The sequence below is a fragment of the Perna viridis genome, chromosome 2 (assembly GCF_037379345.1).
Source record: "Perna viridis isolate PV_CMFRI_1.1 ecotype Kerala chromosome 2, ASM3737934v1, whole genome shotgun sequence".
NCBI classification, from domain to species: domain Eukaryota; kingdom Metazoa; phylum Mollusca; class Bivalvia; order Mytilida; family Mytilidae; genus Perna; species Perna viridis.
In genome coordinates, this window is record NC_142446.1 from 63296069 (window position 1) to 63417964 (window position 121896).

At 34.6% G+C, this 121896-nt stretch overlaps 3 protein-coding genes across 14 annotated transcripts; 1 reads left to right on the forward strand and 2 right to left on the reverse strand.

The window, feature by feature from the left end:
- Positions 1-2761: 2761 nt before the first annotated feature.
- Positions 2762-35008, reverse strand: LOC148626415 (uncharacterized). 12 transcript variants are annotated; one of them, XM_088570384.1, is made up of 6 exons: positions 34867-34978; positions 12895-12978; positions 8496-8542; positions 8010-8074; positions 7415-7525; positions 2762-6514 (listed from the first exon to the last, which is right to left on the reverse strand). In XM_088570384.1, the coding sequence occupies exon 6, from the start codon at positions 6511-6513 to the stop codon at positions 4606-4608; it is 1908 nt and encodes a 635-aa protein (XP_088426510.1). In that variant the 5' UTR covers position 6514; positions 7415-7525; positions 8010-8074; positions 8496-8542; positions 12895-12978; positions 34867-34978; the 3' UTR covers positions 2762-4605. The 12 variants fall into 12 exon arrangements, with proteins under 12 accessions (XP_088426510.1, XP_088426509.1, XP_088426512.1 ...); XM_088570383.1 differs by lacking the exon at positions 34867-34978 and adding an exon at positions 31252-31291; XM_088570386.1 differs by lacking the exons at positions 8010-8074; positions 34867-34978 and adding an exon at positions 31252-31291.
- A 1111-nt stretch (positions 35009-36119) lies between these two features.
- Positions 36120-37412, forward strand: LOC148626416 (uncharacterized). The gene has a single exon (XM_088571107.1). The coding sequence runs from the start codon at positions 36120-36122 to the stop codon at positions 37410-37412; it is 1293 nt and encodes a 430-aa protein (XP_088427233.1).
- A 24242-nt stretch (positions 37413-61654) lies between these two features.
- Positions 61655-110481, reverse strand: LOC148626417 (retinal guanylyl cyclase 2-like). The gene is made up of 19 exons (XM_088570393.1): positions 109743-110481; positions 95143-95727; positions 94648-94732; positions 87425-87539; positions 86445-86567; positions 85061-85138; positions 84352-84456; positions 82500-82571; positions 81499-81646; positions 79930-80073; positions 79332-79503; positions 73377-73517; positions 71881-72073; positions 69350-69524; positions 68671-68769; positions 67235-67326; positions 66336-66418; positions 65094-65111; positions 61655-64130 (listed from the first exon to the last, which is right to left on the reverse strand). Exons 1-19 carry the CDS (start codon positions 110383-110385, stop codon positions 63590-63592), a joined length of 3612 nt encoding a protein of 1203 aa, XP_088426519.1. The 5' UTR covers positions 110386-110481; the 3' UTR covers positions 61655-63589.
- Positions 110482-121896: the final 11415 nt, after the last annotated feature.

Genomic DNA, 121896 nt, shown 5'->3' on the forward strand with positions numbered 1-121896 from the left:
TTTATTGAGAAAGGTGACCCTGTTCTTTACGTTACGATTGAAATGTTGTAAACACATTAATCAAAAGAACATTTGTCGGCATTCCAAGGTCAAAATTGGAAAATTAAATTCAACAACATTCCATGTTAATTGTTTGGTTGGTCCACAAAAATACCGTCTTTAGACTTAAGTTTGCAATCAGTTGATTTCTTACGGGGTGGACTAGGATCAAATTTTATGTTCTGGATTTTTTGTCAGTATAATTTCTGAACTCATCTGACTTTTTTATTTTTCACTCTAACATGCCCTAGATTTAGCCACTTCTTCATCCTGATTTTTAGCTATACACCATCGTCCTGCCTTTTAATTTCAAATTTTATCTTATCCAACCACCCACCCCCATATTAACCAAATGGCTGCTCCCGTAGTGACGTTGCTCTTAGGTAAACAAATCTAATTAATATGCAGTGGTTTTGGTTCAACTTGTGGTCGAAAATGCGTACGTTTTGGTTAAGATCCCTGATTGTTTCATGCTTTCCCGGAGTGTGAGAGGTTGATCTGAATCAAGGAAAAGAAAGTTAAGCGGACATTATGACATTTAGACAAAAGCGGAATGTGTAAGCTAGTTCTACAGATATACGTGTGGCGGCGGATCAGCTGGGTTTGGGCAATGGATCTCCCCACTTTCGTTGGGACTTTCTTTTTTTAACAGAAAAAACAAACAAACAAACAGACAAAACAACAACAACACCTTACATGGTATCGTCTTTGTAAACGAACTATTTCAAAGTTATCTGTGGTCGACATCAGTCAACATAAAATCTACTTCAATGACCTCTGAATAGATTTGTAACAGGTATATGAACTAGACACGTTTGTTTGTTTTTTGGGGGTTAAACGTCCGAGCAGCAATATTTCAGCTATATTCAGACGATTTAGACAGGTTAGAAAATCACTTCAAATCATTTCAACTGATATTGACAAGTGCATGTTGTAACTAAACCAAGCTTATCATTTTAGACACAAGTGTTAGGTGTACGAAGGTCACAGTGTAGTAAAGACGTGTGCATGAATTTTATTGACTATACTACAGTATGCTCTTGAAAGTGCACATATAACAACTGATATAATGGCACCTTGATGAATACTAGTATTTCAGTGGCGCATCAAGATGTTTGGCCCGGTGTTTGCACACTTTGTTTGTAGTTTTCTATTGGTTTACATTTTTGCAAGAAATTATCAAAAAAAAATCCAGAAAACCCCGTTTCTGAACCTCCATCAAAAGTCTCTGTTTCTGCGCATGAATTTTTTTCTACAAAATGGAAAAAAAATGTACCTCTTTAGTGTCTTCTTGTCTTCTTGACAAAATCTGCCATGTAGTCATATGTATTTTAATAGAAATAACAAAAAATCCAATAAAAGTTGGGAAAGAACGCGCACATAGAAACAAAAGTTATATTTTTACTATACACAATGCAGTGGGTAAATATCTCCCAAGAATATTAATACACATGTAACTACAAATTCATCGAAAAATATCACGAATTGAGACAAATCCAGGCAGGAAGGGATTCATGTACATGTGTACGTCGAAACCCGTTTTTATTCATTTTCATTTCTGAATCAGTTACAGGCCACATAACCAGTTTTAGCTTGTCTCTCGGTTGCTGCCCTTTAGCGATAAAAAAGTAAATAGATTGTGTTTAAATTTGGCAAGAGTTTACTGTGCAAGAGTTGTCTCTCTTTATTTAGTTGATTTAAGTGAGAGACACGTATATGGTTTTCTAAACATACAGAGCTGATATGATTACCGTTATGTAAAAATGTAGTATATGTTGACCAAAAATGAACATCCTTTGTTCAGTATCTGAAATTTATATTGAGCGATGCTTAAAAGATATAAGATATATATTCGTAAAAACCATTTACTTTTTTTTCGACGAGTAATAGGGGCGGATCCAGAAACTTTGAAAATGAAAGGTGCAAGCGAGGGTTCCTCAGAAAAAAAGAATGGTGCTAGGACATTAATTACCATTTTTTTTCAATTTTACTTACGTAAATATTTTTTTTCAAAAAAAGAGGCCCTGCATCCTCCTCCCCACCCGGATCCGCAGAGTAACTATTTTAGTGTGAATTTGACAAGTTAAAAGTGTTTATAGAACCTAGTTATATCTTTTTTAATTGACCTGGATAAAAGAAATGTGCAAAACTTCTAGAAGTACAAGAAAAACAGTTTTATGCCAGTTTTAGAAAATATGTAGTTCTTGGGAGTTCTGGAGCCAGTTCTTACGACACTACTAGTAGGACTGGTTCTAGAATTGCCAAAAGAACTAAGAATTCTTATTGTAGAGCCGGCTATGGTTGAAATGTCGGAAGAAAAGCCGGCCCTATTTCTATCGATTCTATGACACTTTTTACAAATAGCCGATTATTTCTACAGGTTCCATGAGAGACCAGACAAGATTTGACACTTCTTACATTTGTAACACTTAACAATAATACAATGTATATACGGTAGAAATCATTAAGTTTAAAACCTTAATGAGTTCAGAATTTAATAAATTATTTTGCATGCTTACAAAGTCTTGTAGAGATGTAACTGGTTTTCTTTCGACTCTACATGTACATCTTAATGTAACCCGGAGACGTTGGGGCGAGAGAACGTACATGTAAAGAGCACACGGAACTTTGAAATTTTTTAACCACAAAGCTGAGAAACAAATATTAATAACAATATATAACATTACATGGGCTGTGGCTTGTTAAAGTCAGAACACATAAATTGTAGTTTTAAGAAGGTAGACCTAGGGTAAGGGACACAACTTTTACAAACATTGGAACGTTTGTATCCAGCATTTTACATCAATCTCATGTAAGCATTAAAGTAACTCGGATTAATTTTATTCTATTTCAAATGAAAGCTTGAAAGGCTTCGGTGAAATTGAATATGATACAAACATATCACTGATTTCAAGAGTCATTTCCCATATCATAGGTCTACCTCCATAAATTGTATTTTTAATTCACAATATAGCAAAATATCATTCCTTTGAAAGAAATGATTTACCCTATGTGATGTAGAAAAAAAACAAAACAAAACAAAACAAAACAAAATACCATGATGAAAGTCCTAAAAAACGAAATAAATTAACATGACATGATACAGAGATCAAAATTACTTTAACAAAATTACACGTTATAGACACTTTTGAGGTTATTTCATGAGTAAAATCAATATAAACTCCCGCAAGGTAGAGCTTGTCAATGTATGGCAGGACAAAAAGAATTTTCCTCGAGGAAGTGTACATTGAGCATGCTCCACATTATGCACATCGACTCTCCCACAGTTAGCACAAAAGGGTCTTAAATATTGGTGAAAAAAAAACGAAACCATAACATTAGTTCGAAAAGAACTAGTAATATTAACATAACAATTTTAGTAGAACGCATTGTCGAGCTGAGTTTGCACTTCAATATCGGACACAGACAAAGATCACTTACAATGTATATATACTCCACCTAATTATATAAATATATAAAGCCACATACCAATTTTGAAATCAATCCGCCCAATTGTGTCAAGATAACTTCAACAAAATTCGGACGCACGGAAGAACAGTCTGGTTTCAAAAATATATACCACCTATACTGGTTGAGGGGATTGTAATTTTATAAAAAATAGGTTTTAGGAATTCAGGGCATACTATGAACAAAACGTTGCACATCTACTGTAAAACGTGTATATAACAACAACTCACGAATGAAAACACTGTGTTAGAACATAATATAAACTCAATCAAGGCTGATATCGGTGTCCGTGTTGATACAGTATGCTTTGTACGGATTTTGTAATGTGTTATTCGCTATGATTTACAGGCGAGTTTGATTTAAAACTTGGAAAGATACAAATGTACAAATTATTTTTTTTTTCGACAGCCCTATATTTTCTGCATCATGTATTAATATCAATGACATAAAAAATCTCATTTCTGTCAGTTATAAAGGCCGGTGATGTTCACATACCGAATAGCACTGAAAAAGCTGAAGTACATAATTATTTTAAACACATCGAATGAAAGTTAGGTCTCCATATGTTCGTGAGGTAATTCCGACAACCATCCCCCTACATAAAACTACATCAGCAGTGGGTATCGATTGTCTGAAATATTGCGTAAACAGATAAGATATCGACTTCCAATTTGCCGAAATCTAGATTGATGATGTGAGAAAAGCACAATTAAGACCAGATTTACGATATACGCACCGAACAATACTTGGGAGGAAAAATGAAAAAAAAAACATTGCTCTATGTCCTCGAGGTACAATAATTATAGAAATTGCAAAATTAGTTTTGAGTAGATAATACTTGAAGTAACATCTTATGCCATTTCACATCCAATGACTCAATGACACAATTGGTTCGATGAAAAATGAGTGTTTAAAGTCGTCTTGCGACTGTTCCCACAAAAGTTACACATTATAGTACATTACCACTAAGTACTGATACGCCCCACAAATATCAATAAAACACGTAGAAGTCCTGCCTTGACTTCTGCTCACTTTCACGGCGTTTGACACTTTTGTGATATCACATTAGCTGATTCCCTCATAGAAGATTTCACGAGTCTATTTGTAGCAATAACAATATTTTCTTAACTCCTCATGTTCTTGTTCTATGCACTTCGGAGCATCCCCGTACTTATTGACTCTGCTAATTGAACTTTCATCTACAGTGAAAGCTTTGCTGCCACTATCAAAAGTCAAGGTGACCTCAAAAAGGCCATTTCCAGGTGATGTATACACCCACACCTGATAAATTATTTTGTTAACTGCAGTATCGTCTGATAAATCTGCATTAAAGCCATCCGCATCATTAGTTTTCTTAAATTTTAACAAGTTTTTTTGTGGTAGAAGCATTTGCGCGCGTAAAACTTTGTCCAACTTCAGTTCAGAGCACAGTTTTCTTTGTGGCAGAGTTATCCGATTCACGGTTTTGACAACATGATCTGCCGCTTGTATGACGTCAGGCTCATCTTCTTGTAATGTCTGCCAGTTTAAGCATGCGCACCAATGTGTTTCAATCTGTGCATCTTCACAACTCCGCTTACTTGGAATATTTTTAAATAAACTAATTCCCCTATTATTGAGATCTCCCACGCCTGGTCCAGTGTAATTTAGAATGTCTCTGAAAGTTGGATACAAATCAAAAGGTGTTGTAAGCTTTTCTGCATTTGCTTTAAAATTTTTGAATGCATCGCTGTGCTTTGTCTGAAACCATTTAGGGAACGCAAATCCGAAAAATGGGAGCCTTTCCTCTTGCTTCCCCTGTAAAGTTGATCTTAAACTGCTAAATCTTGCTCCGTGGTCACTCATTAATATTACCACAGTATTTCGTAAATAGTTCCCATCGTTTAGAAATTTTAATGTATTGTACAGGTCTTCGTCTGCCGTTTCGACCAAATTATTGTCCCCATGACTTACTTCACTATGAAAAGCAAAAGTAAACTTTGGTCGTTTGGCATACATAGTATAGAAATCCTGAATCCAATCCAGGAACAGCTCCGAACGCCTTTTGCTTCCTAAGCATAAGTTTTTATGTTTCCTAAAATATTCGGCACGAGCTGTGACATGAAATGTCCTCATGTAGTGATCAGTTGGAGGTTCTTTGAATCCCACCATACGATATGTAAATGTTCCTATATGTGGACAGTCCTCAGCCCACGCTGTTACATATCCTTGCTTTTGAAAATCTTTCCATACTAATGGATAAACGTCAACGAATTCTTTCTTAGCAAGACGTTTTAAAGTTCGCGGTAATTCTAACTCAGTTTTTCCAGTAAATATGGGGATGAGGGCTTGGGGAGTTCCGTCACCAACAATATTATAACCCTCTAAAACAGTTCCTTGTAAAGTCTCAATAAAGTATTTATAAGTTTTCTTCAGTTTTCTCATATAAGTCATGTGCGATAATGAATCAAAGCCCAGCATTAAAACATCCAACCCTAGACCAGCCTCTATATTCAATGGTCTCTTGTGAAACTGAGGGACGTATCGTATGCCAGCATGTGTATTCTCGTAAACATTCTTGTCTGCTGCTGTGCAACGTACTTTAAAGAAGTCCCATTTGAGTTCTAAAGGTTTTGAATCAAATAAGTCAACGGATTCTTTATCCGTGTTTCTGAAGTCATCAATGCGATCATAATAAGTAAGTTTACATGAAATCGACCCATGTTTCTTTATTGCTTCTGGTTTTATAAAAACGGTACCATTTGAAACAGTGACCCAGTCCGGATCGTCTGAACATTTAACCGGGTCAACTGGGTGAAAGTATTTTGCGTATTCCCCTTCAAACGGATTTAATTTTGGAGGGACACATCCTCCCAGTCCTTGTCTTCTTTCGTTCAGTCGTCTCTGGTAAACGTCTGACGTTGACGAGGCGTTGTTAGATGATGTATGTGACAAGGAAATTCCAATGTAAATTGCTACACATATGATGCATAATATGGCCACAGAGCGTCGTAATGTGCGTTGCATCCTGAAAATGAACAAATCATATTAAGGCTAAAGTATAATAATTCTGTATTTGTAATCTTCATCCCGTATATCAATGATGTAAGCAATAAACAAATTATGATTGAGCAAAAATAACGTAAACAACACATGCTTGCATGAACATGATTGCAGTGGTTCATGCATACATGCCTATAACCTGCACTGTACGTACAAGTACATGCTGTACATATTTCGTAGAGTTCCATTTGATCGTTATACTTTAATTTTGAGTTAAAAATATGTAAGTTGTACATATACATGAAATTGGTACTTTGCAAGAGGTATGATCGTTTTTGAATTGGTTGCTTTAGGTGGGAGATGAATGCAAGGTTTTCTGAAAAATACAGATCAGTATGTAGAAAGGAATATAATAACACTGTTGTGCTTAAGAATGTGGCGTATGTAGATTAAAACGTACAAAAAAACAATGTTCGGTGGAAATTCTACATTATGAATCATCTCTGCTATTGGGGGTGTGTGAATTTGATATGGACTGGTATATAACAGACAAACAAGAATCATAGTGACGCCAAATGTCTACTAGATCTATACCTTAACTTTTATATTTTATTTTTATTCTAGTTTCCCACTACACAATCAAAATGTCTGTTCCCCTATATGTACTCTTCCGTCTAGACGGGTAAGTATACTAAATTTTCTCTAATCTACATGTACTTCCCCTGTACACTAACATGTACTTCACTGTTCTACATGTAATATTACTTCCCCGTTTTAAGATTAGGAGGATTTCCGGTACAATGATGGTTGCTTAATTGTGTAACTGATTTATATAAATGATAAATGTCACGGCCAAATAAATTCTTCATACAAGGAAATATATAGGGATTCACAATACAAATACACAATTGCATTAATAACTCGCCATTTGCGTATATCCACGAGCTTGTATCCGCAAAAGACCAGGCGCTACCCCATTCATGAATCCGCCAATGCAAAAAAGGTCCATATAGTAAATCCTCTAAGATACATGTGCCTACAAATAAGTGTAAAAACAATAGACACATCTTAATTGGTCAAATTCTTTCTCAAAATGTTGAAACCGAAAAACTTTTATTTTCGAACTCTGAAGCAACAATTTATTTTAAGGCAATTGAATGATAAGATCAAATTTGAAATAAACATTGACATTGACTATTAAGTCAACATACGAAAGGATCTATTACATGTACATGACTTGTACTTAAACTGTACAGTTCACGGTACATGCATGTACAATGGCGGATTCCAAAATGGGGGGTCGGAGAGTTAGCCGCCTTTTAAATTAAAAATTTTCTTAATTTCGTGCAAAATTTGGGGAAACATGAGTAAATTAGCGCTGTACCCCACACCATTTTAAATATCACCAGGTCCATCCTTGTGCATCTTCCTCTTATACTAAATTTATCTTATAATAATCCGCCACCCCATTTTTCTATCTTGTGTTGTAAAGTCTAAAACCAAATACACACTGTACTTACCTTGTAAATAAGAATAAAAATACTCATCTGTCCGATCCTATACAACCTCAATTTAAGAGACCAAACTACATAAAGAAGTGTATCTAATAATTATGCAAATCCTCAATAATTCATATCATGATAATTTCCATATCTTTCAAACCGGGCCATAAACTTAGCTCTCTAGTACTTTGTATCACTACAGCAAAGATATACACTATATTTCATTTAATCAACCAACCCAACTGCACATGTTTGAATTACTTCCTTTGAAGGAAATTTCTCATTGTTAACAGAGCATAATCTCTTTGTGTCATGTTTGTAAAACCAGAAAACATTAATTTCCTCTCCAAATCCACCGTGTGCGGAGTACATTTATTAATACATCAACTGCCTTACAGGTAAAAATGCAAAACAATGTATCATTAACATAAAATATTTACGTTGAGAAAACGACACCAAATTTACTAAGTGAAGCGCCCATTACAGTCACATAATTATACTTACTGACATGTAAGTTTATAAGTGTCCAGCTGTCATCGTAGCTTGTTGTACTTTAATGTAATGAGTGTAAATTGAATATTATTACAACAGGTTCGTGTGTATTTAAGAGAAGAAACTTACAAAAATATTTAAAGTGAATAAATATAAAGATAAGGGTGCTTTTTTCCCCTTACAGCTAACATTTATGCTATAGACCTAATCGTGTGTCCCATGAAAATGAATTATTTAATCAAAGTACTCACGTACTGAATCAATTTATATCGACTGTTTGAATTTATAGTCTTATTGCTCAATAAGATAAAAGAAAAATAAAACTGGACCGACTTTAAAAGTATCTAAACAAATTCAAGCTTATTGTAAATTGTTAACATAGAACTCTTTGATTTAAATTCACAATTCTGATTACAAATAACATTCAATTCATCGTTAATATATCACACAAAAATTCGCATCACAGCAGTGCACAAGTTTGCGTTATATTCAGGTTCGTTCGTTGTTGGTTTACTCGGAACACCTAAATGAACGAACACAAAACTTTCAGACATCTTGTTATATTCAAAAACAAACAACTAGTCGGCTTTTCTAGTCTCTAAATTTTCTATTTAGCGAAATTCAGGTCGAAACTGTCTGTCAAATCATTCAAAAACTTGAGACACAATTGCTGAAATCAATCCTGCCCTTACATACATTTAGTTCCCAAGATACGTACATTAACATAAACGCCAAAGTCTAAGAATATGATTTCATTAATAAGGTCTAATGAAAGAAACACTAGCCATGCAATTCTCAAGTCCCTTGAACACCTGCAACTCTATTGTCAAGCATAATCCTAGAAACATCTAGTTTTGAAATAACATATAGTGTTTCTTAACACATGTCAAAATAGCCAAGTAGCCAAATACAATGATAACGCCAGACAACATTCTGACACCTTTCCTGGGGGAAATTGCAGTATTAAAATTACTACATACATGCCACCGTCTAAACAGGGCTCTATTTTTATGTGTTACTTTCTAAAAAATCTGTTAAGATTAAAATCATCACACAATTTGTTTTCAGCCAGCCTGTCATTTTTTAAGTTCGGCGTTTTTTTTTTCGTTCAAAAGGATATGGGATAAGAATGTATTGTGTGGTCATAAATAATAGAACGTAACCTTTCGACATAACGGTCTCATGAAAAAAAACTTTTTTTTTAATAATTGCTGCTGTTCTGAAATGCAAAAGACAGTGACGGATACATCAGGATGGTTTCAGTGGTTGATTCACCTTTTGTTTATAAGTGTGTGTAGAATATGAAAAAAAAACTTTCTTTATCAGAATCACTGCTCCATTTCTGTTAATATTTGGATCCACCCCCACATGAAATCTTTATATTTTCCTTTCTATGATCGATGACTATTTACATAACTAAAACATCAAATGGCTTATTATGCATCTAATATTCAGACAACTCGAATATCGAAAGGAAACGATTAGTTCACTCGGGTAAGTGCACAGAAATGAGGTCAGATGTCAACCATTTTAAATGGGATCGTTGTTTATTCAAACCAAATTAATCAGCATAATTACATTTAGTTTGACGTAAAAGTTATTTGTTAGCTTAGTTTATTGGCGTAAAAAACATGCAACTGAACTTGATATTTAAAAACAACTATGAAGGGTACATAAGTGTTTGGATTTGAAACTTAACGGGGATTGCCAAATGGAACTATTTTCCTGCAGCTGTGAAAGAGATATTTGCAGATGCTAACATGCTTTACAAATCCAAAGGCTCTGGCGATTGGTTTATCAGTAATTATTCCGATCTTCCATTTTAACTGATAAAAATGGAAGAGGGGAATGAAATTGCTCCTTACTTCCTCTCTCCTCTCCGGACCATTCGCTGAATAAAATCAAAGTACTCATGGACTGAATCAATTTATATCGATCGTTTGAATATTTACGCCTCGAATACGCCTCAAATAATCGTACAATTGAAATAAAATGAGGTAAAAGGAAAAAACGAGGATCAAATTCAGACGTGTCTAAACACAAGCTTCTTGTTATAAGGAATTAACATTGAACTCTTGGATTTTATTTTTAAATTCACCATTCTGATTACGAAGGAAATTAAAAAAAACAAATAAAAGCACACCAAAATTCATGATGCATCGTAGCAGTGTGCCATTGTGCTTAATATGATATTCAGGTTCGATATCGGTTTACATGGAATGCCTAGATGAATGAAGACAGAACTCTCCGACAAACTGCATAATTTAACTACAAACAACCAGTTATCCTTTATGAAATGAGAGAGGTCAGTATGGCAGTTTTAATAAATTGATAAATTTTTGTTCAGTTGGATATTGTAAACAATAACTAGGTATATATTTTGCCTGAAATCTAGAATTTCTCTTTTCTGACAAGTGAACAGGTCATGAAATTCATCGCCTGTTCCATTTTTACATAATTGCCATGTTCGTTCATCTCGTGGAATTCCTGACCATCTCCCGGTTTCAATTAGGATCTTCAAAATTGAGCATTTGAATTTAGGAATAAACAGTCTATCCGCTTGTTGTAAACGTAGCAGATAATTTTCTAGGCCAAAAGTAGTCTTAAATTTTGAATAAAAGTCGCCACGACTTGAGTTAGACATGCTTGACTGCAAATGCTGTATAAACCGATCGTTCAATTGCACCGAAAGCATTGACTTTAATACTTGCTTTTCAAATGGTCATTGGACATCCCAGAGAAACGATAATCCAGTGTCATCAAAAATCGATTTAACATGGGAAATCCACTTGAATTTGCCTGGTTCTAAAGAATGTAATTTTAACATAACTTGGTACATGATTGAGGATAGTTTTGAATTGTTTGGCAGAAGGTTGTTCCAAAACATTACCATTCTATATTCGATTATAATATTTAAAGGAAATCGACATTATTCTCCATAGATCATATAGTTAGGCGTGGTATTTCGAACTCTCAAATTTTTCTTCCAGAAATTGTAAATGAATTCTTTTCATTTCATCTACTTTGTCGAAACCCAAAACTTCAGATGCATATAACAGTATTGAAAGAGTAATTAAGGAAACCAAGGTTATAGCGGTAATCAAAAGAATGCAATCCAGGGACTAAGACCAGACATGCATGGAAAACAGACATACACAACAAAGAACATAAAGTAACTAAAGTCATAAATACAAAGTAACAAAAGCAAATGAGCAACTCGGACTCCACTAAAAACTGGGAGCATGGACCAGCTGCACCGGTAGGGTAAGCGTCCTCTGCTTTTCTAGAAACACCCGCCGAGTTGCTCATAAAAAGTCAAGTCCGGGGTAGACAAACGAGGAAAGGAATACTACGACCCGTTGAATAAATTAATACTACTACGGGAGTAACAAGTGTTGTGGTAGGACTGCAGACCCTCTTTGACAGTTGTGAGTATAGAAGTTAAAAGTTTTGAAAGAGGTTTGGTGGTACATTGAAATGTTGTTTGTATGGATTCTTGTGGAGTTTAGGAATCCAGTACATTGAACATATCAATGAGTCAAGAAGTTTAAGCTGTAAGTCAACTAGTATGCTTATTTTTAAAATTTTTGCATACAAAGCATAAAGGGCATTTTGGCTTTGATCACACAACCTTTTCTTTGATTTGTGAAGACTTCCATTATAACTAAATAGCACGCCTAGGTATGTATAAGTGTCTACAATATCAATATATTTACCATTATGTTTGAATTATTGCTTTCTTTTTACTGAAAACCACAAGTTTTGTTTTACTGCAAACAGCCCTTCCAATTGATAATGTGCTCATCATTCCTCTTTATATGTCAATTTCTAGGATTGATGACTATTTATATAACCTAGATCGTAAAGTTTTCATTCCTAGCTTAACATCAAAGGGTTTATTATGCGACTAAAAATAAATCATTTGTAGGCAACTTGAATATATCGACAGTGACAACAGGTACTGATAGGACGTTAGAGTTCAACTATTTTTTAATTGGATCAATCAAATTAATCAGCACATTTAGTTCACATTAAAAGTTGTTTATAGGGATTGTTTATTGGCGTAAGGAACACAGAATTAAATTTGATATATTAGAAATACCTATAAAGTGGGCCTCACTGTCTGCATCTGAACCTTAATGGGGTATGCCAATGGGACTATTTTAATGTGGTAGTGTAAGATAATTGCAGATGCTAACAGGCTTTACATACACATCCAAAGGCTCTGGTGACTGCTATATTAATTCTGATCTTCGACCTAAATTGATAATAAAGATATTTTATCCCATGTTTTATTTCTCAACATCGGTTTCTAAATCGACATTTAGTCTACAACGCCTAACGTTGCACCCATTTTGCGTATTATATTTTAAGCAAAAACATTTAGATAAAAATTTTGTGAACAACTTACATTTATAAATGTGTGACAGAAGAATTATGCCAGGGAGTGTGTAAAGCTTCTAGTTAGGTAAACAGTTGAAATATTTTCATTTGTCTGAAAATAAAAAAAATGCGTTAAGCTGATTGTAGCTATTCATATCTATATCATATAATGATTTATTTTATTTGCCCAAGAAAACGATATGGCCATTCTCGCATTAACGGAAATCAAAGGCTGTAATTACTGCTTTCCGAAGACTTTTGGGAAGGTGTTTTTCCTCTTTATCCTTCTGTTTGTCTTTCCGCCCGTTATTCAGAAAGTTAGTTCCCCGATAATATCTCTAATATTTCCAAGATTGAAAGGTAACTTTCCCCAAGTTATCGAGCAGATTCAAGTGGTCTTGGTTGAAGCATACTCTTTTGTGGACAATTTTGTTAATTTTGGGCTAATAAGCATGCTATAGTCAGCTTAATTCCTTTTTTCCCATGAACTCAAATTCTATCGGTTTTTAAGGAGGTATTTCGTATGAAGCAAAATAAAATGAAAACAAGTTAATTAAATGCTTACATAAGATTGATGTAAAATGCTGAATACAAACGTTCCAATGATTTTTAGAAGTTGTGTCCCTTACCCGTGGCCTACCTCCTTAAGTTACATTAGTAATTAGGTTGTTGCCGTTGCCAAATATTTTGAATTACTTTCTTCGTCTTTTCCATTTTGCTACAAATGTATGTATAAACATTTATGTCCGCAAGCTAATCAGGACGTATAAGCGGATTCAAATGGGGGCCGGGGGGCTCTTATCAATTTGTTAAATTCATGGGAAAAAAATCATGAGAAAAAAAACGGATGTTCGTGTGTAAATTCATGCATTAAAATATAAGTTTATCAAGGTATTTTGTGCCCCCTCCCTGGTGGCTCCCCTTTTGTGATTTTCTGGATCCGCCATTGTCAGGACGAACATTTTACTCTAAAAACTATATATATATAGGTCTGAAAAATTCCCAACGAAGTTAGAACTGTCAAATTTGCGATGCAAATTTTTGGTCGCTGCCTCCGCGGGACTCGAACTCGTACCGTTGTGACATCTATGGCAACACCGCCTGCACTAAGTCCAGCGCCCTAGACCACTCGGCCAGCTAGGCTATATAAAAATATAGCTTTCGCTGACCGGGCCATTCCTCCTCGTAGGATTAATCTAGGGCTGTAACTTAGTACACCATGTATGGTAGTACGGGACAGTTCATTTTAGATGTTATTATGTAGGATAGAGGATCAAATTAATGATGCATGTCACAACAAATCAATATTATACAAACGTCTCAGAATGTGACGACTCTATTCGCTACACTGCTCCATCGGATCAAATTGATACAGGGAAGATACATAAACGTATAGAAAGGTCTGAAAAATTCCCAAAGATGTTGGAACTGTCAAATTTGCGATGCAAATTTTTGGTCGCTGCCTCCGCGGGACTCGAACTCGTACCGTTGTGACATCTATGGCAACACCGCCTGCACTAAGTCCAGCGCCCTAGACAACTCGGCCAGCTAGGCTATATAAAAATATAACTTTCGTTGGCCGGGATATTCCTCCTCGTAGGATTAATCTAGGGCTGTCTTAGTACACGATATATGGTAGTACGGGACAGTTCATTTTAGATGTTATTATGGAGGATAAAGGATCAAATTATAGGGCTGTAACTTAGTACACGATGTATGGTAGTACGGGACAGTTCATTTTAGATGTTATTATGTAGGATAGAGGATCAAATTATTGACGCATGTCACAACAAATCAATATTATACAAACGTCTCAGAATGTGACGACTCTATTCGCTACACTGCTCCATCGGATCAAATTGATACAGGGAAGATACATAAACGTATAGAAAGGTCTGAAAAATTCCCAACGATGTTAGAACTGTCAAATTTGCGATGCAAATTTTTGGTCGCTGCCTCCGCGGGACTCGAACTCGTACATCTATGGCAACACCGCCTGCACTAAGTCCAGCGCCCTAGACCACAAATTTGAAAAATTGGCAAATGAATTGAGTTAAAAGTCCGAAATTTTAACCTTCATCCACAGAACTAAATCACAACTTGTAGTCAGAATTTATTTATTAAAAACAATCCATGTAATTTTTACATTTTTTTCTACCAATTAGACGCAAAACTTCAGCAAATAAAATTCCAGTAAAAATATGAAAAAAATTGAGGACGGTACCTACTACCGAAGTTGGAATAATATTCGTTTGTCTTTCTAGCATTTCTGCATGTGTCGAAAGCAATTAAAGTAATCTACATTGGTCCCCGATGTACACCAGGGTTCTACTTGCTGTTGTTAAACTAGCGTCTAAACTATTATGAAAATACTCAAAACAGAATCCAGTATATTTAATTTTGTGCTTTTGAGGTAGTTTAAAATAGTTTATGGTCCTTGCAAGAATATAACTTTACAAAAGATTAACTTAAAGGAATTAAAATACAATCCACATGCATGTCAATTATTGCTTATTTATGACAGAAAATGTCAACAAAGATGGCTTTGTATTCTAGATGAAATGTGTCTCAATGACTGAAATATTGTAAATCAACACAAAAACAAATACATGCAAATAAATGTACCAATAAACGACTATATACATGTATGGCTTTTTTCAAAATGGCTACATTTAAAAACATAAAAAAATGACATAGAGACAGGAAACCCCAATTGAAAATAACCCTCACCTACAAGGTGGCCTATATTCACGTCAATGGCCCTTGACTTACGTATACAAGATTTGATGTGCGTAGTTTCGGCAATCTCTGGCATAACGTATGAGTTGTGATATGTATACTTCATACGCAGGTGCTGAAGGGATGTTGCCACAGATGAAAGGGAAGTTGAAAATTCTGAATGAAAAGTCATCACGTTTGGTCAGTAGTTTTCCTTTACCATCGATTTCTAAGTGTAGGTCAACATATGAGGCTCACCTTACAGTGTCTGTAGTATCCTTTTTCTCAAGTTCTTTCGGGTAGATGCGAGGTATCAAATCCCCTAAATTAGGATTGTTTAAAGATAATACGTTTAAAGTGGTAAACCTAAGGTAAGGGACATAACTTTCAAATCACTGGAACGTTTGTATTCAGCATTTTACATCAATTTCATGAAAGAATCAAAGTAACTTGGACTGATTTCAATCTGTTTCAAATGAAAGCTTGATAGGCTTTCGTGAAATTGAATATGATTCAAACATATCACTGATTTCAAGAGTTATGTCCCTTACCCTAGGTCTACCTCCTTAACACACACCACTGAAACATTTAACCCTCTTTTAAAGATTACGTGAACACGAAACTGTTTCGAACGAAAAGAGCGGAGTTGCGGATGCACAAAGTGGTCGTTTTATAGTGATCAAATTAATTTAGAAGTTTCAATCCCGATGAATATTTCAAAACAGAGTAATTCAAATCTGTATTTTTTTTCAGGGAAAAGTAATTAAAACGTTTTTCATACTCTACTAATAATAAAAGAAAAAATACTAATCAATATTAATAAACAAATACTAAAATTGGAAATTTCAAAAGCAAAAACTTGGCCTTTTCTCATCTGTTTCGCTTCAATTATATACATACTACACTGTATAATCGAGGACAATTCTTCATATTCATCGGAACTACAAATGACATTGAGTAGTGAGTAAGTTAAGATGCTCATGGTATTTTATTATCTAATAGAGTATATAATAGTAATTAAGTCTCGTCACATGACTCAGTGGTTTCATGAGAATGGATCATCGTCTACCATTCAAATGCATGGAAATTCGCAATTAACACAGCGATGAGAGCACTATTAAAACCAATTTCGTTTAAAAGTAACAACAAAAACTAACAAATATCTAGTTCTACACGATGAAAATAAATTAGAAGAATTTGCATTGCAATGCAGCGTTTCAAGATCCCGGAAGTCATGAAACAATATAATACAGATCGGTCTTCCGATTTCAATACATTCTACATCAGAGATTCCGGAAAGAAAAAATGAATCTTAAACGGGACTTACACACACTATTGCCATATACATGTATGCCAGTGGATATTCGTTCAGTTTAATCATTTAGACTACAAATGTTCCCCAGGTACAGTATCTATAGCAACTAAATACAGTATAGATAGGAGTAAGGACCTGTCTCGTAAGATGTACATCTTTACAAGATTCAATTTTATGCTTGAGCTAGCACTATGAGAGCAAGCAAATTACTAAGAATGAGGAAAGGAAAAATTCTCACTCTCTTGTGCTAAAAAGGGACCACCAGTCAATGAAAAACGAAGTACCCCCCCCCCAAAAAAAAATACAAACAAAAACAAACAAACAAAAACAAACAAAAAAAAAAAAAACAAAACAAAACAAAACAAAACAAAACAAAAAACAAATAAGTCACAGCCTAGAGATTTCCGTTTTCCTCCAACTGACAAGTTAGTTAAAAGATATTTCAAATTGCATCATGTTTACCATGCAAGCATACAGCTTTAGGCGTAAGCTTCGTCAATGCTCAAGAAAAAACCATTTGATTATAGAAAAATACAAAAATATGTCTTAAAGAAATGACTGCGCAAGTATACATGTATGAATCGTATCGCGGGTTAAGAAGTTTTAAAAGTATCAGTCTTTGTAAGAATCATGCAAAATTTGAAAAATGTTATACATCCCAAAAAAGACTACATATTTTTATTTTTGTAATCAAGTTTTATGGGTCTATATTATGAAATGTGTAATTATTCATTCAAATCTGCCTGCTCTTAGGAGATAATCAATATTGAAAATCCAATAGATTCTACTGTAGTATATGAGTGTCATTTACAGAGTTATCTCCCTTAATTTTTAAATCTACAGTGCATTCTATATAATTTTTATCTCCTAAGAACACGGGTTATATGAGAAAGTGAATGTTAATTTCTGTTTACTATGGCAATTCAAACAAAATATCAAAAATAAAAATATGTAGGCTTTTAACCCATGAATCACATTTTGCATGATTCTTAGCTGGAGTACTACTTGAAATCAAACGCGATGCAAACAAAAATCACAACAAATATTCAAACATTTGCTTCAGTGCTTTGTTTTTACTTTAACTCTCCCCTTACCTTATGGTGCATAGTTTCATGCTGAAAAAATGTCTAAATAGTTACAATGAAACTAAAACAGAAGAAATATATATCAGCCAATATAATCCACCATCTTTGAAAAAAAATAATTTCCCAGTATATTAGATAGATGGCGATCACTTTATTGCTTTATTACTGTGAAGTCAAATAGTTACATTTAAAAATTACTCTCTCTCTCAAAAATTAGTGCCAAAAAGTTTTATTTCCCACCACATTGTGACGTTTTACATTTGTACATGTTACGGGAATGACTTGTGTCGGAAAATTATACTCCACTACCGAGATCAAACCGTCGACAAGTCAGCGACAAACCCGTTCGGCTTAAGAATTAATCCTTTGGCTAAGTCAATCAACCGGCTATTTATCACTTGTGCTATTTATTAATAAATTCACTACCTTCTAGAACACAGGTAGGTCGTCCTGTCACTCCGCGACCTCAAAAATCTCCGTTCCACGAACGACCCTTTCACAATTAGGTCTCCAGCCACACAAACCTCGTGTGTTTTTTTCCTTGGGCGCCAAATGTAATTTGAGAGCATACTTTGACCCACAAAATTGTACTCCGCTACCGCGAATCGGGTATCGTCCTTTTGCGCAAATTGGATATAAAATCGTAGTTAAATTGCGCCAACAAATATTTTTCGGTGTAGTCCTTTTCCGTCAGAAAAAGACAACCTTTTACGCCAAATGAAATTAAATATAAAAGAGGAAAGATCTAAAGTAAAACGATCATAAAATAAAGAAAATGAGTTAGAAATGAATAAATTAAAAGATGACTGCATGCTATATTAAAATATTTTTTGAAATGAATATTGACTCCGCCAGGGAAACATGCCGGTCCCAAACTCGGAAAAGGAGGAGGGTCTATATTTCCATTTTTTAAAACTAAAATTAAAGTTATATATTTCTTATATTTTTATAATTATACTTGCCAAAGAAATGAACAGCCAATTATAAAGAGATTTTAAAAAAAGGTGAATAACATACAATAACCACACCACGCATCTAATGTAGTACTGAATTAATATCAATTGTAACATGAATCTTCTTTTTTCCTTTGATCTTTTTATGGAATAACATAGAGACGACAAGCATGTACCAAAATGTATGCTCTAAATTGAGGCAACCAAATAATATTGCATGAAAGGTCACATGGGCCTATATAATGCAATGAGGAAACAGCCATGAAATAACCAAAACACTAAAACCAATATTGCATGGGTAAGCTCCGCCTCTTTGGGAAAAGATTACGCCTACAAAAAAAGCACACATACAAATGTCAATTTTATTAGGTTTCAACTGGTTATGGAGTTTTGAGACTTGTTATATGCCTACATATTGTAGAAAATTGTAAATATGGAAAAATAAATAGATTTTTTTTACATTTGGGCCAAAAAAGGGGGTCCATGCCCCGAATAGTTGTGTTTAAAAGCCTTCAAAAAGACAATTAGCGTAAATCAGTCTAATTCAATTAAAAAAATACACACCTGAGAGAGAACCAAATCATCGCTTTCTACATTTTCAATGTCAAGCCAATCTGGTAGAGAGAATGCGTCTGCCATACTGCCTACTGTGCGGGTTATTAGATTTTCCCGCCAAACGTTATTTTTTTCTGCACGGACTGTCATGGGCGTGTCATTCATGTTACAAATCATTTATAGCAACGCCTGCCTCATTAGCCAAATAAACTTCTCACGCTGCGCGTTCGAAAGTTTATTTGTCTAACTCGGAACACTATGCTATAAATATAACATATAAATTTACCTGTATTCTGGTGCAAAAGGGTCATTAATTTATTGGCGCAATTTAACTACGAATATCGAGAAGTAAACTGACGCATTGTTTTAGTATACTGAATTATTATAACGATCCCTTCATAATCAAGGAATGAATAAGGTGACCATGACTGATCTCGCAGTGTCGGTTTTTTAACGCTATTCAAAGATATATGCTCCGATAACAGTGGAACCTAGAGAAGCAAATGAAAATCGGAGAAAAAAATCTGCCCCGGTCAACAGTAAAAAAACTATTTATTGACCGGATAAACAGAAGAATAAAGTCACACTTCATTTACTATACAAAATTTACACTGAGGTATAATAATCATCAAAATCCAGACCTTTGTCTTGTCACCATCTAATTATAATTCTAAAATGACGTGCTTCAATGCTCTTCATACCACGGCCATGGTAAAAAAGTGATAAACGTATGACCAACGTCAGACTGTGTCTATTAAAAAATATGAAGAATAAAGCCCTATCAGAATCAAAATAAATCATAGAAACTCTAGTTTATCATTGTTTTACCACGGGCTGACTATGTTGTTATTCAATCGCTCGCTATTACTCGGGGTAAAACAGTGCAACATAAATTGCCGGCCTGTGGTAAATCAATGACAAAATGGAGTATCAGTGATTTATTTTTTAAGTTTTGTAAACAGAAACAAAAAAATATAATCGAAGTCAAAACAAAAATGATAATATATAAATCTTTATCAATTAATTGAGAAAAAAAAACAGCATGAAAATGAAGGTATCTACGCTCAGCAAATAAAATATTAGCCTTTTCTCATATACACAGAATAATAGTACGGTTTTATTAATCATGCTATTTCAATCTAATGGGGATTCAGGAATGAAAAGCCCACACACCAACAATCGATTGCACAAGTTAGATATTTAGACTCTGTGTTGGGTTGCTCTTGAAAGCATAGTATGTGTTTAAATAATATTTTTCAACAGTAGTGGTATTATACGGAATATGAAGAAAATATATATAATTTACCCTTTTAAAGTTGCAACTGATAAAGGGTCTTTGTATCATAATGGATTGAAACTAGTAACACAAAATTGTATCGTCATCTGGATTTATATTTTGCGATGATTTCTCCCTTCTCTTATTTTGCAAAATTGAAGTTCTTGTAGTTGTTAATATAGTGTAGCAGTTTTTATTCATAAAATCTGTCAGGAACGATTCAGGCATGACTTTTGTTACAAACGCACAGAATTCCCCACATAGTTACAGTTAATAATTTGGTTACCAAATATTGCACTGATTGTATACGAAGGTAGCCCTTTTCAAGAGTTATCCGTCATCGTTTGGTTAACTGTGGGATAAATGTACATTTTTATAACTTAAAAAAATAATACAGGACTGGTCGGAATACAGAAAGGACGTTAGTTACGTAAGAAATATGCCACGTACATGTATAATATATACTTGTAGATTTCATCACACACATTATTTGATTGGTGGGTTTTTCATCGTGATTAATAACCTCTACCATAGGCTATGCCTGAATTCTATATGGATTTATATATTGAATTCTTATGTAAGAAAATGGGAGACAATGAAGTACTTTAATGATGAAATGTTGCCTAAATGTTGCCTTAATGTTATATTCAAATTCAAATTCAAATTAAAATATTTTATTGTCGTGTAAACATAATATAAATGTTTGTGACAAACAAAAGCCAACAACAAAATTAAGTGGCTCTAAAAGAATGAGACACAATGAGGTACTTTTAATGTTGAAATGTTGCTTACATGTTGCTTACATGTTACAAGTGGCTCTGAAACACTCTTCAGAAAACTTACTTCTAAGGTTTTGATTCATCTAAATATCAATGTCCATTTTAATTTTTAATAAGGATTTTTTAGGCATGAATAAGACTACATGCAAATGCACAATCAATAATTTAGAAGGTAATTTCACATCTGCAATATCTGCAATAATGATTGAAAATTAACCAAAAAAAAAAAACATACAAAGATACAAGACTTGTCTGAAAATGTATACAGTAAGTAACAGTCTCCCGAAATGGATATATAAAGACATTGATATGAAATTTAATAACCACACAAAAATGCTACTTCAAAAACACTTTTCTTTTAAATCATTTTTAGATTTTATGCTTGATGTACTTATATGGTCATTTTATACAATACACAAAAATAATTGTACATAAAACAGTTGTAACTGTTGTTATTCATATGATAAAAGTCCATTTTCTGTTCTATTCTTTCTTTATTCCGTCCGAGCTCAGCCAATATTACATATTTTGAAAAAGTCGCCACATTTCATTTTCACACATTTTCACTAAAGGAGAAGAGTCACGGATAGCCAAAGTCGGCCTCATCACAGATTTACTCCATACGTCCACATTTAATAGCGTTTCATAGCAAAATATCAAAAGATCTGAGCAATCTTATTAAAATAAGACCTATCCAGTGTTTCATTCACCAACTGCATGTTGGATTTAACAGCACTCCATTATACTTTCTGTTCAGATGGCCTTTCTGATCAGCCAATTAGACTTTGTCTGCTATGATTTTAACAGCATTATTCAAAGGGAAAACTCGAAGATTCTGAAAAGGTGTTCTGACCAGAACGTAGAACGAAGTGTTGTGGATCCTATTTCAGTTACTGAATGGAACAATTGATAGATTTGCAGTTATCTGTAGTTCGTGTGGAGCATCTAGCAAATAAATGTTTGTTTGTTGTTTTTTTTTTTCATTTCAATGTTGTATCAAGTACAATAATATTTAGGCAGAGCCTACAACCGAGAATTGCACTTATACATTTTTCTTCTGATTGTTAAATCATGGAAAAAAGGGACGATAACCGAAAGCGACAAGGATACGTAAATCGATTGTGCATTAACAAAATAATGAAGCATACCGAATCAAGATATTGTAAATATTTTAAAATTTATTTTCTTTGTTTATTAACTGCATGTTCTAATTTTAAGTCAATATAAAAACTACTTTCTTTTTAATTCACTTCCCTGACCCATTTCTGCGGACTTATCTTGATACCTATTTTAATTGGCTGGACGTATATCGTTAATCGCGTGTAATGATCTGTCATATGAATTAGGCAAAGCCTACAACCAAGTATCGCACAAATACAATTTTCTTACTTTGTTTAGATACTGAAAAACGAACGATGGCGGAAAGAGGCGAGATAAGAAAGAAAAACGGTTGTCCATTTTTTTTAAAATAATTCATCTGGATACTGTAAATAGTTTTTTTTTTTTAAATATTTTTCGTAATTTTTGAATTGCTTATATCAATTTAAATCAATTTAAAGGCTACTACCACTTTCACTTCCCTGACCAATTTCCTGACACCTATTCCGGTTTGACTTAACGTCCATCTAAAAGCCGCGCGTGCGATGCTCGGCATAATTGGTGAGTTACCTAGGGTACTATTAATTCCAATAATTATGAGATTGGTTGAAAATGATCTTTTCATGTGCATGTATAGCCAGTTTGGTACGTACGTGCAAGGCAATATAAACCTAAATAAATACTGACGAATATACATGTATGTATGCAACGCAAATCTTACAACCATAAGTAATTCAAGCAAAAATCCTTTTTCCTTATGTACACATATACCTTTTTCCACATCTCTAGTTCTCTTCAGAAAATGCACAAAAATTGTAAGACCCACCAGGAAAGAAAAAAAAAACATTAAAGTATCAGAAGACAAACTTTGGGTCAATTACATGCAAAAGTAATTAATTACAATTTATAGTCAGACTAATTTCAAGATAAATTTCCAATGTCTTTGTTAGATTGTGAATTATCTTGTGACTTTTGGTCCTTTGAAAATGTCATCACTTTTGTTTTCTTAGTGTTCATACTAAGACTCCAATGACTACAAGATGAATCTAAGGCATTTACACAGTTTTAAAGCCATGAAGAAATCATCAGCATACATGTATATAAATTAATTTTACCAATTTTTGCTGGGTGAGCTTCAGCATTTCTTTTAAAACAAGATGTAATATGTTAAATAAAGTAGGAATCAAACTATCACCTTGCTTTACACCCACAGTTCCCACAAAGGGGTCAATGAAGTACAGTAATTGCCAACATTACAAGAAAAAAATCAGTATTTGAATACATTTTTATTTTCTAATTAAGAAATTTCAGCCTATTTCCTTTTTAGACATTTTTAAATAAGAACTTTTCTGTCAACAAGGTCAAATGGCATCTTCAAGTCTATAATAAGCATACATACAAATTCTTTTTAAGAACCAACATATTTTTTTTAATTAGTTTTAAGAATAAAAAAAATGGTCTGTGGTTCTATAACCACTCCTAAAGCCACCTTGATTGAGACTAATTAAATTATTTGATTAAAGAAAATGGGATAGTCTGCTTTGAGGAAGGATTTGAGGAATTTAATCTCTATCAGAGAATTTTTTCTAAAACCCAGCCCATACATTTCAACAACAGAAAAATAAATCCTGCTTTGTAGTTGTTTAACAGGTTGAGTGGTACTTTAATGTGCGAGTTCATAAGTTCGCGTTGAGGCATGTTACACCATCGACCGGTCTTTACATGAAACTAGTGTAGCGGAAATCAGCCGAGATTTTCCGATAGAGCAGTTGTGTATAAAAGTTTGACACGTGCTTGACGTAGATATTGAAAACCGAGCGTAATCGAATCAACAAAACGATTTTTCAATATTACAAATTCATTTTCTAATATTACAAATTAGATTTCTGATATCACAAAACACTTTTTTAATATTAAAAATTTACTTGAATTTCTTATATTAAACAAACTATTTTTGAATATTAGAAAATGGATTTGTCGTATTCAATGACGATTTTTTAATATTAGAAAATCATTTTGTAATATCAAAAAATGTGACCGATTTTCTAATATTACAAATTAATTTTCTAATTTTACAAATTCATTTTGTAATATAACAAAATGAGTGATATTTTTAAATATTACTAAATCAGGCATTTGTAATATCAGAAAATGAATTTTTAATATTAGAAAATGAATTTGTAATATTGGAAAATAAGTGTTTTCTAATATTAAAAAATGATTTTTTAATATTACAAATTCATTTTCTAATATTACAAATTAGATTTCTAATATTACAAATTAGATTTCTAATATCACAAAACACTTTTTTTTAAATTAAAAGTTCAATTGAATTTCTAATATTAAAAAACGATTTTTTAATATAAGAAATTGATTTTCTAATATTAGAAAATGGATTTGTCGTATTCAGTTGCGATTTTTTAATATGAGAAAATCATTTTGTAATATTAAAAATGTGACTGATTTATTAAAAAATCTTTTCTAATATTAAAAAATGATTTTGTAATATTAAAAATTCATTTTCTAATATTACAAAATATTAATTTTTGTCCACTTTGGCTTGCCATAGAACTGATAAAATCTATGCAATAGTCTAAAGTTTGTTTTGTTTGTTTGTTGGGGTTTAACGTTCGAGCAGCAATATTTCAGCTATTTTCAGACGATGAACATGAAATTAATGATAAAATGAACATGAAATGATGATGAAATGAAAAAGGGATGGGACACAAGGACAATGGGGTCGACAAATTTTCATTGCCACTAGAAATAGGGAGTGGTGGGTTGGGTCGGGCAATTTAGCCTCCTATGGCGGAGCCCTATGGTTCCTACTCCGGGAGAATACCACAGTAGGGTTCTTTAACGTGCGAGGAACGTGGCATCTTTCCCAAGACGGTGCACCACTATGGTTTGCGGTCAGATTTTCCGTATTATAGCCTGACAACCCCAGCATGTAACACGCCAGGGGTACCCCATTCCACCACCTGGGGCACACATCCCAGTTGCTCTGTGGGCAGAGCGCCCTAGCCCCCGGCTAGGGTTCTGAGCACTATTTAGTCGCCTTTTACGACAAGCTTAGCGCTGCTGCAAGCCTATTCTTTTGACACCCGGACCTGCACGGGTCAATAGTCAAAAGGAAAGTCTGTATAACAAATGGCAATATCAGGGTAAAAAACTATTACAGAATATGTATGATAGAGTAATGAAAGGAACCACGTTTCTAGCGGTAATCAAAAGAACGTAATCCAGGGACATACACCAGACATGGAAAGCAGATATACACAACAAAGAATGTAATCCAGGGACATACACCAGACATGGAAAACAGATATACACAACAAGGAATGTAATCCAGGGACAAAGACCAGACATGGAAAACAGACATACACAACAAAGAATGTAATCAAGGGACAAAGACCAGACATGGAAAACAACAGACATACACAACAAAGAATGTAATCTAGGGACAAAGACCAGACATGGAAAACAGACATACACAACAAAGAATCTAATCCAGGAACAAAGACCAGACATGGAAAACAGACATACACAACAAAGACAACGGGGACACATATTGAATTGAACAGATTGTAATTAAAAGTAATACTTTTACGCATTAATATATAGTGATTAGTTTCCATATCTAAATACATGTACTCTGTTAACAACAAGTAAAAGTTTTTACAAACTCGACTTAGTAAACAAGTATTTTTATTTCTTGAAACCAAGAACTAAAACACTTTGAAGGGCGATAATTATTTAATGTTTATCAGAAGTATTAAGTACCAGTCCACATAAAATTCAGACACTGCAAATGGTGAAGTGATTCATGGTGAAGAAAAACCCACCAAACAAATGATGCTTTTTCAGTCTACATGTGCTATATTTTCGCAGAACAATAACCGTTTCTGCATTCAGATCTGCACTTTTAAGAAAATCATACATTCATCTCCCACTGAAATCAACCAAATGAAGCCAAATCAAGAACGATAAGTCTTCCAAAGTGTCAATTTCACGTACAATCTATATGATTTTTATCTCAAAAGCGCAACAACCAAATGAATTCAATAGTTTCTGAACAAGAAATAAGACTGAATTCGGTGGGTTTTTAACATGCATGAATCACCTTCTGTCTGATTTTTAGAAAGACTGATACTTAAGTTCACAATTGTTTTGTACAAAAAAAAAATCCCAGGTATTATTACTGAAAATATAGTTTAGGAACATGTTTGTAGAATTTAAAGTAAAATTCCATGTTAAAATACTACAGACGTTCCATTCTCACCTGCAAATTTTGATTTAATGCATATGTTCTTACATGTATATCTATACTCCACAACTAAAGTGATGTAATATATATAGTTAGCCTCCACACTTTTTAAATAATGTGTGGTAATTTAAACAGATCGCTGCATACATGTACATGCACAAATGTGACAAAAAGGTGAAAAGGCATCTATATTTTTTTGGCACTGCAGTTGCAAATATAATGTAGCTTTTGTAAGCAATATTAAATAATCAAGAATGTTAACTTTGTTCTGAAAAGAAATACATATACATATCCCATGCAAGACTTTCAATCATACGCCAACTAGGTCGACCTTTAGAGATATACTGAATTGAAGTACAATGTTCACATTTTTTCTTTCACATTGAAATACAGTGGCGTGTTTTGTAACGATTAAAGAGTGAATTTTTATCTGTATTAAATCTGTAAAAGTGTAGTTGTAGTATGTATTCAGGGTTTTAGTTGATTGTGTACATGTAATTATTTCCCAAAGTATGGACGCTTATTATTGCCATCGAAAGTTGAGTCATACGTGAATTCTCACTATCACGACAAGTTGACTTTCTGTGATTTCCGAGGTTATTACGACGTTTTGTCGTGATGGTTATGTCGACATATCAATAAAATTATGTCGACAGCTCAACTTTTCGATGGCAGAAGTAAGCCTCCATACCTCAGACAAGACAACTGACGAAACATGCGCGTCCCGATATGATTGACTTTGTCCTCGCCAACAGTTTAAGTCTAAAAATGAAGTCAACCTTGTTTACAATTTTCCTACGTGTAGGCTTTTCATCACTTTACAGAAAATCTTTTATTAATTTGACAGCTGTATGTACAAAATAAGGCAGCTGTCGGTCATCACCGTTTTCATTCGATATTTAAGCATGTAGGCATAAAACCATACTGCGAAGAAAATTTAATTATTCAATGAGAAATAGAAATGTGTCATTTGTATAACTTGCAAATATTCAAGTCCACAATTTTCTACTAAATACAGAAAAAAATTGCACAGAAGAATCGTCGAATTTATGTTGGTGGAAGTTTCACTGGAAAACATAGAATCAATGGTGAAACCTTTGTTAAAACTCAAATTAACAATTTGTGTTGGTTATTTTTTGTGAGCACCATTTGAATATTAGTATCAGGCTACCTTACGAATGATCTGCCAGTCTGAGGCCCATTTCTTTTTCTCTAACTAAAAGACTGAGTTTAATCTTCATGGGTATTCTTTAACTATGTGAGCTATAATTTTCCTTTGTGTTACATGTACATGTCTTTAATTAAAAGAGGGTGGAAGCAGTAAGTGGACTAAGGACGAGACACGCATGGTGCCTACAATGACATTGTTACGTCAAGCAAACGTTTAAAAAATACATGTTTTGAATTAATGCTTGCCATACTACGGACCTGGCCAAATTTCCTCAGGGAATCTTACCACAAGTATGGCAACTTCCATTATGATTGTCGGCTACTCCTATAACCTGCATGTATGAACGAATTATTGCCAAAAACTTGTTCACCGAGGAATATTAATATTTTTGCCCCTTTTTTTATAACTCGTTGAGGCACAAATCCTTACTTCTAAAATCTACGAAATGAAGTTCTTCCCTATATTTAGATATCTTCATTTAACACTTCACCTCAGCTGTTAAGGAGGTAGATCTATGGTAAGGGACACAACTCCTACAAATCATTCGAACGTTTGTACTTACCATTTTACATCAATCTCATGTAAGCATCGTGTTTTGGTGAAATTGATTATGATACAAACATATCACTGATTTCAATGGTTATGTCCCTTACCCCAAAATGTACCTCCTTAAATGGTGTTAACATTGAAGTTGCTTTCATACATGTGGACGTGGGGATAAAAGCAAAATAAGTACATGGACCTCTACTCCGATGAAAAGATATTGTTTGCTTATTTGGTAAGTTTTAGTAGTATTAGACGTTCCTCTGATGACACATGGATTTCTAGAGACATATCAACTCAGATAGAAATAGGATTTTCGAGTTTCCTATATTTAGACGCACAAATTCGACTCTCCAAATTATTGTATGTTACATGTATAAACGTCTCAAATTACGTACATGTGTACCATTCGAAAGCTTCTTCTACTATATCTGTACAAAACATTTTTTCTTGTTTTCATAGAGAATTAACAAAATCAATTAACTTAATGTTCTGCTTATGTCAAAATCTAGGACATTAATTGTCTAGATTATTTAAGTCAAGATATTAAGAATGCAAACTGAAAACTTTGCTTCAAGCTTCATCGTGCAGTATTCCACATACATTTATGATTCCTTACATCACAAAATATGTTACGGTACAAAGCCATATTTTGCTAACAACAGAAGTGTAAACAATAAATTTTAAAATAAATATACAAGACTAGATGTTTGTTTGCATATGTGCTGTAGCCTTAATATCTAGTGTATAGCAAGTTACATATGTAGCAATAACTTGCGACAAAAATTGTCAAATCTGAATGAACTTGATAAAATTTTATGCTTATTGGTATTTAGCTGGATCATGGCATAAAATATCTTAATTCATCTAAATTTCTTGAAATGGCATTGTTATCAAGAAAATTAATGCTAGCTTACACTTCATGATGCATTCAGGAACAAAATATAAATTTCTGACTTCAAATCTTGTTTTTCGCAACCATAGATTTTTTTTTCTAAAATATGTTTTTTTTCAATTTTGTTGTGAATGTTTTATAGAAGTTACAAAACATTTGTTTAAGTTAGACTTGTTCTTGCGTGTTAAATACAGTCATATAAAATGTGTTTAGAAATGCTTCAGTCCTAATTTTAATGTGTTATTAAAACTATGAACGAAAACATTTCTTTAAGGAATGTCCTTGATATTGGCTTTATCAGAACCTTAACACAATTAAGCAGGTCTCAGCATTACTGTAAACGCTCATTCACCTACATCAACACTTAAAACTCACTTTTTGGGTGTATATAATTAAGGCAACGATATTTTCAGCATGTCTGTAAAATTCAGCCCCTTTTTTTTCTTTTTCAGCGGATTACAATTGTAATAAAAACGTAAAAAGTAGAAATTTGAGAATTACCGATTTTCTTCAATTTCTTCACCCGCTATTGTCAATACGGTACTTTAAGTACATGTACCATAGTACGAATAAATATTACTTAACAATCGATTTTTTTTTTCAGATAAGCATAGGAAAAATATTTAAGCTATTCAAACTGCATTTAGGGAAAGAACTGCTATCCATACCCCTAAACTATCATTGTGTTGCACAATTTGCCTGACACTTATAATTAGATGTAGCTTGGCATTGTTACAATGTAACAAGAACAAACATACAAGTAAAAACGAGTCAGATTCGGACCCCTTACAGATGAGATAAAAGCTTGGTGTCAGACTACTATAATGTATAAATGGGTCGGATACGGACCCCTTACAGATGAAATATAAGCTTGGGGTAAGGTTGCTACAAAGTATAAACGAGTCAGATACTGACCCCTTACAGATGAAATATGAACTTGGTGTCAGGTTACTACAAAGTAAAAACTTGTCAGATACGGACCCCTTACAGATGAAATATAAGCTGGGTGTCGGGTTACTACAATTTATAAACGGGTCGGATACGGACCCCCTTATAGATGAAACATAAGCTTGGTGTGAGGTTACTACAATATATATAAACGAGTCAGATACTGACCCTTCACTCCTAAATATGACATTTCTGTTTGTTTTCTATCAGTTAATTCATGTTTGTTTAGTGTCTTGTCTTGTCTTTTTGTTTGTTTTTGTTTGTTGTTAAGTGTCTTCCGCGGATTATCGATATCTAGTTCGTTTCTCGTTCTTATTGGGATTTATTTGCTTTTAGTTCCTTAACAATGGCTCATAAGTCTTCGAGCTAAATGACATCACAACAACTGTGACACCAGTGTGAGTTGTTTACAAAACATAAATAACAGGAAGTGAATACAGCTGGCTTACTGTACACTTCAGTGTTTTTCTCAGATTAATGTAGAGTATGCACTGTGTTGTAGTGCAAACATAGTATTAATATAATCACTCAATCACTTAGATTTTCACTTTCTAACAAATACGGCACTTACAGGTTTCGAACGCCATCATTCAAACTGTTAAATGTACAACTTCACTGATCATCAATTGTACGATATACAGTCTGGGTAATATGTACATATACAACCAAGAAAACTTGCTTCTTACTGAAATGCAGTTGTCTACATACAAAAAAATATCTGTAAGTATTTCCTTTACTCTTGAACGCAAAACTGCAATTATTCACAATTTCCTTTCTCTTACCTTTGTGTTCAATTCTCCTTAATATGTCCAAATATAGATTGCTTCGTAATCTCTATTATCTTGGTATGAAGTGAACACAGCAGATAACTTCAATTTCAAGGTAACTAAGATATGTGTATTCACCATCATATCGGAAAGGACATTCCTATATCTGAATTTCTTTTCGCTTGATAACGATTTTCATTAATACAAGTACAATCGCAGTTTTTTAAACCAGGCTATAAATGGGTAAGCAGGTAAAGAAAGTTCTAGACCGATTTGGGGGAAGGTATGGGGGCAGGGCCATCTCCACTAAACTGCGAAAAATATAACAATCTTTTGGCCTCCAATTAATCTTGAGAAACACACACAATAGTATTGTTTCTGCTTGCACTGGTAAAAAATAATACTAGTTCGGCGAAATTTAATTGCATGTTTGTAATCACCGTCACAACGTTTTAGACCAGCTGATAACGCCCCGGTTAATTGATTAATGTGGGAGCTTACGGATATACCCCTATCTTAATTCAAAATAGATATAAATATAAAATCTAAGTGAATTACACAAGCAAATAAGTAATCTTAAAAAATGGATTTTATCAAGTAATAAATGAAAGATTGAAAATGCACTGAAAGTCGCCCGTGTAAACAAGTTGAGCCGATTTGTGAAACATTTTTTTTTTGTAACTACATACAGATTTTCATATAACCTGTGTTCATAGGAGATAGAAATTATATAGAATGTACTGTAGAAGACAAAATTAAGGGAGATAATTCTTTCTCCCAGTCATAGGCTTCATTCACACCGCACGAGCGAGTAATTTCCTGCCACGTGCCGGGAAATTAAAATGTCACATGAAGACTCCCACGCTTACCATGTTTGCATTTGTTATTCATATAATAATTGTTGATCAATTAAATAGTTGTTGATTTACGAATGTTATTCATATTTTGAAAGATTAGTTGGTAGTGTATCAACTAATTAAATCATAATGGTAGTGATATCGATGACGCAATGACTTGATGACTGGAGGGGAGGTCCTTGATGACGTATACTCGGCGTCACATAAATAACATACTGTTAAAATTTGAATAAAAATATTTTCTACGTCTTTATTGACACCTACCGTCGTTTAAATTGTCTTAAATGACTTGCTCATTCGTTTAGCCAAACGGCTTCTCCCTAAACATTGAATCGTTAAATTCCGGTCAGATTTTAATTCTCGGTGCCAAAATTTACATCGTAAAAAGTCGGCCATGTTTACAGTGATCGGGTTGCTAGGAGATGTTGTTTACGTTTAAATGGTTTGTCCATAAACCGATGAACCCAGAATGCATTTCGGCGTTATTTCGGATATCTCGGATTTATTTTACGCGAACAACGTACAATATCGAGAAGTTGATCAAGCAGACGATTGTCACCGGAGTTCGACTGGAACTTACGAACTTCGTTTGTAAACAAATCGTCCCGTAGAAACCAACATGGCGGATATTAGTATGGGATTTTCCCGTAAGGATTTGTTACGCATGATTTAAGCTAATAAGCGACTTGTTTAGGGAGAAGCCGTTTGGCTAAACGAATGAGCAAGTCATTTAAGACAATTTAAACGACGGTAGGTGTCAATAAAGTCGTAGAAAATATTTTTATTCAAATTTTAACAGTATGTTATTTATGTGACGCCGAGTATAGTTGATGTTGGAAGAATTTAGGGTGTTGTTTAATTTATTTTTTTTTGGTTTTATTCATGGGAGAAAGAGATTCTCCCTCTCTCGGGGATTAAAGGATGTCTCCACTCTAATTAAATTTTAGAGTTTTACTATCTTAGTTTGTCATTTGGTTGTTGCACTTTCTAGACAAAAACCAAACAGATTGTTTATGAAAATAGCACATTGCACGAGTTATCGTTCTTGATTTGGTTTGATTTAGTTGACTTTTATCGGAGATGAAATAAAATACAAATTTGAAAACGAAAAGGACTACATGTATGGTTACGCATAAATATAGTTTGAAGACCAAAAAAGCATTGTTCGTTCAGTGGGTTATTTAACACCATGAATCACCTCTACTATCGACTGTGGCTGGAGTTTATATGGACTGGTACTTTAATCATCCTAATATGATGAAGGTGAAACCTATTAACGCTCCCGAAGAAACATTAATTAAAAACAACTTTGATAATTTTGGTCGGCTCTGATTTGATATTTTTTACTTATAACCTTTAAGTATGGCAAATTTTGTAATAATATATATTTGTCCTAAAGCATTTTACTGATTGTCGTGGTCTGATATGTCTATTGGGCGATATGTCCGGCATTCATACGGAATTATTGGTTGTCATAATCCGAAATGTCTTTGGGTCGAATTGTCCGGCATTGGTTAACATTATGGTTCTTATGTTTGCGAAACGTCTTCAAAGATTTCTTTTGTTGCATTTAGTTTCGTTTCATTCTGTCCATTTTGTAAAGTTAAACTATGTTTTTATAACGATTTGATTCATTTTATCGAATAATTCGTTTCGATTCTTTATTTTATCGAGTATTTTCTTTTCGTTTTGGTTCGTTTTCGTTTCGCAATTTTTATGACCCGAGAATTATGGGTAATATTGATTACGTAATTTTCGTAAACATCTGGACGCCATACTGCAGACTATAAGGCCAACCCTATCTTGGAAAATCTATGATTCGATTTGTATTTAATCATCGAAACTAGCAAATATTTTCCGAGACTGGTTTGGCTCTCAATCGCACATATACAAGTATACGCAAATGAAGCTGCCATTATGCTGTTTTTCAGCTCCTGAAAATGCAGGTACAAACCGGATATTGATGCTTTTTCTTGCCATAAGTATACAGAACCAAGTTGATAATACAACCATAAACGCTCCCTTCGAGAGCGTATCACATGTTACATTATTATATAATAACATTTTTTATTACACTATCAACGTTTTATTGTAAAACCTTTGGAATATAAATTGTACTTGTTTTTCTTCTATTCTGGGTTTATGTCAGTATTACAATGTGTTGCACAATATATATACGGTCCTATTTAAAACGTATAGGAACGTCTTCTTATCCTCATTATGTAACTTTAAATATAAGGAGAAAGAGTCAACATTCGAAATATTGGTAACTTTAGGGTCCCGTTCAGGAGCATATTGAGAAAAAAATAGCATCTTGGGGACAGAAATAGTTCAAATCAAAATATTGTTGAAGCTCAACTACAGAAATAACTTGCATCAAGATAGTCAGAAGCTCGACTGAAGCTCGAACGGAGAAATCATTTGCATCAATTATTATTATTAAGACATGACAGAAAATTGACTGAAGCTCGAAAATTCTTTTTCAATAAGTTCAATATATCATCTATGTAAATAACAGGAACAAATAAAATAACATTTTAAAAATGCTTTCCTTATTCGAGCCATTCTAAATCCCAATCCTATACGAAATGCTTGTCCTGATCCCCTATTCCATACTCGAGTCTCCCAATTACCCCATACAAGTTCTATTTATTGTAATCTCAAGAAAGAAAAAAAAACACGAACAGAAAATAGTTCTTACCGAGGAGTTTAGTTCCAAACTCTGCAATTCCATGACTCAAGTCGCATGCATTAGTAAAAATATTACACGTACCTTCCTCTGTAATTCATGCTTCCTGCTAAGTGCAGGGAAAATATCATTTCATACTATTGAATAGTGAACTTTCTGTCAATACGTCCTGCGTTGTAGCTATTTAACCGAATATAGAAAATATATCTCAGAGATAACAATAATCGATCACGTATAATGATGTTATTCTATTGGTATATTTTGTGTTAAAACAGGTTTTATATGTTTCATAATAAATAACTTAAAATCAAAACACAAGGTTAAATAAATTGCCAACAAGATGTCCTCATAGTTTTTTGTTAAATTACGGCGTTGTAAATTATTAATAAATAAATAATAATTTTTAAAAAATTCTGTAAGACAATCAGTAAATTATATGTGGAATCGATTTGCTTCATATGTTGCGGTTTACATATAAAATCATAAATTTCCAAAAACAAAAAAATCGAATGAATACAAGGGAATCAAGCGGGACGACGCCAAAACCTACCTGCTCGCCATCATCAATGGGAAGATCGTCAGGGTCAAGCATGACCCTCCGACCTGGCTCCGGGACTACTATGGGGGATGAGGCAGATCATGGAGGAAGTGATCAAGCTGAATCCTGACCTGCTCGCCTGCGAATCCAAGGAGAAGAGGGGGACGGACTACAATATCGAGGGGACAACCGTGAATTACGTCATGTGCTCCCTGGAAAATAAGGCTCTGATGGCGGCCTTCGACTACCTGACCGAGCAGGAGATCGAGGTGGGGGCGCTCGTATTCGATGGGCTCATGATTCATAAGAAGGGGGTTCCACGCACCAGGCTGCCCGAGATTCTCCAAGGCTGCTCTCAGAGGGTGAAGGAGGTCGTCGGGGCTGATATCATCTTCACGGTCAAGGAGATGGATGAAGGGGACCACTCAGATCTGCTGCTACGCAAAGGCGTCTACCCCTACGACTATATGGATAGGTTCGAGAGGCTCCAGGAGACCCAGCTCCCATCCAAGGAGGCCTTCCGCAGCACGCTCAGAGGGTCTGGGGGGCCTTTGGATGCAAGACCATGCGCGACTATCACGATCTCTATCTCGAGACTGACGTGATCTTGCTCGCCGACGTCTTCTAGAATTTCCGCGAGATCTGTATGAAGCATTATGGACTCGACCCTGCGCACTACTATACGGCGCCAGGGCTATCATACGACGCCGCGCTCAAGGTCAGCGGTATCAAGCTGGATCTCATCACCGTCCCCGATATGCTGCTCATGGTCGAGAAGGGGATTCGCGGGGGTCTGACCATGGCGTCTCAGAGATACGCTCGGGCGAATAATCCCTACCTGCAAGATTTCGACCCGAGCAAGCCGACCAACTATCTGATGTATCTGGACGCTAATAATCTCTACGGGTGGGCGATGAGTCGGCCCCTGCCCACCGGAGATTTCAAGTGGATCGATCCCTCAGAAGTCCCAGACCTCAGCACGCTCGGTGAGGAGTATGAGCAAGGATATATCATGGAGGCGGATCTCGAATATCCCAGGGAGCTCCACGATCGCCATAACGACTATCCCCTCGCGCCGGAATCCATGGTGATCAATGGAGTCAGGAAGCTGGTGGCCAACCTCCACGATAAGCAGAAATACGTGGTCCACTACGTAAATCTGAAGAAATACCTTGCCTGGGGTCTGAAGCTGAAGAAGATCCATCGCACCATCCGATTCACCCAGAGCCCATGGTTGAAGGGGTACGTAGAGAAGAATACGGGTTGCAGGGCGGCGGCTACCACCACCTTCGAGAAGGACTTCTTCAAGCTCATGGTGAACTCAGTATTCGGAAAGACCATGGAGAATATCCGCAATAGGGTGGACGTCCGGCTGGTCAATAGCGAGAAGGCTGCCCGGAAGCTGGTGGCCAAGCCTAGCTTCAAGCGCAGGACGGTCTTCAGCGAAGATCTGGCTGCCGTCCATCTGCATCGCACCAAGCTGGTCTTCGATAAACCCATCTACCTAGGATTCTCCATCCTTGATCTATCAAAGACCCTGATGGCCGACTTCGTCTACGACCATCTCAAGTCCCGGTATGACGACCGACTCAGCATCTGCTTTACGGATACGGATAGCTTGATCTGCGATATCCAGACGGCGGACGTATATAAGGATATGGCGGAGAATGTGCAGGAGTGCTTCGATACGTCCAACTATGCCCCAGACCATGCCTCCGGGATTCAGCCCGGCGTGAATAAGAAGGTGATAGGCAAATTCAAGGATGAGTGCGCCGGCCAGCCGATGATCGAGTACGTGGGACTCCGACCGAAAGCATATGCCTTCAAGGTGGATCGCGAGGAGTGCAAGAGGGCTAAGGGCGTGAAGAAGAGCGTGGTCGAGACCAATCTGACCTTCGCCGACTATAAGGAGTGCCTGGACACGGGCAGGGAGAAATACTGCGCGATGAATATCATCCGTAGCCGGCTCCACCAGGTCCTTACCCTAGAGACCTGCAAGAAATCCCTCTACTCCAATGACGATAAGCGCCACATCCTGCCCGACGGCATCAGCACCCTCGCCCATGGTCACTACCAAATCGTCCACGACTAAGGCATCGATCCACCCCCACCCTCTCCCACACCAGAATTTCTCGAGGTTCGTAAGCCTCGGGAAATCTTCTCGCTTCGCCGCCCCCACCCCCATCTATACTTAGCAGGCTCTGATGGGTGCGGATGCCCATCCCTCCTCTTCAGCACTTGGTAGGCTCTGACGGGTGCGGATGCCCATCCCACCTCTTTGGCACTTGGTAGGCTCTGACGGGTGTGGATGCCCATCCCTCCCTAGATAAATGGATAAGCCCCTCACCAATCTCGAGCTCGAGCGAGCCGTGAAGAATCTGCATATCCCGCACTTCAGAGGCGTCTTCATGCGCGACGATCTGCAGTCGCTGAAGAAGCTGGAGGCCGCTTACGATAAGCTGAAGGCGAAAGTCGTCAACTTGCAGGAGGAGATGCGGCGCATGAAGACCGTCGAGAAGGACGATATCACAGCTCTCAGGGGGAGGCTGGACCAAAAAGTGGATAGATCGGATTGCAGCTGCACGAATGGTGGTCAGATGAACGTTGATCTCGATATGCAGAAATACCGCATAAAAAATCTCCCACTTCCCCAGAGCGATAATGAGCCCGTCACCAAAGCCCTATACGATCAGCTGGTGAAGGATATCTACGATGTGAGAGTCTTAGTGCAGATGCATCATCCCTGAGTGCCCCCTTATCTGCCTTTTCGGATGCCCCGAGAGCATCCGAAAAGCCATGATTATTCCCAGTCGGATTGCTTCACCCATGAGTTGAAAGATTTAGGGTAGCCCATCCACTTCACGAATATTGCCTTGACCCCATTCTTGGTGCGTCGCCGCAGAACCTTCTCAATGCGATAAACGTCCTGATCGGTGCTCTGGAGCTCGGGCTCGTAGAAGAATCCCTGGATCTCCTCTTCGTTGAAATCCTTGAGGCGATAGGTCGGCGGCTGAGTGCCCAGGACCTGCGAGATGGGGAGGACTTCCTCTTTCCAGCGGGGCGTATACCTCCTTTCGAAGATGCCCTTCTTCTTGGCGATCCGGACCCTATCTCCAGGCTTGAATCGCGGCGGCTGCATGGGTGGGAGGTCTCCGTATAGATTTTTGACGCAGTAGATCATACTTTATCTATATAAATGGACGTGCACGATATCTCTTACGATGCCGCCGCACCCACCAGGAGCAATCACTACCTCCTCCCCCAGCGATCGATTCGCGGTCTGATCGTCGGGAAGTCGGGCTGCGGCAAGACCACGCTGCTGAATAACCTCCTCTTGCGCTCTGGATGGCTAGACTACGATCGCCTCTCTGCTTCGGGAAGTCTCTGCATCAGCCATCTACCAACTCTTGCGAGCGGCTCTGGAGAAGGGTCTGACCAAAGAGGCCATCCGGGAGCTTCTCACCCTGCAGGACGCATATCTCCTGCTAGACCTCGTCGAGGATCTTCCCCGAGGGCCGGGTGGGATCGATGCCGCCTTCTTCGAGCAGGACGGAGACCAGACCCCCGCGAGCTCGATCCGACGGATAAGAATCTGATGGTCTTCGACGATTTGATGCTGAGCAAGCAAAATAAGTGCGAGGATTACTACGTGCGCAGGCGCCATAATAATGTCGATTGCTTCTACCTCTGCCAGAGCTACTTCAAGCTTCCGCGGCAGACCATCCAGGAGAATGCCAACTTCATCTGCCTCTTCGCCAAGACGATCGAAATCTCGATCATATCCATCGCGACTACTGCACGGATCAATCGCTCGACCAATTCAAGACCCTCTGCCGCCGATGCTGGTCTGAGCCTCACGGCTTTGTGACCATCGATCTGACCAGCCCGAGAAGCCGGAAGATATCGGTTCAAACTAGATGAATTCTTCGATCCGGATAAATAATGAATCCCATGATGAAAGATTTTCTCTTGGCCCAATTCGTCGAGCAGGCCACCCCTTGGAGGAATCTCTGCCATAGGTGCTCGCTCGAGCATCGCCTCAAGCAATTCAAGGATCTCGGGCGATGCTGGTGCGGAGTGGACGATCCACGAGTCGGTCTGGAGAAGTGCGGAGATCTCTGCCAGTCTTGCATCTCCTAGCGCCTGCAAGCCGATCTGGCGGAGAGTGGTGAATGCCGATGCGCGTACAAGCATGGGGAGATCGAGATGGAGACTGGAGAGTGCGGGAGGTGTGGGCTGGTATGGCTCATGCCTCGTCACGCCCTGGACGATATCAGCACCTTGGGTAGATATAGCACCAAACCCCGTCCTCCGCCCCCACCCCCCTGCGGCCAGAAGGTGGCAAGAGGGCATCCATGCCAGCTTCCCTGCAGTCTGGGGAAGGATATGTGCACTTCAACCTATCGCTGAAGGTCCGCTGCCAGCACGTATGCAAGACTGGGAGAGTCTGCATGACGACGCGCCCAGAGGGAGCCACCGCCTGCCGCCTGCATATACGTCCAAACGCTCTCCCGAACGCTCCTCAATCGCCCCCCGATCGCCGAACGCTCCCCCAATCGTCCCCTCGATCGCCGAACACTCCCCAATCGCCCCCTCGATCGTCCCCTCAATCGCCCCCACTCGATCGAACCCTCCTCCCTTAGGTCTCACCCGCTCGGAGCATATCGCCTGGGCAGCCAAGTTTGGCCGGTGGTGGTGATATCTGCCTTTTCGAATGCCCCAGGGTATCCGAAAAGCCATGATCGTAGGCATCCCTATATAAATGAGCTTCATCAAGATCACGAGCAAGGAGCAGCGCGATGCTCTGGCCAAGTCGCTGCACGACGTGAAGCAGAATATCAAGGCGAGTCAGCTGAAGAATCGCTTGGAGAAGCTGGGAGTCAGTCGAGACCTCGGCAAATTCTTCAGGCCCGTGGTGGAAGCCCAGGAGAAAGCTGCCATGCAAATCACCAAGAATCTGCCTCCCCCACCGCCACCGCTTCCAGCCCCTACCTTGCCCCCTCCTCCAGACTTTGCAGACCCGCTTCCTATCGAAGAGGATCCCGGCACCATCCTAGGACCCCGGACGCAGCACTATCTCCAGCCAGCTGAGCATGACCAGTCAGGCGGATCATACCTTTGGGCTGCGATCCGAAAGCGGCAGAATTTTCATCGGGTATGCTCCGGTCACCTTCGATGGCGACGATCTCCTGGTCAATGGCCAGCGATATAAGGGGACGCCTGGGCTATGGGAGCTCATGGTGATGAAGCGGCCCGAAGACTTCGATATGGACGACCTGGAGGCTTACGGCGATATCCTGAAGAAGACCCATGCGATCTACCAGCATAACGATGCCCTATCCAAGACCCCCAAATCCAACCGCAGCCACAAGTGGAAGGCCATCGTATCCCATATCTATGAGGAAGATAAGAAAGGGAGCGGGATTCTCTTCCTCCCATCAGACCCGACGCAGCTGACCGAGCGCTTAGATCTATGCGCCGAGGCTTTCACAGCTGGAAATACCGGCGTCCGCAATGAGATCGTAGCCATCCTCGACGCCCTCCGAAGTGAGGGGTATATCGATACTTGCAGGTATAAGCGCCTTCATCGTATTATCCTTAAATAAACTATGCTAGTCATGAAGCACGGATATCGCCGCAAATATGCGGTTGGAGGACGAGGAATATTCGATACCGTCAGGAGTCTGCTGCTCTGGCGAGTCTTTACGTCTGCCGCCGCCAAGACTCTCGGGAAGAAGGCTGCCACAGCCGCCACCAATGCAGCCATCAAGGGAGTGGAGAAGGGCGCCACCAAAGCCGTAGATCATCTGGTGAGCAGGATCCCCTCCAAGTCTAAGTCCAAGCTCCCATCGAAAGCCGCCGCCATCCTATCGAAGCATGATGGAAATATCCATAACCTCATCGCAGGAGCAGGCATCGCGCGCGTGCATTCCTATAAATAAAATGACCTAGATCATGAATCTCCGTGAAGACCTTGTCTTCGACGAAAGCATCCAGGAGTACGAATTCCACGAGTACGAGCCCATCACCGGGATGCAGATGAATAGCTCCGGCACCGAGATCCGATTCAGCATCGAGACGCAGGATCTCTTCCTCCAACCCGCCGAAAGCTACCTTTTGCTGGAAGGGAGGCTCCAGAAGAACGATGAGACGGCCTATGCCGATGCCGATCTCATCTCCCTCATCAATAATGCGATGCTCTACCTCTTCAGATCCATCACCTACAAGCTTTCCGGGCAGACGATCGAGCATCTAAACGATCCCGGGGTCGCGACTACCATGCTGGGCCTTCTCGCGTATCCCGACGACTTCTCCAAGTCCCAAGGTCTCAACCAGCTATGGGTGAAGGATACCGCCCCCACCGCCGCCGTCGAGAATCTGGGATTTGCCGCGCGCAAGGCTTACGTCATTGCCAAGCCCGCCAATAAGGGATCCTTCTCTTTCACCATCCCCTGAAAGCATATCTTCGGCTTTGCCCAGGACTATGATAAAATGGTCTACGGATTCAAGCATGAGCTCACTCTCGTCCGCGCATCGGATAATGACGCGATCTTTCGAGATAATGCTAATATCAACGATGCCGGCAAGATCGTCCTCAGCAAGCTCTCCTCGTTCGTCTCCAACGTGATGCCCTCGGACGACCAGAAGCTGCGGCTCTATAAGACCATCGAGAGCAAGGTGAAGCTAGATACCGGCTTCCGCATGAGGCAGTGCGATTCGATCGCCGTCCCCGAAAGCGATAATTTCACCTGGCGACTCTCCACCCGGAGCAGCCTTGAGAGACCCCGATAGGTGATCGTCGCCTTCCAGACCGATAAGAGTAACGATCAAGAAGCCAATTCCGCCATCTTCGATCACTGCCGCCTGAAGAATATCCACGTCACCCTGAATTCCCAGAGATATCCCGCTATGGATTATAATGCCTCCTTCACCAACCAAAAGATCTCCAGGCTGTATAAGGAGGCTGCCGATTTCCGCTGGAAATTCGTCAATATGGATCACCTGGTGAGCAATCCCGGCATCACTCCGCCGACTTTACCGATCTCCATCCCCTCTTCGTATTCGACGTCTCCAAGCAGAGCGAGCGCCTCAATGACTCGACGATCGACGTCTATATCCAAGCCCAATTCGACCGCAACGTCGCCGCACAAAACCAAAGCCTAAGCACTGGTCATCTCCGATCGCATCCTCCAATTCGAGTCAGACGGCCGCAAGATGAGCGTCGTCTACTGAGGAGGGAGGGGCGTCCGCACCCGTCAGAGCCCACGAAGAGAGGCATATATAAATGACCGAAATTGCGAGAAATATGGCCCCAAAGCGTGGATTCTCCCTGGTCGTCTCCGGAAGGGGCGGCCGTATCTCCATGCGATTCCATCAGCCCATCCGTCTGGATCAACGAGATGGCCCTGGTCAACCTGGAGACCTACTACTCCTTTCCCAATATTCACGAGAGAAATAAAGTCTTCTCCTACTCTCCCGACGACGGCGCGCATTGGTATTCCATTGTACGGAAGGTCGGGTTCTACGATATCGATGATATCAATGCCGAGATCCAGAGGCGCATGCGTCAGAATGGCCACGGTGCCAAGATCACCATCGGAGCAAACCGAGCGACTCTGAGAGCCGCCCTCATCCTGCAAGAGCACTATCAAGTTAATTTCGACGTCCCCAATAGCATTCGGACCGTCCTAGGATTCAACGAGGAGACCTATATCTACGATGCCGACACCCACGGATATTTCGAGAGCGAGAGCATCGTGAATATGATCAACGTCAACAGCATCCTGGTGAATAGCGATATCGTCAGCGGAAGCTACGTCGACGGCGTGCAGCAGCCCGTCATCAATAGCTTCTTTCCCAACGTCTCCCCCGGCATGAAGATCGTCCAGAATCCTAAGAATCTGATCTACCACTCCAAGGTGACGCATATCACGGATCAGGACGGCCTGCCCATCGATCTCCGCGGCGAGCACTTGACCATGCGCTTCCACCTTCGCGAGATATAAATAAATGACGTGTTCCGAGTATGGTCTGAACCTGAGCTCAAGCCAGAGGGATAAGCTCAGACTCGCAGCCAAGCGCAAGCCATGCCCCGTGAGTATCCGACTATCGCACGAGAATCTCTCGGGCAACGATAAGTTGCTGCTCACGAATCGGCAGATCCAGAAGATCAATAAGCTCAAGAGGACCGGCGAAGGTGGTATGATCTTGGAGATGAGCACCACCCAGCTGAAGCAAAATATGCAGAAAGAGGGTGGATTCCTCCCCCATGCTCGCCGGCTTGGCGATGAGAGCCCTCCCCATGGTAGCGAAGACCGTCCTTCCAGCCTTGCGAGTGGGTGCCTTGAGCGGTCTAGGTGGCGTCGCAGTCAATAAAGCTTTGGGGTCTTTATTATACATCAAGAAGGGTGGTCAGGTCTGCTGCGTGGAACCTCACGGGAAAGGCTTATATCTCTCCTCAGCCCGACTGCCGAAGACCGTCCAGGGCGACGGCTTATATCTGAAGCGCGGCGGTAAGATCTACGATGGCTCTGGGTTGATCCTAGGTCCCAATAGCCCTTCAAGGACGTCCCCTTCCTTAACATGCTTCTCTAGACCCCTAGATAAATGAGTGACGAAGTAGATGATAGACTCGAGGATTTCTTAGAGTCTGAGGTCCAGAAATATGCCCGCATGCTGCGCATCTATAAGCGGTTGGATAAAGTGGTCTCCATTGCCCTATCCGCGGCTTCCATCAGCAGTCTGCTGCTTACCAGCGGCACCATGGGATCTGCTTTGACCGGAGTAGGCGCTGCTGCTTCCCTCCCCCTTGGATCCCTCGCTTGCCTAAGTGCTACGACCATACTGGTGCTCTCGCTGATCGCCAAGCGAATCGCCAAGAAGAAGAAGAAGCATCTTGATACTCTCCGCTTGGCCAGGTCCTATCAGTCTCAGCTTCCGGGTGAAGATGGTGCCCCCGCAGTCTGCCTGAAGAATTACTACGATGGAAAGGATCGGTTACGCCAGCCCTCGCCTCCTTTCAGCGAAGATCTAGCCAAGCATTCCCAGGGCCCTCGCTGATTCCCACCTCAAATATGGGTTTCCCCATCAGAAAAGGATTCTCCCACGCCCCCTCAAATCACCACTTCAAAGTCGAAGTAGTCATGCCCGCTCTTCTTTGCCTTCTTCATCCCATAGTTATCGATCTTGAGGAGATGCCACTTTTTCCGCGGTATCCGACCCATCTCCCGGATCATTCTGCTGCACGCCCAGACCTTGGTCTTTACCCCTTTCCTCTCCAGCGTCAGAATCATACCCTCCCCATGCTGAATTTTCGTCTCCTGGACGTGCACCACTTGGAATAGTTCCCAAGGTAGGTCGCGCCACCTTAGAATCAGCTCGCGTCTGGCCTCCCTTTGAGCCTGTGCCCTTTCTCACCTCCTCGTCATTCTCTTCCCGCCCGGAACCTAGCAATCGGACGTGCCGATCCATCTTTTGAGATTCGGAATCCATGATTTATCGGAATCCAAATTTTTTTAATCTATTTTGGTGGCCGGACCCTCCACGCCCCTGATGCCTCGCCCCAAAGCACTTTTCAGCATCCTGACTCGCTCGAGATCCGTTTGCACCCCGGAGCCCGAAATTGGGGGTCCTATGCAGGATTTCTGCTTGAAAAGGGGGGTGCGGCAGAATTGTCATTATCATACTACTGGTCACATCATCAAAAAGAACGATTTTTAAAAAATCCACCAAGTTCAATCATTTTGGTTGAAGTTACTTTACTTAATAAAGCAATGTCAACTTTGTGTAACAAATCACACCGATCGCATCTGTATAATGCAACCTTATAGTAACCAATTCTGTCAAGCAAACAGCTCGGTTACACACTTGTCGTTTTCTGTTCACCATACATGTTATGATGTAGAAGGCACTATTACTTTAAACATATTTTATTTCATAGAATACATCAATATATCAATCCGTCTCCTGAAATCATGCATAATAATTTTATCATATAGCATAGCTTAAAGAAGTAGTGCTGAAGTGCTTATAACGTGCATTTGGTGAGTTTGGTGCAAAGTGAAGAGGTTGATACTTAATGCCCTATGTATTTACTTTGGACGTAAGGAATTCTTAAAATTACTCAAACTAGTAACTGTGTAATTTAGGTTGTGATTTGAAGCGTTTGCTCTGTAGCAAAAAGTTATGAACCTTGGTAAACATTTCAACATTATACCCATCAGACATCTCATCTGATCCAAATTGGAGAAGATTTGAAGTCAGTTGATCAAGAAGTTATAGTGCTGAAATATGTTGTCTTCTAAGCGATTGATATAATAGACATAAGAGTAAGAAGTGATTCGCAGATTCTATTTCGCCGCATTTGCATGTTGGGGATGGAATAATGTTTTTGTCGTATAGATTTTTATTTAGCTCGCTACACTGAAGACGAAGTCTGGCATGTAGGATTTGACCTTTGCGTGATCCGCAATAGTAATATATTGGTTTTTTGACTACCTCATTTTGGAGATGAGTTTTGAAAACTTTTACTGATGGCGAGGTCTTGATATCATTTGGTAATGTGTTCCATAATCGAATAGTGGAAGGTAGAAAATAATTTGAATATTGGTATGTTCTACAATAAACTGATTGGATTAGGTCAGAATTCCGAGTTGGGTAGTTATTGATTTGGTTTATTCTGTTAGGAATCAGAGTTTGAAGATAAGGCGGTGTCATATTGTTCAAAATCTTGTACATTAGTGTTAATTTGTGATTTTCTCGCCGAACACATAATTTCTGCCATACAGTTTCTATATATAAATTGTTAATTGATGTTATTCTAGTAACCCCGTAACTATTCTTGCTGCATCAATTTGAATCTTTTCAACTTTGAGTTTTAGAATAGCAGTGTTTGTATCCCATATTACATCGGCATATTCAATAATCGGGTCTAATAAAAGTTATGTAAAGTTTTTCAAGGGTCTGTCGCCCCGTGCAGGTCTGGGTGTTAAAAGAATAGGCCTGCAGCAGCGCTCAGCTTGTCGTATAAGGCGACTAAATAGTGCTCAGAAACCTATCCGGGGGCTAGGCGCTCTGCCCACAGAGCAACTGGGATGTGTGCCTCAGGTGGTGGAATGGGGTACCCCTGGCGTGTTGCATGCTGGGGTTGTCAGGCTATAATACGGAAAACCTGACCGCAAACCATAGTGGTGCACCGTGTTGGGAAGATGTCACGTTCCTCGCACGTTAAAGAACCCTGCTGTGGTATTCGATAGTAGTAGGAACATTTGCGCTCCGCCATAGGAGGCTAAATTGCCCGACTTTACCCACCCCCCCCCCTTTTTCCAGTGGCAATCAAAATTTGTCGACCCTATTATCCTTGTGACCCATCCTTTTTTTTTCATTTCATGTTCATTTTATCATCCATTTCATGTTCATCGTCTGAATATAGCTGAAATATTGATGCTCGGACGTTAAACCCCAACAAACAAAACAAACAAACAAGGGTCTGTCTATCCAAAATTACTAAAAATTTTCGTAATATATTTAAACGATTGTATGCTTTGGTTGTAATCATATCAATATAACTATTCCACCAACCATCATCAGATATTGTAAGACCTAAGTGTTTATGCTGCTTAACTTGGGCTATGATGTCATTATTAAGGTACAGGTCTGGGTGATTAGGTTTGTTGGTCTTTCTAGAGACTGTCATGCTTTCTGTTTTACGGGAATTGAATGTGACAAGCCATTGCTCAGACCACAAATGGATTTTGTTTAAGTCATCGCTAAGAGTAAGAGCAACTGATTCGAGATTGTCAACAAAAAGATATAGGCTAGTATCATCAGCAAATAATTTAATGGTAGACTTGATTTCGGCAACGATATCATTTATAAAGTTATGGAACAATAAAGGACCAAGTATTGATCCCTGGGGAACACCGGCTCTTATCAACAACCATTCAGAAAACAAAAACAATTGTGAACAACAACACGCTGTTTCCTCTCCTGCAAAAAGTTAGTAAACCATTTAACAAATCATTGCCAATTCCAATAGTCTTTAATTTACAAATCAGTCCTCGGTGCCAGACCTTATCAAATGCTTTGCTGATATCCCAGAAGATAACTCTTACTTCCTTTCCTTGATCAAGTGCTTTTCCAAATTCGTTAGTTATACTTATTAATTGGTTGACAGCTGAATCTCCTGGTGTAAATCCAGACTGGTGACACGTTATTATTTCATTTGAACGAAGATAGTTATATAAATGTTTAAAGACACATCTTTCCATGACTTTCCCAACGACACTTATTAAAGATATGGGTCGGTAATTGTTTATTTTGTTTTGAGAACCCCATTTGAATTCAGGGGTTACATTTGCCAGTTTCCAACTTGAAGGGAATCTACGTTAACGCAATGACATGTTAAATAATTTGCTAAGGGGTTATTTCAAAACAGAAGATGATTCTTTTAGAATTCTTGGACTTATATTGTCAGGACCAACAGCTTTAGTCTAAGCATTTAAGTATATCTTCAACTTCTTCGTCAGTGATACTAAGAGAGGGCATGGAATATATAGTTTCGTGTTCTGTTTGTTCTGGTAAGGTCTTATTCGAGTCGTCTACCCTACATTGATCATTGAAATATTCATTAAAAATCAACGTCTTTTCTTTGTCATCAATCTTTAAAGGGGGTATTTTCTGTTTTTTTTTTTTTTTTTTTAAATTTCCTAAGAGCGATTTTACTAATTTCCACCAGTTTTTTGTGTCAATCTTATCATTTATTATTTTGTTTGATATCTTGCTATAATAGCCAGATTTCGCATTTTTAACGATTAGATTACACTTATTTCTTACATTCTGAATTTTTCCCAGCTATCCGGACTATCATGCTTTTTTGCATTGTTATTACAGCGGTTTTTCTTCCTAATTAATTTTTTTAGGAGAGAGTTAATCCAAGGTGGGTCTTTCTTGTTTATACTAATGATGCGGTTAGGAATAACCTCGTCACAGACAGATATAATTTTATCTGTAATATTTGAAGTAGACGAATCTATTTGTTCATTTATAAATAGGGAGTCCCAGTCTACTCTAGCGAAACGATCTCTCAGTAGGTTTTACTCTGCTTGTTCATATAGATAGATTTTTCTTTTAAAAGGTTAGATTTTGGGAGATTTAATATTCCAAGAATGGGTAAATAGAAGCGAACTTGGTCGAAGAGAGGCGGACCTACATCAGTGAGCAACAGGTTGATTAGATTATTTACTATGATAAGGTCAATAAGGGAAGATGAGTGTTCAGTAAAATGAGTAGGTTCACTGATTGACTGCTGAAGACTAAACATTTGAAGAAGATCTTAAATTTCATTGTTTGGAGAATTAGATAGTTCATTAATATTAAAATCGCCTGTTACAATAATGTCTTTATTAGTATCCAGGGCTAATTCTAAAGACTCGGAAACTTCTTCCCATATATTATCGTTACTATTTGGTGGAACATAAAATGTACCGTATAACACGATTTTCTTTTAAGTCTTATTTCTAACCATAAACATTCTAATTGACCAACGCAAAGGTCGGGACGCCAGATACAGTCGATGTTGGATCTTACATACACAACAACACCCCACCCAAACGAACTAGTCTATCTTTGCGGAATAGTTGGTATCCTGTTAACGATATTTCATTATGAGGTACAGTCTGTTTTAACAAGCTTTCCGTAAATGAGAGGATATCGAAGTCGTTATATTCAATTCGATATTTGCTGAAGTTTTGGTTTAATGCTTTGCACGTTTAAGTGAAGAAAAGAGACAGAATTATTCAGGATTTGCGAATAACTAAGGTTTAAGCCGGAGGAAGCGGTGGAGCTTGTATTTAATGGTTCTGTGCTACAACTGGATGTAGACGAGAGCCCTGGGTTAGATTCAAAGCCAGCAATTATCAATAAAATGCAAGCAATCACGTAGTAGAAAATTTCAGGTTTTATTGGGAAGTCTGGAACAGACTGTGTGTAATTTGATATATTTTTCCTCATTATCTTGGTTCTTGCTTTTGTATGTAGCTTCCGATTTAGCTCATGATCAAAAAGGACTATGCTTAAAAGAAGTATCAGCGGGACAGAGGCTAATCCATAAGTGATAAATACACAAATGAGCTTAATATCGAACAATTAGATACATTTCTTAGATTTCCTTTTACGTGATAATGACTAAAACAGTCCAATTCTCTCTCTATGTGTAGCTATATCATCCGTCATCATGACCATTTAAGAGAAGTTTGGTTGGAAAATTAAGCTTGTCAAGAGAGATCGGTACAAAATTTTAAAAAAATAGAACTAAGTAAACCTCTTCAATGAGTAAAGTGGTGTGATTGAGAAGGATATGCATATGAGCATATTTTAGAGAGAAGTGCAAAAGTACGGTGCAGACGTGATAAAGAGACAGAACAAAACTTAGTACAAGGAGAAATGTGTAAATTGTTAAAAGTAAGAAGTGGAACAGAAGCAGTACGAACACAACTAATACATAAATTAAATCATATTTAGAATTTACATGACGCATCAACAAGGAAAAAAAACTAAAAAAAACATAATATGTAATGATCACACAAGTTTTCAATAAGCAACGGGTTAACAAATAAAGTTACCAAAACAAAAAACAAAAGACAAAAAACAAAAACAAAAACAAAACAAAAACAAAAAAAAAACATGGTATTTAGTTTTGTTGCACGTTAAGAAAAAGAACCCAAAAAGCAGAAATTCAAAATATGGGTCTTTATTTGATCAAAACATGATTTTGAATTATTTGAACGAGATTTTGTTGTTCATGCATGAGACCTTGTAGTTAATTCATAAGATTCTAGATCATTTTTTTTATTTTTTATTTTTCATTATTGAAAGACAAAGAAATATTCGACTATCGGTAGCTTATTTGTGAAAGAAAGTTCATAAGTGCTAAATAGTCAGAGTAAACCCGTATATATAATTATATATACATGTATACTCTTGCCCAAGACATTACAATACAAAAATAGATTTTGTAAGTTAAAAAAATATTTTTATAATAATAATTTAAAAAATAAATAAGTACATTATCAGTGTCATATGAACTCAAGAGAAATGAGAAGCATCACCAGCTGTGACTACGGGTATGTGGTGTAGTTTCTATGAAGAAAAAAAATCACGTTATATAAGTACAATTACTTGTCAGGTGAGCGCGCTATTATAATTTCAGTATTTAAATCAGGTAATTCATAAATCCTAATAAATTAAGATTTGAATCAACGCGCATGCCTAACAAGTCCAGCTTGAGTCGGTTTTGTGAATGAAATACCTTCAAGCGTAGTGGTTATAATTAGTACTGGTACGTGTTACTCGATACGTATATAACAAGGAAATGTATTAATGTGTGCAAGTAGAAGAGTGCATTTCAGGGTGCAGCAAGAAGATAAGTATTGTACAGGTATGATGTGAACACACTCAATTAAGTTTTGAATATGATGTTCAACACGAAGTAAAATGGAAATGGAAAAGTTTGAAAATTAAGTGACATATTGACATAGTACATGTAATTCTCGGTTTATCTTGTGAAAACTCTTAATCAAACAAATTTTCGGTTGTAACAACTGGATAAGAAATGCCAATAACCGCTGCCATGGAGTTAATATCATGCACCCTCCTAACTGTATGCACTTGGTCGGATAAGTGTTTCACGTAAATTTTCCCGTTTGTCGTCTAGTGACCGTTGACTTTGCTATCCTTGGCTATTTGTCTAACATGCCAATACATTCGATTACGCATTCGCGTAAGGTCTTCGTTGATGTAAACGTTAGGGAAACACGTGAATCGTTGAGGTTTTTCCTGCACTTTATGAGTCTGATTTTGATATTTGGATTACGAATCCTCACCATGATCTCTCTCGGTTTTGCAGATGGACCGGTTGGTCGGTAAAATTCATGTTGAAAGCCACCTTGAGCATCAACAGTAGGACTTGTGGATGTATGGAGTTCCATTGTTTGAGTTTCTGTGCTGAGATTGTTACATGTATCTGCTGATTTAGTCTTTTCACGTGTGTCAGACGACTTCTGTGTTTCTTGCATAGGGGGCGGGACACCATTTCTATGAGAACGTTCTAATTCATTGACGTTAAAGTTTGAGTCTATTTCACTAAAGAGTTTACATATCACCTCAACAGTATTTTCATTAGGTGTTTCATGTATACCCGAGACTCTTATGAGATTTCGACGCCCGTATTGCTTCAGTTCATCAATTTTATCCCTGAGCCTAGAGTTTTCCACTGTCAGTCCATGAATTTGATTTTTTATTGGTTGGAGTTTTGAGTCAATCATGTCGGATATAATGCCGTTGAGGTTAGTTAAAAGGCGAGATTCAACTGCTGAAGCTATTTTTTCAACATCAGAATCCAGTAGGGTTATTGTTGCTGATGCGAAAGCATTGCCATATGTAAACTGCTCGGTGGACTCGACTGGGATATCTGCCATATCAGTTTTTGAACGCTTAATATCAAGTTTCAAAGGAGGGGTGTGTTGACTTGTTCGCTCTTTGCGTTTAGAGTTCTGTCCTGGAGATGACATTTATTACAGCAATATAAGAACAATAGGTCTACATATACAATTATCAAAGTACATGTACATGCACAAGTTCATAATATAGGACAATCGTCACGAACTGCTACACATTAAGGTTTATTGTAGTATTTTGAAAGTCTACAATTTCGAAAATCACATTATTTGATAAGTTTCAGCAAACCTGCATTTTAAGAACTGTGCTCGCTCTGCTCTGCTCTAAGTAAAAGGGTATTTAATGGATTTTACATAACGTTTTCGGATAGAGAAAAAAATGTCCTACCACCTCTGAGCATGCGTGTTCTGTTCTGAAAAAAAATGACTTGGCATAAAGCGAAAAAATGACGACTTGCTGATTAAGACGTCAGAAAAATATGCTAGAGTATGTTGACATATCAACCTGTGCTCTGAGTTTAAAAGATTTTAAAATTGTATTATTTAAGGAATGTTTCTAATTTTTGAACAGGATGTAGGATATGATCACAAACAAAATGTCGTTTTGATTACGAATCAATTATCTATATTAGACTGTCATCCATTAGAAATTAAATAATAAGGAATGTTTCTATTTTTGAGCAAGCTATACTCAACAACGTGGTTTTGGCCAGTTTACACGGCGAAATAAATCTCCACAAACAAGGTCACCCAACACATCCCGTTCAAAAATTATAAAATTCCTGAAATAATCAATTCGTAGTCAAACCATTATTTTGTTTGGGATGATTGAATCGTGGTGTGCGTACCATTGGACGTTTATTACGTCATAGTACCAAGCCAGGATCTAAAAAATAATCTGGTTTGCTCAAAGAGAGCCAGCCAATCAGAAAGAATGATACAAATCAAATTAAATAAATGTTATTTGCTTAGTTTAAAAAAAAAATAATAGCCGTGTAACATTCTTGATTAAAGAAGATGCAGGGAAAGCCCTTTACTTCTGTGCTGAAACTATGACAAGTGCAGCCAATGTAAAAACTACAATAATTACAATCATAACTATCGACTTCGCATTTGGCGAAATGTTTGAAAACATCTGATATGTATCACTTTGACATCCGGTAGCGTAGGTTTCCGGACAATACGTGGTTAAAATTCTGTTGACGACCTTGGAACTTACATGTTGTTGGAACAAGCACTGTCTGAACTTTGAATGCTGTTGTAAAACAAGATTTCTGTGGTTTATTTCACACCTTTAGTTAAGAAAATGCCTGCAATTTATTATAATTAAATTCTTTGTTTTATTGTAAATATTTCAACAATGGGGCAAGGTCAGCATTATATCTTTTATTTCATGTTTTCGTCTAATTGTTTATATCATTTTACCATGTCCTTCCGTGTCGAAGTTTAATGATACATCTGGTGACATATATAAGATTGTGTCCAACTTTCCGGGTTTTACCTTTAAATTTACATGTGATATATCGACTTTCTTTTTTGATTATTCCTTTTGACTATTGCATGGAGTTTATCACTTTGGTAATTTAATTATTACCCTTCATATCATCCTCCCAAGTCAGGGTTTCAAATCCACCTTCGTTTCCTTAAACCCCTGATATTACTCTTTCATATTTAGCGGGTATCGTCCAGTGCCATCTGGTCAGTTATCTAATTTAACACAGATCCAACATCCAATTAATCAAATCACTCGTAAAAGAAACTCTTCGATATAACTTTCAAAATGGCTTCACATAACTCTATTTTTTTAGTAAATCTACAGTTATCATTGTTGCTCATATTGAACCATTTACGACATCTTACAACTACCAGTTACTATATCGGATCGCTACCTTGTGTTATTGTTAACCTTTCCACTGACGTTTTCGTTGGTGCTTCGTACCCGGAGAGGTAACTAATCGGAATAGGCTGGACGATACCCACTAAATATGAATGATTGATGTCAGGGGTTTGAGGGAGCGAAGGTGGACCCAAAATCCTAACTTTGGAGGATGCCTACATATATACATAAATTATGACATATTAGCAAAATATTATTAATTTTCAATGCTAAACATTTATTCAGTCAATATTGGTGTTCAGTTAGAGATTACTTGTAGCTGCTTTATTTAGAAAACAAAAGTATTGAAATTTGTAATGGTCATTAGTTCATGACCCTTGACTTTGTGTACCTTGTTAGATAAAACGAACAACAACCAAAATTTTGTAAGTGAGATTGATTGATTTGATCTTTTAAAAATAAAATCGACAAATTAAAAGAAAGAAGCAATATTTTAAATCTTTGGGAATTCAGTTCAAATCCGATGATTAACAAATTATCTGTGGTCCTTTTCACAAAAAATCGCAAGTGTAAAATTAGTCGTAAGTTATGACGTCTTAGTGAATAAAAGTATTGTATCGTCATAACCTACGACTAATTTTACTCGTACGATTTTTTTTGAAAAGGACCACTGAGTACTTTCTTTTTGTCGTAATTGTGTATATATGTTATAATATGGTTAATCATGGTTTATGAAGAAAACATCTTCTTTTACATAGTCTGATGATTATCCATAGAGTAACCAATTTATATGGGCAACTGTGGCAGGACAGCTTACTTGCGTTGTAGTAGGTAGTGAGATTTAAATAGCCAGTTAATTGACTTGGCTAAAGAATTAATTCTTTAGCCGAATCGGTTCGTCACTGGCTTGTCACCGAGCGGACTAGGGTTCGATCCTCGGTGGCGGAGTATAATTTTGGGAGTCAAATCATGCTCTCCCGTTACACAGCAATACGTGGAAAATTGAACAAAACTTTAAAAGCAGACGTTAAACAAAAAAACGTATGGTATTACAGTGAAACCTGTCTAAACCGAACCCTGAATGATCTGAAAAACCTGTCTAAACCGAACCCTGAATAATCTGAAAACCCTGTCTAAACCAAACCTGAATAATCTCAAAACCTGTCTAAACCAGATACTTCTTGAAGTCCATTTGTATCAATTTTAATGTATTTACCCTGGGTAAACCGAACTACTTTCTAAACCGAACAACATTAAAGTCCGGAAGGAATTCGGTTTAGTTAGGTTTCATTGTATTATTAAATGTTTGCTGAAACAAACTGAAAATTTTCCAACACTATATCATTTCGGTGTGGTAGTTCATGTACGATTGTGCCACTTACAAAATGAAGTACATGTATGGAAGAATTTCTAACATTTCGAAGAAACATTTATTTTAGTTTGACTCCCCCTTTTCCTTGCTAGAACAGGTACTTTATTACATGTATATAAAGTTACTATAGCGGAGTGAGTCACTTTGATAAATACTTCGATTTTTATCTTTCAAAACACATGCTGCATATATCAAAGCATGTTTATATTATACATTAAGGTCAGTATATACATAAAATATCAATAAAATTATTTTGAAACGGAAAAAAAACAAAAACAGTCAAACACATGAATTGATCAATGATTGCCCTATACATTTATTTTTATGAGTAAAGTTCGATAATTCAAAAATGTATCATCCGATAGAAAGGAGATACCTGTTATGTTAGAAATAGACAATTCAACGAAATTTCATGGAAATTGCGTGACGCGTTCATTGCGGAATTATGACAAATCTCCCTTCTTAAAATTATGAATAGAGTCTCATAGCAAAAAAAAAGGGGGAGAAAAGAAAATAATGACATTTAAAGGGGAGTTTACATCAATAGAAAGACACGTTTTTTTGCAATGTTTTACGTTAAATAGGTCATATCACTATCGCATTATAATCCAAAACTGCAAAATCTCCCATTTTAATATATAAAGTTCCTTAACTCTAAACTGTATCATCAAAAATTTACACAAAATCAATTTGTTTTGTTTGTTTGTTGGGGTTTAACGTCCGAGCAGCAATATCTCAGCTATATTCAGACGATGAACATGAAATTGATGATAAAATGAACATGAAATGATGATGAAAAGAAAAAGGGATGACACGCAAGGACAATGGGGTCGACAAATTTTGATTGCCACTGGAAATAGGGAGAGGTGGGTAGGGTCGGGCAATTTAGCCTCCTGTGGCGGAGCCTTATGGTTCCTACTCCGGGAGAATACCACAGCAGGGTTCTTTAACGTGACATCTTCCCAACACGATGCACCACTATGGTTTGCGGTCAGGTTTTCCGTATTATAGCCTGACAATCCCAGCATGTAGCACGCCAGGGGTACCCCATTCCACCACCTGGGGCACACATCCCAGTTGCTCTGTGGGCAGAGCGCCCTAGCCCCCGGCTAGGGTTCTGAGCACTATTTAGTCGCCTTTTACGACAAGCTTAACGCTGCTGAAGGCTTATTCTTTTAACACCCGGTCCTGCACGGGGCCACAAAATCAAAGGGAGCTTACAATATAAATACTTTCATTAACACTGCTGCAAGAATATGTATGTTTTTGTTCTAAAAACAAAAAATCATCCTATTTTTAACGAATAAAGACCCATAACTAAAATGAAAGAAAATCAGAAATTTATAAAGATCACGTTTATAGAAAGAGATAATTCACCAAAGTTTGATCAATTTAGTTTAAACTTTTTGAGGTATTGTGAGAAGAAAAATACAATGTGCAAATGTATATATACGAGGGACATAGTTCAAAATTACATCTCCTATGCTGGATTTCATGTATTGCTTGTATATTTGTAGGTCACCAGGTCACAATCATTTTGCAAAATAATTTAAGATTTTTTGTTTCCATCTTAACACCTGCATGTTTGTATCAGAAAGCAGGAGCGGTAGAAGAAAGTGTACGAATACTATAATTCTAATTTTATACAAAGACAAATTTAGATACTTGCAATTTAATGGTCTGCATGGTGACTGTAAACATGAACGTGTTACAAGAGCGTACAGTACATTGTATTCATAATAACAATAAAAATTTTAAATCAACTTGTTATTTGATGAATTTTAAGATATCAAGATGTTGAAATTTATATAACTTTAAATGATCGATTCAAAACTGTGTTTAAGATGTAGCCTCGTTTTAAGAAATTCAAATTGCCCTACCGGCATCACTGGTGAGGTACCAAAGTGACCCAAGTGAACATAACCCGAATAATTCAGTCGTTATATTCCACTCATTATCGATCGCTACATTCTCGTGAGTCGGAGAATCGATGACGATGAGGACTTGAATTATTCGAGTTCAAGTGAAAACAGCCTTTCTGAGGTCGGATTCTGGCAATCACCTACACATAGAGTATATTCACTATTTAACTACTAGCAGAGTGATTGGTTTTAGCTCTGCGGAAGAGATTGCATTTCTCGAAGAAATCAATGAGTTAGTCTTTTTGTTTTGTCAATTTTTAATTTTGACCACTGTTTCATACTTTTTATCGACTGTTTAACCTTCGTGTCTTATTTTAATTGGACCACATATGTCTGTTTTGGTTTATCCAGTGTTTACGTAGGCACTTGGGTCCAAGATATTGGTTTTTTTTATTTTAATCCCCCCCCCCAAAAAAAAATCGAAAACACGTCGTTTTTAACAATTATTAGCAAGTTCTGACAAAAATTTGGAAATCTCTCGCGATCCCCCCACCCCACGCTTCGAAACTCACACACATTAATGTGTACCATAATATGAACATCTGGAGGGGGTGTAAAAATTGCCAAAAATGATCAATTTTTTTTATTTTGTACAATACATGAAATTAATATCAAACAAGGTGGAAATAACCACCACTTACTTAACTGTTTTTGTAAGACACAGGCAAAACGAGAAACAATCAGAAACATGCATTTCAAAAACCCCACCGATTTGAAAACAAAATTATTTCTCTGAAGGATCTTTCTTTATTTGAAAGACCAATATTTGAAATCTACATCTCTGGTTTTGCCCAGACATTTTTCGATAGAATGCTAGAAAAATAAGGTTTTTGATAGAGTCATCTGTCCGTAAAATGTTCAATTTCTGTGCATTTCAATGATTTAGAAATTACAACTCAATTTACCAAAATGATATGGAAAATCTTGTCTTTTTTTCTTGATTATGATGGTGCAAATACGAGCATAGTTGTCAAATTAAACTTTCAAAATGGCGTTTTTCCTCTGTTTGCTGACCTATTCCTTTACTCTTATGAGGCTGACTTTATACATGTAGCTGATCTGATCCGAAAGAAAGAACATCGTTTAGCTAGATCCTTTCATTTCAGTTTCCGCTATATAGATGACGTATTATCGTTAAACAATCCAAGTTTCGGGAATTTGATATATATCGCATATACCCCAAAGAACCTGAAATAAAGGATACTAGACACTGTGAAGTCAGCCTAATATTTTTACCTACACTTAGAGATCGACGGTAAGGGAAAACTATTGACCAAACTACACGATAAACGTGATGACTTTTCATTCAGTATTGTCAACTTTCCTTTCATCTGTGGCAACGTCCCTTCAACACCTGCGTATGAAGTTTTCATATCATATAAATCATACGTTATGCCAAAGCATGCCGTAACGACGCAGACTATTTGTTTTGCGCTAAACTTCTTACAAATAGGCTTCTGGAAGAGGGTTATGTTGCTATAATATTGAAGTCATCACTACAGAAGTTCTATGGTTGTAATCATGAACTTGTGGATCGTTACGGTGTATCCATCTGCACCATGAAAACTGATTTGTTCAACGTGTCATAGTTTTCCTTTCCTCTTTCGTCTACCAAGGACTTGAAATTTTATGAGCAACTCGGCAGGTATTTCTAGCAGAGGACGCTTACCCTACCGGTGCACCTGGTCTATGCTACCAGTTTTCGTAGAGTCCGAATTTGCTCATTTACTTTTGTTACTTTGTATGTATTATTTTATTTATTACATGTTGTGTTTGTTTTCCATGTCTGGACTTCGTCCCTGGATTACATTCTTTTGATTTCCGGTAAAAATCTTGGTTCCTTTGATTACTCATTCATACCATGTTAAAGCCTGGTCTTACGGACACTGACACTTATGCTATAAGTATGAATGTTGCATTAGAGGCCTAGCAATAGAAATACATTACATGGTACTTTCTGGACCTTGTAGTGGTTTAGAAGTTTTCAATGTATTCGGCCGGAATGAACGTTTTTCATTCGGAAGGTTCAAAATTTCATTGGTCTTTCCGAACATTCTTCCGTGCACATTTATTCATTGATACATTTGTAGGTGAATAATATAATTTCGTTGACAAATATCCCTTCCAATCAATTCTACGTAATATTTGCACTGAATGTGCATTCATTGATGTTTTATTTAAATGTTCATGATTTTGTTTTATGTTACGTAAGCCTGATTTACTTGTACAATTATACATACGTATGGAAATTAACATCATGTCTAAATTTACATCACCCCAGGAAAAGAGGTAAATAAATAAATGTCAATATGCATAAGGGTATGAAATAAATTTTGCGCATGTCGATGTAAAAAGTATAAATACATACGGGTTTGATTTAACTTCATCGTCAACTGAGAAAAATAGGGTTAATATTTAGTACTATCGGTGAAATGAGTCCACCCAAAGAACTCATTTAAACAAACCTACATGGATATGCTTTGAAAGGGTTTGAAATTTATTTTATCATTTTTCACCATTTTCAATTTTATTGTAAGTAGTCATGAATTGGCCGACATGAAACCAGGTAGTTTAACGTAAGAGTGACGGACGGACAGACAATTGTTATGTTACGTACAGAGATACTTATACATTTGTATTGGGATAATAAATTAGTATGAAAAATAGGAATTATCGTTAAGCAAAGGGGACCAAGAACTAAGTGAATGTTGACACATTAAGGGTCATGTGTTCATGAATGTTTTCCTCAAAACATCCATGAACACATTCATGGCCCAAGAAATGACATAAATACCCTAAACTTAAAAAAAATTACATGATCAACAGACTAGCCATTCGACGACAAAAGATGTCCAAAATTTTGAAGCAGGTTACATAAGCTTATTTATAAATACTGAGACCGAAGGTCATCCCATATAGTTTTGCCAACTAATGCATCATTTCCTTAATGCATCACAATTTTAATCTCTTCAACTTCAAAATTTATAACTAACATAACCCTGTTACTCTTTCCTTAACCAGAAAGATGGTCTAAAACTTAAATACTTCTCCGTTTAAGAATCAGGCAAAATGTATATAAGGAGTGGCACATGCATGAAGATAAAAAAACCGCAGAGATCTTATTGCATTATCCATTTATTTATACCATATAACCTCCAAAAATAACCATCAAAGTGGTTGTAAAGTTTGCCTATTTAAGATATAGATTGGTCAAATTTAGTTAAAATGCACTATTGAAAAATGGCGGAAATTTTTTTCCGCACTTTTTCCCTATATTACCAATAAAAATATCTGCGTTACAGATGCTTAAGGATAAATTTTAATAGCTTATCGGTTGTTTTCTAAGTGAATTGAATATATTTTAAGCAAAAAAGACAAAATTGAGGAAAGTGACATGCCACCCATTGTCTGATTCTTACGCAGAATGGTACTTAATTCGGGTGCAGTCTTTCGGAACAGCACTAGAATGTTGAAACAGGACCAACTCACTAACAAAATATGATACATTTGAAGGTGACTGTCCAGTTTTTACATCGATATTAAAAAAAATAAATAAATAACCCTCAGAAATGTTAGATTGAAGATAAGGAAAATAGATTCATCGTCTCTTACATCTATCACATGTTAATTGCATTATTTTTCCATCGGTTATGCATTGTGCACAAGTGTCGCTGCAATTTTGTTTGCGTCTGCCTTTGGACCAAAGTTTCCCGAGGGTATCCATCAACCCAGTAGTCAGACTTGTCTAACCCTGAATTATATCAGATTTTATTTATCAAATTTATAAAAAATTGCAGTATTACATATTTCAAAATACCTAAAACACTGAGGCTTCATTCCATATATCGCACATGGTAAAACCACTTGAAGATGCATCGACAGTTTTAGTTTAGTTTGAGTACTTTTATACAATTCTTAAATGTTTTGAATTTAAATCTTCCTATATATCCGATTCTTATGCTGCTGACGAAAGGTTACTCCTTTAAAAACACGTGTACAGCATTTAGAAATTTGCAAACTATAATTATGATTGGTATTTTTGTTCTTACAAAAGCAGTAGCGAAGCGTCAACATCCTATAACCATTATATCGACCAACCAGATATTCCCTTTGGAATAAGACATGTTAATGACACCAAAAGTTTGAATTTGTTGAATGTTTTTGTTCTTGCTTTCAAGCATACAGTACTGTGGTCCTTTTCACAAAATATCGTAAGTGTAAAATTAGTCGTAAGTTATGACGTCATAGTAAATAAAAGTATTGTAACGTCATAACTTACGACTAATTTTACTCTTACGATTTTTTTGTGAAAAGGGACACAGATCTGGACGTAGACTTTAATCAGCAATTGTACTCTTTGCTTGCACGTGTATGTTTTGTATTTAATATTTCTACGTGTTAATTCTGGTTAAAGCCATCAACCACTCAACCACTAGAAAACATATAAACGAAATGAAAAAGATTAAGATTAATCTGTCAAGAATTTAAAACAAGTACTGTCTTTAAGAATAAAGATAGTCAACGCAGTGAAATTTTTCTCTTTACTTATAATTTTCTGCATTTCATTCAGGAAATAACATATGACACGCAATTTCGATTTTCGATATAGTTTTTTTTTCGAACGCAACTGAGTTATCTGTATTTGACACATCGGGAAATAGAATTGCGATCAGGTGACTCGCGTTTCCATGGAATAGTGGCTGTAAGTATACCGTCTGCATCAGAAAAAAATGGGAACTCAATACGGTAACGAGTTTATTGAAAATTTTAATTTCACATTAATGTACATGTATACATTAAACAAACAAACAAACAATTAATATGTTAACATTATTTAACACGTATATAACTGACATTGCATATCACAGAAAAATAACAACTGTATTTATTTCATCAATTGTTGTAGATTTTATGAATTTGCAGTTCAACAAGACTAATGAATTCCTTGGGCGAACTCATTACTTCTTCATACAATGCGGCAGCATGTTCTATCATCAAAATTCTTCACGAATGACGTCATTGTGAAACAGCATAAGAACGGAACATATTATTCATTAACACGCCTAAGTGCATTAAGTTGTAAATGAAAAATCTATGCAAACTAAACACTGAACAGTTAAAACAAATTATGCTCTGCCTGTTCCCATAAACATCTCTTTACTTTTCGAAAGGGAATTATCCGAATACTTGGAAAATATGATTTTACAGTTAAAGGATGCATGAATAAAGAACACTGGCAAATGTCGTCTTAATAAATATCTTATACCATATATCATTTAAGTACTTCTCCGTCTAAGAATCAGGCAAAATGTGTATAAGGTGTTGGACATGAAATAAAAAACAGAGATTTTATGGCATTAACCAAGTATTTATACCAGATAACCTCCGGAAATAACCATCGAAGTGTTTGTAAAGTTTCCCTTTTTAAGATATTGATAGGTCAAATTCAGATAAAATGCACTATGAAAAAATGCCGGGAAAAATTTTCCGCACTTTTTCCTTATAGAAAAAATATCTACATCACAGATGCTTCAAGATAAATTAAAATAGCTTTTCAGTTGTTTTCTAGATGTACTGAATATGTTTATGGCAAAAAAGACCAAATTGAGAAATATAATGTGCCATCCATTGTCAGATTCTTACACAAAATGGTACTAAAATAGATGTCTTGAGCTTTTTAACAGCAAATGTAAACAGCTGCACCACAACTCGTGATTCGACCGTTTTTTTTTTGTCATTTAAAAAAGCAATGAGCCGACAGTAACACAATGAATCCAAGAGAGCTTTTGTCTTCAAAGGTATCAAAGATTATACAAAATAATCATTACAATCTCTAAACTTTCATTTGAGTCATCATACGGCATGAGGATAGACGAACGGACATCAGTTTACCATTACACATCTGTCAAATACATCAACAATTGCCGTCAAAAATGAAAGAAAGTAACAATGTTTATAATAATCGACCGATAAGGTTTAGATATTGAATATAGAAAACAGATGAAAAAGATGATAACTTAAAACTAATCGCTAGCAAAGGGCTAAATGATAGTTTAATTGTATAAATAGCAGTCGATGAATGGATTGGTACAAAATTTTTGCTGCTAAGGATAGTGTGGGAAGAACGCTTTTACTCAGCAAATAAACATTAGATTTCCCAAATCATGCTTCTGTCAAAATTGTGTATATATTGTACATATACTTTACTGTGTATTGAAATTTGCATCTCTGTTTGTTGTTGTTATCGTTTTTCTTCTCTGTACCAATGATCATTGGATTTATGAGAAACAAGGATATACACTCAGACGTTACGGATTGACAAATCATCAATCAGCAAATTGTTAATTAATCACCATTTGCTTTTTTTCACAATTAATCCAACTTTCATTTGACCACTCTACCAATTTTATAACTAGTGATTTGAATCAACTACTCTAATTACCCCTAAAACGAATCACAGGTCAGTGCAAAATGTCAAAGTTTACCAAAACAAAAAACAAAACAAAAAATAAAAAAAAATCGATAAATTGGATTATAAATTCTAAAAAGGTTTATATGTGGATTTACGTTAACGACACGGCCACTTAGAAAATTTAAGTGTACAAGTATTTAAAAAGAAACTAACCCAATCAGAAATGAGCTTAAAAGGTTTTCAAAATTAAACAAAAAATGATTCTATTGCAATCAAACTTCAGAAACAGGTGAGAGTGTAGAAGTGTTGTCTTCCTTAGACGTTCGTTTCAAAATTTTCAGCTCACAGTCTGATGTTGATACAACGCTATCCGTGGATAGTATAGACGCTTTCGTCACAAGCGATGAGTCAGACGGGCTATTGCGGAATGAACTTTCACCCTGACTACCATTGCACACTATGGTCTGATCCCTGATGGACTCATTGGAGCCAGTGTTAACATGCTGACTGAGCGTGCCACACTTTTTTCCAGTTGTTTTGGACTTGTTATCAACGTTATGGCTTTCGGAAGTCCTGACTGATATATGATTTATTATGCCAGATCTATGTTTCCCGTCAACCGAATTGTTCACATCATTTTTTGATGGGGACACATTCGATTTATTATTGATTTGTTCAATCTGAATCTGTGATACCGGTGCTGCCTCTACTATTGGCTGTGTACCTTTAACTTCTGCTCCTGTATCACTCTTTTCTTTGGTTGTTTTGGCCCGAGACAATGGTCTGTCACTAGCTGCTAAGATTGAACCTAGGCTGAAAAAGTAGATATTGATGTTAACATATATATATGAGTCATTTTTCTAATTGAATAAAGTATATTAACACCATTTGTTTCCTGATGTTCTGAATTGCATTTGTTACAATTAAGGCCATTTCCTATTTACACTTCTCTTAATCAATTCACAGAACATATCAAGGTTGATAAAAATATGTAGATATTCGAACATCTGATTTATATATAAAATGTAGGCGCTTTAAAATATATAAAATGATCATACTGAGTGAAAAGGACAAGAACAGACGTAGAGAGGTAACATCTGCTTCCAAAATTGGAAATAAATATTCAATTTGGGTTACACAACGTACATTGTATACAGACAGACTATTTCATGGTGACTGAACAACGTACATATAATGTAGGCGCAATATTATGGAGTATAAATACTGATTTGTATAAATGAACAAATCAGCCGTAAAACTGAGCATTTGGTTTCAGTGTATATATTGTTGGTGTACCTCCTGGTATTTGAAATGTAATGACGATTACTACATGTAATGGAAAATTTAACTCTTTAAAAAGGTTTAAAATTGCAGAAATTGTTTTAACTTGTGTGATATAGTTCATGGATGTCAACTCAAGAATCACTCTTAATAAATTAAGACGATATCAATATAGGTGATTGATATTGCAGGACGACCCAAGAAACGATGCTTTTGTAGATCTACATACGCCATATTTTACGTAGATATCGTCCTTTCTGCACACACTTAATTGATTAAATCATGAACGAAAACCCTTGCAAAGTACCAATTTCATATACTATCTCTATAATTTCTATCTCAAAAGTGCAACGAAATTCAGTGTTAACTGAATGGGAAATAAAAGAAAATTTAATGGGTTTTTGACATGCTTGTATTATCTTCTCTCGGATATTCATGAAGACTGCTACTAAAATTAAAACAACAGGAAAAAAACTTGGATCATACCAAACTTACCCATGATTATTTCCACCGCTAGCATGTCAAATAGAAATAAAACAGTCATGTAGATATCAAAATAATACCTACAAATAATAATTGCAATAGTGTTATATTGATGGAAGTGTTCAATTATAATTTCCATAAGGCAAAAAGCTCTTGAACTTTCCGTTGACATTAAGTACATATACAAACCAACATATGATATTCCCCATTCCCTCATTGCCATGTTTTCAATTCAAAAAAGAATTCTTGTTCCATCTCTTTTCTTATCATAATAGTGCAATTGCTTAAACATTATATTATAAAATTATTCAACACATTTAAAAACCCATGCCCCATTCCTCAAATCCCTATGTATACGATAGAAAGGAGATCAGTGAGATAGGTTCAGCAACATTGTCGTCGCATAATAAAACGCCATTGAAACTCTGTCTATCGGTAAAATAGCACTCCAGGTAAGAATCCTGCAAAATGTGATTCATGGTTGGAAAACCTACATCTTTTCATTTTTGACATATTGTTTAAAATGTTATAGTGAGCAGATATTTACACGTGGCTTTGCATATCATCCTTGTTCTTGGGAGATAAAACTTATATGGAATGTACTGTAGAATTGAAAATGTAAATGACACTAAAATACAATATAAACAATTGGATTTTAATGCGGATTATCTCCTAAGAGATAGATTGGAATGTATAATTATACATTTCATCATATATCAATTATTACAGAATTAGCATAATTCTTACAAAGAGTAGTACTTATATAGTTTAAGAATGTATAACAAAAAAGTCATTGTCAAGACTAACGTATTTGTAATTCTGTTTGGTCGAAATCAATATACTTCGATTATTTTTTCACATAACTACTTCACATTATCCTCCACTAGATAAGGTATTAAATTCATCAAAATCAGTTTGGATTCAAAATTGATAATTTAAATACTTTTTTTTCATTCCAAAGAGTTATCGAAAAATGAAGAAGGTTTGGTTTTCCATGTTTTGTTGAATATATATGTTTCGACCTACACTATCTTTCATTTAAGTTTTAATAAGTTATCAAAAAATTGAAATGTTTCTATATTTAGGTTCCTGCACTGCCATTCCGTTTTGCTGTAAACTTGTTATTGTTATGTTGTGACAGTCGTCACCGGAATTATGTCTCTTTGTACATTTTGGTTATGCTACTTTTTTTCTGTCTTTAACAGAATATTCTACTTGCATTGTTATTTTGTTTTCAAAGTATATAATACCTACCAATCAAGCGGTGGTGGTTCCGGTAAAGGTTTATTGAAGCCATCTTTTCCAGCCAACCAGTACGTTTTTGCTAACCCTTTGCCCTTCATAATTAAAATAAACCATAAATGTTAAACGTTTTATAGGAATAATGTTTTCTCACATAGACACTTCGGACATTCTAACAAATATTTAGAGTTTCAAGAGAAGTGTTTTTTCTTCGATTTGTCGTCATTATCTTCTATTTCATTTCAATATTGAGTGGGGCTTATTGCGAATCACCTTGTCCGTATGTTACATTTTTTTCGGAGGCAATTCTTATATATTAGGTATATAGCTTTTTCCTGATGATTTTGTACCGTGTCTCCCTTTTTTAGGTTCGTCGTTTATCTACATTATGCTTGCCGATGTTGATACAAATGGTTAAGTGAAGGTTTTTCTTAGCACAACATAGTATGCAATGCACCATTTTATTCAGACTAAAACAAATCTAAATGAAGATTCTATCCAGTACCAAATCTTCTCAATACATGATATATGCACGTTGCGTTATCACTCTAAGAACATATATTTTTTACAAATTAGGTGATATTTATAATTAAACTCACTTTCTGCTTTGTGCTTGCCACCCAATCTAAGTCTACATTTATTTATTTGATAGTACGTAGGATTAGAATTTTTGTTTTCAAAATTGACTATCAGGCATGGTAAGTAGGAAAAAGAATAGTTAGTGCACAACATTGAAATAAACATTTCTTTCAGATTCCTGGTTTTTAATTTGTCAATGATGTAATAACCAAATGAAAATCGATAAACAAAAGTATCTCCCTGTAATTCTACCAGTTAGGGGAGAAAGGGTGCACTGGTTAACACTCTCAGTTTTTTTGTCTAAATTACACGACAGCAATAAAAGAAACTACCTTTAATTCAACTTCTCCTCTGTATTCCATTTTATAACTACCTAATTCGTCTAGCCTGGTTTTCGTGTTTTGACTGATATGGATTCTAAATGCTACAAAAATATGATATAACAATTTTAAATAACAATATTCTTGTAAGTAAGAATGAAAAGTCCGTGGTGTAGAAGAATCCAAGTTTTTTATGTATTCATTATGTTGACATATTTTCACTTCTGTAACTGTGTAACCTAACAAAAAATGATTTTCATGGTTTAATAATAACCCGCCGAACAAACGATACTATATTTTAATGTAAGGGTAGTTGTTTTTGCGTTCAGATTTGTATTTGTTTCGAATTAAAACGATGTATTATTTCCTCATTAGAGTGAATGTGGTGGGGATTTGATGTGCATGAGATCAGCTCCTGTCTCATGTTTTCAGTAAAGACTGCTACTAATTATTCGACAAAACCTTGAACTATATTTCATTTCGCTTTCTGTAATTCTGGAATTGCTGCTTCATATCACACATATAATTCTGCCTTGTATATATATTCCTCCTTTTTTAAATCTAATTTCTATTTGATTTGTTATTTTTGTATGTATTATTTTAGTTACTTTATGTTCTTTGTTGTGTATGTCTGTTTTCTATGTCTGGTCTTTGTCCCTGGATTACATTCTTTTGATTACCGCTATAACCTTGGTTCCCTTGATTACTCTATAACACAAGTATACCTTCTTACAAAGGATGATACATTTACCCTGTCAAATTTATCCACTAAACAGACATATTTCAAATGATCCGTATGTAGTTACATTCAAATGCTGGTATATGTTTTTTAAGTGCCAGTCTCTGCAAGAATCAGGCTGTGTGTGAAGCATGGCATGAATAAATCAATCATTTTGAAAATTTAATTTGACTATTTGCAAAATCAGAATCAGAGAAAAAAGACTAGATTGTCCATATCATTCTCGTAAATTGAGTTACATTTTCACTGAAAACATTTTAAGGACAGACAACTCTGTCAAAAATCTTTTTTTTTCTGACATTTTATTGAACAATTTCTGTGCAAATCCAGTGCTGCAGAGATCAAATAATGGTCATTTCAAATAGAGCATCATTAAGTGAAATCATGTTGTCAGATTGGTGGGGTTTTGACATGCATGATTCTGATTTTTCCCCCTATTTCGCCTGATTGTTACAAAAACTTACACATAATATTACATAGAATACAGAATTTCATATTGTATTTTTGATTTTTTTTACTTTATTTTTATAATTACAACGTTCCGCTGTTCAATAATCCTTTATACTTAATAAAGTATTTGATACCAGTATTACAGTTCCTGAGGTTGCTGAGCAGTAAGCTCCTACATGTATTCATACCACGCTTTGATTCAGGTTTAACATATTCGCTGCCAAATTATTGAGTTTTTTTAATGTTTTATTGGTTATACCTGCTCCTGTCGATTCCATCCTTGAAGCTGTGTTGACGGTATCACCGAAAAGACAATATCTTGGCATAGTCAACCCTACTACACCGGCAACACATGGTCCTGTATGAAAACAAATGTATACTACATATGTATTAATATTGTGAATTATTTACTCTTTTTGTCATCGATTTACCGACTACATAATGTAGTATATTCTTGAAAAAAATCAAATGAGTGATAAATTTCTTGATTTTTTTTTTCATGAGACGAAAATTGAGGAAAACCACAATTTATTGAGCTTTTAGGTTTATATGTGTTACCTAGGTACGAAACTATGACATCGGTTATATCTCCTGATTATCAAACAACAGTTCATATAACATGATATTCTCCAAACTTGAAAATTATTGAGTAAAAAAAAAAAATAACATCGACAAAGTTGCTTTGTGCTACTTTACATGCCAATATTATGTTTATTACATAGCATAAAGAAATAACAGTTTTGAAAAGATGTTACATGCATGGGACCGATGTTTTTGTAAATGTTGCCTTAAATTTACAGTCAACAATTAACAAATGTCGAGTTTGAGGCTGCGTAATTAACTTGTAGTAGCTTTAAGGTAGTTTATTCTTAAGGAAATATATGGACGAGTACTTTTACATTATGCATTGAACAGATCGAGGTATTTATCGAACTCACCTGAGTGTAAACCTATTCTTAAACGTAATGGAACTTCTGGCATGTGTCTTATGGTGAATTTTCCACATTGACTTAATAGATCTAACGCCATTGTTCCAATTTCTCCAGCATGTCTGTTTCCGTTTGGAACCGGAAGTCCACTTGCAACCATGTATGCGTCCCCGATAGTTTCTACCTGTGAACGAATGCAAAACCCATAATTTTAAATCAAACTTATGCAATAATAATTTATTAAGAACACACACAGACACAGACACCAAAAACAAACAAATTGACTTGATTGTTTACACCATTAATGAAATTAAAACACATCATGACTTTTGTGTACGATGCTCATAATACTTATTCATCATGGTATTATCGTAAAAGGTGGAAGCCCACTACGGAACACGCAATAACACAATTTATCAACAATTTTATCATCGAACACAGAAGCCATAGGTCATGCGTTGGCCATGAACTATCAACAGATTTTTTGCAATGATAACACGGCGTATTGGTTTTTGCATCAAATCGGATTATTATCTCAAAAAGCCAGTAAAATTATTTTTATTTTTATTCAATAGACATTTCTCGGAATTCTTTAGGCATTTACGATCATGACATTTATATGATATTTAGCCTACAGTTACTGAGTTCCATTATTTTTTCTTAAAATATTTTATATCAATATTACGCAATATAGCAGATATAATGGTTTTTTGATATATTAATGGTGCGCATTAAAACATTTTGAATACATTATTGAAGATACTGTCATTATCACAGGATTATTTCATACAAGTCAATTAGCGATATTTTTTGAAAGATGATTTGTGCTATTCCAAGCCCTTTACATAGTGCATGTTCTAAATCTACTATAACTGAATGCATATTTAATGTTAATAACCCTTATCACATAATCCAGTAAAACCTGTTAATCGAAAGGTTTAAAAGAAAAAATGGCGGTATTGTCTAATGCTTTGTCCATCTGCAAGCTTTAACCCCAAATTCTCCGGTTATTCAAGATTCAAAAATGACAGTCGTGAATAGATTTACAACTGTTTACCATAGAAATATAAAGATGGTTAACGGTCAATCTTATGACTGGCAATGATCTATATAAGGATTGTACATTACACATTTGTGACCGGCAACAACATAAAGACAACCGGTAACCCTTTGTATGACGATGAACAGTCAGATATGTGACGACAAACATTCTATATATATAGATTTACAACGTCAACTGGTAACTTTCTTAAAGGTCAAACAGTGAACCCTTTTTTGGCAACATTAAAAGTATATTTAACTGTCACTATTGTGACAAATTTAAAAGACAACCGGTAACCCTTCATCTAAAGATTGAACAGTAAACTCTGACATTTTACTAGTATATAGAGATTTATCAATTAACCGATAGCCCACAGAAAGATTCGACAGTAAACTGTGGACATGTATTTAAAACCATACGATTATTGTCGTAATTTTGATTGATGTTTGTCCAATTATTGATGGAAGTTCGCCAAATGGTGTGTCTATAGAAAACCCAGGCAGGTTGGCACAAGTATAATTTTGTTTCAAAATCAATTTCATCCATCTGAGCTTCCTAAAATAAATGTCGGTTTGTAAGTTATTAGATTGTTATGAATGAAATAAATTACATAGAAGGCACTACCAAATCTACAATAAAGGAACACAACTCTGTGATCTGTCCATAATTCAGTTGAAATGGTAAGGAATTCTGTACATATATTTTCATTCATCCACTTTTGTTACAAAAGAATCCCCTATTATTCCTGAAATCATTATTAGTTTAACATTACATTTTAATAAGTAAAAAATGGTAAATTTACTCTGTGCCATCCATACTATATGATCCACCTGATTTCTATATAGACAGTCCCTGTACGTTATCTAAATTCTGGCAAAATATTCAATTAAGAATCTACCATGTAAAATTGGTTACGCATTTAGAACCAGACACACAATATAGATAAAATGACCTTTAAACGCTTGTCACATTTAAATATGCTTTGAGTATCAGAGCACATACATTTCAGACACTGTCAATGGTAAAGTGATTCATGGTGTAGAATATGCCTTTTCAGTTTACAAATGCTATACTTTCACATAACGATAATCATTTCTGCATTTAGATCTGTATTTTTTAGAAAATCATACATTCATCTCCAACTAAAATCAACCAAATGAAACCAAATCAAGAACGACAACTCTTGCAAGGTGCCAAGTACATGTACAATTTATATATTTTTATATCTTAAAAGCGCAACAAACAAATGAAAAACTAAAACGGTTAAGTGATGAAGCAACTGTTTCTGAAAAAAAACTGGATTCGATAGGTTTTTGACATGCATGAATCACATTCTGTCTAATTTTTGGAGCGACTGCTACTTAGATATTAAAAAGAAATGGAATTTACAATATATATGCATTTTAAATTCAGGCACTTCAAGCCCAATAATACCTAAGTTAATCAACAAAAGAACAAAGCTATTTAAACCCTAATGAATTCGTCCCAAACCACTTACCTTATAAACATCATAATTGTTTATTGTTGCGTCGAACATAGTATATAGATCGTTAAGTAGGTCGACGACTTGCATTGGAGTGCTCATCGCTGAAATGGTTGTAAACCCCACTATATCACTGAAGTATATTGTAACTTCTGTAAACGTTTCAGCTTCTATTGACTTCCCTACTTTTAAACTTTCTGCTACAGTCCTGTAAACAATTAGAAAAAAAAACATGAACAAAGATACTGTGAAAATACATTTTCCCAAATCCACGAAAATTGGTGTTCACGAATTAAATTCGTGGACACCAATTTTCGTGGATTTGTGAAGAAACACAAGTTTGTGGATTTTTAAATTCGTGGTTTAGAGGTTTTCAGTATACACACCAATGGGAATCTTTTTCACCGTTGGAAACCAAATGTTGTGGTCTGGCCTACCCACGTAAAACACGAAAATTGTTACCCCATCAACAATGGTACTTTCACAGTAAAATGTAAACAAGTCCAAAATATTATTCTGCAGGACAAAATAGAAAGCATCTTTTAATGAGGTATTCGTTTGAATGTATACATCTTGAATTGATATTCAGAAATATCCAATAACAAATGTCAGCGGGTTTGGGCCACTAGTGCTCGAGCTACTATTACACAATTGCATATCTGCTACACATTACTATATGTCATGACTGCGTGATTTGTGCAATAAAAATTAAATGTAAATCTGAAACACCAGTTCTTTTTATAGTTGTCATCCAGTGTACTTCTACGAATGTACCAACTTGAAATATTTGGAGATTGGGAGGCTGATAATACACAGGCACAAAAAGTTCTATCAGTGTTTATAGAAATCTTGTAAAAACCTCTCGATGTCCCTTACTTTATCAAATGTCTGTTGATAATCTGTTCTTTCAAATTATATATGACTTTAAGAGAATTCGATACTTTACATCAAAATTTTTGGCTGCGGATAGGTGTGGCATATCATGCGTCATTATGCAGCAGTTGTTTTTTTCCTAAACACGGTTTTCTGGTCAGTTCACTTCTCCCTTTTTATTCCGACGCAGTACGGTTTCCTATTTTTTTTTGTTCTTAAAAACTATATATAATATATAATTTGAAAGAACAAGATTATCAAAAGACAAAAAATTGATAAAGAAAGGTACATCGAGAGGTTTCCACAAGGTTTCTATAAACACTGGTAGAAATTTCCGCTTAGTTCCCTCGATTGCTCTTTTACTCTTTGACCTTAAAGACACTCTTTTTTGGAAGATAGTACTTGTTTTTTTTCGTCTCTGAAGTGCAAACATGTGGCACATTACACACCGTTTAGCAGTTATTTTTTTCTAACCACGGTTTTCTGTTCAGTTTACCGTTTTTTTTTTCTTTTCGTCTCTGAAGTGCAAAAATAAAAACAACGTTTGAAATATTTGCATATCATAATTATATCTCCGTCTGAAGGAATGGGCTTTTCGTTTTAGTTTCAATTCATAGAGGCAAAAAAAATATTCTTACGGAGGTAACATTCTAAACAACAGTAGGTCAGTTTTCTTTTTCTCTTCCTCTAGTTCCATCGTTCTCTCTTTAACAATATCTTCTAAGTCATTCGAATATTTTTCTAACATTCTAAACATCGAGTCGACAATATTCAGCTTCCTGTTAAAGATAAAGACATTTAACTTACGCATTGCATGTTTATACAGCCGGGGAATGATTTTTTTCCCCTGTGAGATGAATTGCATTGTCACAAGTAGCAGATCCTAAAAAGTATAGGGTTATGTCCCGCAAAAATGTAGTTTAATATTGTGACGTAAATTTCATTTGACGTCAGTAGTAAGTTATTCATACACAACTGTTAGATTAAATTTTCGATTAAGAGGGCATTCACTCATATACAGTGGGTGGTACATGACAAATTTTGTTTTCTGAAATTTTTTACCCAATTCATATAAAAATATATCCTTTCTCAAAATTGGATGCTATTTTTAGATTAACTACAACAATTAAAGAGAAATGAATTACATAGAAAGCATCGTCATTTTTTGAAAACGGGAAATAACTCTTCATTTTCTGAAGTTTGATTGCTTTGCTAGGGAACTATAAAATCGTTGTCTGAGCAATTCACTGTCGATTTAATAAAATCTTTATACTATTTGACACATACATATGATATTTACATTACATTTGACAAAAAAAAAAAATCAGTTGGATCAAAGTTATCCTGTCACCCATATCATGGGATATGCCAGATTTGTGCATGGACAACCGGGTAAACGTGTACACGCCATTCTATATGATCTGTACCCACTTCCGAAGCGTCCAATATGAAATCCATATGGTACAAGTATCAAACACTTTTTTATCAAATGCACACATTTTTTTACATTTTCTACAAGGAAACAAGGGAGAAAGTTAGAATGACAGGACCTTTGAAGATTAACCAAATTAATCAATGTGAAGAAAAACAATACAAAACTCCAAACATAAATTCCGGTAGTACAAAACTTAAATGAAACCGAAAATCAATGTTAATTTAACATTTAGCGAAAGCTAAGAGAGTTTGTGAAAGGACAAATTTCCACTCACTCGTTTAATAACAACATTTTCGATCCTTTGGTCCTATTAAGATTATTGACCTTTCCAAAAATAATGTTATGGATGGTTATTTTGGGAATGTTTCTAATTCTTGAACAAGTAATAACCTGGTTTAGGCAAGTTCACACCTTTTATGAACGCCAAACCTAGTTTTGAGAATGTGTATTGATAAACTGCAAAGAGGTTTATAAACTGGCCCAAACCAGGGTTTGAGTACAATCTGCTTAGAAAATAGGAACAATCGTTAAAATTAAATTTTAATTGATGACAGTCCAAATATTAACAGCTGGTTCGTGGAAATGTATTATTATTGCAAGATTATTACTCATTTGCAATATGAGGGGTGCCGCTGACGGAGCAGGACATGCTTACCCTTCAGGAACACGATTTAAGCCCTGTTTTTGTGAGAGTTCATATTAATAGTGCTTTAGGTTTTTTTGTTTGTTGTTTTGTTTCCTTATCTTCAGTTTTTATGTGTAATATTGTTTTAGTCGTTTTGCTACATTGTTTACGTAGGTCGTCGCTGTTTCATGTGTTCACGTTTAACCCGTGCTTTCAGATTTTGGCGTACTTGAAGTATCCCACTGTTTAATCTGCGTTATTATTTTTGTTTTGATACATATTTTATTGTTTTGTGTTTAATATTTGAATGATTATTCATAACTTGTGTTACAACTTAGCATTTTTTTATATTTTTACACAATTATAGACTAAGTACTTTCTAACAAACAATAATATAAACCAAGAGAAAATAACACAATAAAGACCACCATCAATTATCACTTTGCAAGAAGCAAAAAACTCCCATTATGATTAGCTCTCAAGGTAAAAAGTATCGTATATATATATATATATATATATATATATATATATATATATATATATATATATATATATATATATATATATATATATATATATATATATATATATATATAATACTAAATTCAATAAATCGCAATATTTCCGATTTTCCGAAATGTGCATGAACGCAAACGGAAAAAAAACTTTTTTTTGGTCATAAACATATCGGTGCGAGATTTTGCTTTTAAACTATTTATTTCATTATAATCACGATCTTCCTTTGTACAGTGAAACATCTCTAAATTGAAATCCCTTTCAGACTTTAAAATTGGTTCGGTATAGGCAGGTGTTTCGTTAACTCATTTAAGGGCGAAAACTCTTACAAATCATTGGAACGTTTGTATTCAGCATTTTACATCAATCTCAAGTAAGTATCAAAGTAACTTGGACAGATTTCATTTGGTGTCAAATTAAAGCTTGATAGGCTTTGGTGAAATTGAATATGATACAAACATATCACTGATTTCAAGAGTAATGTCCCTTACCCTAGGTCTACCTCCTTAAGCAAATATAAAGGGACTTCAAAAAATGTTTTGTTTAGAAAAAATAGACTTTTGCCATAACTTAACAAATTTTGACCACAAGCTAAAACAGCTCTGTAAATAGAGGTTTCAATGTATATTATCCAATATTGAACACATGTAGCATCACTTTTCCGTCTCATTAAATGAAATACCGTGGTTCATTTTCGGGTTGATTCAACCATAGTAATATGTCAGAGTCAGTTTAGTTTTATCCATCATAATTTTTAACATACTAGCATAGTGTTATGATAAATCGATATTTGCTCCAACTGAGACTCTAATGCACTTTATATCACCCGATGTTTTCACGTGCCGTCAGTTTTCATCAGTTGACGTAGACTATTTTGTAATTACCCGGGCTACGTTCAATGTGCCTTATTACTTTCTAAGAGGCTATAACATTTTAAAAAGCAGATGCATGAAATTGAAATAGGATTTTTAAATGCTGTACGAGGAGCGACATTCCTTACTGAAAAAAATCAGAAGCAAATTTTGGCTAAGTACACACAATATGATCAAATGATAAAGATTTCTTGTATCAGGAAATAGTTATGACTTTATTTCAACCTAATAAAGAATTGATTTGATGTGAATAAAACACGAAGACAGAAGTATTAATATCATGTGACAAGATACAATTTTATACCTTTTTATTACGAATCCTATATTTTTGTCGGACAATTAAAGTTTTTTTTATTGTTTGAAGCAATACTTGTATGCAACTTTGTAGCGACGACTTTAATTTTTTAGCAACAAAACCCTGTTCCAGAAGCCTAATTTTAAGTAGTCTAGCACGGTACAAAAAGTCCACGTAATATGTCTTTGGAGTAGATGTAATATACAAAATCCCATAAACTAACATTTTTTTCTACATAGCAGAAACAAAGAAACTGGCTTAAAGATGTTCTTTCTTTTGTAAAAGATCAGCAATAAAGTTAGCGTCATAAAATCAAGCATATATAGACCAAAAAGCTGGCACCTTGTATTACATCCAATATTTGGCGTGTCTTAATTTTATGTGAATTAGTACATAATAGTTATTTGCATTAAATTTTGATTATTTTTATCTCTTTTTTAATTGACAATGGATGGCTCAGAAAATGATTTTATAGTCCCCTACGAAAGCAATCAAAATGAAAGAGTTATCTCCTTTTTTTCAATGAATTTCAATGCTCTCTATTTAAGTTACTTCCCTTTAATTTTTTCAGTTAATCAAAAAACAACATTCAACTTTGAGTACGGAAGCATTTGCGATATGAAATGGGTTAATTCTTTTGGAAAACAAGATTTGTCATGTGGTTTATTTTCGCGGACGCCCTCTTAAATAAGTTTATCTGAAACACGAACTTCCAAAAGTGTCATAGTATTTGATGCAGTACGATGGAAGTGACAAATATGAGTAGGAGTACTCCGTAGATATATTTGTATTAACTAAACAAAACATATTATATGAGTAATATTAAATCTATAAATGTCTTCCTATTACGAGAAAATGTACTTGAAATTAATCAACCTAGCTTTCAAATTAAATGCATTTATTTTCTATATCATATCATATCAGACCACTATGTCTTCAAAGTAGATGTGTTTGCACTCTCGCAAATAAAAACCAACATACCATGTCACGTATCATATAGCCTAGTTATAAAATAAAACAAAAAATCAAAATTGTTTGCAACAAATCAGACACTTCCTTTTGAAGGAATACCCTCACATAAACATTAATTAACCTTCATTGTCGTAAATACAATCGCATTACCAATACAGCCGCAATTAGAACTTCAGGAAGAAAATCCTTCAGTTCATCTGATATATCACATGCCAATTTTACAGACTTAATTCTGTGGTATTTTCTCCCAGATGAGTCTATAATAGGATTTTATGGCATCGAAAGACTTCACATCACGTCCGCTTTCGTCAGCATTGTCAATTGCTATTATCTGTCTTGTAATGCAAGCCATCATGCAATTTTAAGAATGTTCATAGCTCCATCGTTAGGTAACAATATATTACTATACCATCATTTATATCCAAAATAAACGTTCTTGCTTATCTCAGCAGAAACTAGACACATTTTAGTTTAAAATAGTGTTTTTTTTTTAAAGAAATTTGGAAAGAGCATAAATTTCCACAGGAAAATACAGTGAAACCTTCTACACCGAAACCCTTATTAACTTTAAAATTGGATGTGTTTAAGGAGGTTTTTTTCAATATTATCAAAGCTGTTCAAGCATTCCTTTGAATCAGAATGAAACAAGTTCAAGTTACTTCGATGCTTACATGAGATTAATGCAAAATGGTGAATACAAACATTCCAATGATTTGTACGAGTTGTGTCCCTTACCCTAGGTATACTTCCTGAAATAAGTGTAAGGTTTAACAAGTCTCTAACTCAGGTTATAAAATACAGAAACATTGACATAAGCCGACTTCTAAAAGTGTTTTGTTCAGACAGGTTTTCGGTTTCTTGATTTATCCATAGCCATGCCAGTTCCTAAATATCATGAAAGCGGACGCTTACCCTACCGATGCACCTGATTCATGCTCAGAAGGATTATGTTCTTTATCGTTCGAATCCTGGTTCCTTTGATTTTCCTTTGAGAGATATTTAGCAATTATACCAATGGCATTTTATTGGAATTTAGAATAAGAATATGACAACTTATGTTAGAAATAAATCATGCTGGGGCAGTGAGAAAAAAAACGAGTGTGATTGCACTGATGTCTATGACATTGTTATTTCTAAAAAGAAACTTGGCAATGACATAACCATATTAGTGAAAGACAAACTTAAAACATATCAAAAAATATTTTGTAGGTGATCTTTAGTGAAGTAGAAATTGTTAATGCCATAATAAAAAAATCGAAGTTTAGTAGGGAGTTAGACAATTTTGAGTCATGTTTGAATGACATGAAATTGATTTATCAAATTGTATTGATGTTTATCTTATTCTTTGCGATTCATGTTGATTTTGTCACTTTATGTCAATTGATATAATTATGACACTTTAATGCCTTTTCATTGTTGTATCTGTATCTAAATTGCTAAATACATGAGTACATCAATTACTTCAATCAATGTATATAATTGGAAATGAAATGATACTTTCATCTTTCTTTAATATTTCTCTTTTAGTGAACATAGAAAAATACGTTGAAACATGCGATGTTTAAATGCCATTCTATACAAAGTAAAGACACTGTAAAGATTATTCGATGTTCTAAGAAACTCACCAAACGAACGATGCTTTATTCGATCTACAACCACCATATTTTACCAATCCAACAACGGTAATTCTTGCAAATCGCCTTTTTCATGTTCAATTTTTCAAATTTTGCCGGTTTTGACATGCATGAACCTCCTTATGTCTAGTATCTATACAGACTTCTACTTATTGACACACCTTATATAAGAAATATTTTAACTATGCCTCCTTTGATCCGCCCTACAGCTTTAGGTACTTTTCGTGTAAATTATTTGACTTACTTCCCACCAGAAATAGTTTTGTATTGGTGATAGACCTCTTCAATCGACGGTCTCATATCTGGGTTTTCTGCCCAACATGACTTCATAAGCTGTACATATTGAGGTGGAGCTGCCTGATTTGACACAGAGGGTCGTAGTAAGGGTGGTGGTTTCTGTAACTTTTTGATTATTTCTGAAACAAAACAAAGATTTACTAAAGTTTCTCATTTGAACAAAACATTTTATCACATTTTGGACAAAACGAAGATTAATAATGTAACACATTGTGAAAAAAAAAAACACAAAAGGCATGAAAGAATAATCAAGGGAACCAAAATTCTAGCAGATGTCAAAAGAATTTAATCCAGAATCTGGGAGAATGGACCAATAAGATCTCTCAAGAGAATTCAGCTAAACTGGTTTGACTAATTTCTTCACTTTTCCAAACCTAGATATAACTCTTTCTGATATTAATTATCATGAAGTTGAGTTTAAAAATTGTTCAAAGAGTAAACCTTTCACCGTTTTTTTATATGCACGATTCTTTGGGGAACCTGTCTTATATTATCCAATATTTCTTACAAGGCACGACTCACTGCAAATCAAAACAACCTTATACCTGCAGGTTTCAAATCTGTCATTCCAAAAGGACTCATCCTTAATATTAACTCCTGAGATATTATGGCAAACCCATACATGTCACCCTTTTCTGAACCTTTCATTACTGGTTCTCTGAGATGTTCTGGAGCAGTCCATAAAAGGGCTGGAAAAAAAGACATACAATGGAGAAATATGACTACTTAATTACACCTCTGTTAATGTATACCATAATTATCTAAAGGTTATTAAATGATAAAATACCAAGGTCGCAATGAATTCGTTACACTTGTAATTGCCAGTTTAAACAAGACGCATTCTTTCTTCATTTCATCGTATTTGTGTAAGAATCGAGCTGCATTTTGATGGTTTCGCTGTATATTTTATTTTCAGTAACAATTAAAACAAAGTGCTATAGGATGTCTTCAAACTTCAATGAACAATAAAAAAATGCTGTTAATTTTATAATATCAAATTTCATAGGTAAGTCAAATTTTAATGTTCATATCTTTATTTATTTCATTAAACACACCTATGAACGTTATTTGGAGAATTTTTATAAAATCCTTGTTATTTCATCAGTATTTTAATGGATAAACCTACAAAGACAAAACCTATGGAAAATCTAGAGAAATCCTTTTCCAACCAAAATTTCAACTGCTTATACCTCAAAAACGAGCATAATGATATTTTTTTCTTCTTATACTGTTCTAGCGTTAAGGACCTTAAAAGTTTTCACAACCCTTTGAAATCTATGTTATTTTTAAATAGACTAGCGAACATCATTTATATGTGTGCTTCTCATGTAAAATCTAAAATATTTCGACGGCACTATTGCTTTATCTATTACCGTAATAAATTGAAGACGTCCGTAAAAAAGTAAAGTTAGATAATAATGTATATATAGATTATGATGCTCAATACATTATTTCTAACAATAAGTCAATGATTCTAATCAGAATAACTTTCGTGTATCTAATGTTACATATACAACATCCAATACTAAACAAACAGTTTGAATGGAAGTCACACATACAAAATGCGACCTTATTGACAGCTGTAAACATTTTAAACTATTTTTGGATTTGTTTATTTACAGTGATTGCTTAGAAGGCATTGATGAGTTATTATATGAAATTTACACTCCAAATTGAAAAAAAAGACATAATCTTCTATTATCCCCTAGCATCAAAAGAGCTACAAATACTTCAGAAGTGGTGGATCCATGGGAGGATTCCAGGGGTTGACAACCCCCATTTTTGTTAGACAATTTTGTTAAATGGTTGCAAAATAAGGTTAAAAATTCGAAAATGTAACCCACTTTCTAATTTATGTGGTCAGACCCCCTCCTACATTTTAAGGAGGTAAACCTAATGTCACAACTCTAACAAATCACTGGAACGTTTGTATTCAACATATTACATCAATTTCAATTAAACATCAAAGTAACTTGGACTGATTTTATTCCGTTTCAAATGAAAGCTTGACAGAATTTGATGAAATTGAATATGAAACAAAGATATCATTGATTTCAAGAGTTATTTCCCTTACACTAGGTCTACCTCCTACCAACTAAACATAATGAGGGTACCTTCGAATTCAGCCTGCGATGTCATTTTCAATTTATCTTTCAGACCAAAATCTGTGAGTTTAAGTACCCATCTGCTGTCAATTACGCAGTTTCTGGACTTTAGGTTGCCATGGAATTTGATTGGACTGTTTTGGATGAATCTTAAACCCTGTTCATAAAAGAGAATTTGGTTGAAAATTAATTAGTTACAAAACATATTTAATTCAAATTTCAAATGCTGAAGCAACTACAAATGAAAGCAGAAAAAAAACTGTTTACACCGAACCAGAGACAAGTCTTAACCAGACATCTTTCGTAATATCTTATTGGTTCAATGGCTTACAAACATTGTACCTGCATGAACCATTATATACCCTACTTTAACCAAATAACCCCATCAGTAAAAGAACGTTTCGGTAAAGAAAGGTTGAACGCTATTCACTAAAAAAGGGCAATTTTCGCGTGTGCTAAATTCCGCAATTTGCTCTATAAATAGGTGCATTAAACATGTTTTCACATCTTCAGATTTAGTTGAATAGAAATCATATGTCAACTATTAGCACGTAAATTTGGCGATGTTTTTGTTATTGTTTTCGCGATTCCCCGTACGTCGTCAATATAGCGAAAACTAAAATCTCGCGAAAATTTCCCGCGATATCATGAAAAACCGAGACAAGTTCCTTTTTTTATAACATTTATCACGTCGATTGTTGATTGTTGGTAAATGCACATTTTATAATGGTAATTGCTTAAGCATATATATATTTCAGGCAAAATCTAGGTAATCTAGAAATACTACATAAATACAAACCCGCGCATAAGACATTTGACAGTGAGACAATCCCTAATTAAACAACAATGCAATGAGATAATGACATACTAGAGAATTCAGGTTTTCGGCAAATAGATCGACCTATATCAAGAATGACCTTAGATGTTTGATGCTGATCGATAAAATAACATCTGACCACGGAACCCCCTTCACAGTAAATGACCTGTAGATGAAGGATAAGGCGGCTTACCCGGACTAAGTCTGTTAATAATGAGACTTTGAAATCCCAGTCTAATTTGATGTTCGCACTTCTGATAACGTCCTAGAAACAAGACAAACAAAATCGATAGAGTTAGCAATTCAGATGAGACTGTTAGTGATGTGGTGATATGAACTAATAATGATGTTATTGTCTAATTTAAGGAGTTCTGATGCTCTTTTTGTGTTTGTTAATGTATATGTTTATTGGGCTGTTAGAGTTTTGTATACTAGCACGGAATTCTAATTTGAGTTATACCGCGATACTAAATCCTTTATTTATTGTGTAACGGCGCAAAACAAGTTATTTTGAATTAAAACTAACGATATTAATTCTAGTACAAAAAGGAAAATGTTTTCTACCCTCGGTTGCTTTGATAGCGTCAGTTATTCAATCTGAAGTAAAACGTCAATATTTTACAGAGGTAATAAACTCGATTACGACAAGTTATATAAAACTAATTGAAAAGATTCAAAACCGAAATCGCCTTGAGATCACGAACCTCTCTAAGCCATTCGTTAATAACTTCCTGTGGAATTTATTTTGAATTTAATTTTATAGGGTATCAAAGGCATGTTTATTCCTTAAACGTGCTGCCGGCCTATACTGTTTTTCATTTTATATCAAACACTAACGCTGAATCTCTCAAAAATGAAAGTTCAAACACGTATGGAAATGAGCGAAAATAAAATCTTAGTGAATAATATATCAAACTCGGCATAACTTGACTACGATCCTCCCAAATCAATTGCCCCATTCCCTGTATTATATTATAGTTTTCCCCCTATTCTACATCGCATCGCATCGCCAATGCCAATTTTCTGATAAACACCCCCTTTCCAAATTGTCACATCCTTATTTTCGTCTATACCACTCTATCCTGCTCGCCCCTTTCCCAATAGACGACTTTCACATTCATTCGTTATGTTGAATCTACTGGAAACTGGTTTACGGTTTTCAACTACTCAAAGAAAGGATATCGGCTTCAAGAACAGTAATAATTATGTGGAAATACGACTACAGACAACGATTCTATAATATATACATCATTTAGATTCTTTGTAGTAATCGAATCAATTTTCTGAAATCTTGGTTCCAATTGCAATGTCTACCGATCATACGCCTGTTGACCCCTTAACTAAATAACATTTCCAGAACAGAAGTGTACATGAAAGTCGTCTATTGCCTAGTACCCTATTTAATTGAAAATTGTACGGTAAATCAGGAATTGTCATTCGTAAAGGGATATGTGATGATAGTTTGGAAATTGACTATGAAAGATAAATCGTCTTGAACACGGACTAAACAAATCAACCAACAAAACAAACAGAACCTATTTTCCATTTACCGACCACCGGTGCGAATCAATTTCTCCAACTCTACATCCGGTTCGTTTGGATTCGTCGTCTGAGACGAACTGCAATGGGTACGAACCAATAAATAAACACGAAACTTTGGATATACGGAACGAACCATCCAAAAAGGAGCTAGATAGACCCAGACATGAAATCGTATGATATACATGTATTAATAATAAATTGTGTTATTAACCAAAAAAATGTTTTCGATAAATCATAACATTTTTAAAATGTTTCCGTTCGTCAGGAATAGTTATATCATGAAATACTCGGCCTATTCATTTATTCGCAAGTCCGTGAAAATATTATGAACCAAAATACGAACATATTTGATGAAATCATGCACTGATTGAAGAGTTTTAAATTGAACTTGGTATATTAACAGTCGGTATGGGTAAATATTCGCATGCTGTGTATGTGTAAATCAATTTTTAGAAGCAAAACTCCATTGAAAATTGTTTCAACTTAATGTAATAAACACAAACCTGTAGACTTCCTCTGTTGCAGTGTTCAGACACTATGGCTGATATTGTTGGATCGAGCAATAAACCGTACATAGGATTCAAGTTCTCGTGTCGAATTTCCCTGAGCTAAGAAAACCATTATTTGTTATTAGAAAGTCAATTTTGGAACGAAATTTGAGTAAGATGAATTACAGACAGCAGACAGGGATGATGAATCCAAAAATAAATTTGGGATTAATCTTGTGTTGCTTTTACAATCCATTTTTAAAAAAAATTGAATTAACTTTTTTTTGCTATAGGATACGATATTATCGGTTCGAGCAGATGGTGTAAATTTATTTGACTAAGAATTCAGAACATGATAAGTGTGAATTACAACAGACGGAGATAAATATCATAATACAAGTGATATTTGTCTATACTTTTTAGGGGAAAATGGAAAGTTTAAACTTTTATATTAGATCAAACTTCTTTTAAAAATGCGATATTTTTTTAAATCTATGACTATCTTTGTAATATGAAATAGAGTTATGCAAAACGATAAGATACCCAGACTCATTTATAGCTCAAAATGTCGGCCAGAGTTAAATAAACTAAGTTTAAATATTAGATCAACTACTATATACATTCATCAAATGGAATCTGGCAAACTTTAGAGTACTCATGTATCAAAATGTCAGTTAGCGCCATTAAATATCTAACAAAGCAGATATGGGCATGCATTTCTTACCGTTCTGAAATGAGCTAAAAATTTACTGGAGATTTCGAATCCTTTCACCGGAATTTCTTTGACATAGACTATGTCTCCCTATCAACAAAACAAAAACAGTAATTCATATACTAGTAATCGTAGGTGGATTTATGGTTCATTATCTTCCAACTAGAATTTCACTAATTTTAGGAGGGTTGGAACTTTTGTATATATGTTATTAAAATATATACAAAAGTCAAATGGTGTGTGCAACCTATCGGTATCAAACTTATGGTATTAAAGCCTTTTTAGTGTTTATGACTTGAATTGTCAAACTTAATCAATGTATGTCTAATATTCATTTAAAAAATGTCTTGTGGGCATTAATTGTTTTTTTTTTTTTTTGAGAAATCGTGTGCTTTTTAAAAAAAAAAGGATTTTTCAGTGACAATAAAAATTCTTTGACTGTTAAGTTACAACAGCTGTTCTGAGCACGGTATCATAAAGGTTTCTTTTATATATTACTTAGTATGAAACTCATGTATTCTGACGAAGAGTTAACTACAAACTCGTTCAATACGGCTGTAGCCTACTAATCTAACATCTCCATAATTCTGATTACTTTTGGACATTTGTACCCATTAGCACGGCATCCATTGAACTCTGATTGAAGGGACAATGTTCTAGAAAGCCTTAATACCAGGAATTATGAGATTTCTGCCGTATAATCGTTAGAGTTTTAATACATGCTTCTACAAACGTACTACATCACACTCTATTGAATTTGTAAAAATATGAAATTAATTTCCTGACTTTGCTTGAATAGGGAGAATATAAGCGATGAAGAATACGAATTAATTTGTCCCATCTGTTAAAAGAACATTTTTTATCCGTTTTATAGATCGCTTTTATGCAGTTTGTATCACGTTTTGTGTTCTAATATCAATAACTTATAATAAACGAAGTCAAAATAACATTCGGAAATGGAAGTGTCATTACGGGAAGAGTTTGTTCATTGCAGATTTTTAAAACATCCGATTATTACATGGCTAAATTAAATAAAATTATATTGGATTAAAATGCAGCTAACATAGTGTATTTAATCGTGTGCCTTCATTTGATATAATGCAATGTTAAGCACTATGTGTATCTTTATTACTATATCAGCCAGTGATCATCTCGTGGTGCTAACAGCTATTTGCATGCACCAAAAATCTCAAAATGCTTCAAATTTATACATGATGCTGATCGCGTCTGATAATGAACGTTTATTATACGGATTAAAATGACACAGCCAAGTAAAAAAGAAATAAAGTGTGTTTGAAATCTCTTAGCACAGCCACAGCTGATTAAATTATTGGAACATTTTAAAAACTCGTGTACTCAAATGAACACTTCGCAATACTGGCAGGCATAATTTTACCTTATATCTTGCTATTTCGGAGATTTCTGAAAATTCATGTAGCGACACCATTGACCGGTTATTTGCTTTCTCCGATCCTTTTACTATATCCGGCTTGTCACCGAAGACACCACCTCTTTGACTCTGCAATTAAAATAGAATGTTATCGCTTTGTTTACAATACCATGGGAATCCGCCATGTGTAAATGTAGCATCTGCCGAAAATTATATACATTATTTTGGAGTAACCAGAGAGTAGTTTTAATCTCAGGCAATTATGTTCGAATCCTTTTTCCTCGTGAAAACTATTTGTATGGTATAGATGCTATTACAGCTCTGTGGAGACAGGGAATATATCATTTTTATGGCGTGATCTTCCAAATAGAAGACCTTGAAGGAATTCCAACAGGCTATCAAAAACCAACATTACTGTGATTAATTTTCAGAGAAGATATTGGAGAATTATTTCATTGATAATGATACTAATGTTCTAAGCCTATCGACATCTATGTTTTAGTAGCGTTATTATTTACCAGTAACTAAAGTCAAAAGTTCAAAAAATAGACATACCATAAATTAGCTAAGGTAACACATTCAGGCGCACTCCAAAATAATACGAAACAGTGGTTACAAAATAAGTCCAAATAAACGTATGTGATGGGACGAGATTTCAAACTAAAATTATAGTTGAATCAACTCTAAATATCACACAATGAGCGTTTACTATGAAGTTACTAAAGGCTGCTTAACAAGTCACCTATTACATCATGCAAAAAAACAAAAAAGAAACATATACAGACAATTCTGTTGAATTCGACAAAAATCAAACGGATATGACAGCAAGGTTGCATTGTTAATGCATAAAGGTTAACAATTTTAAGAATGACATTGTTCCAAAAATCAAGTCTTCACGTGATTGCATGTCTCTCAAAAGATAAGAACAGAAGAAAAAACACGGCAAATGTACAATGTCAGAGTAGTCTAATTATAAATATACGAACTGAGTTATCTAGCTTGTTTGACTTCAGATTCTTTCTATGTAAAAATGTTAAATCTGTCAATTGTAGTATGATTTTGTTTGGACCTTTCGTCATCAGTCTGTCTGCATGCTTTCTCCTGAAAAATAATTACAGCCGATTTTATAACTTTTTTGATTTCGTCAGTTACGACGTTTAGTGAGGTAGAAAACTATTTCTGTACATGGATCATTACGACTAAAATCCTAAAATTCTCAAGGCTATAATTTAACGAGAATACAAAATACTGTACATGTAGGCCAATGGTCGTGTTTTATATTTTTTATGGAAACCGTATAAACAGCATTCATATTATGTAAATGTATTCGACGCGTATTACAAACGTTCTAAACAGTGATCCCTGGTAATTTTAAAGTTTAAGTGTTCGCTGATTGGGTACTCATAATCTCGTTATGCTATTCACGACAATGGCGACAATGGAAACACAAATGTCTGTGAAATTATAAAAAAAAATAGAAAAATAAAATATTAAACGACGGGATTAAAACACATCCGGGAACTCAAAAAGACGACCTATTTAGAATAGTTAAGTTACAAATGAATCTGCGTACTTGATACAAATACATTGTAACAGACAAACAAGCAGGAGTAAGTCCATACCATTACAACCGGTGTTGAATCACGTGGGTTTAACTAACGTGGGTTTGCTTCGGATATGTATTGTGAGCATAGTTTACATTGAAATTCAGAATTCAAATCACACATTCGGCACGTTTATAATTGATGTTTTACTCAAAATAACCCTGTAATCAAGTATAAAGAGAGGAAGTATGGTGTATATGTTAAAAAGAGAAAACCCCATCGGGAAGAAAATGTCAGCCGAAAGACACCCATTAGTTTTAAATGAACGAAGAGGAATCCGTCATACCACAGGGCAGACTGAAACTGACCTTAAACGTCTTTATACACATGTACAGTGAAATAGTTGCCATTATATGTATGTACTCAAGTAACATAAAAAAGATAAACTAAAGGTGTAAACGAAACAAGACATAGAGAGGCCATACATTCCTCACTCGGGACAGGCACAAAAATGTGGCAGGGTTAAAGTACTTTCGTGTGATCACAACCCATCCCCCTTTAAAATCTGACCACTTTGGGAAAATGTTACAACACAATCACGGATCCGATGTGGAATATTCAGGAGTTTGACATCTGAAACGCTATTTGTTTAAAAATTTTTGTTAAATTGACAGAAAATGACAAATAATGGCCTCGAACCAGCATTTCAAAATCTCTGGATTGTGAACATGTAATATATTACATACATGTATTAGGTATCAAAAGTTCATGATACATTAGGATAGGCTGTTAAATTTAGTTTATACCGGTTGTTTACCGTTCTTTAGTTAACGTTATGATTGCAACACTTTGGTCATTTACTCTTCAGATAAAAAAAGAAGAAAAACTGAAGTGAAGTTATTCATTCGTAAAATTAATTTCCTTAATACATTTATCTTAATGCATTTCTGAGATTAAGGGCTCCATTTTTGCCGACCTGTGATTAAGTATTTTCTTGCGTGATTTTTTGGTCGATGCGTTTACTTTTTGTAGGTTTTGGGAAACAAAATAGTTCTTGTTGTGAATCAGTCAGAATGATTTCATGGGCACCCGAGGTTTATCTGAAATAATATTCCTAAATTCTCATTACAACACCATAGAGAAAAAAAAACTTGAAAACGGGTATGATATCAAAGAAATAAAAATGCCACTAAACAGAATATATATATATACTTAAAAAAGGACACCAAAATTCCAAAAGCCAAATGAGCAGTATATACCATGTACATATCAAAAGACTTAAATTCAAAATCATACACATCCAAAAAGGATATAATGCTTCCTGTCTTGACACAGTCGCAAAAGAGACTTGTACGTACATGTATGTGCATCAAACAACTACATGTATTTGTAGTAATATTTAATTGTCCCTTGTTTTATATATTTGCTTTTAGACGTCTTTCCTACTGATATTAATCTCATCAATTTCATGTGCCTTTTTATTTGCATATGCTTTTACAAGTCAAATATTGTAATAATTAGGCAGTCAGTTCAAAGGTTTTTTTTTACAATTACCTTACGAGATGTTTCAGACCATTATTCCAAATGCAGGAACACTACACTAAGGATGCTTCAAAATATGTTCCACTAGTTTCATGCATTATTCAAAGAAATTTTGACTCCTGTTTCAACAGTTTGATTAGTTTAAACATGATTGTACTCCACTAAGCAAGTGGATGATAATTTGAAAAAGTACATGTATGATTTTCCGTCCGAATTTCGGCGCAATTACCACGACTCACAATGGATAGATTGATTAAAAGTTTGGTATGTAGCTTAATAATAAAGCGTATATGTTGTAAGCGATCCTGGTAGCTTTCAAACATCAATCTCCTGTATAAGTGGGGATATTCTTAGCACGGCAATATATATTAAAAATACAACTTTTTTCCAATCGGCGTTTTAAGTAGCTGTCTTTGTAAGAATCATGCAAAATCGGAAAAATATGATACACCCCAAAAAAGGCTACATGTTTTTTTTTTGTAATTAGGTTGTTTTATGGGTCTATACTATGAAATGTGTAATTATTCACTCAAATCTGCCTGCTCTTAGGAGATAATTAACATTGAAAATCCAGAACATTCTATTGTATTTGAGCTCCATTTACAGAGTTATCTCCCTTAATTTTGAAATCTACAGTGTATTCTATATAATTTTTATCTCCTAAGAGCACGGGTTATATGAAAAACTACATGTTAATTTCTGTTTACTATGACATTTCAAACAAAATATCAAAAATAAAAATATTTAGGCTTTTTACCCATGAATCACATTTTGCATGATCCTTAGCTGGAGTGCTACTTAAGTACTAAAAACATTTTGGTCTAAATAACATGGAATTTCATAGTATCTAGCAACGATTATTCATAAAATTGAGGAAAACACTTACTTTATTAACTTATATATAAACAAAGTAAGTGAAGGGGTGTTTTGCGTGAGAAAATGTATTACAGGAAATCACGTTGATGGGCGTCTCCCCAACGTGCTTTGTCAATAAGGATGGTTACATGTACTTGATTGAATAAACAGTGGACGTAAAAATCATTTTCAGAAAAACAAAAAGACGATTAAAAAGAAACCCAAAATAGTATGTTTTATTAAAGAAGTATTAAACTGATTGATTAAAATCGTATCATATGGCATGTTTTTATTCGAGAGTCGAGTCCTTGTGCGATGTGTTTGTAAGTGCTAAATAGATTTTTTTTGTAGTTTGCATTTAACAGAGGGAGGGAGCGCTGGTTTTCTTCTAGGTCCAACCGAGACATCAAAATATTTAACTTCCATTTTTCATATGATGATGATAACGTGGCCTTCATGATTAAAAGTAAGTGCTATGCAATTTATCATTACGTGTCAGCTATTAAGATTATGAAGAAATTATTAAAAAAAAATGGTTATTGCAACTTTCAAAGAATAACATAATTAGCCAGGTTTAGATTGAATGCATCATCATCCCAGACGATTAATGTTGCGCGAAACTGAACCTTATTCCATGCTATTAGTCTGACCGATTTATTATCTGAACATTGGCTTGTTAAATCAGATTTATAGCTTTTACTTTTGTTCTTAAATAATTTAGACGAGTTTTGGAATACGTTTGAGAAAACAGAAAAGAAAATAACGACTACAATAGACAATTGAAAACTTTGCCTTGTTGTCTGCGGCCAGTACAATACAATCTTAATTAACTCTCATTAGATTCTGATACCACAGACCTTAAACTGTACATTAGCAAAATATGTATGAAATAACTTTATTTTAATATAGAATTGGTTTTTTAGTAGGTCTAAATATTATCGTTTTTACATTGAGTATTTTTATGTGCAATTGTATCTATCAGAATAACCACGACTCACTACCTATCATTTTATAAATAATGTAACACTTTTATTTTAGAAAGTCATATAATGTATTTAACATATTTTTAATGTAAAGCGCCTACAGTATAATTTTATTGGCGCTTTATAAAAGTTGTAGATAATAATACTCGTGTATCTCATAAGAATAAGCCCTTGAGTACAGTGTGTTTACATGGCGGATTGAACGTACAACCCTTAAGATCGATATTTCCTTTTGCATTCCTCTAATATTGATAATATTATTTCCTTCATTGAAAGCTACACAATTTATGTTTCCCAACCTTCTTATAAAATGTCATCAAAATCCTTCGAGCGCTTTATAAGAAATTATTCGTGTACGAGTTCTTGATGAGTACAGGTGGACAGACGAATAGACAAACGGAAAGTCAGACAGAGCGATTCTTATATACCCCAAATTCTGTTGGCAGAGGTATGAAAATATTGACACAATCAACTAACTATTTTTATTTACTCATAGTACTAAGAATATATCTTACACAGCAACCACATGAAGGAAGATGTCAGTTTCATACTTAAAAAGTTTATTAAAACATTTTTACATAAAACACATCTATCAGAAAAAGCACGACTCCCTACCCACTATTTGATAGATAACGTAAAACTTTGAATTCAGAAAAAGTCATATGTCAATACCCATTTATTGACTTCCGGTATAACGTTGGCGGCAGTAGAAGATGTCCAGACAATGATACTATAACAGGACATCCGCATTAGTTGTCAACCAAAGTACCGTGTTGTTAAGCCTAGCCAAATACACATTAACATGAAATTCTAACATTCATAAAACAACAACTATCGCAAAGGGGTTTATGGAATTTTTCAGAAACACTTCAATAGAACTAAAACTTGGCTGTAGTGATCAAGATACAGTAAAATCTGTCTATGCGACCACCTGTATTGATCAAAAACTTGTCTTTGAAGACTGTAATTAAAATATTCCTTTGTAGAGTCTTCGATGTGGAATTAAGTTAAATCTCTATATTAAACCCCATCTGTCTCATGTGGCAAAGATTTTGCTCTCCATGGGTGTTCATGTATGAAAGGTTTCAGTGTTAAAATCTTAATATAACCGCATTTTATCGGCTTATTTGTATCCGTACAGTGAAGTCAGAATGAAGTTATTTTGTGGTACAGATAAAAAAATTAACCCAAACTCAACAAAGAACTACAAGCATTTCACATGTGCAGCTGGTGTATGTGGACGCAACAGTAACGAAGACTTGTCTTGACAATAGTTTGGCTTATGCGAATCACACTAGCCACATTACACAGAAAAGTGCAAGATGAAGCTATTGGTATATGCATCAACTGAAAAACAATAGATTCGTCTGCGACCATTTTCTCATTATTCTCATTTTAGCTCATACTAAAGTACAATGATTAAATTATAGCACGAAATAGCCGACCTCCCGTAAACCCATTTAAGCAAACAGAGACCAGACAAATTGTACTATCACGTCATGGTTCAATAGTTCTAGATATAAATATAAACAAATCGTTTGTCCTTAGACATTATTCAGATAATTAAGATTCCAATAACCACAGAAGAGTGCTTCCGATCAGTCAATGCACCATAGGGAATTAATAGAGCGAGGATCCTACATTTTAATCGAGTGTCATCTTTCTTCAGGACAGCTAAAATCGACACTATACCGGAAGTAAAGATCAATACAAATTTCTGAAGAACAACGTTGGAACAAAGTCTTTAGAATGTGGTTGTTCTATTGTTGATAAAAGCTTAGTATCTTTGATGAAATTTACATGATGTTAAACAAACTATAAAGATTATAAAAGCAAAGAAATCGTGGTAGTAATTCTTTGATCGAGAACATGCCAATATATTCGTCAATAATTTTGTACTGCTTTGTTCACGTGCAAGCGAAGAGAAGCGATAATTATGTTAGTTGTATAGCTCCAGGAGAGAAGAATTTTGCTTCTCCTAAAATTTGAGCGATTGACTGATTGAATGATTTGATTAGTAATGATTTACAAATGTAATCAATTTTAGTTTTTGAACCAATTATCAAGTCATACCCAGCATAGAACTAGACAGTCTGATGGAGTTAAAGAAAAAAAATCCGAATTTTGAGAGCTTATGACCTATGCATAGAGCTATATGTGTCTGATTGACCAGTATTTGGAGTTTTGTGATCCTAGTGTTGGAAAGCTTGCACGTGTATCATGCACAATTATTTTTGTATATGTATAGCATCTGCTTTCTTACTCTCCATTGGTGCCTTGATTTTAGTCCAATCGAAGGTTTCATCGTTGCATACATGTAGTTAACATGTTGAAACATATGCTTGTTTTAATTCATAATAAAATATGCAAAATTACTTAATAATGAATTATACCCCCCCACACACACACACAAAAAACAGTCTCCAAAAGCAAACTATATTGTTACGTCGGAATTTTTTATACAGTACCAGCATGAAAAAAGCTTCTGAAAGCTATGGTATATGGAGGAATGGAGATGGAAGGTAAAGATGTGTATGGGGGTTGGCGATTTTGAATGGTGTGGATAGGGAAATAAAAAAATATTTATTGATATGACAAAATGTATTAAATGTATTTAAAAAAAGCTAAAATGTTGAAGAATTTAAATATATAAAATTTTATGTGATAATGTAAATATTTGATAAGGAATATGCAATGGGGATTGTATGGGTAGATTGGGAATTTTCTATGGGGAATGGGGAGTTATCAATGGAGAATTAGGATTGGGAAAATGAGGAATGGGGGTTGGTATATGGTGCAAGTGGGTAGTTTATATCATTCAAGAGCTGTATTTGAAATATTGCGTAAAAGCGCCCGCATTTGGTATACTAGATATACACACTAATTTTGTGGACAATATTGAGGTAAGATTTTCTCGACATTGCAGAATTTTAAAAGGCATTTAGACAAAAATGACCAAATAAAATGATTGACTGATTGATTCTTGATGGTTTAACGTCCTATGGCTGATATTTCAGGCATTTCAGGAAAAGTACAATTCGCCAACGAAACAGACCTTGCTTTGTACGTCCAACTCGCTGAGTCAGAATCAATTAATCTTTTTTGCGTGCTTTTCGGCGAAGCAGTGACAACCAATATGACGTGACTCCGCCGGTCATTGAACACACGACCTCATAATTTTAAGGTGAACATGCCATCACCAAGACCACCAAGGCAGTAACTTGACCAATCGTCTTTTATTGCAATATCAGAAAACGAATATTTTAAGTAAAGACAAAAACTTACCATAGATAAACACCAAAAATGACCAGTAGTATGATAAACGCTACAGCACCCAAAGGGGAGGCTATTGCCAGCACCAAATTAACACCTAAAATAAAAAAAATGTAATTTTATAATCATTCATAAAGATATCAGAATTGTAAAAGTACTAAATTCTTCAATTTGAACATGTTTATAGGAACAAAGAGTGTGATATGTGAAGAGATTAACATTCAGCTTTAGGAGGTTGAGTGTTATATAGTTGTAGGTTTTAACTTCATATATCAAAACAACATGGATGTATCCTGGTAAATTAATAATGAACATGATTACGTAAAGATAAAGTGGCATTATATGTAAAACTTTCATTTACACTTTTTTTTTCAATGTTTCGTAAATGATCTAAGTGATATTTTGACTATGTGATGTGCTCAATTCAGCATTTAATTTCAATTTCTAACTATCAAAGATTGTTATGTTCAAAGGTTCGAGCCTTTGGGGTTGTTAAGAGCAAATTACCCGAATTTTCCAAACAAACGTCACTTAGGAAGCATTCGTCTGGCGGCAATTCATTATCGTTGGGCCATGATATATCTTTGATGTTATTTCTGGTCCACGTTCCACTGTCATAGCCATTCATATATCGAACCAATTGGAATGAATGGGCCAATGGATTATAATCATACAAAGCAAAATCGAAAAACCTTTCGTCGTCCTGCAAAATTTTTAGAGTTCGATTTTGGTTGTAAAAAGTATTCATTCTTATTTGATATGTTATACTTCTACTATCGAACTTTTTTCTCCCTGATTGGAGAGATTTATGGTATCCTTGTCCGATCATTGAAGAAATGTCACTAAATGATACATCATATCCAGTAGATGTCTGTATCTCAAAAATGTTTGGCACTATCGGTAATATCACAAAACAACTCTCAAGCACTCTTGAGACATTTGGCAAATTAATAAACGCAGAGGTGATGTTATCAATGTCTTTATACGGATCACGTGATAGGATAAAATACGAATGCTTGTCCCGTTCTGTCCAATTATCGATTTCGGGGAGAATTAATGCTATGTCAGTATGTTCCATCGTCAGAATTATCGCTGTAAAGAAAAATGTTATTTCTGTTAATTGGGAAGTGTGAATTGGACAGATAAGAATGTTCCGAATGTTAATCAATCATTTGAATAATACAAAAAAAACTTCAGAATAAGGTTTAACCTGGAGTAAATAAAGTCGTGAAATGTTACAATGATCGTAATGATTAACAAAGCTGAAATAACGATGATAAATGGTACTAATAACACAACGGCGGATATTGAAAATGAACATTTATCCGTTGTATTACAAAAACATTACCTCAGACAAAAACCCCATCTATCATTGAGCGGAAACGACCATTTTTTTCAACTTTCTGTTTAACCTTTCGAACATCAATTAAAGGCGTTATAAACAATCCGGATGCACGTATGGTGCAAAGTTAGCAACACAAATATTATGTCAATATTTCCTTTTAAATAGTTCTGTTTGTTATTGAGTTTCTCCTCGATTGAGGTGGAGTAATGGCGCCTTTCTGGCTTGTTTTGTTTTTAATATAAATGTCAATATAAAATGATATATACATCTGTTTTTAAAGGAAAAACAAAAACAATTAGATGAATGATTTGTGTTTCTCTGTAGTCATAGTAAATAGGCATATAAACCTTGAAAACTAAAACTGAATTTGATTTCAGCATATCTGGTAAATCATCTTGTTAAGGCAACATTTAGTCAAAAGAACTTCTGAAAACAAAAACAGTAAAGAAAGCATAGGATATTTTATTTCTGTATCTTTCCCGTTTTTTACATAACTAGAAAAACAATACAAACTCTTTAAAATGAAACTGATTTATTCAACGTGTCATAGTTTTCCTATCCTCTTTCCTCTACCCCGGACTTTACTTTTTATGAGTAACTCGGCGAGTGTTTCTAGAAAAGCAGAGGGCGCTTACCTTACCGGTTCACCTGATCCCTGCTCCCAGTTTTTAGTGGAGTCCGAGTAGCTCATTTACTTTTGTTACTTTGTATGTATGATTTTAGTTACTTTATGTTCTTTGTCGTGTTTGTCTGTTTTCCATGTCTAGTCTTTGTCCTTGAATTACATTCTTTTGATTTCCGCTAGAATCTTGGTTAACTTGATTACTCTTTAAGCTTTTTTCTTCTTCAATGTTTACATTATTATAGTATTTCTGTTAAAACTCCCGTCTTGAAGGCTTGTAACAATTGTTTATTAAAGAATATGATATCATATGAAAACAATCATTTTTGTTGTGCAATTTCTCGTTAAGAGCAGATGGGAGTTGACAAGACTAGGAAAACAATTTTGTTACATTTGAAATCTCAAAGATTTATGGCACTAGAGGCTATTTATTGTGTGCAAAATCGACCCTCAAACAGTCGTCACTTTAACTCCTAAAATATTTTATTTATAACTCACTGAAGAAAGATTTGTTTACTCAAACGGGAAAGCTTGTGCAATATCATCTAAAGAGGGTCACTTTTGTTGAGAGAATGTTGCTCCGACTGTACGTGCATCTTTTTCAAGAACTGCTAAACATAATCTTACACGGTGTACAGTTGATTGGTTTATTCTCGATAGTTAAATATTGAAATTGCTCGGTATAGTCTCGAATTGTTAAGTGGCATTGTCTTGATTGAAGTGGTACTATAATCAACTGCTAGCAGAGATAAATTTTCTATATTTTGTTTGAACAACAATTTATTTATCTGATAAAGTTCCCACTGGTTTCGCTTTTCGTCTACTAAATTTCCAGTAAAATAGAATAAATTAAAACCACGTATGAAATAAATGCTGATTTTTAACTCGTGGTTAAAAAGAATAAAGAAATATAATAAATAACTATATTCTAAAGATTTTTTCACTGGTCCATTTTATTCTGTAACGATGCGAATAAAAAGCGCCAGTTTAAAGTTTTCAGATTTTGATTTCAAACCTGTATGAAATCCAAACATATTTAACACCCACATATTTAGAAAAAAAGGGAAACAAAACTTGATAATTTAAAAGTATTTCGTGATTCTCTATCATATATTGTGTGAAGATATCACCGACTGTATCAAACGACTCGTTATGGCATTTTAAAGAGGTATAATCATTGCATCGATTTTACAGCATCGCATAGAAAAATATAAAGTCATAAGTGTATGACTTCGATGATGATCACAGACCATATATATATATAGCTTACGGCACTAATTATTCTTTTGAAGAATAATTAATGGTAATAAGTCACTTATCTGCTTAATTTCTGATCTCATATGGCCACAATATAAGGAATTTTATAATGATTTATATTTCATTAGATGATTTATTGACAGCTCAATATCATTTATATACGATTTTGATCGCGTGGTTTTCTAGCATTTTGTTCTATCAAAGTCCCCAGGAGAGATAATGACAGTGATACGGATCTTGATGGATGCCTAGTGGCTTAAATTTACTGAGAAGAAAAGTGAGAAGTGATTGAAAAATGTGACAAAAAGATAGTTTAATTAAATAGGATTATGACTTAAGATTTTTAACATCTGAATGATATAGATAGAAACGTACTCAAATCGTCATTATGCAATGTGAACGAATTAATCAAATTCATCACATTAAAAGTAAAAATAAACTACTTCGGAAATGTTCAAATCTTGTAAGAAATATGACCTATAACAACAACGATCGGCCCCAAATTTCCATAAAATATTTGATTTGTATTTCATCTAGAATTTTGGCTTATTATGAACAATTGGTGTTGTAACAACATTATTGTACAAACTGATGCTATGATGTAACTATGACGTCTTAATAAGGGTTATTTTGTCGGAAATAGTGAAAAGTCTTCAAAAATTTTTAAATATATAGTAGTTTTTAGAAAAAAAAATAACTTTCACATTCTTCCACCAACAAATTATTTTCATATATATAAACTAAACATATTAAATGGACTTTTTGATGGACAGGTGTGGAGGCATCAATTTTTTTTAAAATAAAAGACTAAAAAAATAGGATTTAAATTATTTTTTTTTAAAGAAATTGAATTTTTTTTGGCGGTCGGTGGGTGGGGGACGGGTTGTCTAAATATAAAACCTGATCTATGAATATGTTACGCGTCTACAGCGTTAAAATTCTTCGTTTGCTCATTGATGGGTCCGTATTCTTTTGTCAATAAATTGCCCTTAAAACAATCTGCGGAATATTATCTTCAATGTGATACATAACATTTCATTTCATGTTAGCTGATAATATGAAAATTGAATTAACGCGTTTGCATCCGTATCAATTAGTCTGACATCTTTCGAGACATCTAAGTACGTAGAACAGTTAACACAGGACAGAGAATATGATACATCGTATCATTTTAAGCCTTTTCTTGAACATGAGCGTATTTATAAGTATTCTTTAGCAGGCTACCTGTTTCCTAAATTAGTTGTTGCTCCAGATAAAAAAGCAAAATAAAAGCAGGAGACTATATTATTATGGTACTGCAAAAATAGGGCAACGGTTTATTAAACACCCTGTATTTGTACAAAATTTTGTGTTGAAGAATAAAATATACAAAAAAGACTAAAAGGAAAGTTAACATTTATTTAAAACTGCGTTATTACTACTTTTTCTTTAGGTCGACCAGAGCTTCCCAAAGATAACTTAATACTGTTTCGTTAGATCAAGACAGATAGGCCTGCCTTTAACCCTACCTGTCACTTCTGTTGTCATAAACAATGATACAAAACGGGGTTGTTTCTTTTGTACCAATTCACCAGTTACATGTTTATCATGATATAACTTTAGAAATATTTAAACGAGCTTAAATTTGAAGTTGGTATTCCTTCAACTAAGGTTTGTAAGCCTCGTTTCAAGTTCACTTAATTACCCGAGTTGTAGAACGTACTGAAATCCAAAGACCGAGATGTATTTTGTTGTTTACATCCGGGATCTCAAAACGCACTGCATTACAATGCAAAATCTTCTTTTTATTACTTTAAATAACACTTTGATCATGAAGAAATATATATTTGTCATTTTGTATTGGCATTTTTACACAGAAAAAATATTTTACTTTCAATACTGAACTTTCCTTTCATTAGAATAGTAGATTACGACCCGTTTGCATGAAACCACGGGGTCACGTGACGAGACTTACATACCATAGCCCTAGTCTAAAGGTGGAAAGTATACATGAAATATCGAATGTCTTATGTCGAAGCTCTATCGATATTTTTATTTATTTTAAGAATACTTATTAATATATTTAAAAAAAAATGAACAAAACAGTACTTTATGTTACAAATTATCAATTGTGAAATAAAGAAAATAATCTCTTTCCATGAATGCTAACAATGCTTATTATTTTGAATTTCATTTTCAGAAATAATAAAAGATCTGTTTAATCATATATTCTAAAAGGACCTATCTCTAATTACAAATATTTTATTAGGAAAGGTTCGGTGATCATACGAATCGATTGCTTCTATTTTATTTTATTCCGTATCCAGTATACCATACAAGTTAAATAAGATAATACATATTATTTCAAACTTTACGTACTAAAAAATTAATCGATCTCATCTCAGCCATAATTCGAATTTACGTGCTGAAAGTGGATGAAGAAAAGTAATGAAAGAATATTACACGGTCTGCAGTAAAGAGCACAATTTTATAAATTCTAAACGAAGATGTAGATATTATCAATGTAGAGGGAAAAAAAAGAAAACTAACATTGATACATTGCTACATAATAATTAAAATAGTAATAGTAAGGTAAAATCAGTCGCAAATTACATGATTGATTGATTGATTGATAAATTCATTGATTATTGACTATGGTTTCATGGTTCATAGCAGATTCTTTTGAATTCATTTACGTCAATTCTTTTATTTATCTATTAGACTCTGCTTTGTACAAATCCGACACATTGTACACACGCTTTAATTTGCTTGTCCACAGAAGCAAATCCCCGCAGGTAAACAACCCACTAACAAGACCCACTAATCTGATTCCGACTAACCCGTCATCAGTCTGTGTCTGATGATGTGTCTTTGTGGAGAAGGAAATGACACCTAATTTATATGTATTTGACTCAATTCCACGACCTTCCACAATCGAGGAAAGCACAGACCACTAGATCACCGATGCGGTCGTGTACTACAAGACTAGACACAAGAAGTAAAACGGTAACCACATTTCAACGATCTAATTTTGTTTGAAAAGTATTTACGTACTAATTTTACATTTGTGTACCCCACATTTGGAATGTGATTACCCTTGTAATCTTTATAAATATATATATCATAGACCAATCAAAATGTTACAGTACTTGTAATAGGAAAGCTTTCCATTCTATGGGGAGTAGGGAATGAGGAATGGTTGGCTGGGGAAAGGATGATGCATGGGGGGTGGGGATTTTTCTTTGGGGAAGGAAAATTATCAATGGAAAATGGGGATGGGAACAATGTGGCATGGGGAGTTGGGGATTGTATATGGTGTAAGTGGACAGTTTATGTTATTTAAGAGATATAAGTACCAGAAAATATAAAATCAGATTTTGCCTATAGTAGATGCGATTCATGGTGTATAAAAATTTTCCGAACAAACTATGCTTGTTCATCCACATATGCTATTCTGTTGCGTCCTTACTGCATTTACATCCGCGTTTGTGAGAAAACCATATATTTATCAACCAAATCAAACCATTTACATGTAAAGAACGATAACTTTTGCAAAGTGCAAATTTCAAGCACAATATATGACCGAGTGGTCTAGGGCGGTGTTGCCATAGATGTCACAGCGTACGAATTCGAGTCCAGCGGAGGGAACGACCAAATATTCGCATCGCAAATTTGACAGTTCTAACATCGTTGGGAATTTTTCAGACCTTTCTATATATATATATATATCTATAATATATATATATATATATATATATATATATATATATATATATATATCTCAAAAGTGCAACATCCAAAAACGAACTACGATTGGTTAAGTGGTTTGTTACTCTTTCTGAATAAGAAAAAAAGGCGAATTCATAGGATAAGTGACAATCTTGAATCACCCGTCTGATTTTTAAAGATTGTGACTCATTAAGTGTCATAGAACCTTACATAAACATAGCTCGCAGTGAAAACTAAAATATCATCTATGTCCATACGAAATATTGCATGTTACAAATGATACTTGACATATTCAATAAAACCCCAAGCCTCTATACATTTTACAGAATAATCTGATCGAAAAAGTTCACAGAATGCAAGCATCATTTTTTTATATCCTCATTGACATAAAACAGAAGATACATATCTTGAAAGCTTTGGGATTTTATGTGTCACCGGAGAGACAGCATCAAAATTTGATATCTCATTAAACAGCAAAGAAAAATAATTGCAAGTCGCGCAGTACTTCCGTACTCTATTGATCTTCTCTGGCATTAAAATTGAAATTGTCAAATCTTCAATCTCGAAAAAGTTTTATTCATCAAACTAAATGTCATTCAAATATTACCGGCATCACGTTTTATTCAGTTTCTCGTTATATTTGATTTATTTTCTTCAAGGATCAATATCTTTCGCAATTTCCGATTGAGAGAGAGAGAGAGAGTTGTCATACGTGCTGCATGTTTATCACGTTACTGAGATTAAATTGATACATATTAAAACCTGAAATTGAGGTCGGAAAGTAAAAGAAAGTAATTAGGTCATTTAGTGGTCCTGTGATATTATGGCATATTTCATAGCAGAATATACGTTATCAAGGACATGGATTGATTGTCCCAACGGGTGAATAATTTTGACCATATAACAAGAATTTTTTTATAAAGACAAGACCTCATATGAGATCCGGTGAGCAAAAATATTTTATCCATATTATCGATATAACATATGCGAGTGACCCACACAGATGTTTTAACAAACTATCTAAGTTTAGTATGACGAGGTTCTAGGGTTCACGACTCATAAAAGATACCCACTGAGAAGTAAATCTCAAAACTATACACAATGCAACATAAAATCTAATTGTACTATGTCTATTTTTATTTTGTTTTGGTGGAAAGATCTGAGTCGACCGGTTTTATCGTTTCAAGAGGAAAATTATGTCATTCGAAATTCAATGAAACCTGTCTAAACTGAACCCTGAAAAATCAGAAAACCTATCAAACTGAACCCTGAGAAATAAGAAAACCTGTCTTAGCCAGACACTTTAATACATTTCTTTATTTCAGCTTAAGGAGGTAGACCTATGGTAACGGACATATCTCTTGAAATCATTGAAATGTTTGTATTATATTCACTTTCACAAAAGCCTATCAAGCTTTCCTTTGAAACAGTATAAAATCAGTCCAAGTTACTTTGATGCTTACGTGAAATTGATGTGAAATGCTGAACAAAAATCCTTCCAGTCATCTGTAAGACTTGTGTCCCTAACCCTAGGTCTACATCCTTAATTGTAATTTAAATCTGGATAGGCGAACTCGTATCTTAACCGAACCGATTTTAAAGTCCAAAAATGAGTGTTTGGTTAATAGAGTCCATATCCATACAATGAATTTATCTTTTTGTTATGATATTAGCAAAACCCTATAGAAGAGTTGCAATGGGATGATTCAAATACGTCAAAACACAACGTGAACACATGAAACAGAGATGTTCTACATACTCAATGTAGCAAACCTATGAAAATGGATTATTATGATAGAGACTATTTACTTCTGATCGAGTTGACTTGCACAAAATTTGTATTTTTTTATTTAAAAATAATGAAACTTTAATGGATAAATTCGAATTAAACAATTTACCAAAGAAGGAATGGGATTCGTACTTTTTACGGATAAAATGACCAGTATCAATATAAAAATAATAATAAAATTAACAAACTAATAATGTGAATAAACATTATTTTAATATTTAATCCTTTGTTAAATATGGGTGTAAATCCTTGTCTTGATCCCTTAACGAGAGTGGTGACTAGATTCATTTTGTGGGGCTCATAGTAACATTAAACAGACTCCTACGAGAATCATTATTGTCGCGTTTTAGATACTTACCGGTCATTGTTCTGTTTTATGGGCACATTTTAAGTTATTGATGACAAAAGTTTCAATACCAGAAATCGAATTCGGAGATTTATACACACTTTGGTTGTGACATTAAAGCGAAAATAGTTAACTCGAACAGGGTTATTTATGAGTGATCTGCATTGCCTATTTTTACTCATAATATACACTGTTTAAAAAACAATTAATTGACATCTTTGCTTAACCTCCCAATAAAACTACTTTCTTATAATGAGATTAATCATACATTTTACAAAATCAATTATATTTCAAACTGACTGATAATGGTGTTATTTCCTTCATATCCAGGTATGTATTTCAACAGAAAACAGGTTTTCAATGTGTGCAAGGGTAGCTACGTTATTGGAAATAAACCCTTATTGTATTCTTTGCATTCTCTGTAGATACCTGTATACGGTTGTTACGTTTATGACAGGTATTTGGACTTAAATATTTATTATTTGTCTTCTACCTTTGACGTTTCGGTATTTTGTTTTACCGATATGTAGTTTTAACTTGACTCATGAGACCTAAAAGTGAGGTTAGATGAAGTATTCTTAGTCGTCATGTACATGTAAATACATAAATCTACATGTAGATACTATAATTTCAGTTTTAACGTTTAGACCATGTATTTGGATTGTAATGTCTTTGAATCCTCCTACTTTTGTCGCTTCGGTAATGTTTTGCTGATATATTGTTGTACAAGTCCTACGAGACGTATTATTGTTAATGATGTTACACGAAGTACTCCCTGTCGTCATACTAAATTTAAATAGAAGACGTAAAAGGCCTCTGTGATAAATATTAGAAATTTAAGTTTCAACCATCGTCTCGAATAAACGTAAACTAAGCAAGAAGGTTTCCGAATAAAACAAAGCGAAACTAATCAAAACAGAAATCATTCATATCTCAAATGATCAAATGGTTGTTCAGATAATGAGTTTCTCATCCACTTAATAGCACTACTCTCAAAACCTGACAAAATAATACAGTAATGTTGCTAGGTTTATATGATTAAGACTTGTGCTGTCTTTTTTAGGAAGATATCGTCTTAGTGATAGGTATTTGTGCGTCTGACATTCATTACTACAGTCAAGACTTGTCTGTTCATGCTGGACAGTTATAGATTCATAAATAGCCTTTGTATGCATTGAAATGTTTACCACTCAGAATTTAGTATTACAGGTTTCTATTAAGTATAAAACTGAATTGAAATGTGAAGTCTAGATTTTGTTTACAAAATCGATCATAAGTGAATTACTTTTGATTTAGATGTTAGTATGCATACAAGCCATGTATCCATAGATGCTTTAAAAGCTCTCAACTTTAAAAAAGGCAAATGGTACACATTTTTGTGAAGCCATTTTAAAAGCAAAATGACATGTTGCTTGAAATTATGAAATATTCACACATATTTCCTGTATGCGGGCTTAGCTTGAAAAATGAAATCCATATTATGCACATACAAAACTAAAAACGTATTTATAAATCGATTATATGAGTAAATGTAATTAAAAAAAATAAATAAAATAGTGTTCATAATTTGTTGGCAAGGCCTGGGATATAAGGGTGGCATTAATATATGGAGATAACCGAAGATGAAAATGGGTCGGTTACACTACTGTATTAAACACGAAGGTTCATTTGAGCGTATCGATTGAACCCATTATGTTAACAACAATGAACACTAATCATGATATTTCAAGTACAAAAATATATCTTAAATATTTTCTAAATAGCTTAAAAGCACTGGGATGGCTATATAGCATGATATATAGGTATATATGTCTAAAGCAGGAAAAACACGTGCATGGTACCTAACCAGAGGCTGTAAAGAGCGGAAAGTTTTTTGTTAAAGAATAGCTGAAAAGGAAGACATTTTAAAGTGTTTTAAAAGGTCTAAAAATGCATACTTTTATACCTTGTAAACAAGAGTTTTTTTTTAAATTGACCTTTAGAATGAAATAAAATATTCACAAAATTCTTTGTTTATCTTTTGCACCAAACAGTAACATAGGAAATCAGTCAAAAAGTATCTGCGTCACAGATGCTTCAGGATAAATTTAAATAGATGTTAACTTGTTTTCTAGATGCATTGAATATATCTGAGGCAAAAAAGACCAAATTGATAAATATGTCAATAATGTGTCACCCATAGCCTGATTCTTACACAGATGGTACTTAAATCAAACTCTCTGTGTTCACTCAAAGAAAAAGAATTATTTCACTGCAAATCATATTTACAGTGAAATTTCGGCAATGTCACCCGACGGCAGCCGAATTTTATCTGAACAACATATTGTGTTTGGTGCGACAAGTGGATACCCTAATTTACGTTTTCTTTATTTACTACGGATTCAAATTAGTTAATAAATGTATGTGAGAATTTATACGTGACCTTTAATGAATGAATGTGAGAATTTATACTTAAGGAGGTAGACCTAGGGTAAGGGACACAACTCCTAAAATCATTGGAACGTTTGTATTTGGCATTTTACATCAATATTATGTAAGTATCTAATTAACTTAGATTGATTTTATTCTGTTTCAAACGAAAGCTTGAGAGGCTTTGGTGATATTTAATATGATACAAACATATCACTATATCCCTTACCATAGGTCTACCTCCTTAACCGTAAGTATATACTATCGTATCCAGGTATAACACTTTTATGGTACTATTACAACAACGATCGTTGTCTTTTTCATTGATATCATGCCACAAAAACAGATGGCTATTGCATATATTGTTTAACGGTTTTTAGAAGATACTACATGTATACAACTTAACTCTTTTGTTGGTCTTTAAGTTTTGATATACAATACTTCTGTATATTAAATGTATCTGTCCTACTCCGTACTATTTTCTTATATTCTTTAGATTCATCAGGTTCAACTGTATAACAATGAGAACTATTTTAGGAAAAGTTATAAAAATCCCACTCAAAATATCGAGTTACATCAAAATAGTTGTATTTAATCACTATTCTTCTATATTTAAGAATGGAAAACGTAGAAATGTAATTTGTAACTAATAGTAATCAAGGAAACCAGGAATCTAGCGGAAATCAAAAGAATGTAATCCTAAAGCTAAAGACCAGACATGCAAAACAGACACACACCATAAAGTGCATGAAATAACCAAAATAATGCATACAAAGTAACAAAAGTAAATGAGGAACTCGGACTCCACTAAAAAAAATAAAAAAAAACTGGGAGCATGGACCACGTGCCCCGTTAGGATAAGCGACACGGCTTTTCTAGAAACAACCACCGAGTTGCTCATAAAAAAGTCAAGTCCATGGTGGATAAAAGAGATAAGGAAAACTATGACAAGTTAAAAGATTCAGTTATCATGGTGCAGATACACCGTAACGATCTGCGAGTGCATGCTGACGATCATAAAACTTCTGTAGTGATGACTTCAATCTTGCAGCAACATAACCGTGTTCCAGAAGCCTAATTGTAAGAAATCTAGTGCGATACAAAAAGTTACGACAATCCCCGGCATAATGTATGAGTTGTGATATGAAAACTCCATACGTAGGTGCCGAAGGAATTTTGCCACGGCATCCATTAGAACTTTAAAGTTATAATTCCAAATTACGGAGGGTGGTTCAGGGTACTTCTTACGGACAGATAATAAGATATTATTTTCTTGTAACGTACATATATCAAAAGGTCAGGAAACCAAAAAAAATAATAAGGTTTTACTTGGCATGTAAAAAAAAATTAAATAAACAAAACAAAAACACAAATCGGTAAGTTTGTAATTTTGCTGAACTAAATCCACATTTAATGATAGAATAATAGCAATTATTGTCCTATCTTGTCTTTCCTAAAGTAAATGCCTATTTACTGTCGAACTACCTCCATAGTTTATTCAAAACTTCCTATTCATTAAATTTTTGATTTATGTTTGGTAAATGAAATTTTGATACTGAACGATAGTGAATTGAAATAAAAGAACATTAAAGTTATTTTACGCAAAATGCTATTGATTACTGACTAAAGTTCTTTGTCATTAAAAACAATGGATGTATGTTTTTTTCTGTTTGAGTGTATTTACAGTGTAATTACCTTCGTTAATATCGCTAGCATTTATTTCTCCTAATAATCTATTGACTTTCATTGGCTAAACACAATTTAAAAATGAAATGTTTCAGATATTAACTTTGTTAAAGAGAGTCATATTGTAAATGTAACTCGTGCGGGTTTTTATAAAATTTCCTTAAATCCGGAATTTTTCCTCAAAGTTATTTGATTGGTTGCAATTGGAGTTGCGAAAAATCTCATTTTGATACCTTAACTTGATTACAGATTAAAACATCTTTCGCATGTAAGCCTTTTTTTCAAATTTCATAATCTTGAAAACTTTAGCGTTGCACTCAGTGATTCTTTCTTTTTCATGTATCCTCTAACCTAATATCATTGATCCGCCTCTGCATACAACAGATGTGTATCCCAAGTTACCAATATCAAGATGCATTAACCACAATAGGAATTCGTCATTTTTGACATTTCAATTTAGCATTTGGTGTTTTCTTCTCTTGAGAAGTAGTTCGATAACCTTTCCCTTCAGAAACATTATAGAGTCAGATCACTGTTTAAGGCAAACAAATATAGTGGTATACGGTAAACACTAAGATAATACTAGGGTATAGCGTCAAATAACTAAAATTCAAGTATTCATTGTTTGAAATCTGAAATTTAGAAATTATATTTTATTTTTTATTGTATGAATGTATAAATAAAATTATGATAAATGTCTGTATTAGTATGTCTTTACAACAAGCGATTTTTGTAATAGTTTTTTTATTCCCTTAAATAAGTATTTTCAATTTGACATAGTTTACACGTATTTAAAGGAGTAATCTCTAATCAAAGGATGTAATATTTATATAACTGGTAATTTCATATTTGTATATAAAGAATAATTTACAACCAAAAGCAACGAAGAAGAAGACAAATGATGGATCGAGAAGTTTTACTATGTGGTATACATGGAATGAAGTCTCCTCCTTTTAGTGGATTTTTTATTTTTGTGGTACTGAATATTTCTGTAAATAGTCCACAATACAATTTGCATAATGCTGGACAAATAAGCTTTTTGGTTTCTCCAAGACTATCAAATATGCATGGCTTGAATTCTTCTATGTTTATACTTTTGTATGTATGTATTTTTAATGTCCTGTAATGTAATGTTTTCTGTTTATAACACGTGATTGTCTGAATAGAAATGAATAAGGAAAGTCGCCAAACTTTATATGATTTTCTAGTAATGTGCACTTGTACAAATAATCACAAAAATCACCAACTTACTATCACTATGAATTTTTTTTACGTTGTATACATATCTTAAATCGATAAAAAGTTAATGAATATAGATATATCAACAACATAAAACAACCCACCAAAATTCTTTATTTTTCAACTTATTTATTGACTTTTTATCTACTTAAAATACAGATTCCTGCGCGTGGACAAACCGGCACATTTTTTGTCAAATTGTTGCACTGGTTTTATTTTTGGACAATGTGATATAGAATAATTCTATGGGATAAAGTACTGTCTTCTTTTATGTTTTTAATGTTAATATGTGATTAGGAAAAACTAGAATTGTATTCGAAACAAATTTTGCCAATAGGAGGAGAATGGTAGCAAAATTGAAGATGCAATGTCGATACAAAGAACATCGACGAGACTTCTGATAAAAATAAATCAAACAAAACAATCAAAGACTAACAAAAACTAACAAAAAACAAAATAAAAACAAAAATAAAAACAAAAACAAATACAAAATACAACATACAAACAAAACTAAAGTATTGTAAGACGAACCCGTCCGTACCATTCACACCAACACAGAAAAAAGGTATTTGGTACTCGGTATTATCAAAACCAACCCGACTGCGATAAAGAAATCAAACCTGACAGCATACAAAATGTTTTTTTTTTATCAAGGATTATACCCAAGATAAGGTCTGTCAATTAATTCATACAACACTACTCCTACCTTTTTCATCGGATGTAATGTCTTCAAACACATGTCTGTATGTTTGGTTTACCGACAATTTAGAGATCGTTCTCGAGTGCGTTATTTTAAAACCATTCTTCATCAAGTCATTCTCCATTGACACGACCATATGTTCCCAGTAAATCTTTTCCGAAAGTATGACTGCAATCTTTGACCAACGAAACCATGACAAAAATTCCGTGACTGCACTTGATATAAGCGTGTGTCCAGTACGCATAAAGATGATTCGTGACTCGTCAAAAGTAGGGAAATTGTTGTTATTGACAATTAAAAGTTTATCATACTGGTTTGCAAAGTCTCCAAGAATGTTTACAAACTCGTATGGCGTTGATGCAATAACGACATCTGTCAATGAATCCGCAAATATAGAATTTAAATGTTCTAATCCATTGAACGTTGTAGAAAAATTATAAGCTTTAACCGAATGTGTCATATTGTAGCCTGAAAGTCCTTCATTTAGAAAGCTATGAAGTTCGGCCTCCGTATGTATCCTCTGATTTTTAATGTAAAGAAATGTAAAGTTTATATTTTGACAATTATTTCTTGCAACCAAGATCAAACCTATTGCAAGCAAGTAGAAGGCGCGGAAACCCTTGAACAAAGCGCTGCAAATACATTTCATTCTAGCATTATACCGAATCACATTTCATAAAAATTCTTATAAACTTTTTTCATGAAATTTAAAAATAATTTCGTTGTTTTTTCTTAATGACATCATACATATTTAAAACGTTTTGTCATTGAAATTTCATCATAAATTCCATACATTTATTTTCTCCTCTTTAAATGCATGTTGTGAAGTTGTGCATATTATTTTCTTTAAACCATCTTTATACACAATAGCTACGATATTTGCCAGTAGCCGTTCAACTTGCATGATGCAGCTCACTAGTATATGTTTATCATTAATCATTATTAAAATTTAAGACGTTATCTGGTATAATATTCCTTTTCAGTAATAAATATCCGATTACAACGAAAAGTATTGTCTTCTGGCATTTTCAAACTAATTTGACATCCAAAACTTTAAACACTTTTTGTAATCCTACTAACAAAATTTATGTCCTCTTCTTTAGCAGACGAACATTTATCTCACTTCAAACGTTTGAATGATAAAGATATAATCATTGTCCCAAGATTCCAGGTTAATGCTGTGATTATTAGTTACCCAATAACGAGCATCAACAATGAATTTCCATTGCACTTTTTATCTTCACAAATCAATGTCGGTCTTCATATCGCAGGAATTCATGAATAACCAACGAGCCGGTAAAATATTCTTATCATCTCCACTTAGAATCTTCTCTCTTGTGACAATACATCATAGGCATATTTCTTGGACCAGTTTCTTGTTTTTGTCGCTCTGTTAATTAATTTTTACTCCTTCTAAATTCAAAATGCAAATGGATTCCACATCATTCGCTTTTAAGACATAAAAGTCTTTTTTTTGGTGAAAGCACAATTTGATAAAGTGGAAAATAACTAACTTGATGCAAAAAGAAGCAAAAGCCTATATGGAAATTGCTATAGATTTCTCACCAATAGCGCTTTTACATTTCCCTTCAAATGATCCCAGTTAATTAAGAGTGCTATGCATAATTCGGATCAGTTGAGAAAATCGGCTTTTTCATGCCAATTAATTTGGAAAAATCAATTTGTACAATTTTCTATATTGTTTCATACCCTTTGCTGAGTTTAAATTCAATCTGTAGCATTAGGAAATTAGCATTGATACCGCTCTGATAACAAGTCATTGGAAATGATTCTCTATTCTGATTCCTGTGGTAATGTAAAAGGCCTAGTCAATAAATGACAGTAGTGGGTCGAAATAAGACTCGCGTTAGAGATGTTTCTCTTTCAAGAATATACAATGCACTTTATAAATTTATGAGCTATGTCTGTAGGTTCTAATTAAACTTAAATTGATTTGACATCACTTTCTAGAATCATAAATATTATGGCTTCGCATTTATATTTCACAGTGAAATATGATACTACTAATATGTGACAAACTCTATACTGAAACAAAACACAAAAGCATTTCAAATAGGTGCGATTCACTGTCGATATATCATTTGATTACCCTTCATCTGCAAACTTGCTTTTTTTACAATCAATATTTGAAAGCATAAGGCTGACATGAATTGAGAAATTTAGAAGTGAGAACCCGGCCTTGACTGATTGTTTTAGGTTATGCTTTCTGTGACGAATTTTCTTCTTATTATGACATTTTTTGGAGAAATTTTTTTCCCAGAGATTTTTTAAATTTTCACCAAAGTATTTTAAATTAAAATGATATTTAAGATGATGTATGGTGCTTTTTACAACTCTGATTATTATATGTCATGATTTTACTCAAACATTCGATCTGTCTGAGAATTGAAAACATAATTCGGACGTGTTTGTAAATGTCTTTTGATGTATATATAATATATGTAAATTATAAAACACACCTTTATTCAAACCATGGTGAACCTGATGTAAAACAATTCAGTTTCATCGTTTTATCGTCTTGTAGTATCAGGTTATTACAAAGTCTTAGGATGTTATACCGTATAGTTTAAAAAATCAAAACCCTGTACGTATATTATCAAATGTTTATAAATGAAACATTATTAGCATATTTTAAAGATATAATACAAAATGGTCATAAAGATTCTTGACTACTATGAGTTATTCCAAAAAAACAAAAACAAAAACAAAAACAAAAAACAAAACAAAAAACAAAACAAAACAAAAGAACAAAAGAGTATCATTATTTTGCCGACAATTTCAAAAATATACGCATAGTTTTGCATAATTATCACTTGTGAATCGTTTTTTTTTTGTACTATTAAAGTGATATTATTGTATATGTATGAAAATATAGTATTTACAAACAACAACCAACGTTATCGTAAAATATAATTCCATGCTGCTGTAGTGGAAATATAGCATTCAATTCATGATGCAAAAAATTGTAGTATTGATTTTTAAAATGAAATGACCATTTTTACAGAGAGCTTATCTTTATCTGAATAGAACCTTACGAATCAAATTTTGAAATAGACTTCAGTACGATAACGTGATAAATAGTGATTGCAATAACTGAACTTACATGGTAAGTGCAAGTCGCAGCAAGAGTAAAGCTAAATTGAAACAAAACAATAATATGCACATCGAATACTTATTGATCTGACAATATACTATCTTTTTTCTAATTGATATGATCATTGTTACATCCTTGATATATTTGGAAATTTGTAAAACAAAGGATTTTGACAGATCTGTCTGCCCTTGAAAAAATACGTCATTAATACATGTCAATGGAATAATACCTATTTTAACTATATGCAATAAAAAAATATTGTCTTTGTTAGATAATTTTTTCATGTTAGAAATAGTCAGGTTGCATTTTAAAGGTTAGGGGTTATTTTCGATCATGTTTCCTTCACTGCCTTATATTTTGGTACATAGACTAACACGTATTTATCTTAAATCCTGATTTCATCATGAACTCGTGGATCGTTATGTTGTATCCATCTGTACCATGAAAACTGATTCATTCAACTCATTGTTTTCCTTTCCTCGTTTGTCTACCCCGGGCTTGACTTTTTATGAGTAACTTGGCAGGTGTTTCTAGAAAAGTAGAGGACGCTTACCCTACCGGTGCACCTGGTCCATGCTTCCAGTTTTTAGTGGAGTCCGAGTTGCTCATTTGCATTTGTTACTTTGTATGTATGATTTTAGTTGCTTTATGTTCTTTGCTATGTATGTCTGTTTTCAGTGTCTTGTCTTTGTCCCTGGATTACATTCTTTTGATTACCGCTATAAACTTGGTTCCCTTGATTACTCTTTTACAATTATTAATGTTAAATATTCCTTCGTGAAATGTATTCTAATGTCGAAAACGCTCGAAGACAAAACAGTTATAAGTAATTCAAATTAGATTATAATCATTGTTTGTATCACACATAACAATTTACCATTACAAGTATGTGTGGCCGTTACATCGTATTATTTATCGATCAGAAAGGTGTGGTTTAAGCTTGACATAGAACCAACAACCGGGCTTTAAATAGAACCAAAGACAACTTGTAAATGAGTCCCATTTACTTTAAAATCTAAACAATATTTAAACTTATTGACTTCTTCAATTACATTTTTGCTAAGTTTAAATAGTTTAGGAATACCAAACTGCTAACCGTCATACTAACTTGAAAAATCAGTCTAAATTATCTGAAGTATCAAGCAGCAAATGAACTTGAGGTAGATCAAACCTTATATACGGAGCATTCTTTTCCGTCATCTTGCACGATCTTAAAGAAGTGGAAGAGTGAAAGTACATAAATTTTTATACAAAATGTTATAAAAAAAAATATCTCGGGCTTTAGTTTGGTGACCCATATGAGTATGTTTGTGAGTATGTTCGTTGAAGGTCAGTTTTGAGGAAAATTAGAAAGAAGTTTCTACTAAAAGTATAAGTTATGATCTACCTCAAGGACGACAACTACACACCAACACTAGTCTTTTTAGTTCCCTACCGGCTTTTGCCGAAGGATACTTTAGTTTTTAACTCCGTGCGTCCGTCTGTCTGTCTGTCAGTCCTGAAAAAATTGAAGTTTTCCACACTTGTTTCTTAATCGCTTGCAAATATTGATCCGATTTTTGGTGTGTGAGTTTACCTTGATGAGTTATAGATCAATGTCACGTTCCGTTCCGTTCCGCTGATTTTTATCCGAGTTTTGGCTCATGAACTTTATTTAAGTTTTCCGCACTTTTTTCCTAAACGCTTGCAGATATTGAGTTGATTTTTGGTATGTATGTCTACCTTGACGAGTTACAGATTTGCTTTGCTGATTTTATTTCAAAGTTTCAAAATCAAGGACATTTCCTCTGTTTGTCATTTATACTTGATGATCCAAGTTTTGGCTCAGTGATATAAACAAAGTGTAGGGAATTATGCACTGGTTTGCACTACTATCAGGGTTTTATTATTTTTGTCCTATAGCAGAATAAAATTCAAACATTGGAATGCAAACTATACCAATCAATAAATAAATGATCACGATTAAAGCTTATTAGATTCTAAGTAGATTTTCATTTAGCCCTATAATATGCAATGCTGTCTTGTGGGTATTTATCAACTTCGGGTTACAGGTGCATGTTCTAATACTATTACAACACTGCGTCATCAATTTGCAGTTTAATTACAAAACGTTTGTCTTAACTTTGAGTGAAAGGGAACTCACAGGTACCAGCTTTCGAAAGAAATAAGCTACATCAATAACGACTAAACAAAGAAAAAAATACAAACACAACAACAAAAATCACAAAGATACCACGCAGAAACGAAAGTAAACGAGCAACCTGGACTTCATTTATAACTTAGAGCACGGATTTAGGCGAACCGGTAATGTAAGCGTCTTCTGCTTCTCTAGAAAACCCACAAGATTGCTAATAAAATGTAACTAAAATGGGACCAATGGTTAACAGCGCAAAACCTCGGAAGTAAAAGGACAACGATCGTGCGATGACACTGAGACATAAAAAACCTTCACACAACAGTCAACAAAACGTGCATGTTACTGATTTCATGGAAATCACCCCGCAGAAATAAATGTATATTTTCTGAAATCATCCCGTCCGTCCGTGTGTTTTGCGTCATATTTAAGTAAGTCTTTCTAAGAACTATATATTTTACTTTGCAATTCGTTTAGAAGAAAAAAGCTGACAATCTTTCCCCCACAAATATATGTTTATTATTTAGCACATTTTATATGTATTGAATTTAAGTAACAATTTATATTATTATTACAGTATTCCAAATCAACAGTATTTTCTCCCTGATTATTTTACATTGCAGTTAAACAATAGAAGGTCGGACTAGTGTATAATTATTTAATTTGCTTGTTATTTCGAATCAATGAAAGATAGGTTCTTTTCTATAAATGATCTTGGTACTGCGACGTCATTTACATCGATCGGTTCGCAGTCCGCAATTTAAACTATTCAAAATTAAATAAGGCTTTGGTGAAGGGACACATCTTTAATTTTCACTTGAATCAAAAAAAAGTTAAATTACACGGATTATTTTATTTCATTTTTTACCAAGTTATGATCGAGTTGCCTACTTTGCGGTTCTTGAAACATACACTGCCTCACAATTGGTTCTTTCGCATAACCAGGTCAAAAATTAAAAAAAAAACAACCCTTAATTCTTCAAAACGACCAAGGTCGAACATGAACTTGGACGACACGACCCGGAATAGTATTATTCTACAAACAAATTACACATCTATAATAAACACTTTTGTCATTAAAGAAGTACAATCAAATAATAGTACAACTTTTGATATGCTGTACACGTGTTTAAGGGGGAGCAGCAGCATTAAAATCCAATACACAAGAAGTTTTGAAAACCAAAAGTATCGAAATAGAAAGACATATTCAGTACCAATAAGTTCTACTATATTCAATACAAGGAACGAAGCGTTGGTGCTTTTCTTTATGTCAAAATTTGTAATACTAAAAATTTTGACAAATATGTGACATGATTCCTGGTAAAAAAAAAGCTGACTACTGGGTTGCTGAATTCCCTAGGAAACCGACGCAATGGTTATTAAACTTTACAATTTCGATATATTGTTCACATGTTTCAAGGAGTAACCTCTCATCATAAATAATGAATCGAATACATGTATCTAGAAATAATGTATTTTGGACTCAATTATTGACAAGGCCGTACACATATCTTAGTTAAAGAGGTAGACCTAGGGTAAAGTAAGGGCATAACTCTTGAAATCAGTGATATGTTTGTATTATATTCAATTTCACCAACACCCATAAAGCTTTCTTTTGAAACAGAATGAAATCAATCCAAGTTACTTTGATGCTGACATGAGATTAATGTCAAATGCTAAATACAAACATTCCAACAATTTGTAAGGGTTGGGTCCCTCACCCTAGGTCTACCTCCTTAAAGAGACGTGATATAATTTTATAATATGCTTATAATATCTGACTGTTGACAGCTTTATGTCCAACATTGATAAGATTAGTTAACGTTTTTAACACTATTCAGAATATTGGAATAGTTCTTATATTGTATTTTTATCATTATATAAGTTGGTTTGGCGGTTTAAAAAAAATACATACATACAAAGTAACAAAAGTAAATGGGCAACTCGGACTCCACTAAAAACTGGAGCATGGACCAGGTGCACCGGTAGGGTAAGCGTCCTCTGCTTTTCTAGAAACACCCGCCGAGTTACTCATAAAGTCAAGTCCGGGGTAGACAAATGAGGAAAGGAAAACTATGACCCATTGAATACATCAATTTTCATGGTGTTGATAGATACACCATAACGATCCACGAGTTCATGATGACGACCATAAAACTTCTGTAGTGATGACTTCAATCTTGTAGCAACATAACCCTGTTCCAGAAGCCTATTTGTTAGAGTTCTAGCGCGATACAAAAAGTCTGTGTAGTTTCGGCAAGCTCTGGCATATCGTATGAGTTTTGATATGAACACTCCATACGCAGGAGCCGAAGGGATGTTGCCACAGATGAAAGGAAAGTTAACAATTCTGAATGAAAATCATCACGTCTGTCGTAAAGTTTGGTCAATAGTTTTCCTTTACCATCGATTTCTAAGTGTAGGTCAAGATATGAGGTTGACTTCTTAGTGTCTGTAGTATCCTTTATCTCAAGACATCAAAAAGATGAAAAAATGGAAAACCCACGCACACAACTAGGATGTGATAAATATCGTAAAAACAACTTGGCCAATACGTCTTACAAAACAAACATACAAACTAAAGCATCAAACTTGTCAATCAAGAGTTTTAAATAGTCTTTCAAGTAGATGAAAGCTTTCCTGTTTGCAGAGGGATTTAAAGATCACTTTCGTTATTTTTCTGCCAATCTGTAGACTATTTACACCGGTCACTTTTCTAACCCTCCATAAAATGTAGAAAACTAGCATCTTTCATTATAAATCGATGCGGAGCAATCTCCGGTTGTATATTAATGACAGTGTTGTAATAATCCAGGCTAACGAGTTTCTGAACTAAGCATTATTTTGTTTCCTGCTTTTACAATTAACAACAAAATATTTTGGTCATTCACCGAGAATACAGAAAAGTAAAAACATGATAGTGATTGAGGCGAGGAAACCTGTCTCATCCGAAAACCGCAGGACGAGAAAAGCAGATAATATCGGATGTTTGAATATACATGTTGAAAATGAGACGCGAGTAAGTATTTTTGTTTAGGTTTATAACTTTTAGTTTTTTCCTCTTTCAATTTTATGTCGATGTAAAATTGGCAAGTAGAAGTTATATAGTTTAGAACAATTTGAAAGAAAGTATGAAATATAGAATATTTTGAAATATTTCAAATAAATTTTAAACTAAGCTCGAGTGATGATATCGGATGTGACACGAAAGTCTATGGCAACACCGCCTGCACTAAGTCCAGTAGTGGTCTAGGGCGCTGGACTTAGTGCAGGCGGTGTTGCCATAGATGTCACAGCGGTACAAGTTCGAGTCCCGCGGAGGGAACGACAAAATTTGCTTCGCAAATTTGACAGTTCTAACATCGTTGGGAATTTTTCCCAAAGATGTTAGAACTGTCAAATTTGCGATGCAAAGAAAAGAATATTAAATGTGCTTGAACTATTGAACTGTTCTTCTTCAACAAATTAAGTCATATTCATATTGAAGGACGGTATTCTCAATATCTATTTTAAAATCAATTTTAAGACAATGATGCCTTGAACTATAATTTCTCATGTGATATTCATTGGAAAAAAAATCAACTATTTACAAATTAACATTATTTTTTGTAAAATTGTTACAAAATTAAACGTATGTGGTGTTGTAGATAACGTTTTTTATACAAATGTATTTATTTCATAAATTAAAAATTGACTTTATGCACATTTTGTGGAATCTTGGTACACTTACTGTCTTTGCCAAGAGTTACAAAGTTTAATTTCCTTTTCCTAATAGAGGAAAATATGTCGAGTGGCACATGAATATCACATATCATGAAATAGAGAAGAAAAGTTAAAGGACAGTCAACTTGAAATGTATTGTGGAAACGTTTCTACGTATCTTGCAATGAGCTAATTGATGGAAATAAGTAGAAAAGAGAACCAAGTTGATTTTAAATTTATCTATTTTTTTTTACAATTCTTTATCGTAAGAGAAATTGAGGGTTTTTAATAGCAGCGTAACTTCATCAAACCAAGTTTTTTTTTTTATTTTATGACGTAGTACAATGAGCAAAGATTTCTGAAACAACATGCATACGAATTAAGTAGCACTTAGAAATGAATCATGCAAAATGTGATTCTTGGTTGAAAAGCCTACCTATTTATTTGTAATTTTATTTAAAATGTTATACTAAATAGAAAGTATAATGTAGCTTTCCATATAACCCTGTTCTTATGAGATAAAAATAACTACATACTATATATTGAATTCAAAATTAAGGGAGACAACTTTGCATATGACACTAAACAAAACACTAAAAACTGTTGTTACTAATGTGGATTATCTCCTAATAGCAGATAGATTGAAATAATTATACATTTCATCATGTAGACCTCAATAGCGACTTAGTATTAAAAATAACAAGAGGCTCTCGAAAAGCCTGAATCGCTAACCTGGCAATCCATGTCCTATTAACTAAGTAAGTAAAGGTATCATGCTTTGTTATAATGTTTGACAGAACAACTGTTGAAAAAGAGCATACATTGACGAATGCTGTGAGTTCAAAAGAGTACTTGAGGCATTGAAAAATTTTGGAAAAGCCTTCATAGTGTTTTAGAATCTCTGGAAAGAAATTGGGCAGGGGTTCCCTTATGCCTCGTTATTCAACCGGGTCTGAGGGTCTGAGGGAGCGTTAGCCGAGTATATATTTGCTGAAAAAGAACATAAAATGAAGTTAATCATGGCTCTCTAACATTTGCATCACCACCATTCATATCAGGAGACCATATTTGCTATACAAACCAATTATTGTCACCACAATTGAACTTAAAACACCTGGTTTCCCTCAAGAAATCAAAATCATTGGAATCTGAGCAACTGGTGAAAATGGTTGCAAATTCAGTTTGTACAGGAAACCCTCTGGAAATATGCCATTTTATATTAAAATTTGTTGCAATTGATTTTAGAAAGTTGTACACGTGAAAAACGACAAAAAAAATCTTTTTCAGGGGCATAACTCTTACAACAGGCAACAAATCATTTTGAAAATTTCGGCGAAAGTCCGTCTTCTGATGGTGAACAATATATCTTCATCAGAATTTTGCTAAACTCAACTGATTTGAATTATTTGCGACCAACTAGATTTCGACTCCTATTCCCTATTCATATGTTCTATTTTGCTAACAGTGGCCATGTTTTTTTTCACAAAGCAAATATCCAACGGCCATTTTGTGCAGAATACCATAAAAGCAGTAAAACTAACTTTCATTAAATTGTATACGGTAGATTTTGAAGAGAAGATTTTTAAAAGTAATAACATGAAAAACAGCAAAAACAAAAAACGTCCAAAAAGGGCAGTAACTCAAAAATGGGTTAAAAGATTTTCACCAATAATTACGTCACAGATATATCTCATCATAGTGAACACTTTTACTTATGTCAGGAGTTGTTTAATTCGAACCGTTTGGGGATATATGCAAAAATCTGGCGTTTGACTTCTATGCTTTATTTTTAGTAACGGCGGCCATATTTTTCACATATCAAAAATCCAAACTATCTTGTTGTGCATGATACTCTAGAATAATTATATCAAGTTTCATCCAAATCCATTCAGTAGTTTCACAGGAGAAAATGTTTGAACAATTGTTAACGACTTTGACGACGACAACAATGGACGACAAGTAATGGTAATAGAACACATGGCCTACGGCCAGGTGAGTTAAAAATGTGTAGCCTTTTTTGGGGTGTATTATTACAGATTTTGCATGATTCTTACAAAAACTACTTCTTAAGTTATATTAAAAAAAAACAGAATCTACCATTGCATTTCGGATCGAAAAACATTCCAATGTTTCGATAGCGTCTTGCTTCCATTTATCTTTCGTTTTAATGTATAACCTTTTTTAGGTTGGCTACAATGCATATATATTCAGTTTTAAATATCATGTTTAGGCTATTATTTGGGATTTTACGTATTTTTATAAGTATTTATTCTTTTTGCATCACAGATAAAGTGTTCGATCAGTCTCCGTGTACGTGTATGTTAAGTGCAGAAATGCTGTTTGGCACTTGACGAATTGTACACTGTATGCATGCATATGAATATCCTGCTACTAAGATTCTACATTACAAATAAAGGTGTCGAATAATGCAAAATTTTATTCCTCCACTGCATAATATCGTCTCCTGGTAACCTTTTCAGTTATGAGTAACGTCAAAAAGAAGGAAACAAGTTTAGAGGTGCCCTGACCAACCGTCGCGCTCAAACGATTGCGACTTTGGACAAAGTTTTATCTAGGAAATCTGTAAGCAAATAAAAAAAAATATATGAACTGTGCCGGAAATGTTAACTTATTTATTTGTACTCGCTTCGAAACAGTCAGATTAGCTCGGGGAACCTTCGCAATCTGACAAATAAAGCTCGTCAAATAAATTGATATTCTCCGGCAATATACATGTATTTTATATATCTTTACATATCTTAACCATTACTTTCTATTATTGTGATAGTCCGATAAGTTTTAGATATTCGGAGTGTTTCAAGATACTTCAATTCTGAATATTTGATCTTAACTTGCTCAAATAACAAAGAACCATATATTATATATTTCTTTATTTCTATCCTCTCATTCCTTCTAAAATGACGACACATCTGCTTCATTCTGATTTCGATATCCTCGACTGTAAACAACATCACTAATATCATTGGCAAGTCTGTGATTGTTGTTATTGAATACTACAAAAAGTATAGCAGGCTCGTTAAATAACAATGTATTGCTTTTATAGATATACATTTTATCATCATATCGTGTCGCCGTCACAAAGCATCAAAGAATAACACGTGGTTGTTCTTATCTGTCTAACAATACCAGAGTCTTTGATGTTTTATGGGGTTAATCAGGCCTAACTGATGAAATCATTAGAAAATTGG

What these genes read in the sequence shown, in the direction of transcription:
- LOC148626417 (XM_088570393.1), bottom strand. Translation starts at nt 110,385, where the DNA reads ATGAAATGTATTTGCAGCGCTTTGTTCAAGGGTTTCCGCGCCTTCTAC. An exon ending in CATTACATCCGATGAAAAAG is followed by an intron (nt 95,728 to 109,742) that starts GTAGGAGTAGTG and finishes TTTTCTTTACAG; the next exon opens with CGATAATTCTGACGATGGAA. An exon ending in CGTTTGTTTGGAAAATTCGG is followed by an intron (nt 94,733 to 95,142) that starts GTAATTTGCTCT and finishes TTTTTATTTTAG; the next exon opens with GTGTTAATTTGGTGCTGGCA.
- LOC148626416 (XM_088571107.1), top strand. Translation starts at nt 36,120, where the DNA reads ATGGCGTCTCAGAGATACGCTCGGGCGAATAATCCCTACCTGCAAGAT.
- LOC148626415 (XM_088570380.1), bottom strand. Translation starts at nt 34,913, where the DNA reads ATGATATTTTCCCTGCACTTAGCAGGAAGCATGAATTACAGAGGAAG. An exon ending in AGCATGAATTACAGAGGAAG is followed by an intron (nt 6,515 to 34,866) that starts GTACGTGTAATA and finishes GTTCATTTTCAG; the next exon opens with GATGCAACGCACATTACGAC.